Source organism: Kogia breviceps, chromosome 4, assembly GCF_026419965.1.
Source record: "Kogia breviceps isolate mKogBre1 chromosome 4, mKogBre1 haplotype 1, whole genome shotgun sequence".
NCBI classification, from domain to species: domain Eukaryota; kingdom Metazoa; phylum Chordata; class Mammalia; order Artiodactyla; family Physeteridae; genus Kogia; species Kogia breviceps.
Window position 1 is genome coordinate 77,095,785 of NC_081313.1, and position 144,179 is coordinate 77,239,963.

Sequence of the window (144,179 nt, forward strand, 5' to 3'; positions counted from 1 at the left end):
TTGCTCCATGTGGAGTCAATTGGGGTCCTTTGGGATATTCACAGGGTGGCCGGTCAGACCTGGAGCGTTCAAAATAGCTTCATCCATTTGTCTGCCTCTTTGGGATGGCTGGCTGGAAGGATGGGCTCAGCTGGGCTCATCTCCCTCCCCATGTGGACTCTCTGCGTGGACTCTCCAGCAAGATAGCAGGACTTCTCATGTGAAAGCTCAGGGCTCCAAGAGACCAAGTTCTCCTTAAGAACTTGGAGCTGCCATAATGTCACTTAACACGGTATTCAGTTGGTCACAGCAGTCTCAGGCTAGCCCAGATTCAAAAGGAGGAGAAATAGACTCTGTCTCTTGATAGGAAGCATCAAAGAATTTGCAGCCATCTTTAATCCACAATAAGCACCAACTATGGGGCAGGCATATACAGGAGCAGGGCATACAAAAATAAATAAGACGTGGTCCTGTCTTCAAGATGTTCAGTCATACAAGGTCACCTGAAAAGCAAACAGATGAAACAGATGAAAGCAGTAAATGAGATCAATGCAAAGATGCATTGTAGATTGCAAAACAACGCTAATATGAAGGATTAGCTCTAAAACCAGGATATAACAAACTCTTCTAATGCTCTCAAATATCAGAAATCATTTATTGACCGGTTTGCCAAGAATCAGGAACTCAGCTAAGCGTTTTCCTGGCATAACTGTCCCCAGTTCTCAGGCCAACTCTACTGCTGCAACTTCTACACGGTAGAATCAATGCTTCTTGTTTAATTACACAACATCTTTGGATCTTGCTTTATATCAGCACCCATCACTCTCTGCTCATCGAAGCTATTTAATAGATGCTTCTCAAGATAGCCACACAGGCTACTTAAGAAGAGATTTTCAGTTTACAGTCACCCACACAGTTATTCCTTGAAGGCTTGGATTCCTCCCTCTCGTGATTATTGCTTTAATCTCCTGAGCCACAAGACAGCAAATTTTCAGGCTACAAGGCTGAAAGAGTTGAAGACATATCTAAAGGTGCAAAATTTAAGTTCCTACTGTGTACAGAGAACTAGACAACAGACCACTTTGTGCAAATAGTTTCTGCCTCAGAGAACAGTCACTCAGACAAGATTTTAAAACTGTACATTTACCTGATTGATGAAGTGACATGTAAAGATAGACAAAATGAGAATGTAGGAAATTTGAAAAGTAAAAACACAAAAGAAATTAGCCATAATCTCATCATCCAGGAATAGTACTATTGGGCTTCCCTGGTGGCACAGTGGTTAAGAATCCGCCTGCCAACACTGGGGACACAGGTTTGAGCCCTGGTCTGGGAAGATCCCACATGCTGCTGAGCAACTAAGCCCGTGCGCCACAACTACTGAGCCTGCGCTCTAGAGCCCGCCAGCCACAACTACTGAAGCCCACGTGCCTAGAGCCCATGCTCTGCAACGAGAAGCCACCACAATGAGAAGCCCTCGCACCTCAAGGAAGAGTAGCCCCCGCTCGCTGCAGCTAGAGAAAAGCCCACACGCAGCAGCGAAGACCCAACGCAACCAAAAATAAATAAAATAAAATTTATTAAAAAAAAAAAGTTCTAGGGCTTCCCTGGTGGCGCAATGGTTGAGAGTCCGCTTACCGATGTAAGGGACACGGGTTCGTGCCCCGGTCTGGGAAGATCCCACATGCCGCGGAGAGGCTGGGCCCGTGAGCCATGGCCGCTGAGCCTGCGCATCCGGAGTCTGCGCTCTGCAGTGGGAGAGGCCACAACAGTGAGAGGCCCGCGTACCGCCCCCCGCCCCCCCAAAAAAGTTCTAAAAAAAATCGTACTGTTAACATTTTGATTGATTTCCTTCTAGGTATTTATTTACTTATTCATTTTCACTTACTGAAAGTAACATTTCATTTTTTAAAGGGCAGTTTTAGGATTACAGAAAAATTGAGCAGATAGTAAAAATATTTCCCATCTATCCTTTCCTGTCCTATTACTAACATTCTGCGTTAGTCGACACAGTTGTTACCATTGATGAAGCAATTTTGAAACACTATTATTCACTAACGTCCATCATTTACACTAGGGTTCACTCCCTGTGCCGTGTGGTTCCATGGGTTTTGACCCATGCATAAGATCATGCATCCACCGTGACTGAGTCACACCGATTAGGTTCCCCATTTCTCTTTTGTATTGTCAGATCCAACCAGAATACACTTCAGCACGCAGCTGTTCTCTATTTTTCACGTCAGAGCCTAACAAGCCTTCCTTTACCGTATTGCCTTCTGCCTCTGCACGTCGATAAACTCAAACACCATAGGAGGCACCAACCTACAGGTAACCATTCCCCTGCATTCATACTGCGGACAGCTTTTTCCCTCATCATATGGGATCTTTAAAAACCGGTTCGTGGAAATAGCTTTCCACGATCTAGGTAACATTCAAGGAAGAACAAACAACAACAACAAAAGTTTAGGAAGAAACAGCGCTGTGTGGCGTCCCCCAGCACCTCCCAGACAACAGGCTGTCGTCTGAGGGCTTGAGGCTCCTGCAAGGCGCCAGTTTCCTTGTGGCTGCCCGGAACCCGCAGCGGGGGATGGGCCTTCCCCGGAGGCCAGGGAAGAGGGGCTTGGCCGGCTTTCCGCTTCCTTGCTGCTCCGGGCAGGACTGCGCCTCAGCACCACTCCCCGCTCACTGCCATCCATCTGCGCCCCTCCGAGCCTTTAGATGTAAACCCGGCACTATTTTCTTTCGCCTTTAGGACTGGTTGGCTTCGTGGGGAGATGAGCAGGGGCGTGGCTGGAAGTGAACTCGGGCCGCGTAGGACGGCTGTAAGGGACATTCCCGTCGGATTACCCGACCCGGTCAAGCTGCTTCCCGGGAACCTTCAAACTGTGGAACGCTGTCCGGAAAGTTTTCACCGGAGGGCGAAAGACTGGCAAGGCCCCTCTGCCAGCTGGCATGTAAAAGTGCGCGCCACGATTAATGGGCATAATAGTACTTTGGGGTGGTGGTAGTGGAAGTGATATAACCCTGACGCTCTGCATCTGCAGACCCCAGAGCCCGTCCGCACGGCCTCCTTCACCGCTGACGTTAGCCCACAGCTCAGCGCCTCGTTCCTACAACGCGGTGGCAAGCGCGGAATCTCCAAAGTCCTCAGAGATGGCGCCGCCGTCCGTGGTTCCTTGCGTCTGTCTGTCACGTGTTTCACAGCCGGTATGTGCCAGAACTGGACGCTGTCTCCGGGGCAGCGCTTTCCTCATCCCTCACCCCGGACCCCTCACTTAAGAATGGGCCAGGCCCGCCCCTCAGACCCGGGTGCATCCCATCCAGAGATGCCTGTGCAGGCTCCACCCGTGGGGCCCCTCATGGCACCAAGAGCCCCCGCTGAGAGGCCTTGTTTGTTTTCACTGCCAGAGTCCAGTCTGTCCCCTGACCTCTGACCCAGAACTATTTGTTCCAACCATTCCCAGTCTGTTGCCCTGGCTCAAAACAAAGGGGATGAAAGGTCTTTCCTCAAGCCCTGCTTTCATGCTCAGAGGGTCAGTGAAAATAAGTGGTGTGGTCATGTGACTGATGAATCATTTTGGCCCTGAAACGAACAGTAAAATATACTGTAGTTCAGGGCCTAGTAGGGAGTTGACAGCTGAGAGGCCGTAGAGTAAACGACAGGAGCATAGTCTTTGGTCCAGAGGGACCTGGGCTTGAGTCTGGCTTTGACTCCTCTGTGTTGTGTAATCTTAGGCAGACCTCTTAACCTCTCTGGGCCTCAGTTTTCTCATCTGTAAAATAGGGCTGATCATAGTGCACCTCTTATACAGCATTTGTGAGGATCACATGAAAACAAACAACAACAACAAACCCCACAAAGGTAAAGCACTTAGCCTACTGCCTGGCCTGAGTAAGCTCTCAAGATACTGTAGTTCTTTTTATTCAATTGCCAGGAAAATCCCAAAGAATCAATGTGTTGTGTCACTGGTGTCCCTAGCACTGTCAGCAAACACTTCCACGTTGCCAAAGTAGCAGCACCCTTCACCCAACACACCTTCGCTTCCACAGATGCTCATGGGTTTAGTTCAGTAATCTCTTAGGCCGGGAAAGTTTCCTCATGATTGTGACATAAGTGAGCACATCTCTAAAGTGCCAAAGAGGTTCTGGCAAAGACCTGCACAGGCCATGAGTTTCCTGTGAGTTTCCCACTACCAGCCTCTTGGAAGCCGCTGAGGTTTGATTGCAGACTTCTTCCCACAGCTGGCTGCAGTTTACTTTATCTCGGAGTCAGCCCTTGATCTCCTCCTCCACGCTGACAGCCAGTTCTGTCTGGCTGGGGGATTGTGACAGCCTTTGTTTCTATGTGGGCAAAGTCTTTTGAAAAGGGGAAAGCTCATTAGTTAGCTGTCATCCTCAAACGTGGTTAAGTTATGAGTAATTCTCCTAGGAGAGCCAGGGAGCTGGCAGCTCATTAGGTTGAGACTTTTATCTCATTGTACAGAGTAGTGGGAGATTAACTGGGATATCGTATGTAAACGTTTCTGTCAGCTGTGAAGTTGCTTAGAAATCCAGCAAGGAGGATTACCATGATATCACTTTCCCTACCTCTGGGAGGTCAGTAGAGACACTCCTGAATATGCAATCTCGCTATACCTCCACACATGTGCACACACACCACCCGCATTCTGTGGTGAGGAAGGGATGGCGTGTGGCCTTAAGGGTTGGTTTGGATAAAGAGTGCATTTTTTTGCTAGTGTTTTTGTTCTTTTTCCAGTCAGGCCTGGCCGTGGCCATTGCCTCAAAGCCAATGGCACCGACAGGACTTTTTGGTCTCCTCCATTAACTCCGGTTCGCTGCTCCGTCGCTCGGCTTCCAGCAGGTGGCGCTGCTTCCCGCGTGGGCCTGGCCCGCCTGCCTTCGCTCCGAGGAAGCCAAAGAGATGCCGGGAAGTTGGGAAGTGGGTCCTCGCGCAGGTCGAGCTGCCGCCGTGGCAAACGCAGATGATGACACACCGGCTTGACGAGGGCCTTTGTCAGAAACCATGGGGATCTGGCGTTTCCGCACAACGGAAAACAAAGTGCTTCTGCCTGCCTGGCCAGAGTTGACATTTGCTCACCATTGATTCCGGCGCATTTACAGGCAGAATGAGTTCATGTGAGAGTGCAGGACCTTGCCATGAGTCAGATTCACTTTCTGTAAATCAGAATCAACATTACACCTCCCCTCACTTTGGGCCATTACTTGAACTTTTAGGTCACCGTCTGTATTTGTATTAACTGAAGAAATTCGGGTATTTCATAAGAACTTTTTTTTTTAAGGGCAAAACCAGCTTAGGGCAGATTGTAGTTTTGAGATTTTTGTCGCTCTTAGCTCCAAAAATAGGTTGGCCTTATATATTATTTACATATTCAGAAGTATGCCACGTACAAATTCAAGTGAAACTTGCAAAATATTTTCTGGCAGGAAGCCCAGGAGGGGTTGTTCAGGGGAACAATGGTGACTGGACCAGGCATGGGAGCAAGACACGTAGGTGAGGAGACAGGCGCAGAGCTTTTTTTCAACACCTAGGGGAAAATGTAGACAGCTGGAGTTGATCTGTTAGGGTTATGGCCGAATTTTGATACTGGGGGAGAGAGACAAGATGGAGTTAACAGTGGAGAGAAACAACAGACGTGGGAGGGTTCGAAAGGGTTTGAGCAGGTGAGCAAGAAGGAGCCTAAATAATGCCCTGGATTTACATCAGGTGAAGCACCTGAAGAGGTTTAACTTGGGAGGAGTTGGGGGCACGGGAAAGCTTTTCATCGGCAGGAGAGGGTCGGGAACAGCCGCTGTCCTGGACTTGAAGGTACATCAGGGAGCGTCCCTGGGCCTTGCAAAGGTGGTTCCCTTACCCGCCTCTCCAACACGCTGCTCCTGACTCTTCTCTGCCATATTTAGGGGGAAATACATCCCCAAGAAGTTCCCTGTATCCTCGTTCCTAGTTTTAGCTAATCGTTCCCCCCAGGATTTTTTTCTATTGATATCCAATCCCCTTATTCACCTCGTGAAACCTCAAATCTCATTGTCTCCTAAAAGTTCTCCTACAGATATCTCTATGTCTGGTTAAATATTTTGTGCTTTTCTTGGTATGTACTATTATTATTATTTTGGTGGCTTTTTATGTTTTTACTGAGAAAAGGGATCTTTGGAGACCAGAGAAGGTAGGAAACAGTCTGTGGCCTTTCTTGAGCTCCTTTTTCCTTCCAGGCCTCTCTGGCGGGCGGGCGGGTGGGTGGGTGGGAGGCGGGGAGGCGGTGGTGTCTCCAGCTGCCCTGCTCACCTCTTGCTTTAGTAGGATTGGGTGGGAGCCGATGGGAGGGGTATGAGTACACACACAGAGCACCTTTCAGACACAAGGATATGGACGTCTCAGGTGAGTGAGCAAACAAAGAAATAACCCCAAATACTTGGAAAATCAAGTCCGGCAGAGTTTAGCTTTACCCAACTAAACTCACCCTCAAACCCAACCCTCAGGGCACACAGGAAGAGTGATGCTCATATGGGTAATATATTCTCATGAATGTATGCAACCTTATGAGCAATTCTTGGCTTGTAATAGGAATTCTACCCTTTTCTTCTTCACTCAGAGAAACATATTGGGATTGAAGAAAATGAAAGAATTCTCATTCTTTATGAGTGTGTGTGTGTGTGTGTGTTTGTACATATGTATTTTATTTGAGAGGGGAAAAACGCAGACTGACACTTGGCTAAGTAGTAGATTATGATTGATCCCAATGCATCAGGGCAGTAGAGAACAGTAAGGCCACACACACACACACACACACACACACACACACACACACACACACACAAACACACACGTTGTGTATTCTACATCATTTTGGAAATGGGGAAACTGAAACTCCTAGAGGCCTCCAGTGAACCTCCCGAGATCATGGTATGTCAGAGGTGCAACTGTGTCTTCCAATTCATGTCTTTAAACTTTTGTCTCTTATCCTTTGCAGGGTGGCTGGGACCACCAGGTGCTGGTCTAAGTGCCTCATTCCATTTTCAGAGGAGCTGAGGTCAGGTGCCCCCCTACAATTCGAGAAGGCTTGCCAAGACCACGCCGCGTTCCCCAGCGCTCAGGTGAGTGTTCTTCTCTGGGTGATGGCGCCTGATGAACTTGGCATTTGTGAAACGCATAGGCTGGTTGGACTATTGCTCAATATTCTCACGTTGACAGCATTGATTTTTCTGTAATTTGAGAGGAGTGTGGCATGTCAGCCAGGCTTTTATCATGCACCTGCCTTCTCTTCCTGAGGATTGTTTGCATTGTGGAGATTTCCTGGTGATATTTTTAGTGTCTGATTCTCCATGGTTTCTCATTTCCAAGTAACTGTGGCCATGTTTTAGTGACTCGTACAGATGGCCCTGATAGAACTGATGACTGTTGACTGGAAAGCCCAGGGATTGTCCCACAGCTCACGTTATTGGTTTCAGCTGATTTTTCACAAGTTTTCAGATAGCTTACCTTCCAGCATTACAGATTTTCATTAGCTACGTTCTTCATGCTAAATCAGAAAAAGGATATATTCTGGGGTAAAGCAAAGGGGATGGATGCAGCAAATATTCACGCACCAGTTTTTCAGTGGTCTCCTCTCCCTGCTGCTTCTTTCATGCCAGCTGTAGTTCCTCAGGCCCTGCGTCTGTGGTCAAGGCCACGTGGGGAAATAGCTGAGTCACACTTTTCTGCTTCTCTATAATTACAAATTTTATCACCTCATCTAACATAGAAAGGGTGTCGGTTGGAAATGAAATACACATTAGGAATAAGCTCGTTAGAAACAGCAAAAAAAAAAAAAAAAAAAAACCCAGAAAAACAGCTTTCATGGCATTCATAATGTGAAGGGTTTTTTTGAGAGTCTGGAGCTAAGGTTATGAAGAGAGAGAGGAGTCACCATCCCCTCTTAGCCCTACAATCATGGGAACAAAACCATCCAGATCCACAACACTATACATTTTCCATTCTCTCAACATATCTTGTGGTAATTTTGTTTCATCTCTTCAGCACATGTGCCTGGCCCACATACCACGGCAGCTACCCACCCCATCCCTTCTCCCATCTTTGCTGTCCTCACTGTCACTCAAGAGTATTCAAAATCACCTTCACTATGAAATCTTCTTGTCCCCCCAGTAGATACCCCTTTATACTATATTATTTTGCTCTTGAAACTTAAAAAGCAATGTTCTCAGGTCACTCTCCGTGACCATCACATCTCCAACAGATTGGAAGTTCTTCCAGAGCGGAGTCAGTGTCTGCTAACTCCTTTTTATTCTTCTTGTGCTTCTGCGTTCCACAGGGTAGTTTTCAGTATGAGGAGCATCTGATCTCAAATCTCTCTCGTTTCCAACTTAGACCAAAATCAAGTGCCCTCCCACCCAAGCTAAGAACAGAGCCCCCTTTCCAAATGCACATGTGAACCGTCCCTCCGAATAGCCAGGGCCTGCAAACTAATTAGGTTTCCTCTTCTTCCTCTACCCAAATATGACCTTGCCGATACCATCTCCTATTAGATGACAGATGCGGATGTTTTTATTGCATGGTTGCTATTTGCCACATGCTTCCTGGACAGGTTTCCAGGTAACCTTAATGGCTGTGCTTCTGGGGAAGGAGGAGGAGAAAATAACAAACCTCTTCAGTAAGTGGTTTTAAAAATATAACAGCATTTACAAGCTTTTAAAGAGCAGCTCTCTCTCTCCTTCCGGCTGCTCAGGCCTTGTTTGCTTTGTGATAGGAGACCCCGTAATGCTTGGCAACCTCTGACTAGGACAGAAGGCAGATTGAAAGACCAGAAGATTGATTTTTCTATGGAGGGCTTTCCATGAGGCGCGTGGGAGAGCGATCTCTTGGGGAAGCAGTGGTCAGTGAGGCTTACTTCTTCATCTGCTCTTCATTCGTGTGTGAGGCTGAACACACTCTTTGTCTCAACAAGCGAATCCCAAACCACAGAGGGGAGCAGTCTATCCTGGAGGTCCTGAGACAACAGGGACCTGAAGGGTAAGAGGCTGGGGCCGTCACAGCCTCTCCTCCCATTCGCATTTCCATCCAAAACTTGCAGGGGAAATGTCCCCAGATTGCTTGGTGTTCTGCTTTGATGTGGCCACAGTGTGGCCACCCAGGCTTACTTTGGTGCAGCTGGATCCCGTGGATCAAACTAGGCCTGACCGTCCAGTTTTGGAAACTGGGAGGCGTTTTCCCCTCTGCCAGAGCTTGGGTTTACCTTCCTCAGAGCACTGAGTAAGAACCTCATGTTTACCAAATCCCAGCCTAATGATTTCTTCTTGTCAGGGCAGGAGGAGAAGAAGCAGGCACATAATATCAAGTAGACCTTGCAATTTCTGTCCCTTCATTTCTGCACAACATGAAGTTACAAGGGAAAGAATAGGTAGAGGTGGGGTGTTGGGGGCCAGGGGATGGATCGGTTGGGTCAGCTCTGAAAATGTAATTTAAAAGTTCTCACTGCATGGGCTTCCCTGGTGGCGCAGTGGTTGAGAATCCGCCTGCCGATGCAGGGGATACGGGTTCGTGCCCCGGTCCGGGAAGATCCCACATGCCGCGGAGCGGCTGGGCCCGTGAGCCATGGCCTCTGAGCCTGCGTGTCCAGAGCCTGTGCTCCGCGGCGGCAGAGGCCACAACAACAGTGAGAGGCCCGCGTGCCACAAAAAAAAAAAAAAAAAAAAAAAAAAAAAAATTCTCACTGCAAATCAAATCATTAGATCTTTTTCATATAGTTTTATTTTTTCAAAACTGTTCTTAAATTAAAATTTAAAATCTATACTATACTTTAAATGCTCTGGACAATGTACTGAGGTTTTTTTGTTTGTTTTTTGTTTTTTTAAGAAATGCTGTTGTGAGTCCTCTGAAAGATGTACATTCTCCACCTGGTTTACTTTTTGTGCAGATTTATACGTCAACATATCAAAGCTTTTTAAAAATCAAACACTCACACAATATTTTACAATATCCAATGGTTGCTAAATCAACCCCGAATCTTCTCTAGATTTTTTTCACCCTTTGGTGTTGCCTCGAGCAGAAAACCACTTAAGAACAATAGCCGCTGCCCATCCAAGTTCACTCTCATGGACATAGAGGTGGTGGGCTTTTCCACCTTGGTGCGCAGACTGGTTTTCAAGGTTTAGGGAGAGCTTGGTTACATAGCACCTCCTAGGTCTTAAAATAAAAATGTCATTTCTAAAAAAAAAAATGTCATTTCTCCAAAGAAGGTATACAGATTGCCAACAAACACATGAAAAGATGCTCAACATCACTAATCATTAGAGAAATGCAAATCAAAACTACAGTGAAGTATCACTTCACACCGGTCAAAATGGCCATCATCAAAAAATCTACAAACAATAAATGCTGAAGAGGGTGTGGAGAAAAGGGAACCCTCTTGCACTGTTGGTGGAAATGTAAATTAATACAGCCACTATGGAGAACAGTATGGAGGTCCCTTAAAAACTAAAAATAGAACTACCATACGACCCAGCAATCCCACTAGTGGGCATATACCCTGAGAAAACCATAATTCAAAAAGAGTCATGTACCGAAATGTTCATTGCAGCACTATTTACAATAGCCAGGACATGAAGCAACCTCAGTGTCCATCATCGGATGAATGGATAAAGAAGATGTGGCACATATATACGATGGGATATTACTCAGCCATAGAAAGAAATGAAATTGAGTTATTTGTGGTGAGGTGGATGGACCTAGAGTCTGTCATACAGAGTGAAGTAAGTCAGAAAGAGAAAAACAAATACTGTATGCTAACACATATATATGGAATCTAAAATAAAAAAGAAGAACCTAGGGGCAGGACAGGAATAAAGACACAGACTTAGAGAATGGACTTGACACGGGGAGGGGGAAGGGTAAGCTGTGACAAAGTGAGAGAGTGACATGGACTTATACATACTACCAAATGTAAAATAGATAGCTAATGGGAAGCAGCTGCATAGCACAGGGAGATCAGCTCGGTGCTTTGTGACCACCTAGAGGGGTGGGATAAGGACAGTGGGAGATGCAAGAGGGAGGGGATATGAGGATATATGTACACGTATAGCTGATTCACTTTGTTATACAGCAGAAACTAACAGAACATTGGAAAGCAATTATACTCCAATAAAGATGCTAAAAAATAAAAAATGTCAATCTCCATTTCATGTCGTGGGTCTTATGGGACCTAATTAAAATATGCACATAAGTCTTTTAGGAGACATGAGAGATAAGAGTCATGTACTGTTTTATATATGTGAAGAGATAACCTTATATATTTTGGTGTTCATCAACTCCATGAAAATAGATCGTGAACCACCACCAAAAATATCATTTGGTTTAAAGACTAAATGTACTGGGTTTCTACAGTTTCCTTAGGTTTGGGGGGTGGAAAGGTGGAACCAGGGGAGGTAAACAGTTCATATTAAGGCAGATTGAGGCCCAGCAAGTCTCAGATTTCCAGCAGGATTGAACTCCCTGAGTCACATCAACTTTGGGTGGAAGATTCACTGGGGAGTGGGAGGAGCAAAAACCAATCTGTCAGACATGAGAAAGCAGGGCCTGACGATGACTATAGAGTCCCTACAAATCAAAAATATTAAGATTCGGGGCTTCCCTGGTGGCGCAGTGGTTGAGAGTCCGCCTGCTGATGCGGGGGAACGCGGGTTCGTGCTCCGGTCCGGGAGGATCCCACGTGCCGCAAAGCGGCTGGGCCGGTGAGCCATGGCCGCTGGGCCTGCGCGTCCGGAGCCTGTGCTCCACAACGGGAGAGGCCACAACAGTGAGAGGCCCGTGTACCAAACAAAACAAAACAAAACAAAAAATATTAAGATTCATTCTCCCTCAGCATACATAATTCAAAATAAAGACTACTCAAAGCCACAACAGAAGTGTAAAAGATTCTCCTATGGTAACTACCTGATTGATTAAAATATTTTTAAGTTTTACTTTCTCTCTCTGTTGCTGCAATCCTACACATGTCCTTGGTCTGCCTGTTAGCTACCTTAGCACTCCTAGTGAGGTGGGGAAGGGCGGCTATGGGGATGGTCATTTGAGAGAAGGGAGGTGCGAGGCTGGGGACAGCTCGAGAGCAGTGCTCTTGTCCGGTCACAGGGCAAACAGAATAAAGAGACACACCCAGCACGAACTCTAGAGTGGGTGCGTTTCAAAATGTATAGAACAGTTCCTTGTAGGTCCCAAGCACTGGGTACTTAGTGTATGATTTACACACATTTTCTGGCTGGAAGGCTGGAGGCAAACAGCTCATTAGGAAAATAACTGAAGAGCTAAGTATAATGGAGGAAGTAGGCAGCAGATCCCAGGCAGATGAGCACGGCTCACGGTCCTTCATGGGAGAGCAGAGGCCAGGCCAAACCAATGCATCTGTGCCTCAAAGGTCAGTCATTCTAGGGCTTTGTCAGACTAGGAAGGGAAAGGAATGTTTTCAAAGGGCCTATTGTGGAACACACACAACTCTGGCCCCTGAGATTCAAATCAGGATCTGGAAACCTGTGTAGCAACTGCTTGTATGCACAATGCTTAGAAACCAGCCAGGGCCCGCCATCCTTTTTTTTTCCCCTTTTCTCTATGAGCATTAAGGTTTCCCTGTAGTTGGGAAAGAGATCACTAAAAAACAAAACAAGATACAAATAACCAAAACCTGAAGTTATTCCCTTATTTCTGAATAAAATCAAAGAATGTCACATAATATTTTTTGTTAGATGTTATTCAGAAAACTATATAGGAAATATATTTTAAAAATTCAAGACATTATTATTTGTATCATAGATCATACTGCTTAGTGGGTAATGCAGTTATAATAATAAACCAAACCTATGAATATATCAGCAATAAACTTGTTAAAAATTGAAATATAACTTAAAGTAGATCCTCAACTGTTTTCGACCTCTAGTTTCTTTTGCTGGATCCTATCTTCCATGTACATTATCGTTTCTTTCTTTTGCTTAGAATGGCCAATAATGCTTCTCTGTCCTTTTTCATCTTCAATGAGTGCTATAAACATTAGGAACTCTCTCAAGAAAATGTGGGATTTGTGCCTATTTTTACAAATTTGCACCCCCCAGTGTCATTTAGTTTTCAATCAGCACACAGTTCTTGTTGTCTTATTTACTTGGTTTTCCTAGACCTGCACCCGCAAGGGCTCTGGGCTCTTCAGATTTTGTGTTGTGAAGAGAAGCCCATGCCCCAAGGGTAGAAAGCTTAGCCCCCTTCCCTGGCTGGTGCCCCACTTTTTAGTCTGGGGACTGTGGGTTTTCTGAGATTCAGTTTTTGTAACTGTTTACAGAGTTGTTTTGGAGATCAAACAAAATAATGACCATAAAAGCTCTACTCAGATGCAAATTATGTGTTATTATTAGTAAAGTTTCTATTGTATTCCAAGACAGAGGAACAGTGGTAGTCATTCATTTGGTATTTCTTTTATTCCTGTCACTTGTTTTACATGTTTTCCCCATCTATTTCTGTCCACGGTTCTCTTCACATTTCTTCAGGTTAAAATGATGTTGTCATTATTGAGTCATGACGCTGAGTCAGTCATTGAGAATATGAATCAGCTGAAATTAAGGGAAGAATCATCTCAAGTCCAGTAGGACCTGACTATATGGAGTCAACTTCTGCTGAAGACAAAGAACTGTCTTTCGTTGTAAAGTTCTAAGTAAAACTTTAAGAGTAATAAGCCAGAACTTCTAGGGCAAAGGACTAGGGAACTCAACAGACAATGAATAAAGAGTCAGAGGAATTTACGAATAGCTGCAGAGGGCAGTTTTGAACCTGCAGGCCTAGTAACCTATAATCATCCTTGAAGACAGGAATATTGTAATCTCGGCAAGCTGAATAAAGGAGGCCAACCAGTGAATCAAGCCTATAGTTATGCAATGGCTTGCCTTGCCCTTCCGAAAGCTTGCTGACAATAGGTTCTCTTTCTCTTCACCCTTTCATTGAAGTTTCTTGACCCAGGAGGGTTGAACACCTGGTAGAAGCCCATGCCTAAATCAAATTCTGTAAACATTGGTCATTATCGTCCACCGTGTTTCAATTGTGATTGATGTATTTATAAATCAACGATTCAAATTTGTCTGTGAAACCCTAGTGCAGAGAGTCTCAATCTTTGATTTTAAGCCATAGCCCCTTTGGAAGTCTGGTGGGGCCTATGGACCACTTCTTAGAATGATGTTCTTAAAAGTATAAAACAGAATTCATAGGATACTAAGGAAACCAATTATATTGAAGAATAGTTATCAAACATTTAAAAAAATGAGTGATAAAGTAACATAGATGCTTCTTAATACATTAAATAAGATGTATTGGTGGATTTAGTAAGTACTGTACCTTCAAAGTAGTGATGAATGTCAATGATATTTCAAGTTATTGACAACAATGGTTGGTGACAAAGTCACAGGTAACTATTATGCTTTGTTGCCTATCTTCATAATTGAAAAAAATACTAAATTTCAGTTACAGGTTAGTGAAAATAAATGAGTGAGTCTTTCTCCCATCCAAATATATAGATCCCCGGGGTACCATCTAAGAGCCCCCTGGGTGTCTGTGGACCCAAGGTAAGCACTCCCACCAGAGTGGCTTCTTTGCTTCTGGTCCAAAAGACACAGGCACATGGACTAAGATGAACAGCATTACTTGTATCTTCTTGGTGTGTCTACATATAAACCCAACTTTCACAGCTTTGCTCCAAGTGGCATTCTTCTGTTTAATGGCAAGAAATAAAGGTAAAATTCATTTGGGAACTAGAGGCAATGTATACTTGTTTTGTGCTTCTGCTAAGGTGACCAGATATCCCTACAACAGCTGGTCAAGGTTTTGGAGTACGTGTCAAAATAAACTTTTAGAGTCATCTTGACTTTATGTGAGGGTTTCCAGGGCCCTTAGGGAAGCCAAGAAGGCTAGTAAAAAAGTGGGCTAACAGCAAGATAAAGGTAAGCTAAGGCCCATATTAAGATGTGACAGAGAGCAGGAACAGAAAGAGGCAAGGAATGTTTGGGCTCAGGTGTCAAAATAAGCCCAGGTGGGGCAGTTTTGTACACCTTCAGCCCCAGGTCCCAGGCCCGGGGCAGCCACACGGTATGGGTTGAACGAGGTGTTTTTACCAATTTCACAGTGAACACTTTTTCAGTCACTCCCCCACATGAGTAGAAACAAAAACAAAACCTACTGTTTTGGTTTGGGGGAGCTAGTTTTATTTTAGGGGCTTAAAGGAAGCAAAAAATGTACTGATGTCCACAATTAGGCAATACTGATGTAGAATGTATGCTTCAGGAAGCATAAGGGTTTAACAGATCTTAGAAATAATGTTCTTTAACCTTTCAGTGACATAGGTTTTAATTTTGGCATCATTTTTTTTTAGGAGATGTTGCTACAATGTTTTTCTTTTAATGTGTACAACGTTTGCAGTAAATTATATTGGCATCAGCCAAATTTTATATACATACATAGACACATACATGTATTATATGTGTATGTGTATGTGTCTATGTATGTAGATACATATAGTTTTGTTTTTGTATGTGTTATTGGCTAATACCTGGAGAAAGAAGCATCCCTTTTAGAAAATAAAGGATAGTAAGTCAAAGGGATGATACCTGTGTGCTCATGTTTACTTACTCATTTGTTCCTGAGTCACACACACAGTATTTCCAAACAAATGTCTGAGGTTGCAGCACATCCTTTGATAAAGGTTGAGTCAAGACTGGATGAGGGAACTGCTATGAATAGAAAAAAGGGAATTCAAGTTGTATGGTAGGTTTAGGAAATGTGGAAATGAGATCATATTCAGAGAACAAAAAATTTACTTCTGAAAATAACTGCGTTTCTGAATACCGTATCATCTAACTGGGGGACAGTACTCTGGGTGATGGAGGAGCTGCCAGTGTCTCTGGGAGATGGACTTGGTTGGCTGAAGGCACAGATCTGGGAGCAGCTGCTGCTTCTCATGAGAAGTGGGAATGCCAAGGGGTCAAGGGGGCAGCTTTCCAGGTTGGCCTCACGGTTATCTGTGCCCTTTGTTCAGTGCATGTCTTTCATAGCAGTCTGAGTGTGCCCTGTGGCATTCTCAGACTTCCTTTTGGTTTCTGTGTTTCTGAGAAGTGGCGTAGTCTCACTTTGGCCCCAGCTCAGAAACGCTCCAGCCACGCTAATACCATTCTCTGTACGTGGGTGTGGTGACACTGGCCCATGGAATCATCTCATTTTCCATCCCCTTTCACAGAAGGATAATGGTTAAAGTGCCAGCCATGGTTCTATCCAGGGATGTGGTCTCCAAATTTAACTATAGGAAAAATACCACCATGAAGTTTCCCTAGAACTCATCTTTGCAGTGTTGTAAATGGAATTGTGAAACATTTGGGGTCCTTTGCTCCCAATAAAAATGTGTTCCCTTCTTTTCTTTAAAGAAGCCATTTCCTTCCTGGAATATTTTTTAAAAACACACTGCACACAGTGTTCTGGGAGCTGCAGGAGGATTAAGAATGACCTTTAGCTGAGGAACCAGGCAGCACAACTACAGGAGATTTGACCTAGTTTCTTTTTTATGTGTATAATATTGCACCTCTATGGAAAACACTGGCGAGGTTCTAAACCAGCCTCAAGCAGATGCTAAATATTCTCAGAGAGATGGCCTTGACATGGTAGAGAAATTGTCTAAATACACACCAGGGTAAGCCCAGTTCAAATCTGTTACAGGCATGTCCCATTCAAAGGAGGGGTTGGGATTTCTTTTAAAAGGACAGAATATAAGATAAAGTGTACATTATGATAATACCATTTCCTTACACCAGCTATTACTTGACAGTTTGAGGAGCACTTTCATGATAGTCTCATTTGATTTTTTTTTTTTTTTTTCGGTACACGGGCCTCTCACTGTTGTGGCCTCTTCCGTTGCGGAGCACAGGCTCCGGACGTGCAGGCCCAGCGGCCATGGCTCACGGGCCCAGCCGCTCCGGGGCATGTGGGATCCTCCCGGACCGGGGCACGAACCCGTGTCCCCTGCATCGGCAGGCGGACTCTCAACCACTGCGCCCCCAGGGAAGCCCTCATTTGATTTTTTTAGAGATAAGGTTAACAGAGCAATGATATAGTTGCATTATACAATTATATAGCAGATGGAATTAACAAGGGCATAAGAACACTCATCTTTAAAAAAAATGTCTTCCTCTGTGTTAAATAGTTAATAGGACAAAACAGATATGGCAATGACAGGATGAAGTATGACAAACAGAGTTAATTCAGAAAGAAAATAAACATTTATGAAACACTTACTATGAGCCAGGCACTGTGCAGGGACCTTGGCATGCAATATTCCATTTGATTCTGACAACAGTTGGGAAGCATTGAGTATTTTAACAAAGACAAAACTGACAATCAGAGAGGAGTGATTTCACTGACGGTGTAAAGTAATTGTACAGTCTGAGAGGTGAGCCCATGTCTGTATTGTAAAGCCCATTGTCTTGTCATCATAACACCCTACCTCAAGTTACTTAGGATGAATGTTGCCCACCAGTTCTTCTCTTTCCTTTTAACTTTTATCATCCCTTCAGAGGGTGTGATCACACTCTCCACAGGGCCTTTTATCATCATTATCACCATCATAATAATGGTGATCATTCACTGTCTCCATTTAATGCATCTTACTATTGTTGCTTATAGATTTCTCATCTTACCCATGTTATACTATATGTCCTTTGAAAGTAGGTCTTGGAGTCTTACTCATTTTTGTATCTTAAGCAGCATCTTACATACTGTTCTGCATCTAATATCTACTCAATAAAAATTTTTGAATGAAACTAAGTGAAGCAAAATGCTTGTAATCCAGGGAGCCTATTAACTAAAGAGTTTGAAGAAAAAAATAATGTTCTAGCTAATGGATGGTAGTGTAAAGTTATATATTCTTTACCTCCTTCCATGAAACCTACAAAAGGGATGAAATTTAAAACGATGAAATTTTGATAGAAAAAGTCCATCTGCAATGAAACTAGGAAATAGCTAAAATTTCAAATCACATTATCTGCCCAAAATAGTGAATCAGGACTGAATCAAGGGAGGCTATAGAAAGCTGAAACACACCTTCTGGGTTCCAATTAGGATTCAGATTTCTCTCAAAGTGAGTGCTATACGGGGCCCAGGTGCTGTTCTTTTACTCAGAGGAAGGACTGAAGGTGTGGTTGAGACACAAGAGAAATGCACCCTCTGGGGGATTGTTCTACATAGTAGAGCAGAGAGGATGGTAGACAGATGGAAGGACATTATTGGGCAAAACATATTTATTTTTCCCCCAGATAGAATTCCTACTTAGAAGGCAAGGCAGAGAGGATGAAAAAGTGGTAATGGCAACCAGATTTGCAGTGGTTGATCAGATTCAAACAAGGAACCACAAATAAACAGAAATAACCAAACAAAATATAGAGCCAGAGTCTCTCATGATCCTTACTGACATTGTGCTTGGGTGATCCACTCACTCGAGAGAATATGATGAATATGGCTAAAAACTGAGGAATCAGACCCAATCTGAAACCTGTCGCTGCCCTAGCTTACCCACTGACTCCCCTCCATAACTACCCACCTCTCCAAGCCAGGAGAGAAGTGCATTCCCTTCAGAGCAGAGTCTATGTTTTCATGTAGCCTTAGGGCATACTAATAACACCAAAAGCAAATTAAAAAAACAAACAAAAAAGGAAAAGGAGGCAAGAAACTCAACAATCAGAATGCAGATGAAGATTACTGTTAAAAAGAATTATTCCAGCAAACCAAATAATCTCAGATGCATATTTATCTCCACTCCCAAAGAAATAAAAGAAAAATACATCTTTTAAAAACAATTTGAAAATGAAATATAAGAGATCAAAGAAGAATAAGCAAAAGAAGTTGAAGTAAGCTGAGAGTTATGAAAGAAATTGAAGATAATAAAAACATCCTAGAAATGAGAATCACATTAGAACAGATGTTGAAAATGTGGTCAGCAAAGCAGAGGTCAGACTAGAGAGAATAAAGTAGCATTTGAAGGATGAAGAAAACCTCAAATAAATGAAATTAAGTAGAAAGAAGATGACAGTTATTAAAGACAGCCAACATCCAGTCAGCATATAAGATAATGGTATCCCTGAAGTAGAGAACAGAACAAATGCAGCAGGAAATAAAAACGTCAAAAATAAAATTTAAAGAAAACTCCACTGATAAAAAGTATGATCTGACTCTGCAGATGAAGAGATTTCAGGGGAAAAAACTGATCACAGAATAATCAACACAATGACATGTAAGTCAAGTTACTGAAATTTAAGGACAATGTAAGAATTCCTAGGCATCTACACAGAAAAAGCAAATTTCCTATAAGGGGGGAAAAGAGCGGGCTGACCTCAGATTTCTCAACAGAGGTATTCAATTGGAGAAAAAAGTGGACAACAAAGTCTAGTCAACCACAAGATGAATCAAAATTAAGTCTCAGGAAAGGGGAAGGCATAGTGTTAAAGGATGAGGTAGAGCCTAGAATCTGTTTACTATAGAGCTAAACCAAACGCACATAAAATTATGGTTAAAGAACAGAATGTAACTATTGTAAATCCTAAACACATAAACATATAAAATAAACATAGAATATAATATATAATATGTAATAGTCCAAAATTTTCAGTAGGGAAATTAACATTTTTTTCTTCTCTCCTCATTCATAGCATCAAAGGTTGCTGAATTCAAGAAACAAAATATCCTTGATCACGTTTAGAAACTGATGCACAACATTTAACATTTTTACACTTGTAAATTATTTCTGAACATCCTGTCAACAGTCTTTGTATTTTGTGTTTTTCTCATGCTTTAAGAGGATTTAGTGAGTGAGTCAAGGTAGGGATTGTCAGCAGGGATAGTGACTAAAATGTTAAACCATTCAGTTGAAAAAAGAGCATTTATTTGGCTATTGTTGGTGATGATTTCAGTTTTTCCTTACTAGGAATAATCTGACTCTCAATCAGGAGTGATTAAATTATAAAATTATGATATAAACAGTGGAATGCCATGCCATTGTTAAAAAGAATGAAAGAAGTCAACAGGGACTAACGTGGAATGTTCAAGCAATGTTGTTAAGTAAAAAAATTAAGTTGCAGACCTGTAGTTTGATACCCTATTTGAACAGAAGAGAAAACTGTGCATGCATAGGAACCGTTAATGGCTCCCTCTGGAGCCTAAGGTAGGTGAGTGAGAACAGGGGTCTTCTACTTTTTACTTTATTTACTAGGTACTGTTTGAAATTTTTGCAAGAGTAGATATAATTTTTTTTTTAACAAGAGACAAAGGACAAATTTTAATTTTTTCATCGAATGACCATAACAATCACGGTCAGTGACTTAGAAAGATAATCTGGTGTAACTGATTTGCTTGGACGTGTCTTTTAAGATTCTGTTCCCACTCAGGTGAACGCTTGGTCCGGCTCTGAGGCAGTGCACCCCATCTCTGGGCAGAATACAGACGGAGGGGATGGTTGCAATAGTGGAGGAAGCCTGGGAGCACCATCAGTGATCTGTGGAATGGCCCGAGCTCAAGGGTGGTGTTAGCAGAGAAGAAGGCATTTTCAGAGAAGATTGAGCTATTTACCCGGTTGAGGGAGCCCAGGCAACGAGGAGTAGCTGGCCCAGAGCACAGCTAAGGAAAAGGATATTTTACCTCCTGTAAAAAGAGGTTCGTGCACTTCAGTACTCTTAGAGAGAAAACAGTTTCAAGAAGGCAGAACATGAGAGGGCTGTGAGAAGGCCTTACTGGGGCTCCTCTGTCACCAGGTACATCTTGGGGTTCAGCACCAAGTCTGGGAGGGCAAGGTACACTGACAGGAAGTGGGGTGCAGTAGGGCAACACGATTTGTATTCTTGTCCTAGAGCTGATACCACATCACCCTCCGGCCTGTTCTTAGTGGGATGTCCCACTCCACGCTCTAAAGGGTTTAAAGGGAGGATCAGCTGCAAACAGCTGAGAAAGTGCTCAGACAAGGCACAAAGCGCTGTACATCGTAAAGTGGTCTTTAAGGAGGTGTCCACCTCACCTCCCTGCTTTACCTCATTTTATTCCCAGAAGTGCTTTTTCAGCTTCCCTGTCCTTTGGGCATCTTTCTCTCATCACTCTTGTTTTGGTTTCCTGCTTGCCCACCGATTCCCTTGTTAGAGTCACACCACACGGATGGTTCCCCTGGCTGCTGGCTGCTGACAACAGAGGTGACGGGTTGGCAGTTTTGATAGTACAGATGTTGTTTCTTTCTTCCTCAGAGAACCTGCCTCTAGCTGATAGGGCTCTATCAATGTGGCCAAGGCTTCTTACCAGAGCCCCAAATGCCTCCAGCGCTGGAAGGCACCTGCCGGTCGTGGCGCCCCATGTGCACACTCTGCACCAGCCTCTGGCCTCAGGAGAGACGGCGGGCTCGCCGACCCCTGGGACAGCAGCCACTGTTCCTCCCCAGCCCAGACCTTCCCACGGGAAAACTCACAGACCGCTTTGGGAGCCACTGGCTACTAAACTGAGGTCTCTCTATTTTGGAAACTTTCCTCAGAACTTAGTAGCCACATGAGAAGGCCATCAGGAAAGAACCTCAAGTACCCAAACGCCTCTGATAGACAATAACCTCCAGTGGTTCTCAGGAGGGAACCATGTCAGGGCGTCTCGGGGGCCTCATCTCCCCAGAATTGCTTAGCAAGGACAAAGCAGCACCTGAGGGAACAAGCTCAACACTAAAAAAGCCAGACCCTAAATGACTCTTGTGAATGAGAAGCGATTTGCATAAACATGCATTCAGTGAATGCTAAAGGCCTTCCTCTGGGGCCTTTCCGACACGTTCTCTCTTCCTGGTACATTTTCCTCTCTTCTGACTCCTCTTATCCTTCAAGTATTAGTTTCCATGCCAGTTCCCCACGGAGGCCTTGCCCCATTCCCTCACTGCCCTGTGACCCCTTATTATTCATTCTCAGAGATTTATTTTGCAGCATTTACCACAGTTGGAATCAAATAATTTGTGTAATTCACATTTGTCCTGTTCGCTGGTACATTCCCACCACCTAGCACCATGCCTAGTGCACGTAACTATTGGATGAATGCACCAATGCTGTGGCTGAGGAACTCAAGAGCATATATGACAGGGTTTTTTTTTTTTTTTTTTTTTTTTGCGGTATGCGGGCCTCTCACTGTTGTGGCCTCTCCCGTTGCGGAGCCCAGGCTCCGGACGCACAGGCCCAGCGGCCATGGCTCACGGGCTTTAGTTGCTCCGCGGCATGTGGGATCTTCCCGGACCAGGGCACGAACCCGTGTCTCCTGCATCGGCAGGCAGATTCTCAACCACTGCGCCACCAGGGAAGCCCCTATGACAGGGTTTAACACAGGACTCTTTCTGCCAGCTTTGGATGAAGTCACAAGACAATAGATGGCATCTACCCCCATAACATAAAGCAAGATGCTGGGCTTGTACAGGAGGTTATCAGAAAACCCAGTTTTGTTCCCCTTAGCTCCTGGCTCCCCAGTGGCAAAAGGGCTTGACGTTGAGCAGTCAGCTGGTGTGGGAGATCAGAGGGTTTCTCTGGAGAGTTGAGAGTGTGCTTCCCCTCACCACAGGCTAATGAGAGTGGCTTCGTGGAGACCACTTAGATGTTGGCAAGGATGCAGAGGAAAGGGAACCTGGTATACTGTTGGCAGGAATGCAAATTGGTGCAGCCGCTGTGGAAAACAGTATGGAAGTTCCATACAAAATTAAAAATAGAACTACCATATGATCCAGCAATCCCACTTCTGGCTGTTTATCCAAAGGAATTGAAATTAAGTTCACAAAGAGTCACCTGTACGCCCATGTTCATTGCAACACTATTCACAATAGCTGAGATATGGAAACAACCTAAATGTTTATAGATGAATGAACGGGTAGAGACAATGTGGTAAATACATACGGTGGAATATTATTCAGCCTTGAAAAAGAAATCCTTCCATTTGTGAGAACATGAATGGACCTGGAGGATATTATGCTAAATGAAATCAGCCAGACAGAGAAAGACAGATACTATGTTTTCTCAATTATGTGTAGAATCTAAAATAGTCAAACTCAAAGAAGCAGAGTAGAATGGTGATTACCAGGGCCTGGGGTGGGGGTGGGGTGGAGATGGGGAGGTGATGGTCGAAGGGAACACAGTTTCAGTTATGCAAGAGAAATAAGTTCTGAGATCCACTATACAGCACAGTGCCTATAGCTATCAATACTGTACTGTTTACTTAAAAGTTGCTAAGAGGATAGATCTTCTGTTAAATATTTTTATCGAAAGTGGGTTTGTGAGATTGCCCTACCCAGTCCCTCTAGTTGGATGCAACAATCTCTGTTTCATCCTAATATAACCATGGTGTGTAGATATTATCCCAACCTACCAGTTGATGATGGAAGGAAGATTCAGGAGTTTAGGCAAATTGCCCTGGGTCTCAGGTTGGTAAATCTCAGAACCAGGTCTCAGCCCCGGGGTGTAGGACTCCATGTTCCATTTTTGGCTCTCTACGCTGCAAGGCATTTTCAACTTTACTTCCAGACTTTGCATGTCTTGCTTGTAGGTCCCTGGTTCTGAACTGGCCTTCTCACTATTGATAAGCCAAGTCATCTTTAACCAAAAACAGAGGAGAAATGGTAATACGTGCAGGTTAATAGAAGGGAGGGGCCATAATAGATCATTCAGGTGAGAGCAGTGAGTTAAGAGAAGGGAAGAGCAGGTGGGGAGGTGATAACTGGCTACGGCAGCAATAAAGGCTTGTCAGCAGGGGCCAAGAGGGGAAGGAAGCGTGAGCAAAGACGGGAGGAGCTTTGCCCACTGTCCCTAGTGCCCCCTACAGTTGTTCTCAGCTGCAGAGTCTGTAGCTCGGGTGGCCACGAGAGCCCTGCAGACCCTCTCGGCACCCCTTTGACAAGGCTGCCTTAAATGAACTCTCTTCCTTGGGAGGAGAAGGGAAAGCTTACAGGTGTAAGAGGGAGAGTCATTTTCACAGGAGACTTTTCCCCAAAGCATCGTACCTGAAATGAACCTTGTCAACCCCCTCTGGTAACTAGATGGCGAGAAGCACTTACAGACAAGGCTCTTTTAAAAACACTCCCCTATGAAGACACGTGGAAAAGAGAATTAATAGAGAGAATATTAAAAGTTAAGCTTTAGTCTGGAACAAATGCATCAGCACTGTAAGTTACTGGTAGTGGTGATGTTAAGAGGAGCTATAATGTGGTGCTTGAAAAGTTCACAGAGAAAACATTCTGCAGAGCAATCAGGAGCAAAGACTTTGAAATGCTCTAGGTTGTGTTTATCTTCCACAGAGAGTCAATCACGGTTATGCGAAAATCTAATAGGGTTTTCAGTTCTGGCTGGCTGCTTGTTTGTCAGGTATATTGCTACAAAACTCTCCAAGTCGAAATAAAAGATGGAAAGAAATAATTAGAAAATAAACAGCAAAAAAACACGTATAGAGGGCTTTCGTGGTGGCGCAGTGGTTGAGAATCCGCCTGCCGATGCAGGGGACACGGGTTCGTGCCCCGGTCTGGGAAGATCCCACATGCCGCGGAGCGGCTGGGCCTATGAGCCACGGCTGCTGAGCCTGCACGTCTGGAGCCTGTGCTCTGCAACGGGAGAGGCCACAACAGTGAGAGGCCCGCGTACCACAAAAAACAAACAAACAAACAAACAAAAAAACACGTATAGATAACTTACTAGGTGCCAAGCACCACTCCACATATATGTGATCACCATAACCCTCTGAGGCAGGTACTACCCCACTCAGGGTGAGAAGCTGAGGCTGGAGGGCTTTGCAGGCTCACCCATGCTCTGCCGCCTGACTCTGTGCTCTGAACCGCTAGTGGTGTGACGCCTCTAGTTTGGCACTTTCCCCCTCCTCCCTGTCTTGGTATCACTTGCCAGCAGTGGCTGCTGGGCTGTTCTCAGCTCCTCCCTAGGAAGAGTGTAAGATCCTGAGGTCTCCTCCTGCTCTGGTGGCTGTCATTTAAACATCTTCATTTCATCATCTATGAAATGAAGACAGTTGTTTGTTCTAGGTGCTGTTGACAGGCCCTGCTAGCTCTATCATTACAGGAATCCCAAAGTCCTTTGATTATCCTCAAAATGTCTACTGCTTGGAAGATTATGGAAGCACTAGGCATTAAAAAAAAGGTCAAGAAAAGCACATATCAAATTTAAAGAAACATCAGGCTAGAGACGCTTAGACTGCCATCTTCTACCATGTCCCTGGGAAGTGGGGAAATGAAACCAGAACCTATCTGTCAGTTATGGTAAACAATAAAAATAACTTTTATTTATTTTTATTTTTTTGTGGTACGCAGTCCTCTCACTGCTGTGGCCTCTCCCGTTGCGGAGCACAGGCTCCGGACGCGCAGGCTCAGCGGCCATGGCTCACGGGCCCAGCCGCTCCGCGGCATGTGGGATCTTCCCGGACCGGGGCACGAACCCGTGTCCCCTGCACCGGCAGGCGGACTCCCAACCACTGCGCCACCAGGGGAGCCCTAAAAATAACTTTTTAAACCATTTTATGTTCCAAACCATTATAGACCACGTAGATGCTCATATTCCAGAGGTGACTAGAGGTATGAATGCCAGTGTTGGAAAGAGCTGTACCCTTTGAAGGTGTCCAGTTAGTTATTCAGGGCAAAAGGGATTCCCAAAGCCATTCTGCCATCAGTAACTCATTCCTTAATCATGACTTCGGGAAGATAAACTGGCAAGGCACACAAACCTGAATGATATAGCAGACTTTCACAGTAATCCAAATCCTCTGGCCACATGAATTTTAAATGACATATATGGATAGCCTGCCTCATTCATTCTTTCAGTAAATTACTATTGAGCACCTTCTCTATGCCAGGCACCAGGCTAGGATCTGGGGACACACCAGTGAACAAGGCAGTCTCTCCTCTCATGGAACTTATTTAATTAATAATACAATTAGTATTTAATTATAATTGTGATAAATGCCACAAAGGAGAAGTATAAGATGAAGGAGAACATATACTAGGGTGACCCAAGTTAGTCTGAGAGGTTAGAGAATGCTTCCTGGAGAAAGTGATGTTTAAGGGGGAGATCTTAGGGGTGAGGAGGCCTTAGCTACGTGAGAGAGGGATGGAGGGTAGAGCCGGTGGTGCAGGAGGACTGCAAGCACTAAGTATAGCCTGGGCATGGGCAGAGCAAGGGTTACTGGAGAACCTGAAGGCAGGCCCTTGTGACTGGTATGGAGTGGGAGTAGCAGGAGATGAGACTGGTAGATCATGCTGCCTATCTACACCACAGTGGAATTCTGTAAGCCCCCCTGGAATCCATGAAGTATAGAAAGGCAGTCAGTCATTTCTTAGAGGCCCCAACTTTCGAACTCAAACATGGTGGCCGATAATGTGGCCTCAGTCTTTAGGAAGCGCTCTCCTGTATTTCACAGACCAGATAAGGAATTCTTATCATCCTTCTCCAGATGCCCAGATTGTCCGAAGTATCTAATTACAGCAAGACAGACCAGCCTGGCCACCACACTGAATTAAACAGGCAGGAGTTGTAAATAATAACACATCTCCACCATCATATAGCAGAATCATCTGACCCCAAATGGAGAATTAAGCAATCATAAAATATCAGAGTCACCTACTGCCACAGCCAGCCTCCGGCCCCAATCTCAGAAAGGTACAATGAGTGGGGCAGGTACGTGTAGGTCTACATCAATAAAACCCCAAACACTCCACCTCGAAAACTTAAGCTTCTCTCAACCTTTGTCCCCTTTGTAATCAATCAAAACAGACTCATCCTCACCTAGAAAAATAATGCCCCAACAAATTCTCCCTATTGCATTCAGCAGATTGCTGGTCTTCAGAACTCCCAAGTGCTTTACAAACAATAACTGAGCCTCTTCCATACCCAGTTAGAAGGCATATTTTTACTCTATAGCTGAGGAAAGAAGCTGAGTTAAAAGACAAGTACAATGTCAAATGTCCAGTGGGGGAGGGAGGGCTGCTGAAATAATTACAACATTGGGAACCTCATTCATTCCTGGGGCTCCTCATAAACCCAACCAGAATCATGGCTGGCACGGAGCATTCTGGGTTTTTAATACTAGTGCTTAATTGAGGCTTGCTTCCTTTCCTCCTCCATTAGTCTTTCAGAAAACTTGTAGAAACTGCATGTTAAGGCTCCAACTAGAATGTTCTTACGTCTAATTCACACTGGATACCCCTTAGAGCTGGAGTCTTTTACTGAGACAGCCTTTTAATATGAAGAGAAAATGATGTGATTCCAAGACTGTAACCCTGCTTCTTCTCTCTACCTGCACTGCCCCAATCTCCTTCCAATAGCCCACTGTTAAGATAGCACACATTCGAACATAAAGGACACACATGTTCTCAAAAAGTATTTTGGCCTTCCTTCAAATTTATTTATCATTTCTGACAAAATCAACTCGCTGAGAATAATCCATTAGGTATCACCCCAACATCCACGTTCTAGTCTCCGTTGAATCAAGAGTCTAGCCCTGTGTGGTGTTACTGGACTTGTCACTTTGTGACGGTTACCCTAACCCTAAATAGGTACCAACATATGAGTGGCAGTATGGAAAAGTGCTTAAGAACAGATACTGGAGTCAGGCTTCCCAGGCTCCACTGTTTACTAGCTGTGTGATGGACAAGTGTCTTAACTTCTCTAAGCCTCAGTTTACTTGCCTATAAAATGGGGATAGCAGGGTTGTGCTCAGGAGAAATGGGACAATACATACAAAGTGTGTAACCCACAGAAAACCCTCAATCAATTGTAACTGTGATAATTGTTCCCCTAGGAGATATGCCATTGGAGGGCATGTCCTCCACTTGTAAAACAGGCAGCAGGGGGTCCTGGAGCAAATACCCTGTGTTCCCACTTCCTAGAGTCACCAACAAGTAATATCTCTGTCCCAGGAAGATCATTTACATTAGGGCATCAGAGAGAATTTTGTTGTGGGATGTTTTTTTCTAAGACAAAATTAAGAGCCTTGAATTGAGACAAAGGAAAAACAAGTACCAGAATTGCAAAGTTAACATTTTTATTGAACTGAAATTGGTGTAGAACAATAGGGGCCACCACAGCTGCTGAGCTCAGTTAACTGAAAAGTCTCCGTGACATTTTACCTTGCTAACATGGTTTGGGTAGAACAACTGAGAAGCAGCGTAGATATATATGTATATATTTTTAACACTTCAGAATATTTTGAAATGAGCCTCATAGCCTTGTTCAGTTTTCAGGTTACAAAGAACATTGATAACATCTTCTGTTGCCTTCATTTAGTCGTGTCAGTTAATATCTTTTCCCAAAAGGCTCCTCTCAAAGCTGGCTATAATTTTTCCCCATCTGGTACAGAATAAAAGGATTTAGTAACACTTAGGCAAGTAACAAACAGTAGGAACTTTAAAAGTAGTAAAGGCAAAAACCACTCATATGTGACTCAACACTCACACGGCTGGAAAGACAATGAACTGGCTGAAGGGTTTCAGCCAAGTTCCAGAAACAAAGGACGCACTAGTGGAAGGGGTAAGGCAACCAACCAGAGTGTCGGAACTGATGGACCATTTGTGTCTAAATCTCATTTCAACACCTAGCTTCAAACATGAAAATATGCATTTGTTTTACAGAATAAGGTGAAATATTTTAAGGGAAAAGAAAACTATTAAGGGTAAAAGATCAACCAGAGATGAAGGAAAATTAATACTGGATTTTTATAATCAATGCATGGAGCTATGATATCAACTGACCATACCAATTATTTTTGTGAGAGCCAGTACTGAACTCTATCATTACTTACAGTTGAAAGTTAACCCCTCTAAAGTATTCCAGGGGAAATAAATAACCAACAAGATAGGAAGTGAAGTCCTCACATAAAACAAAACCACATCTAGTTAATGTTATTTTGGGTTTGTATTAAATCAGCTCCTCGCTCATTCTGGAGTTAATTTATGGTTGTTGGTAAAAATCATCAAGAGTGCTTCAAATTATTTTAGATGAAATGTGATGAGCAAATAATAACACAACAACTCATCGTCTCATCTTGACAATGTTATTTTACACTTACTATTTCTCTCAAAAAAACAAAAAACTAAATAAAGTCTACCAGAGTAACTGATACTAAGTGGCCACCCATTCCTGCAGCAATTATTTGAGAGAATCTAAAAATCTTGCAATAGGAGATGAAGAATGATTATAAATATCTTAATAGGCTCACGCCCATCTTTAAAAGAGATGCAGCCTTAGGTAATAGCAGATGCAGAGATTCACAACTCTCAAATTTGCAACTGATGATAGATATACATTTTGCAAGGATCTGCCCAATGTACACAACAAACATCTAAATTAAGGCTTTTATAGGTAGGTGGTCAAGTCTACGGGTGTGCAATGCTGGATTTTCATAAAGCATCTCCAGCTTCCATTATTACCCAATTTGTAAACCAGAAGATGTCCTGATGTAAATGGGTAGGAGCTCCAAGGGTTAACAATTAGTCAACTGGAAGGCTTGCCTTGTTTGTAAACAAGTTCTAAAATAAGTGTTAGCAGTGAAACAACTGATAGGGTGCCACAAATGATGTAGAGAGGAAAAGTGAGTTGCACCTGCTGACAGGGAGGGTCTTAAAAAAAAAAAAAAAAGCCAATAGCCGAACGTCTTCAGTTCAAGACTTTGAGATTTAGAGACCTAAAAGTTTAGCGTTACTTCCAAGCCAATTGTTCTCATACTTTAGCTTGCAAAATCACTTGGAGGATACTTATGAAAATGGGGCTATGTGGGCCCTATCCCCAGAGATTCTAATTTGGGTGATGCAAGTGGTCCAAGCACCTTGCTTTTGAGAAACACCACTCATAGCAAGTAGCAGCACACTATCTTTGATTAAAAGGCCATGATGTCTAAGAAATGACACCAATGAGGTCATTACCTACAGACAAATCCCTCAGGAGACTCTACCATATGATATGAGGACCAAATTTATCCCCAATTAAGTTTCCTTTACTGCTTTTTTTTCTCCAACTGAAAGTTTGATATCAGTGAACGCTTAGTAATGATTGTACTAATTCTGAGGTAAAAGGAAGAGCACCAGGGATCTCAATGCTAAAAGAAAATCGAATTCCCTAGGAGGTCCATGCTACGTAGACATCAAATTGCTGTGGTAATGTTACAGAGTTATAGTGCACAGGGTCTTGTTTCAGTCTTTGTATAGTATACTTTTGTATACTTTTACTATATTATCTACTCTTTCCTGTTAATGTTTTAGAAGAACTCCAAAGAGAAAATTTCATCTACATGCTCTCTCAGGTTTTCTAGACACCAACATTTTCTGGTTTACAGTGATACACAACAAAGTTATTTATTTTTTTTTATTGTTTTGGATGCTGGAGACAAACATCTTTATTAAAGATACCACCAAAATTTTGGCAAACATTTCAAAACATATTTGTAAACATAATGCTTCCCTTTTAAACTGGCAGCACTTTGAAAAACAATACGATAAGACAACACAACTTGAATCAACATTAGTTCAAAATCCTTATATTTTTGACCACATAACTTATGTTCCCACATGATAAAACAAATGATAGTTTAAATCAACGTCAACAGATAAACTCCATGAAATGAAAGTTTGTGCTGTTTGATGAATCACAGTATGTTATGGTTAAATATATCCACTCTTTTTTATATTCCTGGCACCCAGGATGAAAAAAAAATCTTTAAATATACATTTCATGTAGGTAATAGCTTCTTTGCATATCTCTCTTCAAAAAATACTTTATAGCAGTATATAAATAGGTTACCTACACATTTAATTTTATAATTTTGCCCCAAACTATAGATCTGTTTCATTCTCATAACATATCAATTTTGCCCAATATTAATAAAGTTGACAAACTGTTGAAATGGAAATGCTTTTGTCTTCCACGATAGAAGTAGCAATTTGATAGGAAAAAAAAAAAACCTACAGTAACACTCATCAGTTGTTTCACCTGAGCGTTTGGCCTACTAAGAGTAGCAGCTTTTTTCCTTCATGCACGCTCACATCCACACCACCTCTGCACACATACAGGTCGAGCACACGCTTTCAGACGCTGGTAGGCCACAGTGTGCTTCCCATTGCTCTAATCAAGTGGGAAGCACTGTAGCTAATGATTAACCACACTAGGTACACAACTAGCAAACACCTTAAGGCAACCATTGCAATGGGGGGTTAATTTGCAGGGCAGATTTACTGTTCTAGATCAAGTCAGATTATATATACACATGTGTATATAGATCTATACACATACTCACACACCTTTCTATTAACCCTCCAAAACAATGTTTTAAGTTTTTTTGTATTTTGTGCAAATTTCTAAATGTTCTACCATTTAAGGCAAAGAGTTCGTATTAAGAAAGGTCAGAAAATAGGCTTATGTTTATCCAAAAGCATTTCACCTTGTACATTACTTTTTTTTTAAACACACATAACTTTGAAGTGTGGACACTAGATCCCCAATATCTAAAAAAAATCATTTCTAATGACAAACACAGTTTTTTAAGGAAAAAAATTGATTTGAAGTACAGACACTGGATCCCCAATATCTACAAAAAAAATTATTTCTATTGACAAACACAAGTCTTAAGTAGGAAAAAAGGACCAGAAAAAAGCAGCTTCAAAAATGCAAGGAAACAAAGTAAAATGGGGTTGGGGGGAAGGTAACTCAAGTTTACTAATACTGAAACTTCCAACAGGCAAAGTTTCAATTTTTAGAATTTGAGAGCAACTCATTTGGAATTGTAAATAAATAAGCTTAAGTTTATTCACATCTTCTGGTCCAAGCAGAGCTCTAGTGCCATGACTCTGCTTGCTGTTGGTCAAATTCACCTATTAGTCTTTTGATGTGAGCCAGCTTGTTATGAAGATACTCGCATCTGTATTTTTCTTCATGGTAATTGGGACTAGACTGTGGATGAAAAATACGGTGAGGAGTAAGACTGTGGAATTCGTAACACTTCTCAACTAAAGGTCAGAAAACTAGTGATGATACCTACCTGTTTTATCTTCTGATATTCTTGTAAGACTTCTTCATGAACATTCTAGAAAATTAATAATTAGAAATCAGAAGAGAACTTTTTTCTTTGCAATGTAAACAGATAACACACAATTGGCAAGGGTGTGGGAAATATTAATGATGGAAATGTAAACTGGTACAGTTTTTTAAAAAAATTTGTTTTTGGTTGCATTGTGTCTTCGTTGCTGTGCGTGGGCTTTCTCTAGTTGTGGCAAGTGGGGGCTACTCTTTGTTGCAGTGTGCGGGCTTCTCATTGCGGTGGCTTCCCTTGTTGCAGAGCACAGGCTCAAGGCACACGGACTTCATTAGTTGTGGCATGCGGGCTCAGTAGTTGTGGCTCACAGGCTTTAGTTGCTCCGCGGCATGTGGGATCTTCCCAGACCAGGGCTCGAACCCGTGTGCCCTGCATTGGCAGGCGGATTCTTAACCACTGCACCACCAGGGAAGCCCTGGTACAGTCTTTAAGGAGGGCAATTTGGCAACTGCCGTTAAAACAGCAAATGCAAAACTGACTCAGCACTTTTCTTTCAGATTTAATTGTGCCTGAGTGAAATGACATGTGTACAAGGTTACTCACTGCAGCACTGTTTGTAAAGCAAAAGAAAGTAAACAAAATTTAAATGTCCATTAATCCATACAAAGGAGTACTAAGAGGCCATTAAAAAAGGGGGAAGTGCTTACATAAAAAAATTCTCTAAGGTATATATTGTCTAGTGAAAAAAGCAAAGTACAGAACAATTTATACAGTTTGGTATCATTTGTTTATAAGGGAGAAATAGAATATTATATTCTAGGAATTTTTAATGAAATCTGGTAAGTAATGTATCATACCTTAAATAACTGGAACATAAGACAATGGTGCATCTTATAAATGATGACATCTTAGATTCAATTACATATGGTATATTTGTGAATTTGCTTGTGTATATATATCTTATACTCAAACAGACCTCTGAAAGAATACGATGGAAACCAGTAATACTGATTGCCTCTAGGGAGGAAAATTGGGTGGTAGGAGAAGAAAGCTAACCCCTATGTACTACATAACCTGATGTACTATGGATCTAAGCAGTTTCCAAATGCTCACATTTATTCTGAACAACTCTATAATCACCTCACTTTATGGATGGGGATTTTGAGAATTTTCAGTCAAGTTAAGTAGCTTGCCCAGGGTCACACAAGTAGAGCTGGGAATCAAATCCAAGCAGTCTGGCTTCGGAGCCTGCTCCTAACCACTAAGCAATTCTTAGAATTACTTGGTAAATAACTATATAGAAAAAAATAAACCCAAAGCCATATCACTGACCTCTTGCACTGCCAACAACTCACTCCTCTGGCAAAGTTTTCTATAATTCTAGGCAGCTTGTTTAAAAGATTAAGGCCCACTAATAGAAGACATAATGAATCTCTAGGGCACGGATGCTCTCAGGCTGTTTTCCCCATTGTGGGAAAACCCACCCCATTTTCTCATGTAGGTTCCTGTCAGAACAACAGTGGGCTAGGATGGAGGCACCATTTGCGGCTGTGAAGTGTGACAAAGTTATCTGTCATACACAAGGAGGGAAACATCCATTTATATCAATCCTCTGGCTAAGAACTCTAAGAACAATCGGTGGGCAGGTCAGGCTTCTACTGCTCTTTGTCAGCTGTAGTAATAGTACCACTTAATGTAGGCAAGTGAAAACAGATTAATACCTGTTAACAAATGGCAGTCTTGGGAAGCTGGAAGCACCATGCTTTTCTTCACTTAAACCCCGAACCTGAGTGGTATTAAGCCCCCTTTATATTCTATGCCAGACTGAGGTTTAAAAAATTTTTTTAAAAAAATTTACTTGAAATAGTAATTTTGGGAAGTAGCACCAGATGTAAGAGCTATAGTCTGAGTTGAGTTGGTAATGCGGTCAAATATTTTGATGCCAAATCTTGCTTTTTGTTTTTCCTATTTTGTTGTCTGTATTTTTCTCAATACACTACATATTATATTACAGTAAGTATGTAAGTATATATTATACATATTATATTATATGAAAATATAGTTTTTTTCACTGGAGGAACTATAGGCTCATCATGTTTACTTATTTTCAAGAACTATTTCAAATATTTATTTTCCTAGCTAATTTTAAATGAAGGCCAAAAGCTGCAGAGAGGCTGGTCTGCTAGAGGACTTGCTCTGAAGGCTAGGAGGATGGCTCGGGATGGGAAGGGCAGAGAAAGAAAGAAGGTAAAATATGAAAGTCAGTCCATCTAGGAACAAATGTGTTTACCTGATACTCTTTTGAGCCTGGAGAAAGGCGCTTTCGTTGTGCATCCAGTTTGGTAAATCTTCTAGCCACAGTCTCCATCCTGGCATGCAAGGCCCTATACTCATCATACTCAGCATTGAAGTCATCCTTGTAATTCTGGCGTTGCTCATAGGAGACAATAGCAATATATTTTCTAATAAAAAAGACAAAAGATAAATAGAGAGTAGCTACAGAATAAACATGATGCAGAAGTCTGAGATTTAAACCAAATATTTAGAAACTATATCTATGCATGTTTCCCTAGACCGAATGCTACTCTGCCACTGCTTGCTGCCTTGTCACTCCTTCAAAGACCTTCCTGGTAAAATTATCCCACAGGAGAGTTTAAGAACTTCAGTGAAGAAGAATAAATGTGAAAAAAACATGGTGGCAATGAAATTAAAGTGCAACTAGAAGACAACACTTACACACATGTAGCTTCCTAAACCTTTCTCTACCCCAAATAATTTACTACCATGCTAGTGGCAGAGGCCAACCCATCTGTTACAAGTCACATGGAGACAGAAGGATTGGAGGGGTAATGTGAAACCAGGAGAATGTCACACAGTCACTAAGCGCTGAAGTCTAAGCTCTTTGTAGACCTGCTGCTTTGTTTTATCATTTTTAAAAAATGAGAGGCAAGAAAAAATAAAAAAGGGGAAAAAAGGTATATTTCTCTAGTTCTTTTCAAACACTTAATGTCATACTCTGTGTAACAGAAAGCTAGTTTTATAGTATTAGTTTATTTTCTTAATAAAAAGGTCACAAATGTTTTACTTCAGGGTGTGAATATCTCTCAGGACCAAGTGAGTGAAGGCCACCTTCCCAGAGTGCCAGTTTATTCAGTGGTGGTAAGTCAAAACAGTATTTTAATATTAAAGTTAATATTATTTGTTTGTGGCTCTGGGCCTGGGTCTTTGTACTCTGTGCTTCTGTCATGGAATGAAAAATTCCCTTTACTTTTTGAGATAAAAATTGAGATTTCAAAGCAATTTGAGGCAGGTGGCAGGAGCTTCAGGGTGCCCCAGTGGGTATACATATACTCTTCATTGTGAAAAACTTTGGGAGTTCAGTCCTCTCCAAAATGGTTTTAGACATTCTTACCAGTTTTATTTAAAATGCAATAGCACAGATGCCTAGCTGGAAATGTGAGAAAAGTGATGCAGTGAGCAACCTTAATGTCCTCATTAATACTTTTATTCATGCTGAGTTAGACAGTGTGGAGGTTTAATTTTCTAAGTGTAATTGAGACAGTGGTAGTATGCTGATTTAAAGCTGCCCTGCTAGTATCCTTGCTATAAAAGGAAAACCACCAGCCAAGCAGTGAAACAGGCCTCTCTAGACACAGGCTGTCCTGACTGCAGACCAGAGAGAGCCCGGGGCGGGGGTGGGGTGGGGTGGGGTGGGGTGGGTGGGGGGAGGGGAAAGAGGTTCCTGGGGATAAGCATATATAAGCAAAATGGCTAAACTGATCGTGAAACTCAGGTTCAATTTGTTATATAAAATATTTATCCCACTTTCTTAAAATCACACCTGAGGCCATACCCTCCATATTTTATTTAATAATTCCCTCAGGGAAAAGTACCAAACTGGCCAACAGTTGTGTTGCTATTATAGAAGATTATTTGGTTATACTGGCATTTTAATGAAAAGCATGTCACTATTTTTAATAAAAATTGTTATGGTTCTACAGCTGGCTCTTAATGTAGTGATAGAATAAAATGTTAAATACTTTGGATAATTCACAACCACAAGTAACAGAAGTATTCTTATTATATAAAAATTAGGAATACTGTGGAGAAGTATGAATTGTTCAGAGGCTGATCATTAAAGGTTTTATAGTATGTCCTTTTGGTTTTCTTAAGAAACAAGTTTAAGTTCTGTATTTTTAGTGATTTTTCTGAAAATTCATGCTTTCTCATCATTTTAAGAAAATTTGCAATGTTTATATAAGATAGCTTTTGTTAAAATAAATTGCTCTTAAGCAAACAATCACATAGGTTATGTACTTTCCTGATTTTAAAAGAGCTAGAAAATGACAAACATACAGAAATGCACTGAGGCAGATGCAGCAACCATCCGTAGATCAGTACGTTAAAAACAAGTTATTAAATATAGAATTAACTGCTTAAGTTGACAAAACACGGCAACACTGAATCCATGGGGGAAAGCTTAGAATCATTTTTCAGTCTCCCCACATGATTTTGTCCTATGTAACAAGTATACAGCACTATTAGAAAAAAGAGAAATTCAAAATCCGTCATAAGAGAATGAGAGCACAGTACTGCAGCTGTTATTTGAGGGGGCCAACTTTCACAAGACTTTTAAGGAAACGCATTTGGAGAGGTGAACGCCCACATCAGTGGAGCCAGGCACTGTCCCCCATCCAGCCCTTCCGGGGCCAATGCAGTGGTAGCAGCTTTTCCAAGCTCCCCAACAGAACTCTAAAACCATACACCACCTCAGATGAGAAAATACTCAGCATGGTTTCTTGGGTTCCTCTTAGTTAAGAGATGATAACCAGCATTACGGTTTCATGATATATCATTCCCCAATAAGTATAGCTTTCACCACTACTGTTAAGCAAAAGTAACACATTTTTAGTATAAAATGTTCTCTACTCTGGAAATGAACATTTCATGGGACATGGAGTACTAAACTGCATAGTTTAACTTTGTCTACCATGAGATGCTACTGATAGAGAAAAAAATGTTCATACAGGCCAGATTCCATTTCCAGTCTACATTTAAGCTATTTGTATATTTGTTCATTTTCAAAGCTATTGGTAGGCAAATCTGTTTGCTCTTTCACTCTCCATTTTTCCAGGCTTTTGCAACTTAATTATTTTCTTCTTACAGAAGCCTTTGAGTCTGTAAAAAAGCTAGAATTATGTGTCCAAGTTATAATTTCTGTGATAACCAGTTACAAAAAAGTCCCCAGCTCAGCATTGAGCAACTTGTCATAACAATAAAAATATTACAACCGGTATTAAAGTGAAATGATCAAATTTTACTGCTCTCTCCTCTTAAAGTTATTTGATGGCAAAGCTTTATTTAAATAAAAATCCATCTGTCTCTACTTTGTGTTAACTGCAGAGGTTTAAGTACTTTATCACTAATAAACTGTCCCTTTGGGGGGCCCAAATGAATGACTGTGCATTGATAAACTGTTTGACTTTGAAGAGTCAGATCCCTGAACTCTTCCATAATCAAACGCTTGGCCTGGCCCCAGAACAAAGGACAGGCTTCTCTATACTTAAAGGCCACCGAGCAGAGCTCACAGCAGGGAGAGGCACAACCTGCTCAAGCCGACAAGGGTGGACTGGGGATGAGCAGGCTTAATGGCAGCCTTTCAATTGCAGGGGTGGCTCCAGGATTCTATTTCTGGAACTTCTTACTTTTCTGATTTGCAAATTATGGGAAAAGAATTTGCAAACTTTCTAAAATTAAATAGTTCTCTCCCATCAGCAGACATCTGAACTTACATCAAATAATCTGGGAGTTCAATTGTTGAAGAAGCTTCTGTGGAGGCAGTGCAATCCTCTTTAACTCCTACAAAGAAAAAAAAATTCAAGCGTTCACCAAAGGGTATGGTTACAAAATGCCTATAATTCTAAAATAGATCAGAAACATCTGGAACACTTTTCCTCAAATTCTATTCTTCCATCTCAATAAGCAATAGGGAGCAAGGAATACAATTGAACAAGAACAATAGAGGCCCTATGACCAGCGCCAGCAGAACCGACGCCAGGCATTGAAAGCACCCTGGCTACTGCAGTGTCTGCACAATAAAGGAATTCCATCTTAACCCAAGGTCAATCTTCTATTCTTTCAACAACAGTTGTGGCATCTGCCCAGCGATTCAAAGATTGTGGTGGCAGATGCAGCCAGACAATGGGAGATACAAACTTTACATCAACATCTACTTTTCATAGGATTCAAACAAGGCAGATAAGATAGTGAAGTCAGGTAGCAGACTATTTCGATGGCTGTATTTTTACTGCTATTCTTTTTGTATGAAGACAGTGGAATTGGGCAGGAAGTTCTCCTATCAGTTTAAAGTAATTTAAAATAAGTTATTGGTGAACACCAATTTATACTCCTCTAATCTCTAACCCTCATAATACTACACAGATTTGTTTTCAAGAGGACAAAATAAAGTGCCAGTCGCTCAGGACTACACTGTGATAGTGTATAAAACCCCTCAGTATTACATTTGTTTCATTGTACCATTTTCCAGAGGGTATGTTTAGTTTTTTTAATTAGGTTAATTTTTTATCATTCAAAGTAGAATTAAATTAATAACTCGAACCCAAACCCTGCCTGCTAGCAAAACATACATGTTCAATATAAAATGAGTGAGAATTTAATAATTTCTTGGTTTAACATTTTAAAGGACAAAGCACACTAAACAAATTATGCAGACTCTGTGGGCTTATTTTGTGTGTGTGCGTGTGTGTGCGTGCGTGCGTGCATGCGTGTGTGTATTTGATTCAGGCTTAGGTAAAAGCTTGTTTTTACAACAGCCTGAGCCTTAAAGGAAAAGGCATCAAGTGCACATCACTTAGCTTCTCCTTTGCCACAGACACCAGATAAATTCCAGTAGAGCAGAGGATGTGGGTCTGAATCTATCCTCAGTTTGTGATAATCTCGATTAACTTTGAAAGGTACTACATCCTCAGTGAAGGATTCAGAGACTAGGCCTGCTTCTCTCGGCTTCTAGCTCTGAGAAAACTCAAACTCTGCTATAGTTCTCCAACATTCTTGGATCCAGTCTCTGACTCAGGATTACCATCTGATGGTGGGAAGTGTGGAGAGTGGGGCATACCCAGGAATCTGGCTTACTAACTCTGAACATGAAGTTTTATTACCTCTTTTTCTCTTCCTGATCTGGCAAATTCAAGTATGGTAGTGTTTGAGGGAAAAAGCTTACACCTACCTCTTGGGCCACTATATACTACCATGTTGATCTACATATTTCAACAGATATGCTTTGACAAGCAATATACTCAATCCAGGTCAATAAAGGCACTGCATCATACTATTCCATAATCAAAGCTTCTCTCCTATGGTAAAAATGGTCAGTTAAATCTAAGGATTAAAGACTTTCAGTACTGTGGGCAAATTACAGAAAGATAAAATTCCTTGAAGTCTAATCATTAAAGTACTTTTTCTAAAGTTGTATTTTCCTGGGAAATTTTACCTTAGTTATGCTGGGTTTAAAATTGGCAGCAGTCCTAAATGATAGGTTTGGATCTTCTGTATGTTGGTATGCGAGACATTAAGTTCTATATATATGAAATAAGAGAAATCTAATTGTGTCATTAGGTTTTAAAGATCACTACCCTCAGGTAAGCAGTCTTTCAACTGATTAGCTTTTCTTTAGAGGTAAAGCATTATTTTAGGCTTCTTTGGGTCTCTAGATATTTGGCTTTGAAAGCTTCCAAAAGCTTGAAATGGTTAAATTTATTAATAACAGTTGATGTTAGCTAATTAAAACAGTGTTCTCAAAATTGAAAAAAAAAAAATCCCAAGATCTATCAAGCTAATCACCAACAGCCTTGAAGAAGACAAATTGCTTTCACTGTGAATGAAGATGATGTTATGGATCTGCATATATAATTTTACCTCGCCTGTTTTATAAAGAATTTGACATTTCCCCTGTGCTATTATTAATTAAAGCAGGGTTGACCCTGCTTCTTGGTAAAGAAGGACCTGAGTACTTTTATTGCTAATTGTGTGTCTGGTTAAATCAGTTCAAGAATGGCATATAATAGGTCATGTTGCGGTTGCACAATACTGTGACAGCTCTGGAAAAGCTCAAAGTTCACCTTCTAAAAGGGGGTCTCTGGAGCATGACAGGGTCATTTTCAAATGTCACCATCTTAAGAAACATAGAAACCATGTTTAATAGTTGGCGAAAAAGAGACAGAAAATGACTGCTGTAAAATGCAAGAAAAAAATTTGCTCAAAAGGATAATACTAAGATTAATAACTAAACGGAAGGTCATTTGATAAAAAAGCATTACTAATTATAAACAGCATAATCTCATACTCAGGATAGTCCGCTCTTCCCATTCATTTAACCCATGTAGTTGGTTTTTACAAATGCAAAGTACCTTCATTGGAATCCGGACTGGAGTTGTTCAGCTTGGCAATTTCCTCTTCTCTTTTAAGGTCCTCTTCCTTTTCCTCAATCATCTCAATGTCGTGCTTTTTTATTTGGTCCTTTTCCTTGTGTCTTTTAGACTTCTTCTTGGACTTTTTGTGAGACGAATGGTTTTCTTCCATAGGCTTTGGACATTTTAGTAGAACTGAACCAGGTGGTAAGGTTTCCAGAGAAGTCCTAGAGGTATATTTGTCTTGCTGGTCCTCATAGATACTACCGTTTTGACTAAAACTGTCAACAGGTAGGTCTTGAGTCCCCCGGCCTTCTGGAGTGCTAGGGGAATTGGAGTGAGAATTTACAGTCTGAGGAGGATTGGAGACAGGCAGGTGGGTTGAAGGCAGCGGTGGAGGCGTGGGGATGGCAGCAGCTGCAGGGGGCAGCGGGGGGCCTGCAGCAGATTTTTCACTGGTGGGATTCAAATGACCATTTAATGTTGGCGGCACTCTATTTGTCAGGTGAGATATTCGAGCTTTTTTATTCATTAAAGGATCAATGAAATCTGAATCTAAAAGCCGTTTCTGGGGTGGGGGGGAACAGGGAAAACAGATGAGCCAGTTTGCACTAAAATTCAATACATGTGTCACTCGTTACTAGAAGAACAACTAAGTAATTTTATTCATACTTAAATTTATAACCAATTTAAATTCATTACCAGCGTTGTGTTAACCATCCTCCAAGCTTAAGCACACACAATCTACAATAAGTTTTCATGTCTAATGTAAAAAAGCAGAATGTGGCAAATATGTTTCTTGAAGTACTTATACTTTCTGATCATACAGCCCCACCCTAAGTTCCTTGAGAGACTGGGCCAATTTATGTGGATTATACCACTCAGGAGTATATTAAATAGAGGTGGCCTCCTTCCTCTGCTGGCCACAGCTGACCTAGTTATATTCAGTGAGAGGAAGAAGCAGTTTTCAACATTATTGGTTGTCAGAACCAACAAGGGTAAGTACAGGGCAATAAGCCTACACTTATTTGATCTCTTGGAATGTGCTAACATGCTCCAGTTATACATATTTTGGCTGTCTTAAGATGGCAACAACCAGCACATTCAGAATAATTTCTCTACATATCTCTGTCATTGCTGAAATGCCATCCAATTTTTTCTCCCTTGAATACATCTTTTCACTGGATTGGAAGATAAGTCTGAATAACTAGTCCATAAAAATTATATGGAGTTACTATTTCAAAAAATTTCAAAAATCATGCTAATATTAGCCCAATCCAGCAACAACAATAACAGTATTTAAAATAAAAAGGAAAGTCAGATAGTTGAAAAGTACAAAGCATACATCCAATGTAATACTGTGGCTAAAACTTTAGCTTGAAAGAAAATAATAGTTAATCATCACATTAATTTATTCTGTGTTGAATTTAGGGCCACTGATCTCACACCCAGTACATAATTAGATCAGAGTATAAGTAGCTTTATAGTAGTTGGCATTTGAGGCTTCTGTAGACAACATACATGCAAGGACAGAATTGCTTTTATTTTGTTCCTCCTCTGTTCCTCACAATAGGTTTCTAACATTTTCTGACATGTGAATAGCCTTTTGCCCAGGGCATGTTTACTGTTCTCCACACATCTGTCCTGTCTCCCTAAGCCTTGGGAGGGGGGTCCAGAGAGAGGAGCACTCTGTCAACAGCACTGGGGTAGAGCAGTTTGTCTCACTGCAAGTCTCAAAGACCTGAGAGAGTTCAAGGTTGTCTGAGAACCAGGTGGGCTTGACCTCTTATGTTGCCCAGGATCTCCCCATCTTTTTCCAACCGAATCCTTTTGGGGAAACTCTAAGCTGGAATGGAATCTCACTGGAATATTCTGATTGGGATCTAATCAAAAAGTACTTTAAGAAAACATATGGAAATAGCAGAGTTTTTTATTTGCTTATTTTAAAAACATTCTTCCCCAGTAATATTTTTCTAGAACGTGCTTCAGATAAATTTAAATATCTTCTATTTTCTATATAATCTAAGACTGGATATGGGACTGGATAAGTTAGTGATCAAATGGAAAAGCAGATAATCTTACAACAAAATGTGAACTTCAAGGATTGAAAATCAGAGTAGACATTAAGTACCTTGACTCAATGTAGTGTTATATGGTGAAAAAGAGTTCTGGGCTGGGAGCTGGGACCTGAATTCTACAGTAAGCTCTGCCATGAACTTTGGGTAGGGAAGCTGTGTGACTTTTCTGGGTCTCATTTCTCTCACATATTAAATCAGAAAACTTGAACAAGGTGGCCCCTAAAGTCCATTTCAGGGCTATGATTATATAATTTTATGCAATACCTGAGGAGAAGATGCAGCGTCTCTACTAGAACATACAGGAGATTCTGAACGGCTGGTGCTGGCAGCATTCTGAGATGGATTTAGTTTTCTGGAAAGGATACACATGTTCCAGTTAGGGGGACTATTTTCAAATGTTCATGACAGAAAGCCTACCCTTGCTTCTTTTTTCCCATCTCAACACTAAAATAACAATGATTATAATAATTACTTATTTGCATAATTTTTAAAGAAAAAAAATAAGAACGTACCTCGAGAGCACTGACTCTAATGACCGTCTGTCTATTTCATTATATCCAGGCCAATCTCTTTGGAGCTCTTTAAAAACATAATCCTTTAAGGTGTATGAGAGGTCCTTAGGATTCAGATTGGCTACCTGGTACATGGTGTGAAAAGAAAGCATTAGTTCTTTTTGCTATTTCTTAACCTAAAACAGGCAACCTTTTGGATTTATACTGAAAATAACTATATCAAATGGCTCCAAAGGGACTGCTAGCTTTGCATATGCCAGATCTCAATAAATGCTTTTTGATGTCATTTGGGGAATTACATAAAACTTTATATACATAAATATTTTTTTCCTGGATGGCCACTGCATTTGTTAAATAGTAATCCTACGTTATGCAAAAAGTGGAGGAAGATTTTTTTTTTAATCATTTTTTTTTCTAGTCAAAGGAATCCAAAACAGTTTTCTTAACATCTTCATTATTTATTTCTGTCTATTAATTCCATTGCTTTTGAGTTACAATACAAGTCCTTGATCACTTGTATTAAGTAGAAACCAAACAGTGCCCATATGTTGGTTTACAAACTTTCCCTTCCAGTAATCAACAGAAATTATCTCCATAAACAGTATCAATTCTGATAATATTGTCTGTCATCTTCTTGGCTTGCTAAGCTTGCTCGTTATAGCTGCCAGTTCTCCTGAAGAACCACTTTTTCAAAGTCCTTGAAATTCCCCCAAACCAATAAACAGAAACAGAAACCAAAATAACCCCCAAATTACTGTTATTATTTGCAAGTGTAATCTTTTCTTATCCCTTAACTACGGTTCCTTGCACGTACAGGCCCAGGCTCCATTAACAACATAAATGTATGGATTCAGGGGCCGAACCAAGAGTCATTTTCAAGGCTGGCAGAAAGGTATTCTTCTTTTCATTTCCTACTGGAATGGTCTTTTTAATAACTTCACGTCTTTCTGTATCTTTTAAAAGTACTATAAAATATAATATGATAGTTTATGCTTTTCTCACAGCTCAGCTGAATACTAACATTAATGTTGATATACAGTAGAAAATGATAGGCTTATCTTAAAATTCAAATTTGCAAATAAATTAACATGAGATACAACCAGATATCTCAAAGTGGAATAAATACAACGATCTTACAATCTATATTTTGCTAGCTCCTAAGTTATAACTCCAGCTTCAACTGTCCTCTGGACACCAGACTCTCATATATATATATATAACTACCTACTGAATATCCATCTCCATTTAGATATGTCTAATAGACATCGTCCAAATAGCATGTATGTAAGACAGGATTCCTGATTCCTCTGCATACTCTTGTTCCTTTTCCATCCCTCTCCATCTCAGTCAATGGCTCAATATCCATTCAGTTGCTCCATTTAGTTGGTCTGGAGTGAAATCCAGGAACTGGCATTTTAAAAAAGTTCTCTAAGGGATTCTAATATGCAGCTAGGATGAGACTATGCTCTAGATTCTATCAAATAAACAACAGTAATGACACTCATATCCCACTTGCTCAGGAATTAAGTATACCTACATTTAAAAATTATATCTATACACATATTCATGATCACATGACTACCAACATACATCAGTAGCAGCCGCTGGGTGAACTGCCTCTGCCATCATTTTGCCCTCTCATCCTCTAACCTAGGAGGTAATTTACAACCTTTCTGGAGATTCAGTCACCAAATATTTTGACTTATAACCTGAACCTCCCCCCTTCCCCAAATAAAAAACTGAACACACACACACACCTATACCTCATCCTCATTCATTCTTTCATCCTGTCTCTTGAGCTCTTAAAACTGCTATGTGACATATGGGTTTAAATTAAGTGTTTCCAAAAAGTGCTCAAATGACTTAATAAGATCCCTGAAATTGCCAAAGATACCTTGGGGATTGGTTAACCCAGAACTGGAGATTATGGTTTTACTCTTTCATGACATTTGGTATCATGTCTTGAATATAAGAGAAAACAGATGAAAAGGACTTAAAAAGGTTATTCTTTGAATAATACATGAAAACCTGCAGGTTTATTTTATTTTTTAATGATGAAGTTTAAGAACAACTTTGGAAATGTTACTGCTTTAGAAAAAAATAAAGAAAGCAGACTTCCATTTCTGGTGGACTTGAATACTAATCAACATTTATGACACAAAGTCATTCTAAAAAATAGAGGAAGCTACAGTCTGATGAACTATTGATTTTAACAAAATTACTTACTTTTATACTTAAGCTTGTGATTATATGGTAACTGATCAGAGCTAATATTTTATGAATTCATATCCTTTAATGAAGACAGGTGACTGATTTCAGCATACCCAATGGTTGAAAAAGGCAGACTATTACAGGCGAAAACAGCATACAGGGCAAGACACATTCAAAACTATTTAGAAGGTAAAAATATTCTAGCTTATACTGACCAAATACTGATAAAAACACATTGTATAACTTCACCTACATAAACCAATACAAATTATGGCAATAGTTTAGTGGATTCAAGACTAAAAGCAGATAACCAAAACTTTGTTTACTTTTTTTTAATGGAATTTCAGGGCAAAGTTTGTTTAACCCAAATGAAGATAATGACTCGAAACTTGATAATTCAGAAGGCTCTAACTTATACAACTTAGTATAAATGTCTACATTTCAATTAGTTTTTAATTTAATGTTTAAATCAAGATGATTTACCTTAATATTCATATACCATTGATCAGAACGATCCTGAAATTTCTCTACCTCAATAATAATGATAACAACAACAACAACAGAAACAAGCCTTCTTAAATGAACTCCCCAACAAGAAGGTAAGCAGAAGGAACTCTCTCCAGCTGTCCTCACCTGTTGTAGAATTGCTCCAAGGGAGTTCTTGTCTTTCTGATTGACACCGTCTTTCTGCAGTCGAGCTAGCAGCTCAGGTTTCTTGTAGGCCTTAAGTGCCAGTAAGTGAACCACCCTGTCCCGATATGGCCGCTGAGAAACACTGCTGCTGCTATTTGTCTTTCGAATGGTATTTGCAGGGTTCATGGGGGTTGATCTTTTCCTCTCAGGTACTGCATCTGAAACAGCTTGAGGTGCTTTCCGAATTTGCACTCTTTTCCCTAAAGTCCAGTAGAAATGACATTGTTACACATTTGCTGGTGATAATATAACGAGCATCTCAATTTCCACAACTCTGATTTAGGTACCTCTTCATTCTGGAAGGAATAAAGACTTCATATTTCAGTTTTTACTTTAAAAAGATATGCAAACAGAAAGCATTCTGAATAAATCGCCTAAAATGTGGATTCAGAATTTTTTGACAGAAACATTTATTGGAATAAATATGTATTATAAAAGTATTTTGGCAACTTAGTTATACACACGGATAATAATTAGTGACACACACCATAGCAACACACTGGAAATTTTAAGGTTGTAGGCATTTGATCTTAAGTGGAAATAAAGTAATCTCCATGCTCACCTGTGCTACTTACAGAACTTAAACTTACATATTGTATGTCATTTCATTGGCAGATATGAATACAATGAATATGTGAAATGTGAAAAATACCTGTCTATCTCACTAAGGACACACTGTTGGCTGAGCTCAGTCATTAGCTTAATTTCACAGATTCAGAAGCCACACACAAAGAGGAGAGTCAGGCATAATTTTGGGTCAACATTCACCAGGGCATTCATGAGTGATATTCCTTTTCAACAGACATAACATACTATAGGAGTCGAAAAGCAAAAACAAACAAAACCAATCAACCAACCAACACAGTCTAAGAGGGCCAGACAAGCAGATCTCTCCTCTGTGGTGCTGAGACTACAAGGTGAGTTCGAGGAATGGAAAGTGGTAAAAGCAGGCATTCATACCATTTCTGCATAGGCCAGTGCCACTCACATAATTAACCCACTTTCTGCTTAAACTTAACAAGTGTTTGGCAAGTGGCTATTTCTAGAAAATATTGTGGGCTGTAGTGACCTGAATACTATATGGATGTGTGAAGCCATCAGTACATGGCTGGTCATTGACAATACCTGGTAACCATTCCTTGATGAAGAAAGAGAGATTAGAATGAAACTGTATTAGACCCTCACTTTATGATTTCTGAGGTGAAATCTCATACATCACTACTAAAGCCTCCAACTCTATGCCCATTGGTTAAAGAGGGGGAAGAACTGGTAATGGCATACAAGGTGGAACAAATGCATTAGGGACAATACTAGCAATTAGAAACAATGGATAAGTAAAAGCAGTCTCTCAAGTGCTGTTGGCTTGGGCGAAAAACAGCTTAATGTGGCAGGAGCTTTACTGAATAGCAGTTCTGTCCATGCTGGGTTCCCAAGGCCTGGCCAGAGGGGCTGTTTGTTTGATAAAATCCTACCTAAAGGAGAAAGAAAGGTCTCACTGGCTCTTGTATTTCTTTACTATCTGGACATAACCAATTGTAAATATCATATCAAAAGACTGCACAACAAAGGAACTCAACTTAAAGGGTCACTGCCCAGTGGCAAGAAAAGCTATTAAATTAAAGTACAATTAGAGCTTTGGAGATAGATTTAGATCTGTTTTCTGTATTTTTCTTAATTCAGAGATAGTTAGATCAATGTCAGATGTGCAGGGAACTAATATTTATCTTGCACTAATTATGGGATGGGGGAGGGGCACTGTGCTAAGAGTTTTACACATATAAAGTCTAATAAAGTAACCTGATAAGGTAGGCCTTGGTCCTATTTCACAGATGAGAAAACTGAGGATTTCAATGGGATAAGCTCAAATGGTAGAGTGCTGACTTAGAATTTGGAAGGTTCTGTGATTAATACCCAAGTTTTCCTTCTTGTACTTCTTTGTTGGAAAGGTTTTATGAACAAATGCCTAATGTCTGCCCTTGCTTCATGTTAGGCTGCAAGCTTCCTGTAGGCAGTGCTATGGCTGCTTTGTCTATCAGCAGACCTAGATTTTGATGACTTGCAAAGTGAAATGACCAGCAAAGTGTCAAAGTGAATGACAGCAAGTGAACAAGCAGACAGCAGAGGAGCAGAATCAAAGTGGCCTGTCCTGTATTTTTGCACATTACCAGGCTGCCAGAGTCTGAAGACACATTGAAATTTCTAAAGTGGCAATTGCAGACCTTCCAGCCCACCACTTCTCAGTGGCAATAGTGTTAGCAAACAGTACTGCTTCCTTGAAATTTCAACAGGAATTTTTGGAAAGAAAGAATAGAGTTAGGTCAGACAAGTTTAGGAAATGCTATAAATTCCACACTCCCCTCCCCCTTGAAACCTGTTTAACTTTCACTTCTCCAAACCAAGCTGACTATGGATCCCTCTCCCACACTCCTCTCTGGGGAGGGGAATGAGCAGAGAATGGTTTTTAACTAAACTCACACACACAATGACTGGTCATTTAGAATGAATTCAGGCCAGCAAGGAAGGCAAATACAAATAAAAACAAAAACAGGACTATCACTGTGTTGCAGGCTGCCCTACCTCTTCTGTAGGTCTCACCAACCTCTGGTCCACAGTCTCAGGAGAGCCCCAAGGTCTCCTGAATTTACCCTACCCTCCTAAAGTAGACATAGGGCTACCAAATAAGGGAGGTTCACTTTGCCCCGAAAAGGGGTCAAAGTATGATGTCTGACAAGAAATTAGAATCTGGGCAGTGATGTGACAGTACTGGAGTCTCACCTGGGGCCTAATGCTAGGCTATCATTGGTCCATGAATCTCCTACCCACAAAACACTCACTTCACCTTTACCTCATTTTAAACAGCAAGTTGTAGGGTAACCCATTTCTTTCAAATGATGAAAGAAGAATCCAGCCACACTGGGCCACAGAGTTTTGCACAAAGATCACTTGCTCCCTGCCTCCCCATCAATTTGTGCCTATTCAACCAGGAAGGAGTCCTCTGATTTAAGGTAAGAAAGGCTATAAATGAAGAAAACATTAGTACTCTAAGCAGTTACAGAATTGAGATGCTAAAGCAAAACAAGAGCAGGAAAATGTGGTTCAAAGTGGGCAGAAGAAAGGCTTTATTTTTATTTTTTACATTTGCCTCAGAAAAGCCCTTTTAATAAAGCCTGTGGGAGAACCTAATTCTCTTCCCAGACCCCACTGCTAATCAATTCCCTGGGCTCCTTATATAAACAGCAGCAGCAGGTCGGACAGAGTTGGGTAATCTGGGACTATATCTGAACCGTTTTGTTTCGTAACAGGGAGTCCACTGGTAGCTTCTCCATTTAATATGAGATGGTAAAAGTACTTAGCCCTCCGTCTAATGACTCTGAGTAAACAATCTGAAAGGGAGGTGTTAAAACAGCCCATCAGAAAGAGAGCAGGGATGGCAACCGTCTTCTGCAGTTGTTTTTCTGTTCTGTGGAACCTAACTAAAAACCCTGGCAACACTGACCCAAGGTTTTAAAAACACTGGCAGGACCTTGACAGTGGTGTGACTCTGTCATGGTTAAATACATAATCCACTGCAATGGAATCCATCTCCACTACTTAGCATTTGAGATCACTTCTTCAAAAGGTTTACTATCAAAACATATATAAACAACAGTCATAGACTGTTAGAACTACAAAGGACCTTAGATGTTATCTAAGTTCAAAACGCCTTATTTTATTTATTTTTTATTTTTTTATAAGTTTATTTATTTATTTATTTTTGGCTGCATTGGGTCGTCATTGCTGTGGGCGGGCTTTCTCTAGTTGTGGCTAGCGGGGGCCACTCTTTGTTTCGGTGCCGGCTTCTCATTGCGGTGGCTTCTCTTGTTGCAGAGCAAGGACTCTAGGTGCACGGGCTTCAGTAGTTGTGGAGCATGGGCTTAGCTGCTCCGCGGCATGTGGGATTTTCCTGGACCGGGGCTCGAACCTGTATCCCCTGCATTGGCAGGCGGATTCTTAACCACTGCGCCACCGGGGAAGCCCCCAATTTTAAGTTCAAAACCCCTTATTTTAATATTTGAGAAAATTAAGGTCTCCAGATGTTAACTGATTTGTTCAAGGTCACTCAAACATGTACTAACATCAAAAATAAGGAGGATGGGGGGAAAAGTTGGGAAAACTGGAAAAAGGATCCTAGAAATTAGGTTAGTTGGGTTATTTTATATACCTAAATAGATATTAGGTATATAAAATAACCAAAATTTACAATTCAATAAATTTCCAGAATTTAGATAGGAGTCAGTGAGCAGACTTAAGATACTGGTAAACTAGAAGTGATAAGTTTTTTTTTTTTTCTTTTTTTTTAAAACAAAGGGGAAGGAGTATAACAACACAACAATGCTCATCATTGAGATAAATGGCATAACTAGAACTGGAAATATCACTGAAGAAATAATAACAATGTTTTCTAGGTTGAAGCTTCTCCTGTGCTCCTCTCCAGGCACAATAGGCCTTCCCCCACTCCCCACCCCAAACCCACTGGAGGGTCACAGAAGCTCACATTCCTGGTTGCCTAGGCAAGCTGACCCCTAAGAGCACAGCCTTCCCTTCCTTAAACTGGGCTTGTGCGCTAATTCAACTATCAGAGGCCTGGATGATGCCACCATAACCCCCACAGTGAGACCAACATTATTCCTATTTGTCCTCTACTCGGGCTGATACTATTAAAAGAAACCTTGCTCTGCAGAGGCTTCTAAGCTGGCAGAGGTCAGCTTTTGGTATCATTTTATATGATATATTCAATTAAGAACTAAAGAGGTATCTCCTATTGTCTTACGAAAAAAACATAACTTTTTAATGAGGCCAAACTCTTATCATTTGCTATTTGCTGATACCAACAACTTGATATGTAAAATTGAGAGGCAATCATAACCCAGCTCATGGGGTGATTGTGGGATTTAGATGAATAACTACATGAAAGTGCTAACCAGTGACTTGTGCATCGCAAGCACTCAGGAAGTGCTGAGTTATATTAGTATTGAAGGGTGACCGACTAGCATTTTAAAGAACTGAATGGGTCAGTTTTGAGATAAAAAAGCAGGAGGATACAAACTGAGCTGCCTGGGAGGAAAGAAACCTGGTAAAGGCCTGGCAATGGATAAAGTTAGAAGAAAAAGATCAAAACATGCCATAACAAAGAAGAGTAAAAAAATAAAAAAGAAACACCAGAAAAGCCAATCCGGATACTAGTCTTTTGCTCTACTGTATTCAGAATTGATTAGTCTTTTCTTAGGAGTAGTGTGTGCAGTTTGGAATTCTGAGGTGAAGAACTGGAGGCAGTCCAGAGGAGAGCAATAAAAATAATTAAAGGCTTGGGATACAGGCCATATTAAGGAAAGTTAAAAGGAGCTGGGGTTACTTGACCTAGAGAATAAAGGGCTGAGGATGTTAATGACAAGATTTAAGACCAAAGAAGAACACTGCTGTGATGGTGAGTAGCCCAGGGCACAGAGGACACAGCACAGAGGAGAAGGTTAACAGAGCACTTGGCTGGCAGAGGTCACTGTGGGGCTCTGCATGGGGGAACATATGTGTGCTCTTCTTAAAATGGCATAGATGTAATCTGGTTCAGATTTAAATTTAGATAACCTTAAATTCTATGTGGTCACTCTAAAAAATGTATATAAATTATTTGTAGTGCTTATAAGAAACCCTGCAAGTTCCAAAATTCCCATACCATCAGGGCATGTATGGCCTGCGTAATTCTGGGTGTTGAAAAGTCTCTTGTGTAAGCTGGGAATGAACTGTACCAACCCTATCAAAACAAACAAAAACACATGAACATAGGGGATGCCCAAGGATCTTTCAATGGAAAAGTACGGTGATCATCGCTAATTTTCAAGCTTTGGAATAAATCAAGGTGAAGGTTTTCAGATAGTTATATTGGGAAGAAAAAAAAATCATTTTGCTTGCTGGAGTCTTCTATTCCTTTGTCAAACACAACAATTTGTTTTACTGTTTATAAATTGGTGGTATTGGAGTTAAAAAACACTCTCAAAGCAATAGGGACAGCAAATTCATAGCTTGCACTTAAATTTAAGAGCAGCAGATCTTATACATTTTAAAAACAATTTGAGCTTTAGCCTACTAAAGTTAATTAAGTTACCTGTGAGAATAAAGAAGAAAAAAAGGAGGTTGGAAGTTGTTACCTCATTCAGCAGGAAAGAGAAGATGAAAAATCTCATTGCTAGTAACTTACTGGGCAGGAAACTGGCCCCCTGGGTACAGATACCTGGGGAAGCCATGAATTGTTGTTAAACCAAACTAAATGTATCTAAGCTAAGCACCAAGTCCCAGGAGAACTGGCTCTGTTCCAAAGAAATACTATTAAAGATACTAATGGAGCTTCTCAAAGGTGAATGTATTGTAGCTAGGTCAGCAATGGGAAAATACAGAAGTAGAATTATACCAAACCATGGAAAGATGTTGATTAAGGGATCTGGTTATTCAAGAGACTTTTTGTTAGCATTTACATTTTCAAATTAATATCCTTTCATCATTTACTATCCAGTGACTTGTGTTATTAAATTTACCGAGGCCTCACAGAGCTCATCCTCACTCTGGGTGATTCTCTCTATGACTGTTAATAGTCACTGTGAATTAACTCTTTAAAACTGTCAGGGTCACTGCTCGTAAAGGAAAGACTCATCTTGCTGGTCTGGTCTTAATTCCCCTCGATTTGATGGATATTTGAATGAGCTGATGATAAAGGTGATGGGGGTAGGGCAGGTTCTTTTTTTTTTTTAATCTTTGAAAATTAACACTTTATTTTCTATTCTAAAATTAAAATATCAAATTTAACTGTAAATGTAACAGAACTAAGAACTGAAGGGAAAATAAAGGGCAGGTTTTTAATTAATGGAGAGATGAGGATGAGGATCCATAATTGAGATGACATCACAATTGAGGTACCAAAGAGGCATCACCCTAATGCTTTGCTATAAGCACATTTTATACTTTTGCAATAAAAATTCCTTGTTGTGCAAAGATCCTTTGAAATTCTGCTAATAGAAAACTCGTAAGTTCTACCAATAGATTTTACTATAACTCTCCAGAAGTACAAAATAAGAACTATGCTGTCCACCACTGATATTACATCATCCAGTGACAAAGAAAACACAACAGTACCACTATCACAGTCTCACATAGTAAAGTAACTTGAGCAGATCCCAGTATTGTAAAGTAATAACAAATGGCCAATAGAGGATCTGGGATTTATGAAAGAAATAAAACTTTTCAATCTCTTCAATTTATCAGCAGTAAGAAGAGAATAAATGACTTTTGACCGTGTTTTTCAAAGTGTTCTGAAAACTAATTGCTGTGTTTTCATTAAGTAACATTACCGATATTTACCTAGAGTGATCTTGAATTATTCCAATCAATCAGCAAGAAGGAGAAAGGTATCTATACAAACCTACATATGGTCCACCAGGTTTGATAACTTTTGTGCTTCGGTTGCGGGATTCCTCCTCTGCCTGGGTCATTCTTTCTCGTGTCATCTGATACGAGTCATTTGTTGCACATACTGTAATTTTATCTTGTATAAATCCCAGGCAATTGAGCTGGGACGCTCCAGAGCTGTCAGGTAAGATGGTGCCTTGTTAGATATGTCCCACATTTTGCATAATAAAGGCAAGCAGAAATTGTATAATCCTCAAACCAGCAGCTTTAATAACTTTGCAATTCAAAATAACTAATATTAGTCACTTTAAAATGTAAAGCTTACTTAAAAATTTTTAAGTTTCTCCTCTTCATTTGATATCACATTTTTTTTCCATATTCTGGGTAGAATGGGTGAAATGAGATCTCAGAGACCAAATCCATGAAATGTTGAAAAAAACCAAAACAAAACAGTACTTGGAATGAAGACCAGAGTCTTGATGGGCACTGTAGTTCTGCTGTCATTTTTAAAAGAATTACCTACCAGTGATGTGAGAAATGTTAAAAGTTTACTTTTAATGGAACCATAATATGTATGCTTTAGAACTGACTAGATGAAACAGACCCACCATAATAATGCTTTTTATTTTTAATAAGATATTAAGTTTAAGGCTAAAATACTGCCAAATATCATAGTTTAATTTATTACTATTCACCCAAATACCCTAAAAAATTGTAACTTTATATTTACCATTGTTAAATCTCTATAAGATGATCTTTTGATATAGCAAATACTGAAAAATACTGGACAGAGTTTTGCAGAAATATTAAAAAAAGAAACCTTTTATTTACACAATCATGAATATTATCACTGGCCAGGAAGATGGCTCTGTATTCAAAGTATTATGCTAATATTAGGGGATTATGGTAACAATTATGCTAGTATTTTAAAAAGAAATTATTATGGCTTTAAAACAGACTAGAATGTAGCAATAATGGAAATGTCACTACAGCTCTGATATTCTATTTCTAAACTTAATTGGAAGTAGCTTTGTTATGATGCTAAGAAATAAGGGTTGATAAATTTTTTGTAAATTGCTAATAACTGTCTGTACAAATGCTATTTTAAAAAAATCAGTTCGTTCATCTCATAAATATTTATTGGGCAGAGACTATGTGCCAGGCAATGTGTGAGGTACCTGGGCTGTGACAGGGACTGACAGATGTGGTCCCTCCTTCAAGGAGCTCTCTAATGGGTGACAAGGATGAGCACAATAGAAATTATGATGCAGTGTGACAAGTGACAGGGTACAGGGAACCCCCAGGAAGGTACTGCACCTGGACTTGTGGGCAAGGCAAAGGCTTCCTAGAGGAAGTGGTGATTAAGCTGATCTAGAGGGATATCTAGACAAGGGGGAAGGACAAAAGTGTTCTAAAGGGATAACCAATGTGTACAGGCCCAGAGGGAACAAGGAGGTTTTCAGCTTGACCAGAGTGAGCTAGCAAGAACAATTAGAGGTGAGGCTGAAAAGAGGGTATAAGAAGTGCATCACACAGGGCTTTGGAGGTCATAGTATAAATTTTGGGCTTTTCCCCAAGAATAACAGAGACTGAAAACAGTCTCATTTATTCCATAGAAAAATCAATCTGGACGAAGAACAGATTGGAAGGAAGGGGGCACTCTTGTGAAAGCAGGAGACCAGTTAAGAGGCTACTGAAGGATTACAGACAAGAAGCAAGGCTTGAACCAGGGTAGGGCAGTGTGAATGCAGAACAGTAAACAGATTCCAGAGATAGTGAGGAGGCAGCATTGACGGGATTTGGTCAGAGATTAGCCAATAGCCGGGGGTTGGGGGTGGGGGTCAGATGGGTGGTCGTTAAAGATTGTGCCCAGGTTACTAGGTGTGTGGAGCTGCCATGTGAGACACCGGAGTACGGGTGGGAGAGAGAAAATGAATTCAGTGTTGGACATGATTGGTGACTGAAGAAGTAAGGAGCAGTCTCAGGAGGGAATGGACTGTGAATAACACTAATATTTAAAATAATCAATAGGAAGATAAAAAGGCCACAGGACACCAAAGAGGTAGAGGGAAATTAGAAGAGCGGTGTGTCACGGAAGCCATGGGAATAGAATACTTCAAGAATCAGAGAGTGGTCCACAGTGTGAAATGTTGGCAACAAGTCCAGAATAATAAGGAACCAATAAGCATCCCCTGGGTTCATGGGCAAGGAGATAAAGCCTCTATTCGGGGAGCATATTTCAGTGGAATGGTGGGGACTGAAGCCAGACTTCGAGTCCAGAAGTGAGTATAAGGGAGGCGGTTTTTGTTTTTATTGTCTTTTTTAATGAGGCCTACTTGAGCTGAAAAACCAGTGAAAGGAGGGAAAGGAAGGGGTAGGGAGGGAGGATGGGTAGGAAGAAAAGACTGCAGTAGAGAAAAGTCTGCAGTATGAAGGTCTGGTGGCAGGAAGTTTGAATTTCAACATCTCGCCCTATTATTTACTAAGTAATTTACATAGTTAGAATAAGCTGAACCTATTGCCAATCACAATGAAGATACAGTTTTCACCATCCAAGGTCAAGAAACAGATCTTTACATGAAAACAAAATAGAGCTATAAACCCTGTGGGCAAGAAGGTACTCTCCAGAATTCTCCACTCATCCCTTTTGAACTTAGTTACCTTAAAAGTATAAATACCTTGACATATGTGTATAAATGTTCCTACAGTCCTTCTCTAGCCTAGCTCACTGTTTCCTATACTTGAGTATGCATTACTTACAGAGCTGTATTATATATTTTCACTAGGCCTGTGAATGGGCAGATTCAAGGAATTTTTGAGTGTGGGATTTCCACCATCTTACATATGAGAAAAGTGAGGCCCAAGGAGATTTAAAAAGAAAGATAAGAAAGGAGACTAGTTGATATGTATTATTATTATTATTATTATTTTTTGCGGTACGCGGGCCTCTCACTGTTGTGGCCTCTTCCATTGCGGAGCACAGGCTCCGTACGCGCAGGCCCAGCGGCCATGGCTCACAGGCCCAGCCGCCCCGCGGCATGTGGGATCTTCCCGGACCAGGGCACGAACCCTTATTTCCTGCATTGGCAGGCGGACTCTCAACCACTGTGCCACCAGGGATGCCCGATATGTATTTTTTTAACATCTATTTATGGAGCTCAGCCAACACTGTAAGACTGGAAAATGGGTGTAAGAAAGCCCCTGCCCTTAAGGAGCTTGTACAACTGTAGGAGAGACAAGATATATGGAAAATAAAAAAATCAAACTGAATAGAAAAGGTGGAGCCAGATTATAAAAAGGTTTTCTTGCCAGGATGAAAACTGGAACTCTGAGTGCTCTTGTTTTTATAATGGCAAATTTCAATTTATATTCATACCACACTTGGATCATATGAATGTATTTATGACAATTTTCTCACAATAATTGTTTCTTTTCTGTTGGCACATCATATATAATTTTGTAAAGTGACCTTAAATCTTTCTCCAAACAAGGTAGAAATAAACACACAGGGTATTTATGATGTAAGGGAGAAACCATATTACCTATAATGATAGGCCTGGTTTTGAAGAGGGAATTAAGTTCTTTAATGAAATTCCTAATGGGACATAGTTCAATTTGATGTCAAAACGTTCTCACTATACTAAAATAATTCTCTTAAGACAAGTGTTACAGGTAATGGCACAATTAGAAATCGGTGTGCCCTATGGTGTGTAAAGAACACTGAAGTAGGAGTTAGGAGAACTCAGTTCTCATTCAGCCCAGTCACTAACCAACCAGCTATGCAACCTATGAAGTGAAGGGGTGGAACTACACAATCACCAAGGACCCTGGTACTTGGTGATTCTATAATCTATTACAGTGCTGTCCCACAGAAATTTCTGCAATTTAAAATGTTCTGTGTTTGTGCTGTCCACTATGAGAACCACTAGCCATGTGGTTATTTAGCCTATAATACGTAGTTAGTATGAGTGAAGAACTAAATTTTAAATTTTATTTCATTTTTATCAATTGAAATGTAAATAGCCCCATGTGGCCAGTGGCTATCACCGTGGACAGTGCAGAAAAGTCTACAGAGTCTAAAACACATGCAATTTATACCAAAAAATATACTCAGGGAAAATGGCAGATTAAGATAAAGCAAAATGTTATTTAGTCGCCTTAAATAGGAGAAGAAATTTAGACCTCTCTCATTGAAGTGTCTTATTTTGTATCTCTGCCTTCTGTGCTCACTTGGAACACAACTTTCCCTTCCTTTCTCCCACACACAGCAAGCACTTAAAGTTTCAAGTACAACACAGAGGAGAGATAGGGATGGACGGCCCTGTGGGCCTTGGGGAACTTGCAGCGAATGTCAGGGTTTCTCGGGAGGTTGGGGGCTCTAAGGCCTTGTCTTTATCCACAGGCAGAACAAACTCCTCCTCGGGGCGTTCTTTAATCAGAAACAACCACAGCAAAGAAGAGTGAAACAAGTAGCTTATTGTTTACAGAGGATCTAAGTAGATAAGGGTTCCAGTGGGTACCCCTGGGCTATGGGTGTGTATTTTTGTCTTCCTCCCTCCTTTTTCCCCCTGAAAATCAGAAATGACTGCTATACTGGGGTTAATTTCTAGTTTCCATTCTGCTGCAGAATAAAGATTTTTAAAAACCTATCTTAAAACAAGCCTTGCACAGTGAAGGAGGAAGGGGATATATAAGACACACATATATTTTCCTCCTTTATCTATGAGTGTGAGTCCTGAGGATACTATAAAGCACTCTTATTTATATTCAGTGAATAAAAACTTAAAAAGTCCTCAAACTTGCTTTAATTAAAATAAACAAAATAAATCATGTTTTATAGGTATAAAATCTAGACCTTAAAAATTCCTCAAGAGCAAGAATCTTAAAATTTTTGTGATTGTATCCCACAGTGACAAATATAATTTCTAGCACATAGTATGTGCTCAATATTTCTCAAATAAATAAACGAGCCCTACCATTCAAGTCAGTAAATATTTACGGAATGACTACCATGTATTTTATTGTAGAATTAAAAAAGAAAACCCTCAAAGAAAAATAATTTTCCCTTCAGCATACCTTGGAACGCACTTACCTGGAGAAGGTTTGCTGGATGCAGTCAAAGCTGCCTTGAGGGTTGTCTTTACCCACATTTGACAAATAGAAGTTAAAGGTATGCACTTCGTTGGGGGGATCATTTTTAGGGATTTTGACAAGCTAAAAGGGGGACAAAGAGAGAAACACCTCAAATTATAAATTTGCTATAGAATGATCTGATGACTGACTTAACTGTTTTTCAAGTGACATTCATTTTTTACTGAAGCCCTCTTGAGCATCTAAATTTACATTTATATTACCAAATCATTCAAGGAATCTGACGAGCATGCTTGTAACTTACCACATTCTTATTTCCATTTTCTACCCTGAAGTATCAGTCAGTAATCATATCGGCTCAGTAATTATTTATAAGAGGAACCCCCTTCTTTTCAAACTAGAAAATGGTTACAGTTCACATGGAAGAGTTATTAGTGAACTTGCTAAAAAGCTCTTCCTCTTTTGAGATACACAGGTTCTGCCTTTGGCTACATGACCCGCTGCTAAATAGCTTCTAGATATTTAGATGGTCTCGAGATACAGTCCATATCCCAATCTTTTGCTGTCTTATTACATACACATTTCATTTTAATTCTTACTTCTTAGAGCAATATTTTTGAAGAATAACTAGCAGAATAAGGTGAATACCATAATTACATTCACACCAAAACACAGCTGGGTGTTTCTCCCTGCCCTATGATTCTTGTACTCATCCTCATGTTTACAGAACAAGGTCAGCAGCCTACAGAGATTATTCTGCAGGGCACTCCAAGGCTGAGCCCTAGGCAACACTGTGGAACAGGCAGATGTTTCCTATGCTCTTGCTCAAGGTCTGGTTTCTCTGCTAGATGGGAAGCCCCATAAGTGAAGGGACAGGGTTGCTCTCGATTACTGAACCCCTGTACCAGGTACATTTTCCTGGCACATAGGAGGAGCTTAATAAACATTTGTGAATAAATGAACTGGAAACTTCTGTCTTTCAACTGCTCCACTCTTCCCAGCTCCCAAGACCTTTCTTCCCTTGGGTCTACGGGGGCCACCATGGTGTTAGATGATAATTATGAATAGGATGCATTGGAAAGAAAGTAAAATATGACTTCCTGCTCTCCAGCCTCCAAATACATGGTCTTGGCAATTTAGTAGACAAGCAAGGAGGGAGAAAGTGTTTTCTAATTCTCTTTCTTCTCCTCCAAATCTGTTCTTTACATCAATGGAAGATTAAGACTCAGAGCTAACTGGCTGCTAGATATATATATATATCTGGCACATATATATATATATATATATATATATATATATATATATATATATATAAAACTCATGAATATGCTAGTAAGCATAAATGTGTATGAACTCTACTTGGCCCTGAGGACATCCTGCAACTCTGACTTGCTCACTCTATAAAGACTCCTAATCTTTTATCTACAGAAAATAATTTAAAGCCACCAACTCCATCCCAAACCCCTCCCCCTAAAAGACTGAAGAAAGCTAAGAAGGGAGACAATTTGCAGTGTCTGGTACATAGCAGACATGCAATAAATGTTTGTTGAAGGAATGAACAAACAAGGAGAAGAAAAAAGAAAGAAGTCAAAGGTAAACATCTTTTCAAAGGAGATTCATTCAGAAGACCCATATAGAGCTTGAGAGCCTAAATTTCACCAAAGATGTTGAATATTAGATAATACTCCATAGATCCTCCATCACTCATGAATTTAAACTATATTTGACTCCCTTTTAAAATTAGTTCTAATTGCTAGAGTAACAAGCTTCTACATTAATTATCCACTCTATAAATTATATCTCTGGGGGGGCCTAAAGTTACTCTTTTATTTTCCCCAATTTCCCCTAGTTCTAAAATGCTGGAACTTTGTGAACAAGTCTTAATTTACTCTGTAAGTACTCATCAGGCTGTCTTATTGGGCATGCAAACCGAACACCTAGTCAGCAAACCCACATTAGTGAAATGAAATGGAATGTTTTACTTCTTAATCCTATAGAGATGGAGCAGAGCAGGAGCCAAAGGAATGCTTGTGTGAGATGCAAGGGAACAGCAAGTCTGTCCACAGGCTGGTGTAACAGCATTCACTGACGTCTGCTTTTGTTTTCCTAATAATAGCAGGGCTCTGCTGTCAGAGAAGGGATGTGCCCAGTAGCCCAAAGCTTCCTTCAGGTCTAGGACAGGAGGTAGACAGGTAATGTAGGTGTGAACACTTGAATGACATCCCTTCCTCAGCCATGACTCACTTAACTTCCATTCAACTTCCCCCTCAACTGTCCCTGTAGATCTGCAGAACCTGGTTGTGGAGATTTTCCACAGTGGTTGTAGGCTCATCTCCAGGCTAGGCTCTGGCTTCAGTTTAGGCCTAATGTCTTCCTTCCTGTGCGGCTCAGGTCTGGGAATGCAGGAGCACTTTCCGTATCAGAGTATGAAAGACTGTCCGTTTTGGGAGATTCTAAGTTGTATTTTAAAAAAGTAATAGCATACAGTTTTTTTTGTATTTTGCAGGAGTGACTAGAGTCTGTAATCAAATTCTACAAATGTTTGATATTCTTTCACTGAAAACTCTTAATTACTGGAGTCCTTAAGCTCAGACATCTACTAAACAGAGCATTTCATTCAGGAAAGTTCTTAATGAACCTTTATAATACTTAAATGTAGATTTTTCCTTTCTTATCATCTAAATTGTGATTAATCTTAAGTAACATTTACACTTCTTAAGGTGAAAAATTATCTTCCTACACATTTTTTTCATTTTTAAACACACACACAGTATGTCTTTGTGTAAATTTGGAGGATTTAATAACAAAAATACCTTGTATGAATTAATTACTGTGCACACCACTCAAAGCATTAGGGTCTGGCCTGATGGTGGGCATAGAAGACTTTCATATTCTTATTCTTTAAAAGAATCTTGAATAGAAAAAAAGCTATAGTCATTTAAAAAATATCATAATGAACAGAATAGTTAAGAATCAGATCAAAAAGAAACAAAATTAAAAAAAAAATACACAACCCATGCTATGTACCCACTGAAGTGTTTGAAAGTTTGTATCCCACATAGATTAGAACAGCAGTTTTCAACAAGGGGCAGTTTTGCCCCCAGGGGACATGTGGTGTGGGAGGGTGCTACTGGCATCTACTGGAGGCCAGCGACAGTGCCCAACACTTTACAGTACACAGGACAGTCTCACAACAAAGAGTTACCCAGTCTAAGATGTCAGTAAGGCCCAAGTTAAGAGACTATTGATTAGAGCTAGAGGTAGAAAAGAAGTTAAGGAATTCTGACTTTATTGACTTCTGAAAATTAATGAAGAAGTGGAGGGGGAAATGGTATCTTTAAAGAAATGAGTACCCATTTAAGAAAAAAAGAGATAGTGTCATGGAGAATGACAGTAGGACTTCTCAGAAGTCTCTCCAACCCACTGTCTCACTCTGTGGTGTGTACGTGAGCAGTGAGCAGATAGGGGCAGGGGCAGGCATCAGGGCAAATTATGTTCATGATGGAACCCAAAAGTGAATCTTGATGAATATCATGGTATTTTTCTCCAGCCGAGGAGCTGGAGTGGGGTTGGAGGTTAAGGAATGATGAGAACATGAAGTTCAGAGTTGCCACAACTAAGTTTCTACGTCTCCTTTCCTCGGTGGTTTTCAGATCAACAGCAATGCAGATGGTACAGCCTGACCTAATCTCAGGCTTTTCCTGTAAAAGATCTGAGAGCAAGATGTTGCCTAGCCATCTTCATATCTTTAAAATTTCAAAAGCTTAAATTATATACTCTATAGATTTAGTATATCTAATTTCCTGAAGGAGATGGTACAAATTAGATACAAATTTTATTTGCATTAATATCTGGATATACTCTTCAGAATGAAATGTATGTACAAAGAATACTTATGTTTATAGCTGGCCTAACAGTTTGGCTCCTTGGGCAAAGCCTTAATGGAAAGAGCAGGTTGTGTATGACAATTAGGGCAGGCAGGAGGGGTGAAGGAGTGGGGGCTTTAGAACTAAACTATGGGGACCTCTGAGTGGACCAGAGCCTGTAAGACTGCTGAGGGTCACAGCTGAAGTGGGATCGGAGTCCCTACTTCAGAGACTAGACTTTCAGAGGAACTTGTGGATACTTATCGCTCCTCTCTCTAATATATAGGAACCTATTCCACAGCTTGTCTAGATAGTGAAATAGGAGTCAGTCATTTCTTCCAGAATGGTTATGAAGCATTTTCTTATAAACTGGCCTTTGAATATGGAATACGCAGAGAGGGAGTTAAAATGAAATGACCGTTATTGGTGGGCCTAGGATCAGCTTCTGGAGACAGGGCTAATCACCATGGGAAAAGAAATTCTGAGGTCTGATTTAGAAACAACCTTGGAGGAGCATCCCTTTGTATGACAGGAACTTCTCAATTTTAATTATAATATTTTGAGCTTTTCCTATAAGTCAGTGGGAATACCTTTATATTTAGCAACCCATGGTCTACTGGAAATTTTTAGCTAAATGTCTTAAGAATGAAATATTATTTTAAAAGTATCAAAGACTATGATGCCAAACAGTTTCTTATTCACAATGAAAAATATAAAAATATACTACCATGTTCTGGGCAACTCGAAATGTAGATTTTAATTTTCATTCCAAATATGAGAGCCTGAAAATCAAAGGCTTAGGACCACAATCCACAACCCTCCTCCCAAACTCCAGTCTGTCTTTGATAAAAAGCTACGAAGACAAAGTTTCGGGAAACTTTCAGACATTTATAATTAACATAAACACTGTATACCAAGATGTGTAAGTTGAAGCTTCTAATTATTCTGAGACACAAGTTCAGGCATGTGGCACTGGGATCCTGCCTGAAAGGTCATTTCAATATCAAGTCACAGACCTCCTATTTACGTAAGGATATAGGACAGAAGGGCAGTGTGCACACTGCTGCAAATTTCTCATAGAGGCATGCTAACATCTGCTTAAAAGCCACTGGTACTTTTACTGCAGAGGTTTCTCCACTGGACTGAGGTACACACTAGATTAAAAATAGGACCATCAAGGTTTTTTTCCCCTCATTTATTTAATATAAACACTGTGTTCGGGCTTCCCTGGTGGCGCAGTGGTTGAGAGTCCGCCTGCCGATGCAGGAGACGCGAGTTCGTGCCCCGGTCCGGGAGGATCCCACATGCCGCGGAGCGGCTGGGCCCGTGAGCCATGGCCGCTAGGCCTGCGCGTCCGGAGCCTGTGCTCCGCAACGGGAGAGGCCACAACAGTGAGAGGCCCGCATACCGCAAAAAAAAAAAAAAAACAAACAAACACTGTATTCTGTTTTGGGTATTACAAATGATTTAAACTTACATAAGCTTTTATTTGACAGTGATTCTATAAGTTTTAATATCCAGCCTTTTCGACTAAGGTGACTGCAAATGCTCAATGAGATGTTCATGACCCAGCAATACCACAGTTTGACATGACAACTCTCGGTCCTTAAAGCAGACCTGCTGGCAGGGCCTTTGAGATCATCTAGTCGAATGTCTTCATTTTACAGATTTGAAACAGAGAAAAGTTAAGTGACTTGCTCAAGGTTACATCTCTATTTAAAATTGGAACCCCTGTACTCCTGACCTCCTGCCCCTGGCTCCATGTTTGTCTAAAACACTTAGTACCTGCACTACTTACAGATTTTGTTTGTTGTCTTTCTCCTCTGGCTAGAATATAGTCCTTAGAAGGACAGAGTCTTTTGTCTGGTTTGTTCCCTGTATTGCCAGCATCTTGAATAGTGTGTGGCATAAAGTAATCACTCCATATGTACTTGCTGAAAGAATAAAAATGGTGATTAAAGCCTCAGCCAGGACTAGAACTGAAGTGTCTGCTTTCTTTCCACCAATATTATAAAGCATGTTGAAAAGTTTCCTTATTTTAAGAAGGGGTTCTATCCTCAAATAAGTTTGGGAAGTGCCAGCTTAAACAAAATCATTTACTTTGCTGTAGGTTCTTTTATACTGAATAGCGGTTTCCCAATTTTTATGACCTTAGAACCCACTTCTTCCATTCCTATAGTATCTTAGGAGGCCAGCCTGTCTCTTAATATTATTTGACTAAAATATCTATTATTTTACTATAGATAAACTATATATCTTAGTTTGGATACGAAAAGTGCTACAAACACTTAAACATTAGAATTCTCCATTGTTCTCAAATCCTCTCCTGACTTTTAATAATTCTGTAATTTCTGAAAAAAAATAATAATTCTGTAATTTCTTAATAATCTAGAAAATTCGGTTTAGCTAGAGAAATGTATTGATATTTGCATACACTGTTCAGGTTCCAGAGTTTACAGACAGAATAAACCTAGAATCAGAACAGAAAATAGAACTCTCAACCTGAAAGCCACAAGTCCTATTTTTCAAACTAGAGCTGCAGTTATGACTTTAGGCCTAACATTATGGGTTTAGGGAAGGAAAAAACCCCTCTCGGATCAGTCCAGATGTAGAAACCAATGCTGCAGTGGAGGTGGGGCACTAGGGAGGGGAGGGGAGGGTATCTTTCACTGGCAATTGATCAAGTTTAAGTATTAGAGAAATCAGTAAGAGATAAATATTCCTATTGACAAGGAATGACAGGGAGTGGAGAAGATCCCACACAGATCATAAACATCTGAAATTTCCACATGATAGAGGCTTTACTGAGAGTAGTGCAAAATGCTAAATTTATCTGCACAAAGGGAAATATTGGCAGTTATCCAAAAAATGCAGGCCATGTACCAATTAATATGAATAATTCAGGACAAAATAAGTCCATTTATTTCCTTGCATTCTTCCTCTTTGGCAAGATGTATAGTATTAAGGAAAAAAGTAAAGTAGTATAGCTTTTTCTATTAAGTTTCATGTAGCTCCTTAAATCCAGTAATAGAACTTCTTAAAAAATTCTCCATGAAAGGGTACAGTAGACCAGTAATGAGACTTCTTGGTTCTGTTACTTCCATAGGATATAGTCTTATCAGAAAACTCATTCCTTTTACTGCATTCTCATCCAAAATGTATTCTTTTATATTTATGGCTGTTTTGTGGATAACATCATTGATGGCAACATTTCAAAACTAATTTTAATTGGTTACAAGTAAGCAATACCACCTACAGGAGTAAAGTGCTAATTTTTAAAAGTCGAATACACCCAAGTTGCTATATAACTGAAACTGAAAAAAACTGCCTTGAGTAATTTTTGGCTTTCTTAATATGGTTCTCTTTAATATGAAACCAACCTTCTAAATGTTGGTATATCCAGTAAGGTGTCATTGATTGATTAATTTGTTCATTAAATTCATTTATTCCACAAATATTAACTGACTGCCTGCTGTGTCAGGCACTATTCTAGGTTTCTGTGACACATTAATGAATGAAACCACAAAGATCCCTGCCATAGTGGCATATATGTACAGAAATTCAGGAGCAAGATGATGAGGGCTTCGAACAGGATATGGGGAGAAGTGGAGGAATCGGGATATATTTTGCACACAGAGGCAGCAGGATTCCTAGACATACTGACTGTGAGGAATGAAAGAAAGAGAGAAATCAAGGATGATACCAAGGCATTTTCCCTTGGAAGAATGGAGTTGTTTGAGTGTGTGTGTGCATACACATATACATATATACATGTATGTGTATATATACTCATGTGTGTATGTATGTGTGTGTATATTTATTCTTGGATATGATGACGAGTACCTAATGTAACTGAATCCATACTAGCTAAGTGCACTAAAATACAATTGACCAACGCTGGTTTCACCAGCTAAAAAGGGGCTTCAAAATGAGTTTTGTTATGACTCATTTTGTAACTTCACGGCCAAAAATTATTTAGAAGGGCCCAGGTGGCTGAGTGTAGTAGGCTGGTAGCTCGGTATTTCCAGGAAAAAGGTGGGGGATGACAGTTAGTGGCAGGGGAAAGATGCAAATAGCAGATACTAGAGAACAGGGAAAAGGTATTCAGACTATGGAGTGTGAGAGAACAGAAAATTTGTATTTAAAAATGACTGCAAAATTGAGCTAAATGCCAAAGTAGCTTTTAGAAGAAAAGTGAGAGAGCCACCAAGAGAATCTGAGAAGTTTGTTAAGATTTCATAGGACAGATGTGGTTCCTTCCCAATAGACTTGGGCCTCACTCTCCACCTTGTATTTGATGTCTCCACTTCTTGTCTTGGCTTGCACTAGTTTATCCTTTGTTTAACACTCAGTTCAGGAGCCTTTCCCTTCCCCAGTGAGATGGGTTCCCTTTTCTGTCCCCACAGCCCCTTGGGCTTACTTCTACTGCATGCTAAGTACTTGTTTGTGTCTTCCTCCCCACTAGACTATGAGTTCTTTGGTTCTTTGGAGGCAAGGACCATGGTCTTACTTTCATACATATCTGGAACATGACAGGTACCTAATAAATATTTGTTGGATTCATCTGAAGAAACTTGGGACTAGATTAAATTAATTCTGAAGACTTACGCCAGGACTACTAAAAAATTAGAGATATAACTGAAATAGATCAGAGGAAAACCAGGGCTCTGCAAAGCAGGCAAAATAAATAGCAAAATGAAAGGAGGAAAAAAAAAAAAAATCCCAAACAGCAGGCACTGTGTGGTACAAACATCAGGATGAAACAGTTTTTTACCTCCTTGTGTTATGTTTAGCCCACAAACCTAGGTCAAGTGGTTGCCTGGTTTGTGGAACTTAAATTTATTATATATTATACAATTTTCTTTTTTTAAAAGTATCTTCATCTTTATAAAAATACTCACAGAATACTCTGGCCTTACCAAATTCCATTGAAAATATGATCCAGCGTCTTTAAAACCACTTTGCATTTTAAAGGACTTAGGGAAACCACACTAAACAATTCTAAACTTAGCAATTCTCCTGGTCAAGTAGGAAGCAGAATTTTGTTTAAAAAATGGTTTGTTTCTCAGAAACAAAGCCCAAACCTGAATTCTACAAGGAAAAAAAAAACTTAAGTATGAATGTGTATTTCCAAATTCATTGCTAATCTTCTCTCCTTGTTCTACTGGAGTCTTGAGAAAAGCTTTCTGTAATATGCCAGGAGGAACTGCTGGTAAAACATGGGTGGAATAGAAGTCATGTATGGCAGTCAGCAATGATTGTTTAAACCCAGGAAGGAAGACTGGTACTTGACAGATTTGAGCACTCAAGATTAACATAAATTGGTAAAAGTGGCCCAGGCCTTAGATTTTGCAAAACACATGGTTTCATTCCAACTCAATCAATGTTGCCATGAAAACTTATAAGTTCAATAACATAAATTGTATTTAAGTCTGAAGAATATTTCCATATAGATTTGGAAATAAATTCAATTCTTAATTTTCTGTTTTCAAAATCAACATATTAAAAAATTTTTTTTAAGCTACAGAATACTTTTCTCAAAGTAAATCTTATGGGGAAACCAACCATGTATTACAAATAGAGTCAGAGCCGCTCTGGTTGAGCAGACTGGGACTGGGACTGCTGAGGCAGCCACTGTGGTAACATCACAGAAACCAGGCTCTGGGGACCAAAGACACAAAATCACGGCTGCATGTTAAGGAAAGAGAAACAGCAACAAGATGTACAATAGTCAGGGGATATCATTTTATTAATTACATTTTAGTCACATCTTAAATGACAATTACATAAGAATATGTATAAATATTAAGTCTTATGTGCCATTTCTTGATGGGAATTAGTGCCAAATATTTGAAGGATACCAAAGATAGGAAATGGTGTCCTTCTGCCTTATTCCCTTTCCTTTTTATTTTATTAACAAAAAAAATTATGTTTTATTTACTTATTTTTGGCTGCGTTAGATCTTCGTTGCGGTGCACGTGCTTCTCATTGCGGTGGCTTCTCTTGTTGTACAGCACAGGCTGCAGGCACGCGGGCTTCAGTAGTTGTGGCTCATGGGCTCTAGAGAGCAGGGTTGGTAGTTGTGGTGCACGGGCTTAGCTGCTCCGCGGCATGTGGGATCTTCCGAGACCAGGGTTTGAACTTGTGTCTCCTGCATTGGCAGGCGGATTCTTAACCACTGCGCCACCAGAGAAGTCCTCCCTTTCCTTTTTAAAATGTTTTCTTTACCATTGGATCCCTTTGTATTTCCAGTTCTAAGCTGGGTATACCTCAGGGGTTTGAGAAGGAAAAAATGAGAACTTCTCTTTTACATACACACAGATGACAAGGGAACAGGGCAGTCAGACCACATCTAGTATTCTAGATTACAGGCTCTGGAGCAATCCTGCCCAGTTTCCAATGCTGGCTCTGCAATCTACCATCTGTTACCTTGGGCAAATAACTTAACCTCATTAATTCTCAGTTTCCTCATCAGTAAAATGTGGATAATGGTATTATTCACCCTATATGATTGTTGGAGTTTAAAGAGATAACGCATCTAAAGTGCTTGCAAATAATGATGCAAATAATGATATATTCCTCAGCAAATAATGATGTATTTGATTTTTAAAGCAATTTAAAAATGGTAATGGACTGATAAGCGCCCTGTGGATAATCAACAGTTGATAATATACTTATTCTGTATTCTTGGTATTTACAAAAGTAAGGGGCTAGAAACCTTCAAGGTCAAAACTTGCGTGTTAGCTTAAATTAATGCCAAAGAAGCTATCTGGGAAAATAAACAATCCAAAATACTAGCAATATTTCTAATTGTTCCAAACTCAACGTACACAGAGATAAGGTACAAGAATGAATCAGCCACAACAGGTGTCCATGGAAGGCTGAAAAATTACAGATGCCTGCTGCTACTCTAGAAGGGTAGCAAATACTCCTTGCTTCCCAAGTGCCCTATCCGTTAAAAAAAAAATGCTGCCTTCAGTAGCTACAGCACAACAAAGAAACAAAATAGAATTAAGAGTTCTTATGGAGCCCACAACTTTGTGACTTTAAAGTATTCACTCTTCATAAATGCAAACAATATATATATATTTTTTTGTTTGCGGTATGCGGGCCTCTCACTGCTGTGGCCTCTCCCGTTGCGGAGCACAGACTCCAGACGCGCAGGCGCAGCGGCCATGGCTCACGGGCCCAGCCACTCCGTGGCATGTGGGATCTTCCCGGACCGGGGCACGAACCCATGTCCCCTGCATCGGCAGGCGGACTCTCAACCACTGTGCCACCAAGGAAGCCCACAAACAATATTTTAAAGTTTGTGGAGTTTTTTTGTGTGTGTCAAAGCTATAGATAGTCTTGAAAAATGAATAAAACCTATAGTATTCTAATTTTTATAGACCTCTTTCCAAACCTCTACCCTGAAAATACGTTCCTAAGGTAGGGTCCATTTCAATAGAAAATTTATTTATTTTCAGTTTTCATACGTCAAATTCACTTGCTGATTTCCTCTGAGCCTTCAAGAAGTTTAACTATTTCTGATTTTACATTGATATGCACAGTAGATCAAGAACTAAATTAGAAACTGCAATACTCATTTCTAAGAGACTTAGCAGTTCTGATGTAAATAAGAGGGCCTGTGAAGTCTCTTAGATCAATTGATTTATTATTGTAAGAAATACAGGACAAAAATGATTCATTTTTAAGGATGGTATGCCTGGGCCATTGGCAAAGCCAGAAAACCCATTCCTTCAAACAGAGAAAGAGACATGTTGGTAGAGAAAGGGTGAAGATATTTTACATATGAACAGCTAAGGTAATTACTGTATTTTAATAATTTATATCATAAAACTGTTGATTATCTTCTAGATAGTTATTTGATTATGCTAGGAGGCAGACAACATGGGTCCCTCTAGAACAATGAAATTATACAAGGTAGCAAAATATTTTATCCTCTTGGCAATAATTCATTGCATTGCCCCTTAAAAAAGATAACCATATCACTAGGTTTCATGAGACATTTGGCTCCTCATGACCCAATCGCCTTAAATATTTTTGAAAAAAGTTATATACATATATATATATATATATATATTTACAGATTCTGAAATTGTGAAGTTTAAGACTTTATCCAAAATTAATCCTGGGTTCACAATTATCTTATTTTTCAAGTTCTCTAAGGAAGGAACAGAACACTATCTTCCTGAAAAAGTAAAACAAAACACCAAGCATCCCTAGTAGAAAGTTTTTCTTTACAGCCAAATACAAAACATTTAAACAGCTGTGGAAATATGTCAGCATCATCTTACTGTTCAGTGGAAATGGAACACCTCAAGTTCCTGTCCCTCCTTCCTAATCTGTGAAAACTGACTTTAATGAATTACTAATACAACGAGATTAAGAGAAAACTAAAATGCATTCAGATTAGTATTAAGAAAGAATTTCTTAGTATTGATTAGTAGAGTATTACTATATTCATAAATAAGGCTATGCCTTACATTCTCACTCTAAAATATCCCCAATATAACTTATGGAGTGATTATTAGACACTCTCAACTTTTTAAGTTCTATAAAAGACTGTCCTTTTCCTATGGCTGCTTAATTAAGTACCAGCCCTCTAACACTGTGAGCCCAATTTAGCTTAGCTATCTTTAATCAGTTCTCTATTGCATTCTGCGTTTTATTGCCTGAAGCTCCCTAGGAATCTTATCTTTTTAAATTCAACTGACTACTACTATTCATTCCCATAATCTATTCTTTCTAGACTGGACCCATTCCCAGGACACTTCACAAGACCACTGTTCCTAAATGTCAGCTGTTAACTCAGAAAGGAAAGTGGCCTCTTCTCCCATGTTTTTGATAACACCAACAACTCTGCCTTTACTTTCCTTCCGCTGTGGAGAAAGATCACAGAGGGGAGAAAACTTTCTTTCTCCACTGATAGATGACAAAGCAACTCATTAAGTAGTTGAGTAGAAAGATATTTAGCTGGTGTCTAGGTATAGATAACTTCGAGACCTGCTTTCTCTTTTTCTTGTCAACCTGTTTTTAAACCTTGAATATTCAGCCTTTCTCCTAGATTCTTGACATATTTAAACTTGGCATCTCAAAACATTTCTTTTTTGTTTATAGAACAATTAAGAAATATAAACAAATCTATCTCATTAGTAGGGTAATTAGTAAAGCAATGACATTCTGGTATATAGCATTTCATTTTCTTTTGCAGATATCAATTTGTGTTTGTGTATTTATTTTTTTAATTAGTATAATGGTATATATGATATCTTATTATTATTATTATTATTTTTTTGGTATGCGGGCCTCTCACTGTTGTGGCGTCTCCCGTTGCGGAGCACTGCATGTCCAGAGCACAGGCTCCGGACGCGCAGCCTCAGCGGCCATGGCTCATGCGCCCAGCTGCTCCGCGGCATGTGGGATCCTCCCGGACCGGGGCACGAACCCGCGTCCCCTGCATCGGCAGGCGGACTCTCAACCACTGCGCCACCAGGGAAGCCCTGATATTGTATTATTAATTAGGAAGAAGAAATGACAACTTCAAAAGTTTCCAACCTAAATCCATGGACAGTCTTGCCATTTACCACTTATATATTCTCTTATAACCATCAGGAAAGTATTACAGCTCTTTAGACAGAATAACTTGACTACACTCAATATTCAGTATTTTATAATTTTTTGTTGCTACCATAGATGAGATCATTTTTACACTGAAACTCCTAATTGCTGGTGCTTAGGGAGGCCACTGATTTTTTAAAATTATATTTATCACTTATTGGGCACTTTCTGTGTGCCATTTTTCTAACCTCTAAGATAAGACTTTGGCCTAAGTGTTTTGACTTTAGGTTTGAGATATGGCTAAAGAAATGGTTTAACAAACAATAAGAATTTCAAAATCTGCACCCATATACATACCTTCCCACTAGCTACCATACAAGAACTTTCTTTGCTCCTATCTAAAGCCAGTCTCTCCTCTGAGCAACTAGACCCCATCTCTCCAGCCTACTCGAGGACATTGCTCCAGCAAGTCTTGCTCTTTCTCATATCAACTTTTGCTTTCTACTGGATGACTCCCATCAGTTTATAAATGTTCTGCCATTTCTCCCATTTTAAAAGAAACTCCTCTTCACTCCACCCTACCACTATTAAGCCAGTGGTTTTTAAAGTTATTTCTGAACTGACCACCTTACTGAAGGAAATCCTGTTAAGTTTTTTTTTTTTTTTTTTTTTTTTTTGCGGTACGCGGGCCTCTCACTGTTGTGGCCTCTCCCGTTGCGGAGCACAGGCTCCGGACGCGCAGGCTCAGCAGCCATGGCCCACGGGCCTAGCCGCTCCGCGGCATGTGGGATCTTCCCGGACCGGGACACGAACCCCTGTCCCCTGCATCGGCAGGTGGACTCTCAACCACTGCACAACCAGGGAAGCCCCCTGTAAGTTTTTATAGTTTTTCACTTGGTTTATCTGTAGATACTGGCAAATTTGCCCCCACTTATCTATTATCCATAGCTTTTAGTTAATTTTCTTTTTCATTACATTAATGAGTATTCTCCAAACAATATTAAACTACAGAGATGAGAGTGGCCATGTGTATTTTATTGCTAACATTAAAAAGGATATTTCTGGGCTTCCCTGGTGGCACAGTGGTTAAGAATCCGCCTGCCAATGCAGGGGACAGAGGTTCGATCCCTGGCCCAGGAAGATCCCACATGCCATGGAGCAGCTAAGCCCGTGTGCCACAACTACTGAGCCTGTGCTCTAGAGCCCATGCTCTGCAATAAGAGAAGCCATGACAATAAGAAGTCTGCGCACCACAAAAAAGAGTAGCCCCCGCTTGCCTCAACTAGAGAAAGCCCATGTGCAGCAACGAAGACCTAACACAGCCAAAAATAAAAACAAATAAATAAATAAAAATTTTTTTAAAAAGGATATTTCTGTTGTCTAATCACTAAGTATTCTAACTGGTTATTAGATTGATAATTTTCATCATGTTAAGAAAGAATTCTTCTTTCTATTCCCTACTTAACTAAAGTTTTAATCCACATTTAATATGGAATTTTTATCAAATGCCATTTTGGCATCTATTGAAATATTTTCTGCTTTTTCTCATTTAATCCATGAAGATGACAGATTATAAATATACAAGTATATATATTTATATTATATTTAAAGTTAATGATAACGAGAACTTTATGTAACATTTGTTTCTTCAAAATCAATACAGCCTGTTATGAAGCTTGACAACATAGTGAACACCTGTGAATTCACTGTCCAACTTAAGAAAACATTAGCAATAATATATCTACCCATTGCTCCTCCCCTATCCCTTCTGTCTCCCTTTCTCTACCAGAGATAACAACTATTCTAATTTTTGTGATTATCATTCCTTTATTGTTTTTAATAATTTTATCACGTGTGTACCCACACAATATATTGTTTGACTTCGCCTGTTATTAAATTTTATAAAAATGGTGTCATACCATACATATGTAGTCTTCTACCCACTTAGAGTTTCCACTGCCATATTGCACAGAGCTCTAAGTCACTGCTTTTCACTGTTGTGTACTCTTCCACTAAATCAATATGCCATTGTTTATCTCTATTAGCCTGCCATTGTTCTTAACTAGTGTGAACAAAATTTGGCAAAAAGGGCTTCAAATCCCCTAAATGTTAAGAATTAAAAGTATCAACACTCATAAGTATTCACAACTAAACCAGTATTCTTAACAATTGAAAAATAATAAGTCTTTAAATAGAGCTTTATAACATAATTCCACTATAAATACACGTTTTTTCTTCTCACTACTTGACTGCCAAGTATAATTAAATACTATAAAATGTCCTTTGGAGCAGTTTCTTGAAAATGCTTTTGTTCCAAATCCCCCAATACCAATGTCTCCTGGACAGCTCCATCTCGATAGAACAAGGTATGGAGTTATTATCTGAACATCTCATGGACATCATGTCCCAAACTAAACACCCCATGAGTTCTGCCTCAGTCTGTTCTTTCATCTATTTTAGATCTTGAATAATGGCCTCACCATCCAACCAAATGCTCATCATAGATATGGCGCCATCCTCAACTCCTCTCTTTCCTTTCACCCCATACAGAAGGAATAACTAAGTTAAGGTAGCTACTGGATAAACACGTTAAAATGCAAATCTGATCACGACTCCCTGGCTAAAATTTCTAAAATTAAAAAAAAAGATGATCATCTCCTGTAGTGTTTTTTAAAGCACAGACTGTGACCCATTGGAAGGTTATGACATTATTTTAGTGGATTGTGATCAGGATTCTTTTAAATTGAAATAGAAAATGTCAGAGTATACTGGTAAAGGATAAATACTGTGCTATGAAACTTTTATTTTAGCTGTGTGAATGTGTACACTGATATCTGTAAAGGGTTACAATGTAAAATGTTTTTTCTTACTGTGACTTGTTACTAAATGTGTTTGAAAGCATCTACTGTAGTCAGTGGTCCCCTTCAGAAAATGATGAAAATTATGAACCTTCTCCTGAGAAGAGAATGTATACATACCTACATATGTGCATATTCTTATCATTTTCTTAACTACAGTGAACCTAACTATTATAATGAAATCTAGGGGGAAAAATTTTTAAAGCCAGACTTCCAGACCTCATCATAGACCCCCAGGGAGACTTTATAGATAAGAAGCACTGATCTCCAAGGTGAAATTCAAGCTCCTTAAGAAGGTGGCAACTTTTGCCACACGTGCTTACCACCTCTCTGAGACCTCCCTGACTGTCCTGCTTCCTCTAGCTAGCTGGGGAGATACTCAACAAATGTTTGTATGAATGTCAGAATAAAATGCTCATTGAACATTTTTTTATAGGCAGGTAAATCAGTGTAGTGATGAAAACAGGCTCTGGAACTAGATGCCTAGGTTTGTGTGCTGGCTCCTTTACTCACTAATTGTGTGAGCTTTTACAAGTGGTTTAACTTCAGAGCCATAGTTAACACAGTAGCAGAATGGGAATATCTGCTTCATGACATTCCTGTGAGGATTAAATGAGAATAATATATATAAAGTGCTTAGTACAGGATTCTTAGCATGTAATAAATATTCAATAAATTTTTGTTATACTTATTGAAAAAAGTTGGAATCTATAAACAAAATAATAGATGACTGTGCATTTATGGTAAATACAGTACAAAGTATAAGACTAGATAGAGAGATTTGAAAATTCCTAGCCTGACAAGGGCAAATTCATTAGCCTCAAAGCATGTCTATGAGCTTTTTAAGTCTTTAAGTCAGTAAAACTCTTTTCTTCTAAACTTGTTTTCAAAACAAATTACTTTTATAAGGTTTTTAGCCTAAAAACAAATTTGAGAACATTTTAATTTCATACTCTTGTTCCTTCCAGTTTAAATCACAAGAATAGTTATAAAAATTTACCTTCCCTATAAATCCTCCAGATTATCTAACATATGGAGCTAACAAGCAAACCAGTCAAGGGTGGGGTCAGGAAAGAAAACTTTTGAAAAGATTCTAGTTAGATAAAATCTTATTGCAGAATATAGGAATTCTCTAAATACTTCCACTGCATTGCTGTAGTTAAGGTGCCAGCAACTGTATGACTATGTACCATTGCATAATATAAAATGCTGACAAACTATGACACAGTACTAAGATGCTGTTGATAATGAGATACATTCTAATTCCAAAAACGTTAAATGTTAAAAAGAAAACAAGTCTTAGAATCAACAACATACAGTAATTTTGTTGTTGTTGTGTTAAATATTGTTTGAAATAAGATCTGGGGCTTGGACGTATTCTGCTAAATTGTTTTTCCTGCTTTAAATTTTGACTTTTCTTTTTAATAGAGCTCTTATAACCTCTTTAATAAAGTTCTTATAAGTATAAGGCATTGCACATAGTAAGAAGTCAAAAGATATTTACTGCTTTGTGGCTCAAATTTAGGGGTGGGTTAGCTCTAAGAACCATAGGTGTTATAAAATGGTTAAAGATTATTATTTTCCAAGCTTAATTAAGTGAGTGCTGTTAAGTGACAATGTCTGTAACATAGACAACTGAATTTCATAAGTTTCAGTTTTTGGTGGGAAACAAAAAGGCAAAGCCATCAGTGGCAGATTTTATTGACAAACAGATGGTGTCAGGAACAAGAGCTGGAATTTCAAAGTCCTATTTACCTTTGTCCAAACACTGTCTACCGTGGTGCTTGGTACAGTGCAAATATTCACAAACGCTTGTTGAATGAAGATAGTAAGCTTGACTGACCACTAAGAATGCAGTTAATGGTATTTGTAGCAAATTCAGATTTCAATCATAGTTCCAATGGCTGCTTTCCAAAGTGACTGCAGTTTGGTGAAGGGCAGAGCAGGATGATTTAGTCTTCAACTCCTTTATGATCGTGCTTTGGGAGGCTTGTCCTGCTGTGGCCCACACTGGAGCCTGTGTGGTGTATGCTGAGATAGCTTCCTCAGGCAACACAACCATACAGTCAAAGTCACCCTCCCATCCTCACCATTCTGCACGTCTCCTTTATGTCACTGGTGTCTGTAGTGGTACCTGGCCATGATCTGTGAACTTAGCTCTCTACCCTTTTTTATTTAGAAACCCCACAGGTAATTCTTATCCAGAAAGAAAAGGAGAGCAGAAGTGGGTGGCAACATAAAATAGAGAAGTTGGTCAATAGTTTCAAACTATTATTCAGTTATTGTTTGAGATAATAGGAGTTTCCAGAATGTCAGCCCATACCACTGGCCAAATATGACATTTTACATATATATACATACACACACACACACACACACACACACACACACACACTGTATATTATACTATATACATAAAAAATTATATAACCTTTGATATATATCAAAGTTAAATATTTCTTTCAAATTGGGTAATTTACTATTGTATTAATACCTTAGTAAATTAACATGTGGTTAATGGGTTATAATTCAATGCAAATATGTTATCTACACATGTTAACCACTGTAATATTTAAAAAATTAAAACAGAACTGCCATAAAAGGATTTAATTTTAACACCTTTGCAGTATTAATTACATTCAGAGCTGAGTGTATAAAGGTAGCTGTTAGTCAGCAACCTTTGAGCAGACTGACTAAACACAACCATTGGCAAAACCAGTGGACTAGCCAAACCAAAAACAGCAGGGGAGAAGCAGAGTGCAGGCATATCATCTAAAAAGGAATGACAGTGCTGGGAATTTATTTTTATCTCTGCTGCTGTTTCAAGCAGATAGTTATCTTTGCTTGCGGAGTATCAAGTAGATTAGAGAAGGGTAGTCTGTGGGAAGTATTTTCAGGTGGGTTGAAATTGGCTACTAAATTCAAATACTGTATAATTTAGTTTTTCAAATCCAATCTTCTCTCCAGCCCCCCAAAAGGAAAATAAATAATTAACAAAATATTTCTGAATGCTTTGCTAAGTTTGGAAGTTAAGAAAAAAAAAAAAAGAAAATCCAACTCTGTTCTTTAGAGTCAATGGCTCTACTGCAAAAATTTTAACACTATTCAAAAGCCTTTAAAGCTAGCAGTTAAATGCTGATTTCATCTTCAGAAGGTCAGTGTGCCTTTTTGGAAGGCGTACATTTAAAAGCTGTTTGACTGGCTGTTCCTTGCTCATTCTTAGAAAAGTGTGTGTTACTCAGTATTTCACAGGAGATATGACATGGTACTTATAGACAATATTTTCTGTCCTCATCTTAAGGTTAATTTCTAAATTACATATGCAAAGCGAACTTCTATTTTTTAAAGTCTCTGGGATCGCTGAGTCTGAAGTAAGCAATTAAATTAGAGAGAATTTTGGAACAACATTCTCATAACAAATACTGAGTTAATACTGAGGTCTGGAATCCTATTTACTGTGACAAAGTTAACATTATTTCTCACTGCCCTGGGACAATCATTCCCTGCACCTGAGTCCCTGATGCCACAGGCAAGTCCACTCTGCAAGGCTGACACAGGCCAACAGATGTGGCCATTATTTGCTGTTGAAAACGTTGCCATTTCAGATTTTATCTGAATTATAAACATATCACAGATCTACCTTTTTGTGTATGAGTGTGTACATAGATTTTAATAGATGTTCTGGAATTTTACATACCTATTTCCAGGATATAATATTTTGCATCTACCGAAACCTTTGTTTAAAACCCTGATTCATACCAATCAGAAATACATAAGCCTTGTTCCTGAGAGTCCCCTGTATCTATAGGAGTTCTGAAAGGAGGGTTCTGGATAAGTCCTACATTATTAATTCTTTCCTGAGTATTAGTCTATATATGTTTGTCAGATTCTGAGTTCCCTGAGGGCACACCCCATGTCTTACCCATCCCTGTATCTTTGCACACAAAGCACTTAGCAAAGTACTTGGCACCAATAAGGGCTAAAAGAATGTTTATGCAATAAATAAGAAACAAACAGAACAATAAAGCTATTAGCACACTCACTGATTAGGCACCAGTTTATAGTTTATTGAGTAATTATGTTAGTAGATAACTGCATCAGTAACAACTGCCATTACTTGAAAATACTGAGTTAACTTATTTCCAATACCTCTCCTTTTACAGCTGTGTGGTATAGTGGGGGGAATTTTCCCTGGCAGAGTGAAGACCGAGACAGTAGTTACAGCTGTGTCTCCATCAGCTGTGTGTCTTTATTTATTATTATTTTTTGCGATACGAGGGCCTCTCACTGTTGTGGCCTCTCCCATTGCGGAGCACAGGCTCCGGACGCACTGGCTCAGCGGCCATGGCCCACGGGCCCAGGGGCCCAGCTGCTCCACGGCATGTGGGATCTTCCCGGACCAGGACACGAACCCACGTCCCCTGCCTCAGCAGGCGGACTCTCAACCACTGCACCACCAGGGAAGTCCAGCTGTGTGTCTTTAGATAAGAAACTTTCAACAAACATAAAAATAAAGAGTAATTAGTTTTTAAAACTTTATTGAAACACACATATTTGGAAAATTTTCACCTGCCACATTTTCAGTATCCAGTTAAAATATGAGACAGAACTACCGTGATTTGGATAAAGCTTGCTCAACAATAAGGATGCAGCTTTTGGAAACCATGTGCATCATATCATTACACCCCTCTGAATGTTATAACTTGAACACCTCAATACTGTAGCCATGTGAATCTTACCAGCTACTTTTTCTATTCAATTAGAATGGTCTATAAAAATGTACAATCCTAGTACACCTTTAGTTATGAGTATCCTAGGTATGGATTAGAACTGCAAGGATAATTTCTTGAGCCATACTCTTAAAAATCAACAAGGTATTTTTGGCTGATTTATTCAGCTCCTGATATTCATGAGTTTTGAAAACAGAATTAACTGTTCTTATAGATATTTCCTCATCTTTTCAGAATCCATAAAATGCCTTCAACGACCATTCAATTTCCTGACTACCCTTTTCCACTAAGGGAAAAGGGTGAGATGAAGTGTGAAAGACAAATTTTCATTTTTTATGCTATAAAAGCTGCTGCCCAACCGTGATGATAAAAATACAGGTAATCAATGATTCTCAGAATTTTCACTCTTTAAGAGCATATTGCTATACTTTAATAGTCCAGTCTGCATTTTTTTTTTAGAAGAAAACTTCAATTTAAGAGAACGTGTTCAGGGCCTCCCTAGTGGTGCAGTGGTTAAGAATCCACCTGCCAATGCAGGGGATAAGGGTTCGAGCCCTGGTCTGGGAAGATCCCACATGCCGCGGAGCAATTAAGCCTATGCGCCACAACTACTGAGCCTGCACTCTAGAGCCCGTGAACCACAACTACTTAGCCTGCGTGCCACAACTACTGAAGCCCACGCACCCAGAGCCCACGCTCCACAAGAGAAGCCACTGCAATGAGAAGCCCGCGCACCGCAAAAAAGAGTAGGCCTCGCTCGCCGCAACTAGAGAAAGCCTGTACACGGCAACGAAGACCCAACACAGCCAAAAATAATAAATAAAATAAATGAATTTATAAAAAAAAAAAAAGAGAGAACGTGTTCAGGCACAAAAGTAAATATGCTTAAAAGTTAACCAGCCAAGATCCAAATTCTGACCTTCTAAAGACATTACAGAGGGGGAAAATTCCTATAATTAGTAACAAGGAACAGCATAAACATGCAGTGCTTAGCATCAGGGAAAGAGGAAATAATCTTAACACTAAATGTTCACTTTTCAAATGATATTTTAACAATATTTCAGTTGTATATCAAATATGTCTATATAGGACACTATCATGATAGTTAATGTATATTTTCAATCACATTTGATGTAAAGCTTGTAAATTTGTTAGACTTGCCACATTCTTTCTAGAGAAACTTTCAAAGTGTCTGAAACACTATATTAAAAGACAACTAAAATTTCTCATTGAGAAAAACTCTTTTGTGGGAAATCTAAATTAGAACCTTCCAATTTAAAGTCCTAAACATTTTCCACGTAGGAAAACTCTGTAAGTATACTTCTTCAGATAGTTTTTAAAGCAATCAGCACCGGCGACGTTAAATTATCGTGGCTCTCAAGAAAAACAGAGGAACACTGTACAGAAGACCCTCACATTTGTGGCTCTGTGTATTCCCTGTGGGCTGTGCCAACCCACTCTCTCCCCAGTAATGACTCTTTGTTTTTACTAAGTCCCAAAGGGCTGGTGAGAGCGCTGCAAAGAGAAGGGGGGGAGGGGTGGATGGAATGCAGCTGCAGGCTCTGAAACAATGCTGAGTCCATATATTTTGTTCCCAGTTAGAATAATAAAAAAGGGACTGTAGTGGGGGGTGAGGGGATGGAGAAGACAGAATCCAGAATAAGCAAGGTAGGGCCAAGTATCCTATAGCTCTCATCCTGCAGCACTCCCTCCTCTCCCAACACTCATACTCTGCCAACTCCAATAACCATTCATTTGGTTAAAAAGCTTATCTGTTAAAATTCAAACACCCATTAAGATTTAAACCTATCATTCATTTATATCTAAATCACTTTTATCAGTGAACTACACTCAGACAAAGAATAAAGTAGGAAGAGAGAATGGAGCTTGCAAAGATAAACTGGGAAAGCTTGGACACAGAGATAGGAAAGTTTGGGGGAGGTAAGTAGGTAGGAGATTTCAGAAAGGGAGGTCCAAGGTTTCAAACAGAAACTGCCTGCTTTGTAAAGGTACCTAGGGCCAGGGGAGTAACTGGTATGCTACAGAAAACCATATTCCTTCTAAGACTGCTAAAAGCTACATGTTTCTGCATCAAGAGCTTGGAAGCCTGCACATATTTGTTCCTCATTATTCGGTCTAACCTAGTGCCTCCTAAGAAAATGTCCTTCACTTGCATTTCCCTGGCCTCCACGTCCCAACTGGGAGAATGAAAGAATTAAGGGAAGAGGGAAGAAGCAGACACCAAAACAAGGTGTCAGCTGCTAGTGAGCTGAAAAGCAGCTCAAACCCTACTCTTCTCCCCTGGGTACTGCCCTCTCTTCCCAGATAACCCTTTACTGAAATGGGTAGCCCTGCTGAGCTCAAGAAGTCAGGCCTGCCTCTCGAACATCCCTTCAGATATTGTTGATGCCATTAAAATTTGTAAGAAAATTCAAGAAGCCTCAAGTAAACAACCGACACTAATACCTCAAAAATGGTATCAGCATGTGCTAGAGACTATCTAAAAAGCTATGAAACAAAATTCAGAAGAATGCTTGTTCCATTTAGGATCCCATTCATGAACACTCAGTTACTGGGGAGAGAAAAAAAAGGACTTCATTGTAAAGCTATCATGTAGAAGCAAACCTCTGACATCCACACACAAACATCTCCTTCAAGTTAGCATTCCACAAGATTTAGAAGTACTCTTAGTTGGTGTTGAATGATACAATTAATCTCTTGACTCTTGAAATGTCTTCAAGTTATAAAGTTTAGAAAGACTGTATTTATTCACATTGAATTTTTGCATTTTGTGACATAAACAAAAATTCACACGTGTAGAGATTTATAATAAATAGGAATATGATCTTCCCCCCTCAGGTTGCCTTTTCTCTAGAGCTCTGAAATTCATTTACAGATATTCCAAATCTCTATACTATAGACAATATATAGAGACAAATTCAGAAATGCATATTGATTTGAATGAAGGAATGATTGAGTCTACTATTTATTTTATTAATATTAAATAGTAATAGTAATAATTATGAAATAATATTGACACTACTCCTGTAAAGTTTATCATCTATTACAAATACAAAATTCGTAGGTGCATTTTATTAGGAGTTATCATTTATTATACTTTTAAATCCAGCAATAAAATAGACAATACTTTGTTTATTCTGTGTACTAGAAAAATTCAACTTTCTATATATACATTTCATTTCCTAGTATTAAAGTCCATAGACAGCAAAAGTTTGTTAATATTAACAACAATCACATAATCATAACTTGCCTGAAATTAATAATTCTTTATGGTTACTTAATTGTGGTAAACAAAATATAATCTCATAATACTATGATGAATGTTACACTTCAATAAAAAGGTTAAAAAATCAATTATCGGGGCTTCCCTGGTGGCGCAGTGGTTGAGAATCTGCCTGCCAATGCAGCGGACACGGGTTCAAGCCCTGGTCTGGGAAGATAACACATGACGCGGAGCAACTGGGCCCGTGAGCCACAATTACTGAGCCTGCGCATCTGGAGCCTGTGCTCCACAACAAGAGAGGCCGCAATAGTGAGAGGCCCGCGCACCGCCATGAAGAGTGGCCCCCACTTGCCACAACTAGAGAAAGCCCTCGCACAGAAACGAAGGCCCAACACAGCCATAAATAAATAAAAAAATAATTTTTAAAAAAACTGTTGAAAATATAGTGCAAATAATATTGAAATAAATATTTTTTAAAAATCAATTATCTATGACTTGGAAAAAAACTACTCAATACCTATACCTGAATTACTTAACTAAATCAAGAAGGTAACTCAAGTCTTAAAGGTGTCATAAATTTACATTTAGTCTCAAAGTTCACAAAATATGAGTGACATTATATTAAGAGGCACAGGTGAAAACAAATTTTAAGATGTAAATATAATAATGTGTAAGATTAGATTTTCTTGCTAAAACAGTAAGAGTACTCACCCCTTGGAGCCCTTGGAACTGAATTGAAGGTCGAAAAGGAATTAAATTCTATTAAAAGAAACATAAGAAACAAACACGTCAACCTTGGTTACTGGGACACGGAACTAAATGATTAAACTCTAAACCTATGCACTTGGTCAGTGCTATAGTCTGTGAAAACCTTTTCATTACATACTAAGGTTTATATGTCACTATATTAAGATGCCTTGATAAATGATACTGCACTACTGACATTTCTCTGAATACACAACCAAAGATATCTTTTGGCAGTGTAGCTAATCAGGTTTTTGAAAATGACTGACATGATTTGGCAAAAAATGATCAGTTTACTAATTCAATTTTACATGAAAAAGTATTATTGCTTAATTTCTTGAAATGTTTTTTAAAAATGCAGGGGAAAGCAAGGGATAGTCAAAGAAACTTTGAAAAACTCTTAAGAGGACGCTAGAAATATAAAATTAAAATATTTGAGAATGAACTGTGGTTTCTATTTTCTCACATTTTACCAGAGATTAGTTTTTAGTTGAGGGTCAAACAGGTTAACAATCTTCTCACAAGCTTGTCACCAGGAGAATATAATTTCTAGAACAGTGTTTTGTTTTATTATGAGCTTTGTCCTGTTCATAATTTTTATATTTTCTCATAGAGTTGTATATTTAGAACAAAAGCTGAAACTGTAAATATCTACCATAGTCTCAGGCATGATTTCCTGTACCCAAAGTCACCAGTATGGGGCTGGTTCACCATTATTGGAACGCTTTTCCAAACTGCTAACAGAAATTCATGGGGAAATCAGATTTGGGTAACATTTTAATAGTAACACATCAGCCTGTAAACTATTCTTCATACCCTCATATCCAAACCCAATGCACAAAAACAAAAGCAGTGGTTACTGGTCTCAACTCTACCTTAAAGAAAAATACAGAGGCACCCATGTGCCCCTCCCTCAGCCACTGCACATTAACTACTACTTACCAGGTACTTCCCAAAACTTCTCTACAGATTTAAAAGTTTACTAATCAGGATTACAACAAACTAAAGAGAAATAAGGAAAGGATAAGTCCTTTAAAAGACAGATCATCTGAATATAAAATCAAGTGGTAGTATTAACCATTCTATTATTATTTATAAAAATGGATACACATCTTCTTGAAGAAAACATAATAGATACTATTACCATTGTTCTACCACCATAAAAAGATTATTTAACTTTAGACTTATCAGCAGAATCAAATCACTACTGGGTGACAAAATTTATTTCTTGGTGTGGGAGAAGTAGGTAACAATTTTTCATAGTGATTCATTCTAATTCACGGTGTTTTATGAAAATATAAAATATAGATTAACGTGAACTTGAATTTCCTTAGAGGGAGAAAACCTCACCCAAACCTACCTTCCACAGCTAAACCTTTACCTGAAGTAACGGTAGCTTGCGTGCAGAAGCCCTGGGGAGGCCCACTTTGTATGTAAGTGGGTGGCACTACAATTTAGGTAAGACAGGTCCAGGTTCTAGCTTCCAGAATATTTCAATCAGCCCTGCCTCCTGCTTTCTCTTCAAATCACAAACACTGAACATCTCCTCTCAGGCTGGTTACACTTTCCTCTCTGACTCCTTGCAGGCAGGTTATCTTCAGCTCACCACTGGAATCTGAACTTCTCTATCAAGTTCATCAATTCTTCTTGGTCAAACAAATGCTAACTTTCCTCAATTTTCAAATTGCTCACTTCTCCACTGGATGTCACTTGGAGACACCACTCCTCCTAGCTCTTTGATCATGCCTTTCACTTTCCTCTTTCTAGATCCAGCCTCTCCTGAAGGCTCACCTTGCCTATTTGGTGATGACTCTGAATCTCTTCCCTATTCCTCAACTTGGCATCTCTCTGCAACTTGCAACTTATCACAGCCTAGGACATTTTGCATTAGAAACTCTCAATGACAGCAAAATTGGCAAACACTAAACCACCTCCACCCCTTGCCAAACTGGCATCTCTTTCCTACTTTCTGGCAAGGGTGCTTCTATCTTGTTGGTTCTCCAGGCTCACAACTTTTAAGTTTAACGCACAGCCTCTTCTCCCTCTCCCCTCACCGCATTCTATTAGGCAATTGCACACTGCTAGAATCACAGAATTCCAGGTCCAGAGGTACTCCAGTTGGTACCCAGCCCCACCCTCCACCCTTAACCACAATGAGCCATGCATCCCATTAATTACTAAGCTGGGACCAGAATCTAGGACCCAATCGTCCTGTTTTGCCATACTGTTTTTCTTCTACTGTCTTGGGCTCCACACACATCTGTTATGATAGATCAATGAGCACTTGCTCCTTTATACCAGAGTTTGCATTTTAGCTGGAGAACATTTGAAAACGATTAAATATTGTACTAGGCTAAGTACTGCTGGGAGGTACAGTAAGGATTCTCACAAAGGAAAAAAGTATGGGTTAGAAGAGATACTAGAAAAGAGAAAAGGCTCATGGAAAAGATGGCTCTTGAGTAGCAATTTTGAAAGGACAAACTCCAGGGAGAGGGAGTGCCCTAAGCAAAAAAGCAAGGAGACAGGAATAGGTACTGTGCAGGCAGACGGCAGGTCTTTTCACACGTGAAACATAACATAAAGGATGAGAATTGGACCTGGCGATCTCTGGCTAATCTTTCTTTGACCTCAAAATTTGTCTTCAGTTTTAGCTTCTATCCACTACAGAATAAATAGGACAGTAATTTAAATTTCAGACCTCATAATTTCTAAAGGTTCATCACCCTGTGAAATAACCCTATCCTAATCCCTTCCATTACCCCTTTAGGGATGGCCTTTAAGTCTTGTCTTTGACATGATAAACAATTGGAGGCTCTTCTGATTTTTGGAATAAGAAAGTGAGTTGCTGAAAATTAAGTGTTTCAGGGAAAGCAGCTCTTTCAGTCACGTGTAAGAAAGACAGAGAGAGAGAGAGAGAGATCAATTGGGGCTAGGGAAAAGGATTAGACATCAGCTCCAGGGGATGTTTTATTTAGGAACACTCTGGTGATAAAGGCCTAAATTAGAATGTCTTCATCTGGAGCAAACAGGAGATGGTGGAATGAGCAGACCTTCCCAAGAAAGAATGATAAAATGTGATGAAAGCTTGAATATCAGGCGTGCACGTGCACATATGCACAAAAGAAGCAAAGGTGGCTCAGGGCTCTCGATCATCATCTGGGGCCACTCTGCCCCAGACTCCCTCATATTAAGCTTAGTCTCTACTTTGAAAGCTCCTAGCCTGTTTCAGGTCCCTATCACCAAGCACCTAGACAAAGGCCTTCCTTCCTTCCTTCAATTCCTTCCAAATGCTACTCATTCAAATACCTAGCAGAAGCTTTCTCAGATACCACCCTCAGCATAGCCTGCAGTGGGTTCTGTCAAAGCAAAACAAACTCCACCACATAGAAAGCAGATGGTCCAACTACAGGACTAATCAATTTCATCTTCCACTTCCCAACTGTGGCTCAGCAGTGTTAACCTTTTTCAGTCTGTTTGTTTTGTAAACAATTTCCTCTCTATTTCTACCTCCTATCTGTTCTTTCAACCTGGCATACCTTCCCAAACACTATTTTGCCAATCCATACTAATCACTTAACATTCAAGCTTAAGATTAATTTCCTCAGCTAGGCCTTGTTTTAGATAAATCAGAAATCAAAGACTCAATGAGTTTAAAGACCCAATGCAGGTAAATGTGAAAGAGACTGGGTGTAAAGCAACAGGGCAGTGGCGAGTACCTGGGGAATGAATGCCCAACTGAGAAAGGACTCAAATTTTAAAATGTTAAACCTTTTCCTCACCAAACAAAACACTGCTGCCACCATTTTGCTAACTCTGAATTATGTCCACTTTAGCTACCATTAGCTATTGTTTTTTCCAGATGCCTGTGTCTATGGTACCACTACACTGGGGGTGTATTTTTTCATAGGTTTTCTTACTCCTAGTTGTTATGATACAGAAGAGTCTAACACATATTTAACTTACAAGTACTTATCTATATTATGATAAAAAAGTATTATAAAATCACTTTGGCTATGTTCTCTTTATATATGTGGTATACAACTATATGCATTATATACTTTATAGATTACTATTCTGGGTTGTATAGACAAAACAATACCACTATGCTTTTCATCAACTTAGGGATTCTCAAGAGTAATTTTTTAAAAAATTAAATTTATTTATTTATTTTTGGCTGCATGGGTGAAAAGGGGCTGCTACTCTTCATTGCGGTGCGCGGGCTTCTTATTGCGGTGGCTTCACTTGTTGCAGAGCACAGGCTCTAGGCTCGCGGGCTCTATCCAATCTTTTGCCTCATGACCTGAATTTAGAACCTAACCTCCTGATATGCTTAGAGTTCTATCTGTATTGCTTGATTCCTCAACAAAAGTGATAACTTGTTTTTGTTTACATAGTTTTGTAATGTACAGAGTATTTTTATATCCATAGTCTCAAGTGAGGCCTCTTAAAACCAGCCATGGGTGGTAGGAAGGCATCATCATTCCCCATTTCAGAGGGAGATAAACGAGTCTCCAACAGGCAAAGTTCATTGCTCAGAATCACCAAGCTAGTGGCTAGCAGAATTGGACCTCAAATCCAGACTTCTGAATTTCAAATACAGTACCCTTTCCTTATCTTGCCTCTGTAACAGGTTACCTCCTAGGGCTGAACATGAAAAGCACTTAAATGCTCATTCAATTCTCTGTCATTTTGTTTCCAAAGAAAATGAATTTCATAAAATCATTATAATTTCCAAGGTTCAGCTTCTGATTAAATAAAAACTAAAAAAAAAACGTTTTTTTTTTTTTCTGTAAGGACCATGTATAGTAAAGGAACATATATAAATATTTGTGTTAACATTTTTCATTATAAAAATAAAACCCTAATCTATGGAGTAGTTGTGGGTGCTTATCCAAACAGGATAAACTAGGATTATTGTTGCTGAAAAACTTTAAGATATCTAACAACCTAGAAGAGAAAAATACATAAGAGAATCTCAAATCCTTTATTGATTTTAATCCCAATTTTAGACAAGAAGATGTTAGGTACTATGCTACAGTTCTTTTTTTTGTGTGTGATATGCGGGCCTCTCACTGTTGTGGCCTCTCCTGTTGCGAAGCACAGGCTCCGGACGCGCAGGCTCAGCGGCCATGGCTCACGGGCCCACGCGCTCCGCGGCATGTGGGATCTTCCCGGACCGGGGCACGAACCCGTGTCCCCTGCATCGGCAGGCGGATTCTCAACCACTGCGTCACCAGGGAAGCCCTATGCTACAGTTCTTGAACGTTTTAAAAAATGCAACGAGAGACAGCTAGAATGCTATACCACTTTTTATGCTTCTGACAACTGTGTTAATGGGAAAGGTACCCAGAATAAGTTCTAAAAGTCAATACCAGGACGTCCCTGGTAGTCCAGTGGTAAATAATCCACCTTACAATGCATGGGATGTGGGTTTGATCCCTGGTCAGGGAACTAAGATCCCACATGCCGTGGGGCAAGTAAGCCCGAGGGCCACAACTACTGAGCTCACGCACCTCAACTAGAGCCTGCGCCGCAAACTACAGAGCCCACGTGCCCTGGAGCCTGCGTGCCACGACTAGAGAAGAGAAGACCCACAGGCCACAACTAGAGAGAAGCCCGAGTGACACAGCAAAGATCCCGCACACTGCAATGAAAGATCCTGCATGCTGCAACTAAGACCCGACGCAGCCGAAAATAAATTAAATAAATAAATAAATAAATAATAAATCTTTAAAAAAACCTGAACATTTAAAAAAAATAAATAAAAGTCAATACCACTATAAGCAAATGTCTCAAGCATGTTAGTTTTTCACCTTAAATGTTTTTTAGTCTAAGTTTAACTGCACAAACATAACCTCAACTCATTGTATATTTTTTAATGCAACCCAGTTTTAAAAGATAATGTAATTACAGGTAGCCAAATATGATATGGCATGTTTTAGAATAATGTTTAACTTACTAAGTACAGTTCCATTACAAATCGAACTTCAATAGGACTTCAACTTTTGATTTTTAGCTTTAATTAAATATTTGCACCAACTAGCTCTTTTGAAAATCAAGTAACTCTAGGGTTTAACTGACTAGTACTTGAGATATAAATAAGATAGTGATCTAGTATCTTCATCATTCCAAGAAACAATGCAGACTGGAACTGGCTACGGAAACCGTTTTGATAAATGCTTCAACAAGGTGATGTTTTATAGTCAAAAGATTCTGTTAAACTCTTGGTTGGTTCACTGATTTTAGATTTCCTTGAATTAACCCTCTGTATTTCTCAGAGAATGTAGGGCATTCTTAAGCTTAGAATAAAAGTGTAGACAATACTAAAATGCTCAAAAGTTTAGTTCTTGACATCTGCCACTATAATAAGCCAATTCTACTGCAATAAAAACTGCTCTATGACCAAACAAATCTATGTCCACTTATTTCCAGGGACTATGCCTTGCAATATATAAGGACTATAAAAGTAATATGTAATTTACTGAGTAATTTTATTAAGTAATTTTAATTGTGCTGAGTAATATTAATTTCTGACACTATTATTTTAGGGTAGGAGGGAAGAAGCAAAGCTCAGGTTTCTTTGGGGATAAATAAAAGAGAGTTACTTATCCTATAAAAGTTGTTATAACCATCTCTTAATTATTTACATATTGCTTATCCATCCAAATTAAACCTATGGTTACTTTTTTTTTTTTTTTTGCAGTATGCGGGCCTCTCACTGTTGTGGCCTCTCCCGTTGCGGAGCACAGGCTCCGGACGCGCAGGCCTAGCGGCCATGGCTCACGGGCTTAGTTGCTCCGCGGCTTGTGGGATCTTCCCGGACCAGGGCACGAACCCGTGTCTCCTGCATCGGCAGGCGGATTCTCAACCACTGCGCCACCAGGGAAGCCCACCTATGGTTACTTTTATTCTATCAACCACTATTGGTTTTGTCAACATACAACCGTAAGAAATAGCATTTTGTTCTAGAAAAGAGTGATTTCTCTAAGAAACACATTATAGAGATCTTTCTAATTTTATTCTCTAAGGTTAGAGATATACTTGAAATACCTTGAGCTTCCCTTCTGAACCCATCATGGAGCTTTGACTCAACTTAAAGTTAACTCTTGAATTATTTAAAATTAACCAATAGGTATTTATTAAATACTTCATACTGTATTTGCGTACCTGTGCTGCATTATAAGTCAAGCTAAAGATAGTGCAAAAAGGGCTTCCCTGGTGTGGCACAGTGGTTAAGAATCCACCTGCCAATGCAGGAGACATGGGTTCAAGCCCTGGTCCGGGAAGATTCCCACATGCCACACAACAACTAAGCCTGTGCACCACAACTACTGAGCCCGTGTGCCACAACTACTGAAGGCCGCATGCCTAGAGCCTGTGCTCCTCGACAAGAGAAGCCACCACCATGAGAAGCCTGCATGCCTCAACGAAGAGCAGCCCCCCACTCGCCACAACTAGAGAAAGCCCACATGCAGCAGCGAAGACCCAAGGCAGCCAAAAATAAAATAAATTAATTAATTTTTAAAAAAGAATATTTAAAGATAGTGCAAAAAAAAATTCCAAAGTCAAATATAATTTTGGAACTTTGTGTCAAAACCAGAAAACTGTCTATAAATGGTGATGGGTCAGGTGACTGCTTTAAGTGAGATTGTTTTAGGAAATGATTATAGCCACCTAGTTACTATTTACTGAGCGCTTAAAATGTGTCAGGCCAGTGTAATCACTTTTACTATCACCTGTGGGAATTCTCAGAACACCCTTGTGGAGTAGATACTATTATTTCCACAGGATTCCACAGGTAAATCCTGTGAAATCACATGAGGTTACACAGCTAATAAGGGACGTGGAGCTCAAACCCTAGACTGTCTCACTTTAAGAACTAAGCACTCTACACAGCTAGCCTCTCCTGCTCCTCCTTAACAACAGTTATATAAGACGTGAAATATCTGAATGCTACAGAATTAAGAACTGATAAGAATCAATAGCTCTTTGGGGATCACTTTTTTGGTTTTGCACTACAACTTAAGGAAAATATCAGGCACTTGAATTTCTTTTCACTTACGCAAGTAAATAGTAAAAAGTATTTATGACTTATCCTGGGATACAATTTAAGATAGATCTTTCTTTCCTAAAAGAGGTACTATACTGTGGTTATAATTCTTTTACTTAAGAAGTCATTTAATTCTGCTCTTTAAAACATCACCTGATAGAGAAACCAAAGACTATCCAATAATTTTATTTTAACCACAGTAATAAAAGTAAAATCTAAGCAGGGAAAGAAGAGGAAGAAAAAAAAAGATGGAGTATAAGCAGACAGTAGCACAGGAAATCAGATAATCCTGAAATCAAATATACCCAGCTCTCGTCAAAAGCTGGTAATATGTTTAGAATGATAGTATGAATGTGAAATTTTGAGGTAATCCAAAGATACCTTAGTAAACGGTATCTCCTTCTTTACCCCAATCTTTTTTTAGATGCTCCCCCACCCCCCAGGGGGGAGGAGAGAGAAAGAGGGAGTCATTAAGTTTCACAAAATCTAGTACTTTGCTTTGTCAGTCAATCCAACCTTACATATCACAGAAACCCGTTCTCTGCAGATTTGGAAGAACCAGATTAAAGAGCATTTGGAATAAAGAATAATTTCTTTCTAGCCTTTACAGCATAGAAAAGAATGAAATATAAAGGAGATTCTCGAAACAGTAGAGAGAAGTCAAAAATCTAATTTATTTAACACGGTCCTTGTTTTTAAAGATAGTTTCTGGAAAACTAGCTATCTGATGCAGGCCAAATTAAAAAAAAATTATTATTGTCTTAAACGTTACTATTTTATACAACTCTTTAAAGGAATATGGAAGGCAAAAATCCAAACTGAGCAACCACCTAAAAAGTTAGTTACTGTGAACAAGCCCTTGTAACAATATTTGAAGCATAATATCCCATCATTTTTTTCCAAGAGAGTGCTTAGTGTGGACTTTATAATTGTGTAATAAGCTTACATGTCAAATCTGATTATAAATACAAACGAAGATTTGTTCTTTGGGATCATGATCTCTAGTAAAGTATAAGGAGAAACAGTAAAATAACTTGGATTGGAAGATGGGTATTATTTTTAAAATAGTAGAAATTTGTAAAATGAAGCATCTACAACAAAGGGGGCCATTAGAAGTCTTGAAACTTGTAAACTACATGATCACACACACTTAGTGTTTTAAAAAGATCGCTTTGGCTGCTGTGTGGAGAATGGACTTTTGCGGGAGGAGTGGAAGCCTGGAGGCTAGATGGAAGTCCATGGCAGTGGTCCTCAAGAGAGATAATGGTGGCTGGGACTGGAGTGGTGGTGATGGATGAAGTTAGATTTCAGATTTTTGAAGACTGACAGAACTTGCTGATGGATCAACTAAGTCAAGAAAAGAGGAGATAAATCAAGGACTACTAGTCAATTACTAGTCAACTGGTGATAAGTACTGCCACTTACTGAAATGGGGAACACTCATGAAGATGTAGGTTTGAAGGGTGAAAACAAGAGTTGTGCTTGGCAAAAATAAACTCAAAATGGATTAAAGACTTAAATGTAAGGCCAGACACTATAAAACTGTTAGAGGAAAACATAGGCAGAACACTCTATGACATAAATCACAGCAAGATCCTTTTTGACCCACATCCTAGAGAAAAGAAAATAAAAACAAAAATAAACAAATGGGACCTAATGAAACTTAAAAGCTTTTGCACAGCAGAGGAAACCATAAACAAGATGAAAAGACAACCCTCAGAATGAGAGAAAATATTTGCAAATGAAGCAACTGACAAAGGATTAATCTCCAAAATTTACAAGTAGCTCATGTAACTCAATATCAAAAAAACAAACAACCCAATCCAAAAATGGGCAGAAGACCTAAATAGACATTTCTCCAATGCAGATATACAGATTGCCAACAAACACATGAAAGAATGCTCAACATCACTAATCATTAGAGAAATGCAAATCAAAATTGCAATGAGGTATCACCTCACACCGGTCAGAATGGCCATCATCAAAAAATCTACAAACAACAAATGCTGGAGAGGGTATGGAGAAAAGGGAACCCTCTTGCACTGTTGGTGGGAATGTAAATTGATACAGCCACTATGGAGAACAGTATGGAGTTCCCTTAAAAAACTAAAAATAGAACTACCATACAACCCAGCAATCCCACTACTGGGCATATACCCTGAGAAAACCATGATTCAAAAAGAGTCATATACCACAATGTTCACTGCAGCTCTATTTACAATAGCCAGGACATGGAAGCAACCTAAGTGTCCATCGACAGATGAATGGATAAAGAAGATGTGGCACATATATACAATGGAATATTACTCAGCCATAAAAAGAAACAAAATTGAGTTATTTGTAGTGAGGTGGAAGGACCTAGAGACTCTCATACAGAGTGAAGTCAGAAAGAGAAAAACAAACACCGTATGCTGACACATATATATGGAATCTAAAAAAAAAAAAAGGTCTGAAGAACCTAGGGGCAGGACAGGAATAAAGACGAAGATGTAGAGAATGGACTTGAGGACAGGGGGAGGGTGAAGAGTAAGCTGGGACAAAGTGAGAGAGTGGCATGGACATACATACACTACCAAAGGTAAAACCGATAGCTAGTGGGAAGCAGCCGCGTAGCACAGGGAGATCAGCTGGGTGCTTTGTGACCACCTAGAGGGGTCGGATAGGGGGAGGTTGAGAGGGAAACACAAGAGGGAAGAGGTATGGGGATATATGTATATGCATAGCTGATTCACTTTGTTATAAAGCAGAAACTAACACACCATTGTAAAGCAATTATACTCCAATAAAGATGTTTTTAAAAAAAGGAATTGTGTTTGGGTCTGTTAAGTTTGAGATAACCTATTAAACTTTGATAAAGAGATCAGGTGTTGAAAATTAGTTCCTGGAAATGGAGGAAGGTCAGAGCTGGAGATAAATATTTGGAGGTCGTTAACATATAGATGACAGTTAAATCCATAGGACTAGATGAGCTCCCCTAGGGAAGTGAATAGATAAAGAGAAGGTAACTGGGATCTCCAACTTTCAGAGGCCGGTCAAGCAGTGGATAGTCAGCAGAGGAGACTGAGAAAGAATGGCCAGGGAAGTGGGAAGAAAATCAGGAAAGTGTTTCTAACAGGAAGGTGTAGTCAACTGGGTGGCATGATGCTGAGGTCAGGTAAGACAGGAACAGAGAGATGACCACTAGATTTGACAACAAGGGACCCAGTCAGGTGCAGTCTCAGGGATGTGATGGACACAACCCAGCTGGAGTGGGCTGACCAGAGGATGGGAGATGAAAAAGCAGACACTATTTCTCAGACACATCCTCAAACATAATCCTCTTTTTAGGTGTCCCCTTGCACAGAGACTTTATTGTATGTATGTATGTATTTATTTATTATGTCTGCTTGTTTCTACTAAGGCATGAGCACTTTCTGGACCACCCCTGACTTATTCAACTTTATATATCCAGTGCCTAGTACTATGCCTGGCACATATCAGAAGATAAATAAACATTGGCTAAGTGAATAAATGCATATTTGACAATTATAGTTATAATTCCTGTTCCTACCTCTTAGTCTTTTATTAAAGAAAAAACATCTCAAGCACTCATCTGAGTTTTTACCACATGGATGTGTTTTCTGGCTATCTGAGGCATCATGGTTTCCAACAATGAAAACCAAAAGCTATGATACTAAGTAAATGTCTTTTAAAAATCTACTAACATGTAAATTTACAAGTAAGCATATATAGATCCTAAAGTATCTCAAAGAATCTTATTAGAAAGTTCATGCCTGGCACCACCCTTGAACAAGCTCACTCTTCAATGGAAAAGTCTTCTAGCCAAGGTTATCTCCATGGACCATGAACCAAGTGCCCATAACTAGTCCATGACAATGTATATATATAACAGAAGTTTCATGTACTCATGATTATTTTTTGGTTTGTTTTTCAAAAACTGTCAAACAAAAAAAAGAGAATCAAAACACCAAAACAGAAATGAAAGTAATCTGGAAGTGAAAACACTGACCCTTGCAAGGCCTTTAGGAATCATGTAAAAATGATGCTTGAAATGTAAATCCAGGCACATTGTAGAGAGTTACTTAATGTTTCAATAATCACTTGGGACAGAAATCATGGAAAGTCTGATCTTCACGTTAAAATCAAATTCAATTTTCCTATTATCTGTACTCTACGACAGCTTAAGTGCAATTTATAGAGAACTTTATTGGATAAAGGAAGCCTATAAAAATCTGAGCAAAATTTGAAAATCCCTGTTCAAAACCAAAATTTCTTCCACCTAATAATTTCAACTTCCCCCAAAACATTACCAATCCCCCAAATTTCCATCTAAATGGAAAAGTTTGAGACATGTAAATAATATGGCATTGTTCTAGTCTAGCCTCAGACCCAAATATACTTCTCAAATATAAAACATCTAATCAAACCTAAGTCTCATCACCAAACAACAGACTGAGTGAATGTCCACTAAAATGGTACTTTATCTCCCCCACCCCACCCCACCCTCCCAACTGCTTCTGATTTCCCTTTTTCTACTAAGGGTACCCCTCCTAGTGCTGATGGCTAGAAATTTCCATTTAACCCTGTTCCTTTAAAATCTGTTATTAAATTCTATAGATTCTATTCATCTGTAATATCTCGTCTCCCACTAGCATCCTAGCTTAGATCCCACTCATCTCTGACCTGGACCACATACTTCCTCCTAACTTGTCTACTGCCTTCCATATTCATCTTATACTCATCATGCACACTGAAGACAGTATAATCCTAAAGCATTAGCTCAAATCACCTTAAATTTCTACTCAGTGTCTCTCCAGTTTTGAGAGAATAAACTCCAACCTGCTCCAGTCTCCCTTTCCTCTCTTAAATCCAACTATATTTTCTCCTACACTCGAGGTTAAGTGGAACAAGGGTCTTCCTTGCAATTCTCAAAGCCTGCCTTAGCTTTACTACTGCTGTCCTTGCCTTTCCTGTGCCATTCCTTCTGCTGGAGATGTGATTCCCCCCATCTAGTCTCTGCCTGTTAAAATCCTGTAAGACCCAAAGATGTTTTTTAGACCAATAACATATAGGATCCCCAACAAGAAAGAAACTTATGCTATTTGTCTAACAACCTAGTTATTATTGAACTAGTAGCAAATGCTCTGATTACTGAGTTCAATTCAAGGTGCTAATTTGATTCATGAATCTTTATGGAGCATATAGTCTAATTAATAAGATTCTCTCTTTTTATATCCCATATTAAACTGCTAGCCATGAGATTCCAGGTTTGGCCTTTGCTGGCAAAATATTAGTGGAAACCCTTAAACCAGTTCTTCCTAAAGATTTAACGTGGCTCTAAAGAGCCATAATGCCACAACCAAAATAGATGGATAGGTAGATAAACTGAAAGGAAGGGAGGGAGGGAAAGAAAAGAAAGCATTTCTCCTCGGTAAATCTGACCTGATTTATGCCATGTTTTTCAGCTTCAATTTGGCTGTAGAGACACAGTCATTAATTTATTGTATTCTACTCCAGACCTGCTTTTCTAGATTTTTGCATTAAGTCATGGGAAATGTGCTGTGGAGCTGAGGTATGCAGGAGAGTCAAATGTGCTGTGGTTATATACATGCTCTTTTCTTTATTCTAAAACTCAGCTCACTTTACATGAAGAAATGCCCATATCATCACATTTTAGGGACATCTTCTCAAATACTCCAAATACATTTGACCCAAACTGGCAAATAATTGGGCTGAACTCTGGTGCCACAGTCCTGAGCCTCTCTGTAGTCACTGCAAGTTGTTAAAAATGACCCAGCAGTGGTTCTCCTGAAATTCTCATTTTCCTCACTTTGCCAGCTTTATCACAAATTACCTAACAAGTGCTATGAGCACAGCTTCCATAGTTTTTTTACAAGTGCAAATGGAGCAAATGGAAAGGCTGGATCTGGTGACTGTCCTTGATAAGCTTTCCTGTAAATCATTCTGAGAATTTTACACCCCTTTCCTTTTAAATTCTTTTCTTGAACACGTTCCAATCCTTCACATATGTTCTTTCTCTCTCCTCTCAGTTCTGGTGCCAAGGTTCCCTGTCTATCTCTTTAGGCAATCTGGCTACTGCTTTTCACTAGGAGGAGCACCCTTCTTTGCACGGAACACCTGATCAGCTGAAAAAACTTTTCAAACGCTTATTGCAAAATGGAGCACAAACTTGACTTTACTTGATAAAAAGCATTTTAATATCAAGTTCAGCCTGAAGATGGGTCTCAGTAAGATTAACTTATTTTAATTAAAACTGGCTAAATTGAAAAACTGCAACAAAAGGAATCTGGTAAGGCAAACTTCATTGTTTTACTTAGTAAACATGTCAGCAGCAGTGGCAGCTCTGTGCTGGCAGGTCTGGATGCTTGAGTGGTGCCTTAAGGATAACAGGGTCTTCTGTATTTGTAAAAGCAGATTATTGAACACACATGTACACACTCAAAATTGTTTGAGGGCAGGCACAAAAAGGAAGAGATAGGAAAAAGTAAGGTATGAGTCTTTTTGTGCCTTAAACCACAATGAATCAAATGCTGATACGTTCACGAGGTAAAAAGAAAGGAAAAGAGAGGATATCTCCTACTCCATGACCTGTGGGATCAGTGATTTTATAAGATCACGGAACACATTAAAGGGAGCTATTGTGAAGGACAGTAACTTTAGAGGTTTAAATAAGACTTTATGCTTTGACTGGAAATAACAGTATCTAGTAATACTGAAAGAGATTGAATTCCTCATGCAAAATTAGACGTAAGTATATTTGTACAAATTTTCAAAACACTATCGTTTTCCTAGAAGACACTAATCAAAGCAGGGAAATTTAAAGCCAATAATTGGAGTTGGCAAGAGAATGTGTTAACAGAATCCTTCTTAAAGTCATCTCCTTTCTCATCTTCAGGCATAGAGAATGAATGGCCCCTGCTTCCAGATGCATCTATGCAAGACTTTTAATGTAATAGTTGGATAAACATGACAGCATTATTTGAGCCACCACCTTTGAAACTTTGAGTAAACATTAAAAAAAAATCAACAGGCTCAGCAATAAGAGAATCTGAAAACAAAATTTTGATAAGATTTTTGTTACTACCAAATGAGTTACTCAAATGTCAAAATAAACCAGCTACACATTACTGAAGGAATTTGCTAAAATAAATTTTAGAATTTTGAGGTTTAATTTGAAATAGTTTTAGGATACATTTGGGAGAAATATGTAATTACAGTAACATATGCTCATTTAAAATATGTAGGGCTTATATAGACCACAAATTCAGACATCAGTTTAGAATGACTAAAGTTGTAATACGTGATTTTTATTTAGTAACCTGTACCTTCATTCAAAATAACCTATCTATAGGAAAAAAAAGTAGTTTTGCAATATATACTAAATATCTGTATAAGTATTCTGAGTTCATTCTGCAAACCATAAAAATAACTTTCCAGTTAACAGTTTTTTATATATAATCAACTTGAAACTGTCTCTGTATTCAAACTGAGTGAAAAACAACTTTTAGGAGAGATTTACTCCAACTATAACTCCCATTCCTGGTATCACAATGTCTCTATCCCACACCCCAATCTCTGTTTAAAAGGTTCCCAAGTTAGCTTTCCTCATTTCTTCTCTAAAAATAGAGAACTTGAATAATGAAGGTCAATTAGGTTTGTTTGCCTTTCGAAACAGTGAGGAATTGTTTCTAATTAAAAGATTCTGTTTCCATGAACTCTAATAAGTTCGGATACTTGCTCAATTATATCTAAAGAACATCTGTATTTAGCCTAAGTCATAGTTTCCTGAAATTCTTAAATTTACCTCCCTAAAGTCTTAGGTCAAGTGGATTAATTTAGGAGAGTAAATCCAATGGACAAAATAATCTGGATAAAAATAACTCTCGGGCTTCCCTGGTGGCGCAGTGGTTGAGAATCCGCCTGCCGATGCAGGAGACACGGGTTCGTGCCCTGGTCCGGGAAGATCCCACATGCCGTGGAGCAACTAAGCCCGTGAGCCATGGCCGCTAGGCCTGCGCGTCCGGAGCCTGTGCTCCGCAATGGGAGAGGCCACAACAGTGAGAGGCCCGCATACCGCAAAAAAAAAAAAAAAAACAACTCTCTTATGCTTAATTTAGGAAATTAACCTGTTGAAATTTCTGGCTCTTAGAAAGTCATCAGAAGAGGAGGCATAACAGTCATAACATTGCATGGGCCAAAGCCACTTGGAGGCTACTTGTAAAGCATCAAGCACCTTCCTATCTAAGCACAGGAATGGTAGGGGCAGTTTTATATGAGAAGTTAAAGCCATACTGCCCCCCTCCCCAGGAGAAAATAGAAACTTCTCCCTGACTAGCCAATGCATTCCAACATTTTTCCAAACGCAGCTACAATTTAAAGTTAGGAGCCCTAATTTGATAAGGGTGGAAAGTGAAAGCGTAAAAGACCAAGTAGGTATCCTTCTACTAGAGGATAAAAGCTCAGCCATATGCCCGCTGCTGGCAACTTTACTGTGTTGATGGGGGATCCCTGGTCTGGCCCTAGTCAGGAGGTGGGACACTGAGGACACACTGTGGGAGACTTGGCTGAACACACCAGAGGATACTGTAGTAAGTTCCAACAGTACATCATTTCTTTTTCTTCTGTCTCTTCCCACTTTTCAGCTGTCTGAAGTTAACAGTCTCACCCCAAATCCTGCTTTTCCAAGCCCCTTAAGAAGTGTTTCTGTGGCCACAGTGACAGTGAGGCCTGGGGACAGGAACTGGTTAAGTCAGAAACAAGGCAGTGTCCAACTGCAATGGCCAAGTCAGCTTATTTCTTCCTCTTCTCCCTGCATAGCACTGCTTCTACTACCAACTTTTAGAAGAAAAGGAATCCACGGACTATCTCAATCTACCTGGGTCCAACTCAGAAGGGTACAGGGCATTGGAAAAGTCTTCTCCCTTTCCCTTCTCTGCCTCTGTACAGACTGACTAGACACATTAATTTGCATGCACAGAGATGGAAACAGATGGTAATGATATTACTAGGCAATAGAAGTAGTCAGGAGCAAGGAAAGCCATTGACTTTGGTACCTTTGACTGTAATAAATAAATAAATAAGTTTTAAAAAATCGAGAACTAAGTGGTGGGTTGGAAGAGGAATAATTTTTGATCTGCTGTTTCTTAAGACAGTGGTATATATGTGGGGCTTTTAGAATCCAACTTTAATCCCAAGCACGTAAACACTAAGGTGCAGGAGGCAGAAATGAAGGGAGAAACACAAACAGCATTCTCAGTGACCACTGGGGGCTTCTCTGTCACCTCTCTCTCCCTGGGTACCGTCCCTTCCCTGTGCCGGCCTCCTCACCCACTGCTTCCTGGTCAGTGTCTGTCAATCTTGTTGTGATCAGCTGTACAGTTCGCCAGTTGTCCCCCCAAGGTGGCTGGCTGACCTACTGTTCCCAGAGATGCCTCTCCCCACCCCTGTGTGTCAGTCTTTATCTGCTCCCTGGGTCTGTTTCTGACTGGAGGTTGGCCTCCTCCTGCTGGCTTCTTCCTCTCCGGTGTTTTTCTCTTTACATACCCTGACCCACCTCTTCCCACAGTCATTCCTTCCCACACCCTCCCCTTGGAACAGGCAAGCTTATCTCTCCATCTTGTAGGGCTGAGTTTCTCTCCAGTGTTTGCCCCTGTGTCCCTCTGCCTGCCTATCTGGCTTCCCCCAGATGGGCCTCCCACTCCATGCTGGTGTTGGTGCTAGTCTCTTCCCTGCAGATGCACCTGTCTGGGAGTAGCTACTGACAGATGCAGTTTTTATTTGTTGTATTTCCTCGCATTCCTATTGCTGCGTGACTTCCCAGTCATACATGAGACACTTTTCCCCTGAGGCTTCATGGTGTGTAGGCAAAGTATCTTTCTCCCTGTGCACGCACTCCTCCCTCCACCCCTGAGTCTGAGTGTTTTTCGCCTATGCTTCTCTGCTGGGTAACACATATACCCTGGAATATACATCCATGTGTCCACTCAATTCTGTGAGTGCCATCCTGAGGGCATGCTCATTTCTGAGCCTCTCCTGCTGTTTACATGTACACTATCATGTGAGCTCATGTACTCCTCAAGCTGTGCACAACTGTGTGCCTCCTCCTGTGTGCATGCTTATGTAGGGGCCCCCTGAAGGTAAGTCTCCCTTGGCCCAGGTTCACACCTCTCCTGCGGTTTTGCCTCCAACTCTGGGCCTTCCTTCCAAGCATTTAAAGGGCCTGGCACTAGTGGGAGCTCAACAGATGTTAATTCCTTTCTCCACTTTTATCTGAATAACTATGAGCATGTCCGGGTGTCCCTCTGGCCCTCTGTGCCTGCTTTATGAGATCAGTTAATCGGAGCGTGTTTCCTTGCCATGGACTCAGCTATTTGTCGGGATGCCCTGTGGGCTCTCTGCTCCACGGACGGTCTCTCTTCTCAGAGTGACTGTTACCGGTCCCTCATATGGTATATCCCTCCCCTTATGCGATGCGTCCACTCTGTCTCCCTCACCCATTCACAGTACTGCATCTCCATAAACGGCTTCCCCAGGCACTCCGGTTGCGGCGTTTCTTCGCTATGCCTCCCACTCTCTCCCTCACTTTTTTTTTTTTTTTTAACGTGAAAACGCGTCCCTGGGTTTGTCCTCCAACTGCCGAGTACGTGAGCCTTCCCTGTGCTCGAGTTCTCTGTGTGTCCATGGATCTCTCTCCGGGACGCGGTGCGGGGTGAGAAACCCGAGTCAGCCCGGGACGCAGTGTATTCCCTCCCCACTCCCCCCACCACCGCCCCAGCCCCGCGATCCAAGTCTCCATGTCTGTGAATCCGCCTCAGACGCGAGCGACGCGTCTTTCGGGTATGAGGGGCCACGGAGACTCTCTCTCTTCAGTAACTGATGTCTTTGCTCCCGGGTGAGCGCTGGCTGTGTGTGGCTCGCGCTACGCGGTGTTGTCTCTGGGAACGCGAAGCGCCCGTGTGCCCGAGTCTCTGGAAGTGTAAGGTGTGTCCCCTTCCTCCCCCATACGCGGAGCGTCTGTGCCTCAGCCTTTCCGAGTACACGGTGTGCCCCCCGCCTCAGCCCCATACGCTCAGCGCCTGTATCCCCAAGTTCTTGCGAGTACAATGTGTGTCCCACCTTCACACGCGGAGCGCCTGTGTCCCGGTCTCTGCTGGTCCGCGGTGGTACCCCCAAAACGCGGACGGTTAGTGCCCGCCGGTCCTCTCGGGTTCGTTACCCGGACGCTGCCCTCCGCCCCCCTCTCCCCCGCCGACACGCCGTGGGCAGAAGAGCCATCTCACTCGTCTCCCTGTTGCCTTTCTCCCTCACCGGGACAGAAAAGGCTAGAAAACCCAGGCGCCGTCGGAAAGTCCCGCAGCGGCTGCGCAGCCGAGCCAGGGCTGCGGCTGCCTCGGCCCCGCCGCCAGGGGCCGCCCGCCCGCCCGCCTCCCAACGCCCAGGAGCCCAGCTGGCCCGGGACGGCGGCGTCAGCGACCCTGCCCGGCCCTGCCCAGCCCTGTCGCCGCGGGCGCTGACGGCAGCCTCGGCGAGCCCCAGCTCCACCGGCCCCGAGCCAGGTGCCGGGGGCAGGGAGAGGCGCGGCGGGGCAGCGAGGGACGCCCTCTTCCTTCTCGAGCCCGGCCAACTGCCCAGCTCACCTCGTGGCTCTGGTAGGTCTCGAGCGCGCGGATCGCCGTCTCGGTGAGCTTCACATGCAGTACGGTGGTGTTGTCCTGTCCCAGCCTCCCGCACGACAGCCCATAGCGCTGCTCCTCCCGCAGGCCCGCCGCCCCCCCTGCCGCCATCTTAAACTCCCCGGGGTGCCGCCGCCGACGCCGCTCGGGCTCTAGCCTCCACTGCGGCCGCGGCTGCTCGGGCTTCTGCAGCCGCCGCCACAGCTACGGCCATCCCGCTGCTGACGTACTGTCATATACTGCGCGCAGCCAGACCTCGAGCTGCCACCGCCGCCACCCGCCCCACCCTCCGGCCTCGTGCCCCGCCCCGGGCTCGTCTCATTGGCCCCGGTCCCCTCAGAGCCGCCCTCATTGGCCGCTCTCCACTCTCACGGGGGCGGAGCCCAAAGTCGCTGGAGTTTGCTCCCGGGACGGGACGTCCGAGAGGTAAGAGGCTGACGTTGAGGTGACGCGCCAACTTAACCACACCTGACGTCACGTCTGGTCGTCTTGGCCCACTGGCCGCTATTGGCCAGGCTGGTTTGGGGGATCCCCTGCTAATTGGGTGTCCAGATTGCCTGGTCTGGTTACCTGGGGTCGAAGCCCCGCCCCTTGGGGGTATAGTAGTAGAGAGCCGGGAGTGTAGGGAAGAGTTTCTTCCTGCGCTGGTGGTCCTTGGAGAGGAGGATCCCCACCCCGAATGTGAGGCCAAGTAAGGACTTCGTACCCCGACGGCTGCGTTAGTTTGTGGAGTAGTATGTATGTGTGTGTGAGGGAGGTCGCTGTAGGCGGAGTCACTGGATAGTCTCTCCTCAAAACTCATTGCTATTGCTGAGCGACCGAAATGGGGCAGAATGCCCTTCTCCGTCATTTCACCCTAAATTTGAAATTAGTGAGTTGGCCCTTGGTTTTAAGAGTTTCTGCTAGATTGTGTGGAGCATCTTAAATACAGCACCGTGCTTAAAGGTTAAATCCCTTTGGTGTGGTGGGCATAGTACTAAAGAAAACGGAATTTAAAGGTTTTTCCCACGCCATGCCCTGTTGTGATCCCAGAGAAACGGTATTCAGTTCCTTTGGAGTTCGCCATAGGAGCAGGGTTGTGCCTTTTTATGGGACTTGGAGCGGCAGTTAGGATTTTCCTTTTAAAGGGCAGTAGAAGAGTGTAAGTGTCCTTGACCTAAATTAAGAGAAACAGCTACATCATTCTCCTGTTCGTTTGAGTTCTGTCCATTTCATTTGACAGGGATGTGGGAAAACCTAGAGTTTAAGCTATTGATGTTAAGCGTAGGAGATGGGTGTGTGAGGGGCTGCGGAGGCTGGGCATACTTTCCGTTCCTCGCGATGCTCCATGTGTAGGCGTGGCTAAAGGAGGAAGCCTAATCAGGAGCCCTCTTCAGGCTGTGTGTGGAGGGACTGACAGGCTTCCCGTCAGAGGGGATGAATTAACAGGGTGATCAGCACCACCAGATAAAAACAAACAGTTCAAAGGCTTGACACTGTTGCAAGGCAATTTTAAAAAATGATTATTTTTTTAAATTTGAGGCGATTTTTGTTTCCCTCAGATTGTAAAACCTTGTTGCGTTTTACAGGGATTCCCCAGAAAAATTTATAGGCATTTAATCAGTATTTCCCATACTTTTAAATTGGATAGGGCTATGATTTTCCAGAACGGTCCAAGTGGGATTTTTTTCATGATTCACCCCCTCCCCTTAATAAGTCCTCTAGCCTACATGTACACTACTTCTTGATTCAGACCTTCAAGCATTGTATGTGTATAATACAAATTACAGAACGAATTCTCCTTCCACAGAATATGGGTTAAGTGGAAACACCTGTATTAAGTGTTGTTACATCACAGGAGAGCATTTTAAAAATTGATTTAACTTCAATCCACTAGATTCGGCTAGCTGTTAAGGCGTGATTAACACTTGTTAATTTAGTTTACTATAGTGTTAATTATCTTAAATTCATTGAATAAATTAAGGCAATCACAAAAAAAAATTTTTTAAGTAATCTTATACTTGAATTATTCCTTTCTCCTGTTTGCTTTGCTTTTTGATAGGGAAGGACTGACTGACCACATATCTAAAGTTTTAATTATTTGGGGGTGGGGAGGAGAGTTTGACCAGAACAAGTAAAACCTGTATACCATTGCTTTTCTGGTGAAGGTGGGTAAATCCCCGCCCACATGGCATCTTAACTTGGCTTTCTCTTACTCAGAACTTCTGATGACATCCAAGGGGTGGGAGAGGAGCAAGGGTGGTTTTCACTGTAGTTTTTAAATGTCTGACCCACAGCCCCTTAATAGAAATTGATTTTCTTTTCTTAATTGTGGTAGGAAAATTTTTCTCATGCTGTATTTTAGTGAGTAACCTAATCTTTCAGTGAGTAATACAGTATATTATTGTAGTGAGTTATTGTTTGTATTTTTCCTCTTTTGAGCATTTCGACTATGGAAGGAAGCAATGAACATGTACAAAACAATAGGGTAATCTAGTTGTGTGTCTCTTCATTGCATAGTACACATTATGCCTGCCTGAATCAAATGGGCAAGTTGTGACACTGATAAGGTTAATTCCTTTTCAAGAGGCTGGTGAAAGTTGCTCTTTGGGAAGTTTGCCACTTTATAGATATTTTCTGTATCATTATTCAGTTTAATTAACAATTATTGAATGCTAAATAAATGTAAAATACTGTGGAAGATTTAAAAAATAAACAGTGTAGTCTCTTATTTAAAGAGATCTTCCGCTTGAATATGGGGAATGAACCAACAAACTCAAAGTGAATAGAGAATTAGTAAGTGCTAATTTGGGTGGTAGTGTTTATGAGCTTAAAACTTCAAAGAAAGGAGAAGTCTGCAGAAGTTTTGTGGCGGTGTGGAACTTGAACATTTTTCGAGGGTTGAGTAGATAGATTCTAGATAAGTAGAGGTGGTATAGATGGGGAGAGGCCAACTGAAAGTGATCTTAATGATCATACTAGCTAAACTCATTCTTTTACAAATGAGGAGACTGAGACAATTTAAAAGCAACCTGCCTAACTTATTACAACCAGGAGAGGCAGGGTCTGAATCAGCTCTTTAAGTGTCATTCTAGTCACTATACACACTGCGTAGCTATTGTTTGGACTTAATAACTGAGAAGAAATCTGTCTAATATGATAATACAGTGGAAGAAAAAAGTGAAAAGGAAGTAACCTTGTTCAGGACTTGCTCCATCTCTGATGTCTAGTGTGCGGTGCAGACAGGTTGTGTGAACACCAAGGCCATAGCTGGTCTTCAAGTGCTGGGCCACCCTTCATTCTGGGTTGCCACATATTTAATGAGCATTTCTTACTTATCCTTTGGAACTGAGGTCACCAGTTCAAATGCCTTCAGGGACCATTAGGTACCCGAAATGAGTGAAGTGGCCAGTTTGCTGCAGGGACTGAAGGTGCTGGACTATGGTGAGCTGGGGGTGTTTAAAGGGCTCAGTGATTTTCTGGTTTGGCTGATTGTTGCCAGGTGAACCTGCAGGGACCCAGTGTTGTCTGATCTTCTAATTTTTCAAGAAAAGCTGTAAATCGAAGATTTTTACATGGGCTTTCTGAGTTTATTTGTTGGCACCTTACTAAAAATGTCGATAAACGTTTTGTGGACGTTAAAAAAGTCTCTTGGCCTGAGTTAGCCCACAGCTTTCTAGTTTTCAGTCTCTGCTTTAGTGCTTTTCAGTGCTGAAGGCCATTCTGTCTTATATATGTCTTAGTAGTTTTGTGAATTATTTCTTAAAGCCACTTATAAAATAGTTTCTACTAATGTCTTAATACAAGGCAGTGGCTTCTGTTATGAAAAGAGAACACAGACGTTATGGAAGCTGAGAAGCAAAAATCTCCTTTCCTTGGACACAACTGAAGTAGGAGCTTGATGGTTTTAAAGGAACTTCACTAAACGTTCATAGAGAATAAAAGTGAAATACCTACAGAAGGGACATAAATAGTTGTTGCCTAAACACAAATTTTAAGCTGAGCAATTGTTGTGTCGCGTGTGATTGTTTTTTACTCCATTCCACTCAAGTGTAAGATACGTCATATTGCATTATTTATCATCATCATCATTATTAGTAAATCTATCTCTGAGCCCCCATCTCTCTGTGTGGTAGAATAATAAATCTACAGGTGTTACAGAGGTCCCAGAATATATGGGGAGGGCTCTCTGGTCTATGTCCATTGGTGCTGGTATAATCCGTTAGAAGCTCAAGAATTTCCCTTTAGGAAGGGTTTAAGATTGGGTGCAATCTGGATGGAAGAAACCAGGGGATGTGAATTAAAACTGGGTTTACATAGCAAACATACTGGTTTTACTTTAGATTGTGTGTTTATATGGCCATTGCATTGAGGGTGGCATTGATAAGGATTATGGGAAGGGAGGCTGAAACTTTCCCTCGTCACTACTTAGCACTGAAACATTTATGATGGTGGTCTATGTGATTTCCTGAGAGGTATAGTTTATCTGGGAACTGGGGTACTAGGTCCAACTCTCCTCTCCACGTGTGTCCTTTCCTGGGGAGCTGAAAAGACAGTGGACTTGGGCCGAACCCTTCCTGGGATTGGCAGCCTCTTCCCCTTCCCAATCTTGGGGGAAGCTATCCCAGCTCTAGACTACTCTCTCTATAGTCTCTTAGTCTCCAAAGTTCTTTCCTCCTTCTAGGACCCTCTGGTTCTTTTCAAAAATTGTAATCTGGGAATAAGTATCCCCCTGCCCCCAAGCCCCTCTCACTTCTTCCCCTCCAGTTCAAATTCCTTCTTTCTCTGGGTGGTGCTGTGTAGAAGGTGAGGTGGGCGGGGTTCTCTCTCATTCTCTCAGCTATATGGAAAATACAGCTCTGGCTTCCTAAGACAGAGATACCCAGTCTTGACTGACACTTTTCTGGGCTTCTCTCCCTCTTTGTTCCTTGCCTTTCCCACTTGAAGAGCAGTCTCTAGGAAGTTGTATGTCTTTTGACATACAAAATGACTTTGGTTTAATTCTCCTGCACACCAATAAAACTCTTTCCCTCTGTACTGACTGAGAAAAATGTCCTGTCCACAGAATTGCACAATATAGTGACCAAAATGTCCCTTTCTCCCACATGATAATTGTTTTTGTGGCTTTTCAGCATAGTGCAAAGTGCCCTGAAAGATGTCAAATAAACTCTGAGAATGAGAAGCGTGGTAAAGAGTGACCTCACAACTCTTAACTGTTTCCATGCTGTTTTGTACTGAAAAGGAGCACATGCATTTCTGAATAAACTGAGGAAGTAGGAAGATTAGATGGGGCAAAATGCCTGTTCAGCTTTTCACTTTAAAACATACTAATAGTGGACCAAATGCCATCAACGTCTAGAACAATATTGATAATTAATAATAGCTTGAATTCCTGATGGGACTTTGCATTTTAAAAACAATTAAGTTATATTATCTCTTTGAATTTTCTCTGTACTCTGTGAGATAGTCATTGTTTTATACTAATTTTACCTTTAAGGTAACTGAGGCTCAGAGAGGCTGTGATCACCCAGTTGGTAAGTGACCGAGCTTGGTCAGAACCTAAAATTTCCTTTTCCAAAACTAGCACTTCTGTCTTTGAACATGGCTCTAAGGTCTGAGGAATTACACTGAATGTGTCAGGTTGTCACAGTAAAATTAATAAAAAGGAAATGGTTGGTTCTACTTTGGGGGGCAGCTTGGGGGTTGGTTTTGTTGTTGGTCTTTTAAAAAAAATTTTTAAATTAAATTAAATTTATTTTTTTATACAGCAGGTTCTTATTAGTTATCTATTTTATATTGTCGTTGGTCTTGAAAGAAGAACTTAAGTTCATTTGAATCACCCCTTCCACACAAACACCAAATATTCTGTTAAATAGTTAGAAGGTAAATAAAATGTTTTATTTAGCTTTGGTTTATTATAGCCAGCATATTGACTTTAGTGAGATTTATGAAAGCTAATTCTATTTTTATGTGTGGCATAGATAATTTGTGATATATTGGAACTCTTGGTATAACAAATGTGTGCACAGGTGCCCATTTAAAATGCTCATCTTGGGAATTCCCTGGTGGTCCAGTGGTTAGGATTCTGGGCTTTCACTGCCTAGGGTGCAGGTTCAGTCTCTGGTTGGGGAACTGAGATCCTGGAAGCTGCATGGCACAGCCAAAGAGGAAAAAAAAAAAAAAAGAAAATGCTTGTCTTATAATTTTAAATTATAAGGATTTATACTTGTTATATCTTTGCTTTTATTGCATATTGTTCATATCTATGATTTATTTGATAATGAGTCTTTGGTCAAAAGCACAATCCCCAATGATATCACTTGTTCCAAAAGCAAAATACCACTCACTTTATAGCATGATTTCCAGAACATATTATGGCAAAAAGTAGAAAAAATATATATCACACATATGAACACAGAAGCTTTTCTGTTTCTACTTAGAGAATTAGAATTGCATTTGCCCTGATCCCATTTTGTTTTCAGTCAGCAGTTTATTCAAGTATCATATTTATCATCTTTGATCTGTCATGGCTTTCGCTGTTGCTTTGGATTTTGGAAATTTAAGAACCAACATGACCCTTATAGGTTAGAATATTTACAGAATTCGAAACAGGGCAGTATAGTCTAACAGGGGATGTAAGATATGAGAATAAGGGATATTAGATGAGAAGCACCATTCAGGCACTAATTCCTAACCAACGGGGGAAAGTGGCAGGGGAAGGGGGGGTGATGAATTGGGAGATTGGGATTGACATGTATATACTAATATGTATAAAATGGATAACTAATAAGAACCTGCTATATAAAAGAATAAATAAAATAAAAGTTTTTTTAAAGTGATTATTTGCAAAAAGTATTTAAGAGTAAGAGATTGTTGCTACCGGTAGTAGTCACATATTTACTGAATAAAGTTTCATGGCTGTACATTGACTATTGTCCATCCCGAGTGGATTAAAACTTCAGTTCAATTGTAGGGAATATTATACACCTGGAAAAGGAAAGGAATACATTTTTCTCCAAGGGCTGATATGGTTGCATAGTACTGCCCCCTTCAAATTGTTATAGCAAATTAATTTTAATGATGACTAATTAACAGAAATGTGCTTATAATCTGTAATCTGGGGACTTCCCTGGTGGTCCAGTGGTTAAGAATCTGTCTTGCAATGCAGGGGACTCCAGTTTGATCCTTGGTCAGGGAACTAAGATCCCACATGTCGCGGGGCAACTAAGCCCGCATGCCACAGCTACAGACCCCATGCGCTCTGGAGCCCTCACGCCACAACTAGAGAGCCAGTGCACTGCAACTACTGAGCCCGTGTGCATGCCAGAACTAGAAAGAAGCCCATGCACTACAATGAAATATCCACGTGCCACAACTAAGACCCGATGCAGCCAATCAATCAATCAATCAATCTGTAATCTGGTCTTGGAAGCAGGGCCATTAACTGAGAATGAGGAGAATTGCTCTCTGTTTCTGATTCTGTACCTCTTGATTCTCTATCTTTGCCTTGAATAAATCACTTCTCTTATGTGTAAAATTATTTTAGGTAATTTTAAAACTCTGGTTATTTGAATTGTGATAGTTCTCTTCAATATTTCTCAACTGAGGGACTTCCCTGGTGGCGCAGTGGTTGGGAGTCTGCCTGCCAATGCAGGGGATGTGGGTTCGAGCCAAGGTCCAGGAAGATACCTCATGCTGCGGAGCAACTAAGCCCATGCGCCACAACTACTGAAGCCCTCGTGCCTAGAGCCTTTGCTCTGCAACAAGAGAAACCACCGCAATGAGAAGCTCGTGCTCCGCAAGGAAGAGTAGCCCCTGCTCACTGCTACTAGAGAAAGCCTGCACGCAGCAACAAAGACCCAACGCAGCCACAAATAGAGAAAAAAAATAATAAAAATCTTAAAAAAAAATTGCTCAACTGAGCCAACATAAAAAATATTAAAAGTATAAAGTATGATTTGATTTACCTGCAAAAGAGTATTAGCCTCATATTGTAATTTAGATGTATCAAAATCAATATGTTGTACACCTTAAGCTCACACAATGTTGTATATCATTTATATATCTCAATTTTTAAAAAAAGTATTAGTCTCTAACAGGGACAGTCACATTTCTTAAAAACAACAGTCCAGAATGTTAATGATCTATTGTAACTCTGACCCGTGGTAAAAAAAATGGTACTGCGTCAGCAGATTGTATTAAACTTCAGTAATATAGAAAGCCAAGCAGCATGATTTAGCTTTGTCAAAGGTTGACATTTCTTGTATTCTGCATGGAGGAAGAGGTCTGTCCTATGTAGATTTTGAATTGATCAGTATCTTTGCTTCATTTTTAGTTTCCTGAATCTTTAAAAAAAATGTTTCTGTCTTGTGGTTTTAAAATTAACCTGTTTTTTACACACTCACTCTAAGAATATCTGTTTGAATAGATCAATTGAATGTTATTTTTGACTGTTTTCCAAAACAGAACACGGCATTGGAAATTTACTTTAAAAATAGAAAATTTAAAGCATGTCTTGGTTTGCAATGGCAATTCCAGAAGGTTTGCTGTAAAATATTCAAGTGTTAGCTCAGAATAAACTCTTTAAAATTTATTTTTAATTTACGTACAGTAAAATTTACTTTTGTTTTAGACAAACAAAATAGTTCTATTACTCCCAACAAACTCCCTCATGCTGTTCCTTTGTAGTAAGACCCTTCTCCCCTCCCTCTTAACCCCTGACAACCACTGGTCAGTTCTCTATTCCTACAGTTTTGCTTTTTCAGAATGTCACATAAATGGAATCATACAGTATGTAGCCTTTTTGGTCTGGCTTCTTCCACTTAGCATAATGCATTTAAGATTCATCCATGTGGATGAATATATCTATAGTTTGTTTCTTTTTATTGCAAAATAGTATTCCATTATGGATGCATCAGAGTTTGGTTATCAGTTGAAGGATATTTGCATTCTGTCTAATTTTTGGTGATTCTGAATAAAACTGCTATAAACATTCACAAGTGGTTTTTATGTGAACATGAGTTTTATCCCTTTGGGCAAATACCTAAGAGTGGGATTAACTGCATATAGTAAGTGTGTATTTAACTTTATAATAAACTGCCAAACTATTTTCCAAAGTGGCTATCCCATTTCCTTTTTATTTATTTATTTATTTTGGAGTTTGGGCTTCTCTGTGTACTTACCAACACTTTGTGTTGTCAACTTTTTGTTTTTAATTTTAGTCATTCCAGAGGATGCATATTAGTGTCTCATTGTGGTTTTAATTTGAATTTCCCTAATGACTAATGATGTAGGGTACGTTTTCATGTGCTTATTTGCCATTCTTATATCTTCTTTATTGAAGGGTCTTTTCAGATCTTTTGCCAATGTTTAAAATTGGGTTGTTTGTCTTCATATTGTTGAGGTTTGAAAATTCTTTGTGTAATCTGGATATAAGTTCTTTGTCAGGTATGTGATTTGCAAATATTTTCCCCCAGTCTCTGGTTTGTTTTTTAATTCTCTTAAAGTATCTTTTGAGAGCAAAATGTATCATTTTGCAGAGGAAAAAAAGTTTTTAATTTTGATGAAGTCCAATTTATCAATTTTTTTTAAAGACAGTACTCTTAGTGTTAAATCTAAGAACTCTCTGCCTATCTCAAAGCCACAAAAATTTTCCATATGTGTCCCCTAAGTGTTTTACATTTACATTTAAGTCTGTGGCCCATTTTGAGTTAATTTTTGTAAAAGATGTGAGATAAGTGTCTAGGTTCATTTTCTTTTCCCGCATAATAATTTGCACCATTTGTTAAAAAGGTGGTCTTTTCTCAGTTGAAATGCCTTTGCACCTATGTCAAAAATCAGTTGGCCATAGTATTGATGTGGGTCTATTTCTGGACTCTTTTCTTTATTGATCTATGTGTCTATCCTTTTCCCAATGCCATACATTGTCATGATTATTGTAGCTTTACAGAATTAACTTTAAACACCTCTGCTATGAAGAAACAAATTCTCTATAGCATTCTAGTCAATTTCCTTTAAAATCTTATTATCTAAGCAAATGGATTATTTCTCAACAATTTCAATGTCTTCTGTCTTCATGCAGTTTATATATTGATTATAAATTCAGCATGGGCTGTAGCCATACTTCTTATATTCCTTCCCTGGATAGAAAAAGACCCAGTGGACTATGACATTTAACTAGAGCTTTCTCTGCATCACAGTCTAAATGCAAAAATTTGCAAAAGAACCATTTACTAAGCTACTACCCGCAAAACTTCCCTAGATGGGCTTCCCCTCCTCTCACGGGCCCCACCACCCAGGCTAAGCTGCCCAGACAGTGACACCCTACCACCCAATTGACAACCAGCTTCCTGTCTGGTAGAGTGGCAGTTGGTGAAAGCCAGCTGTTATGATTCATACCATTTAAGATTTCTGCCTTTGAGAAGTGACGCTAATAGAGCCATGCTGAATGGTGTCTGATTGGGAGAATTTTCTTTATGAAAGAGGTTTGATTTCTAGTGCCTAAGCAATTGAACTTTTTTTTTTTTTTGACAGGTACGTTTCAATTTCTAGTTTCTGTGTGAGCTCAGTTAGGTAGATAAATGTTGTTTTCATCAAGTGTTTGTACTTGCTGTATTTCTTCCTGAAAAACGAACATGGAAACTTCTGTAATAAAAGGTTCTTGCATGTTACCAATCCTTTAATAGTTTTATAAGTTTTCAGTCTTCTGATATTCTCCAAAAGGCAAAAAATTCTCTGCCCAGGGTAGGATTACACTTTGAATTTGGTGAAATAATTCTCATGTGCCTGAGGGGATAGCTTCATATATCTTGTGGACACGGTCTTTCTCTTAGGCTGCTGAACCCAAAATCCTGGGTTTTTTGGTTTGTTTGAGTTTTTTGTCATTTTGTTAGCTCAGATAGACTTATGAATATTATTTAAAAGTAGAATATTTGTTAGGAGGGCAGAGAATTTTGCCACCATAGGGACAAGTTTTTGTGCCATTCAGTCAGTAAATATACTGAAAAGAACAATATAAGAAAAAGTTTTAAATATCGTTAAGGGAAAAGTGTACTGGTTTTTATGTGATACCCCAAATTAACATTGTCCTTACTTTAGAGAAACAGAGAGAGCATGATGATGAAGGAAAAAGACAGTGATGAAGTTTGGGTCATACCAATCATAGTACCAGTCAAGAGGTGGGGAGGGAGCCTGTTTGCAGCAGCCTTGTACAGGATGGGCCAGATTTCTATAGGGATGCTGATGGCATCTTTGTTACCTGCTGAATCATGCCGCAAAATATGAGAAAGTCAAATTGTGACTGGAATTTTTCTAATACTAAGAAGTGCTGGTTTCCTATAGCCAATTAAAGTTGTGCTAAAAGTTCAACATTTTATAGCATTTGGTAGTGAGAAGTGATTTTTAGCTTTGGTTTAGTGATACCCTAGGGCAGAAGTTCTCAAACTTTGAAGTATATAAGGATCCCCTGGGGAGCTTGTTAAAATTTAGGTCCCTAGACTCCAGCCCTGAAGGTTTGGATTTAGCAGGTCTGGGGAGTGGCCAAGAATCTGCATTTCAAGAACCTCACTCTGTTTGGCACCCTGAGTCATCTCTCAAGAAGTTACAAAATTCTCCTAACAAAAACTGTTGTCACTCAACTTAATTTTTAAAATACTGTTTCACTTAGAACAAGTAGGTGTTATGAAATGTAATGATTGATCTTCAGAGTTCCAAAGCGGTTAGCCATAACTAGTTTAGATTCCTTAGGTGTGAACTAAGACGTAACATGCAATGAGCAGTATACAGAAGCTTACATTAGATTTCTTTCAATTAGAAGTTATTAGTTACACAATTTCCATTTCCAGGTCATCTGTGCATCCACAGATGGTATTAGATAAGAGAGGTAGACCAGGCATAGATACCTAGGGAATTTCACAATGTTCTTAATAATCATTTATTGCCTACTGTGCCCTTAATGATGTTGCTCAGGATCCCATTAACTTAGTTGTGAATATAGTAATTGGTCCCTGGAAAATAGCCAGAGGGTGTTGAATCCTGTGTCTCTACCTATTCTGGTCATGTTAGACACAAGATAGAAATTGTTGCATATAATCCTTTCTGGGGACAAGGCTGCCTGTGCTCCAAAGGAGATTTCTTAAAACACAGCAGGAGTCCCTAGAGAGTCTTCCTCTAATTCAGGCAGGCACTTATGACCTACTTTTGAAGGTAATTTGAAAAATCCCATCAAACACAAGCAATCAAAATCCAGCTTCTCCACAAGGTATTTTGTAGACCAAGCATTGCATCCTTTCTATCTGCTCACACCAACAGCTTGAATATATTTTGGTTAGGATTTTCCCCTCCCTTTAATGATAGTTAGGTAAGATGGAGAATTTCTAGTTTCTGGACACAATGCAACTGCACAAATGAATATGATAATGATGTAAATTGGTTCTTCCTGTATGTAACAAAAGGAATCAGATTTGTTGACTTGGTGTTCAAATTCAAAGTTCTGCAGGTTGCAGAATGATAACACCCAAGCCAGAGGTTCTTTCTCCTCCTTGGAAGCCCCATGCTTGTGGTTTATGTAGTACCTTCCGAAACTTTTCAAAGCACAACTTTGATAAGGCAAAAAAGAGATTCATAGAGTCTTCCAGAGTTGGAAGGTACTTTAAAGAACATCCAATCCTATCTCTTACCTAAATTTTGAATCTCATCTTGCTCTACTTTAACTCTCCCACTTAATTGTCAGCCTCTTAAGGGAGAAGTTTCTATTTTACTCATGCATTTTTATTCAACATGAAATTATATTAATAATCAAGTTTAGCCTCTTGAGAAAGAAGGCTTCATTTTGCACAGTTGGCCTAAATAAATATTTGTGAGCTTCATCACTAAGTTGGCTTGTTTTTCTCATTTTCCCTGTTTTCCGGTTTCATGGGTTTGGCTGCCACATTTCCTCAGTTTAGATCCTTGCTCTGTCACTTACTAGTTGTGTGATCCTCGGCAAGTTACTTATCCTCTCTCTGCCTTAGTTTTCTTTTCTCTAAAATTGCACTCAATAAATGATAGCATTATCCTGATCACCACCAGCCAGACTATGCTGTCCTAATTTTCATTGTTTCAAGGTGTCTTTTACAAAATTTATGTCATCGCCTCTATTTTACTGGTGCTTTTAGCTCTCCCTAAAGTCAGTCTGCATTTTATACATTTATTCATTTCTGACTGTTTCTTCTGAGTATATATATCCTGGGTAAGAATTATATGGCAGCGTTCTACTCTTTGGGAAGATAGCTTGAAGGGTTGCGAAATTCATAGCATAATGCAGGTTCTGATGCAGCCTGGAATGATCCTAGATCTTTCGCTTACTTCAGTTTACCTCCTTAAACCTCAATTCCTCACAAGTAAAGTGGAGATGATGATAAATTGTACCTATGTTATGAGGTGTAGTATTAAATGATTATGTAAAAGCATTCAGAATGGTGACTAGTATAAAAAATAGATTGCCATGCCTAAGCCCCTCTCTAAGAGTCTGATTTAACTGATCTGGGGTTGGGCTCAGGCATCTCTATATTTAAAATACTTTAGGGGACTCTAAGGTGCAGTAAGATTGAGGACCACCAGACTGGATTATTCTCAAAGTCTAGCCTCATTAGCAGTGTTACCGTCTTAAATGCTTGTGCTTCCTGTCCTTTCATTTTACGGTTTAAGTTCTGTCTAAAAAATACTGTGGGAAGACAAGTTATTTGAAAGCAGTGGAAAGTAGGACAAATTAATAGTTACAATTATTTAGTTAGTACATACTGAATATACTTTATTATGGTAGTTTCCCCATAATTCTAAGACAAGCACTTTTTCAATTGAAAATATAATAAGGAGTTTTAAGGCTGCTTTGACTAACTGCCCTACAACATCATATGGAAATCACTGGTTTAAAAAAAAACAAACTTCATGATTCAGTTAACAGAGTCAGGATATGTATGCTCATGTAGAGCAGAGGAGTTAATTAATTGGGTGTTTGGAGTCTGATATGTTGTAATAAATTGGGTTATCAGGTGGTGCCTTAATTGGGCTGTTGAATGAATTAGCACCCCTTAAATGTGGGAAGTTCATACTTAGCATTATCACTCCTGTTAGTGAATGGATGGCTGTATCCAAAAGATCAAAGTACATTTCTGAAAAAAATCCAAGTAGTTAGTATCAAAGAATAATGAGTATCAGAGGCATTAGGGCCCTATCATGTAATGTTGCTAATGCCCCCTATAATACTCACTGCAGACAAACGGGGAAATAGTAAGAGGAAAACTAAAATCACCTGTAATTCCATATCCTAAAACAACCATTACTAAGAACTTTCTACAAGACAATAAATAATAAATGATGTGTGTTATTTCTGAATATCACTTTTTTATTCATAAATAAATTATGGGGAAGAGTTGGAAAAGGCAAGGATTTAAATTTATTCATGGAAAAAGTGCAGGATTCCAAAAATGCTTCAGAGGAAATTAAATTCACTAGTGATCTTCTAGGGCGTGGCTCAATGAGTAATTATTTTATGAATGAATTAAGGAAGAACTAAACATGTAGGAATATAAATATAGTCTCTAAAACCTTAAGTCCTTTCTTTCTCTCTCTCTTCCCAGACTTATTCCAAAATCCCACTTTTTTTTCCTGTATTCTTCCACTTGGGAATTTTAATTTTTAAAAGTGGAAGAATATTTACTGCTGATTATGTCTTCTTTTCTTACAGTTAGAAAATATAGAAGCGTACCTGGGTAGAAGTAGGCATAAACAGAAAGAATAGGGAGAGCTGTGCTTACAATTCTTGGTGCTGGCTGATGTTTTCCGTTTTGGAAAGTCTTTAAAGAGAGGGACAAGCACACCTTATGTTGCCAAAGTATTCCTGGAGCCATCTTACAATGAAGGCTGCTTTTGGTACCCATTAGAGTTCACCATTGGGCCCAGGTACTTACCATGCAGGTGCTGAAAGTTCATTTTTTGATTCCCAATCCCTCTGCGGCACTGATTACACAATTTGCCAGGCCTAGTAGAAAATGAAAATGTGGAACCCCTGTTCAAAAAGCAAGAAAAGTAAAATATAAAGCTTTTTTCTTTCTTCCACAGTCTTTCCAATTTGTAACGTTTTTATTTGCTATTTAATGTTTCACATCTGCAGGCATAGGGACGCTTAACCTGGCAAATGCAGATTCTGAAAGAGCCCCATCCTGTGACTAAATATATATACCACCCACCAGCTGCTGGCATCCCCCTTCCACCAGCCGTGGGACAGACCCATGTCCTGGAAGGAGGCAGAGAATTCTTGCAAGATATCTCCCTTTCCCCTGGGCTTACTGCCCATGGGAATCCATGGCGGACGGGGGACCACTGAGGGTAGTGCCACCTCCATGCTGGAACTTGCTAAATACCTTGATCAGAGGTGGGTGAGAGGCTCTCTTTCACCCACAGTTACATTGTGAACACCCTGTGGCACTGCCAGTCTGGGACGGGGATGCCTGCCACATGCCTCACCCTGAGATGTCTCAGGGAGCTATGCAACACTTCCATCTATGCTCAGACCCCTGCTGGGTCTGGAGTTCAGTAGTAATAGCTGAGTGAGGACCAGGGGGGTTGGGGTGAGGGTTCTAAAGTGCCAGGGCAGCTGAGAACCCATCTCAGTGAGGCAGGGAAGCGGGCTGGTGGGTAAGTTGAGGCTCCAAGCTCCTAGTGCATGGGCTGTGGTCTCATAGGACTTCACTTAAAAAACACAAAGGCAAAGATAAAATTATTGAGAATTTCAAGATAGAGTATTAAATCTCATGGCGGGGAGGAGGGTCTTCTGAGCTGGTACCCTGTGTGACCAAACTGGTCGAACACCAGTGAAGCAGGCCTGGACCTCTGGAATAACCTTTCTGACACTGAAATGAAGAAACTTTTTTGAAAGAGTGAGAAATACTTGAATATGACTTTTATTTCTTGTATAGCAGTGCTTCTCAACTTTAATGTATATATGAATCATCTGAGGTTCATGTTAAAATGCAGATTCTAATTTAGTAGTTCTGGGGTAGGGCCTGAGATTCTGTTTTTCTACCAAATTCTCAGCTGATGGCCAGAGCTGGTCTTGGAACCACTTTTCCACCCTCTCCACCCCCACCATTAAAACATTTTATTTGAAAATAACTGTAGACTCACAAGAAGTTGGAAAAGTAGTTCACAGACTCCTACCTACCCTTCACCCAACTCCCAGTGGTGACATCTTGTATGTAATGCAATAGGTAATAAGATTATAATATAATATCAAAACCAGGAAATTGACATTGTATAATAATGTTAACTATACTACAGACTTGATTCCATTTTCATCATTTTATACTTGCATACATTTGCATGTGTGTGTGTGTTTGTGTGTGTGTGTACGGGATGCAGTTTCATTCCATGTATATACATCTGTGTACCTACCACCATAATCAAGATAAGGAACTGTTCTCTCACTACAGAGAAACTTCTTCATGCTACCCCTTTAATTCATGCCCCCCAAAGGTGTATACAGTACATTGGAAATTCTCAATAATTCATATAATAATAATGCCTATTCTTTTCTTATAGTGAGAATTGTCTCCAGAATGCAGCAAACCATGAGGTGGCAGTTCCAAGTTCACTGAAGCAATGAGGTAAGATGAAGCTTAGGGAGCAAAAATAACACTGGTCATTGGAGGGAAATATAACATTCCTTGTCCTAGTACCATCCACTCGTCCTGGAGTGTGCCTTTCATGACCAAAGTCAAATGCAAATTTGGGAGAATCATTTTACTTAAAGGGGCCATGATGAAAATAAGAACCAGATACATCCAGCTGAGCTCCAGGACTTAGTATAGAAATTGGTAAATATTAATTGATAATGATGAAGTAAGATGTTTGTCATCATAATGTTCAGAGGACTTGCTAATTGCCTTATCTGTGTATCAGACAGCCTCCAACTTCACACATAAAACTTGTTACCTAAGAAATACCCTGTAAAAAAGGCAATATGTATCAGAACTTTGGTAAATGTGACTCATAATTATCAGCAGTCCCAAGAGACTATTCCTGCTTCTCTTTGCATGTTGGTGGTATAGGCTAGTGGTTAAGCATATTACTCTTATTAGCCATGTGACCTTGGCCAAGTGACTTAACATCTCTATGCCCCAGTTTCCTTATCTGTAAACTGAAGATGATTGATTAGAGGGCCTAACTCAGGGTCATTGCAAGGGTGAAGCACTTAGAACAGTGCCTTACAAAGTATAAATGCTCAGTGTCAATTAATAGTATCATTAATATTAGGACTGGACCAGCCTTGGGTATCATCTCCCAACAATTGCCCCAAATTTTGCTTCTTTCTGTCAAAACTATTAACATCAGTAAATTTTATATTGAACATATATAGATTTTAAAGGATAGATGTTCTTTTAAATGTAATGCTTCACTGTACAGACTAAGGTTAAACACATAGGCTCTGGGTTCAAGTCCCAACCCTTACTAATTATAGACTAATTGTACAGCTTGGTCAAGGAACTTCCCTAAGTCATAGTTTCCTTATCTGTAATCGGGGGTGGGGGTGGGGGTAGTAAACAGTACCTTAAACTTGTTGTAATGATTAAATGAAGTAATTCATGTAAAGTTCTTGGTATATAATTAGCACTTTATTGATATTAGCTTTTTTTTAAAACCGATTCCTGGTTTTCTTAGTAAGTATAGATAGCTCACGAAGTTCCAGGGGTACTTGGGAGAAGTGACGTTAAACCAAATATAAAAGAGCATTTCTCCAGCCCAGTGACCGGTCGCACCTTGAGGACAGAGGACTTGGAGCACCTAACAAAGTAGATTTCCAGGTGCTGCAGAGACTAACTGCACCCCCCTGCAATATCCATCCTCTTCTTCCTCTTAGTAATTAAACCCTGCCACTTCCAGTGTTAGGAAGGCACACGGTCAGTAGAGCCAGAAGCCACCTATTCCCAGCTTGCCTTGTAACTAGCTGTGGCCATATTTTTCTGGGAATGGAATGTGCACAACTTCTGCACTTCCTGACAAATTGCTTGCCCTCTACTTCCTTGCTTTTCCCTTCCCTCTGCTGAGAATGTGGTCAGGCACCAGCTTCTACCATACAAGCAAGGCCATGTCCCAAAGATTGGCAGAGTAACAAGACAGCATTAATTTGATCCCCTGGACAGCTTTGTGGAATAGAGCTGCCTTCTCAACATTGGTCAGCCTCTGCTGTACTGAACTGTTAAATGAGAAGGACATAAACTTCTATCTTGTTGGTACCACTATATTTTGTAGTCTCTTGGTTATAACAGTTTAGACTGTATCTTAACTAATTTATCAGGCCCATCTCCAAAGATACTGAGTGCTGGGAAATGTGCATTTTAATAATATCCTTCAATAACTGTGGTGATAGCAATTTAGGACTATACTTTGAAAAACACAACACCAATGTGCTCTAAGCAAAATGTAAGTTTTGGAAAGTGGTCTAGAATTTAGGAGACAGAATCATCCCTTGTTAAAATTTTATTGTATTGGAACTGAAATTTGTTCAAGAATTCTGAAATAATTAACATGCCACCTCATTTCATTTTATATTAGCAGTAAGATTACTTTTTGAGTTAAAGTAGTTGATTTGTGAAAATGAATGCCCAATGTGTTATTTATAACATTATTCATAATGATCAAAAAGAGTGAAAATAATATGGTATTTATCAGGCCATTTGTTCAATTCTATATCATGGAATTAAAAGGATGAGGTAGTTCGTTCTTTATTTATTGACTAAGATTCCCAAGATGTATTAAGCTAAAAATAAATAAATATTGCAAATAAAAGAAACAAGACACAAAAGAATACATATGGTATGACTTCATTTATTTAAAAATCTGAAAATAGGAAAAGTTATAGTCCTTAATGATGTGTGCTAAGGTGTAAAATTAAAAAGAAAAACACGGAATTGATTACCCTAGAAGTCAGGATAGTGTAAGTCTTTGAAATGGAAGGTAGGAGAGTGTAGTGATTAAGAGTCATAAAGAGGGCTTCTAAGAGGCTGGCAATGTTTTACTTTTCCATCTGGGTGGTGATTGCAAGGGGGTTCACTTTGTTGTTTTGTATACTTATCTATGTATATACTGATTTCATAATAAGAACCTATTTCATATCTATATTAAGCATATATATATTTTATATATATTCAAGTGTATATTGGGCATATATATGCATATGTGTGTATATGTATGTGTATTGTTGTGTATTCATAGAAAATCTCACAAAGGGAACACACACAGAAAGAACTATGGGCATGTTTTTATTCCCATATTTGGGTAGTGGGACTGTGTGATAGGGAAATTTTTACTCTGTATTTTACAACTTGCTTTTTAGCATAATTTGCATTTTCTCCATAATCATGTGTTACTTTGTTTTAAAATACTCCCTCAAATATTCTATGTGCATATGATTCTATTTTTATATGCTTCTGTATTATTTGCATTTTCTTCATAATCATGTGTTACTTTAAAAATACTTTCTCAAAATTTGCATATGTATATGTTTATACATATTTATATATGCTTGGAGAGTTCTGGGATGATATTTGTAAGATTCTCTGTGTGGTCACCTCTGAGGGGTGTACCTGGGAATAATGCATTAAGAGAGGGGAGAATTTTCACTTTTTACTTTATATACTTCTGAGTTGTTTGAATATTTTCTTTTACAATGAATATGTAGTACTTTTAAATTTATAGCACACACCCAAGGTGGTATATAGTATATTTCAGCATATTTTGTTTTATAGGCAGAATAGACTTGGAGAGATAGAAAGCGTTCTATTTAAAAATGTGTCTGACTTGGCTGGGGTGGGGGTGTGAGTGGGGGAAGGCTTGTCTGTAGGAAAAGATACCATAGAATACAAACCTACACTCTTACCCCAATACATAAATTCCAAAGCCTCTGATAATGGACTACTCTGATGGCATCTTTGAAATTAAACCACCAAGGTAGGAATCCTCAAAACCAAGCACAGGTCTTGGCCTATGGAAGGTAATCAAGTGTTATTTGTTGAATTTATTAATAAACAGTACAATGTTTAAGTGATATTTCACTTGCTAGACTTTCATTGCTTGGTAATGCTATATGCTTTATAATATGTTAGGTATTTTTTTAGTAAGAGGATTGAGAGGTGGAGAACATTATTGATAGGATACAAATGAGTGATTTAATCTGCTTTTAAAAGCATAGGATACTTTTCAAATTGTTAATTAACAATGATACTGTATCCTAATTGTTCTGTGAAGCTCAGGGTAAGTGATCTAAAATCCAATAGGAATGACTTAGCCAGGCAAGAAAAATTCCCTTGAAGATGAAATGTATTATAGGGAAACAGCACTAGAATTAGTCAAAGCTCTGATAGTGAAACTCTATGTGTAGTCTAGGTAGGTTGAATACTTTTTCGTTGATAATTAGATATTGCCAACAGATGATAATCAGTAATAATGTTTTGTTAGCAACAGAGGCAATCAAGTATAGAGATGCAGAAGTGAGCTACTCACTGAAATAGAGCTTTTTTCAAATAACGTCCAGCACTGATATAAAACTGTGCTGCTCAAACAGTAGCAATTATCCACACGTGGCTTCTGAGCACTTGAAATGTAGCTAATCTGAATGGAGATGTCTTTTGTCAAGTACACACTAGATTTTTTTTTTTTTTTTCCGGTACGCGGGCCTCTCACTGTCGTGGCCTCTCCCGTTGCGGAGCACAGGCTCCGTACGCGCAGGCTCAGCGGCCATGGCTCAGGGGCCTAGCCGCTCCGCGGCATGTGGGATCTTCCCCGACCGGGGCACGAACCCGTGTCCCCTGCATCAGCAGGCGGACTCTCAACCACTGCACCACCAGGGAAGCCCCACACTAGATTTTGAAGACTAAGTTTGAAAAAGAGAATGTAAACTGTTAAATTATTGTTAAAATGTTAATGTTTTAATATTGATTACATGTTGAGATGATAATATTTTGACTGTATTGGGATAAAATTATTAAAATTACCTGTTTCTTTTTACTTTTTAAATGTGGTTATTAAAAAAGTTAAAATTACAAACGTGACTGACATTTGTAGCTCATTTGTGTTTCTGTTAGACAGTGCTGGTACAGAAGGTTTGAGTTCAAAGTGAACCAAGAACCAGCGTTTTCACCTTCCTTATTTTCCAGACAGGGAAAAGCATCCCAGGGAGGGAAGTGCTTTGCTCAAAGGCGTAAAAATGGTTGGGAAGAAGTAAGGAGTACAGCCTCCATCTTTTGATTCTTTGTCTCCTGTTTTCTAGCTTATACAACTGGCCTCTAATAGAAAATATGAGGCTGGAGAAACAGACTCACTACACACCGGACACAGTGTTCCTTTAACCTTTTATGAGCTAGACAATGATTTTTTTAAAGTTCTAGGTATTTGGAACAGGATTGAGAGTAGATAGTGGTTGTAAGATTTTAACACTTTATTTTACATACTTTTGTGTTATTTTTAAGCCTTGGGCATATATTACTATTAAGAAAGTGGGGGGAAAGGCCTGGAGTGGGGACAGGGAGTGAGGTAGATGTAAGATTCAAAAGAAACCTTGGCTTATAATTCAAGTCTGGAGATGTTTGAAGTGGCTTTTTTCTACCATTATCTTCTTTCACATCTCTAACATCCTTAGCTAATTCTTTCTGCTCTCTTTGGGGTGTTTTACTTTTTATACTACTAAAGCAAAATCTACTGGGACTAATTTTTGAATCTGCAGCTGTAGCTCAAAAAACCTATATTTTGTGACTTTTGTAAGCAGCAGGCCACAGGAATGATTGATGTTATTGTCTCAAGAGAATTCAAGTCCTGCCTTCTGAAAGGCACTTGCCTACAGACTAGATGTTTCTATTTGAAGCCATTTGCTAGGATAATCCTTGAGATTGTTTTGCTCATTGCTTTCAGAGCTGTTAGTTCTAAAGGCAGATTCTTAGAACACAATTTCATTTAGCTTCAGAACATACACAGCCTCCTTATTGGCACAGCTGTGCTGAGTTCCTGAATGAAGAGATGATTTCCATAGTGCATTTTATAGCCACGCACCATTCCTAAGGATAATTTAAACAACAAATTATTTTTATTTGTTATTTCTTTATTGTAGGAAAGAGAGGCATACTTGGCTAGCCTGAAAGGTAATGTTTACAGCAGCATTTTCTATTTTTGTGGCAGTTTCCTTTGCATTGTTGACTTTCTTTTCAACCCCCAGAACGCAATTTAGTGGTCTCCTAGCCCAAGACAAGGATAAATGCAGGTTTCCAGTGCTTATTAGGACTCTTGGAGTACGTATGAGTATGGTATAAATTCCTCTGTTCAACTTTTGGTCAATATTCTCATTTTCTCTTCTTATTTTATCACTTTCAAGCCTTTACAACCCCTGAAACAAAAACTACAGGCATGCCTAAGAGATTTCACAGGTTTGGTTCCAGATCACCACAATGAAGAGAATATCACAATAAAGCAAGTGACACGAATTTTTTGGTTTCCCAGTGCATGTAAACGTTGTGTTTACACTATATTGTAGGCTATTAAGTTTGCAATAGTATTAAGTCTAAGGAAACAAGGTACATACCTTAATTTAAAAATACTGTATCTCTGGACTTCCCTGGTGGCTCAGTGGTTAAGAATCCGCCTGCCAATGCAGGGGACATGGGTTCGAGCCCTGGTCTGGGAGGATCCCACATGCCACGGAGCAACTGAACCCGTGCTCCACAGCTACTGAGCCTGAGCTCTAGAGACCACGAACCACAACAACTGAGCCTGCGAGCCACAACTACTGAAGCCCATGCACCTAGAGCCCGTGCTCCGCAACAAGAGAAGCCACAGCAATGAGAAGCCCATGCACCGCAATGAAGAGCAGTCCCCACTCACTGCAACTAGAGAAAGTCCATGCACAACAATGAAGACTCAACACAGCCAAAAATAAATAAATTTATTTTAAAAAATAATAAAAATAAAAATACTGTATTTTTAAAAAATACTAACCATCCTCTGAGCCTTCAGCAAGTTGTAATCTTTTTGCTGGTGGAGGGTCTTACCTTGATATTGATGCCAGTCTTAAGGTAAGACAGCAATGAAGTGTGCCACATGAGTTGACGCTTCCTTTCACAAATGAGTTCTCTATAGATTGCAATGCTGTTCAAAGGCATTTTACCCACAGTGGAACTTGGGTAAAAACCAACTTGGGTAAAAACTGGAGTCAGTCCTCTCAAACCTTGCCTCTGCTTTATCAACTAAGTTTATGTAATATTTTAAATTCTTTGTTGTCATTTCAGCAATTTTCTCAGCATCTTCTTCTACCAGGACCTGCTTCTACCACAGAACCTACTCCTACCAGGAGTAGAATCCATCTCAAGAAACCACTTTCTTGGAGAAGTCCCCTGGATGCCTAGTGGTTAGGTTTCAGTGCTTTCACTGTGGAGTCCCGGATTTGACCCCTGGTTAGAGAACCATTCCACATGCTGCACAGAGTGGCCAAAATACCAAAAAAAAAAAAAAAAACCCAAAAAACCACTTTCTTTGCCCATCCATAAGAAGCAACTCCTCATCTGTTCAAGTTTTTTTTTATGAGACTGCAACAATTCAGTCACATCTTCAGGCTCTAATTCTAATCCTAGTTCTCTTACTGTTTTCACCACATCTGCAGTTACTTTCTGCACTGAAGTCTTAAACCCCTCAAAATCATTTATGGAGGTTGGAATCAACTTCTTCCAAACTCCTATTAAGTTGATATTTTGACTTTTCCCATTAATTACTAATGTTCTTAATGGCATCTAGAATGGTGAATCCTTTCTATAAGGTTTTCAGTTTACTTTGCCCAGATTCATCACAGGAATCACTATCTATGGTAACTGTGGCCTTATAAAGTGTTCTTAAATAATAAGACTTGAAAGTCAAAACTACTTCTTGATCCATGGGCTGAAGAATGGATGTATTAACAGGCATGAAAACAACATGAATTTCGTAGTACATCTCCATCAGAGTTCTTGGGTGACCAGATGTCAATGAACAGTAATATTTTGAAAGGAATCTTTTATTTTCTGATTAGTAGGCCTCAAAGTGGACATAAAATATTCAATAAACCATGTTGTCAACAAATATACTTTCATCCAGGCTTTGTTGTTCCCTTTATAGAGCACAGGTAGAGTAGATTTAGCATAATTCTTAAGGGCCCTAGGATTTTTGGAATGATAAGTAAACACTGGCTTCAACTTCAAGCCACCAGCTTCTTTGGCCCCTAACAAGAGAGTCCTTTGAAAATTTAAAGCCAGGCATTGACTTTTCCTCTCTGGCTATGAAAGTCCTACGTGGCATCTTCTTCCACTAGAAGGGTGTTCAGTGTAGTTATCATTAATGTTCTTAGCTAGATTCTCTGGATAATTTGCTGCAGCTTCTACATCAGCACTTGCCGCTTCACCTTGCACTTTGGTGTTATGGAGATGACTCTTTTTTTTAAACCTCATGAACCCACCTCTGCTAGCTTGAAACTTTGCTTCGGCAGCTTCCTCACCTCTCGCAGCCTTCATAGAATTGAAGAGAGTTAGGGCCTTGCTCTGGGTTAAGGTTTGGCTTAAGGCAGGGGTCCCCAAGCCCCGGGGACTGTTGCTGGTCCACAGCCTGTTAGAAATGGGCCGCACAGCAGGAGGTGAGCAGTGGGCAAGCAAGCAAAGCTTCATCTGCCTCTCCCCATCGCTCGCATTACCACCCGAACCATCACATCCCCCGCCACCACCCTGCCACCTCCATGCATGGAAAAATCGTCTTCCACGAAACTGGTCCCTGGTGCCAAAAAGGTTGGGGTCCGCTGGCTTAAGGGAATGTTGTGGCTGGTTTAATCTATCCAGACTACTAAAGTTGTCTCCATATCAGCAAAAAGGTTGTTTTGCTCTCTTATCACTTGTGTGTTCCTTGGAGTAGCATTTTTAATTTCCTTAAGTAACTTTTCCTTTGCATTCACAACTTGGCTGTTTGGCACAAAAGGCCCAGCTTTCAGCATATCTCAGCTTGCAACATGCCTTCTTCACTAAGCATAATCATTTCTAACTTTTGATTCAAAGTGAGAGATGTTTAACTCTTCCTTTCACCTGAACTCTTAGAGGCCATTGTATGGTTATTAATTGTACTAATTTCAGTATCATTGTGTCTTAGGAAATAGGGAGGCCTGAGGACAGGGAGAGAGATTGGGTCAGTGGACCAGTCAGAACACACACAACATTTATTGGTTAGGTTTGCCGTCTTAAGTGGGCGTGGTTTATGATGCCCCCAAGTAATTACAGTAGTAACATCTAAGATCACTGATTACAGATCACCAAAACAATTGTAATAATAATGAAAAATCTGAAATATTGTGAGAATTACCAAAATGTGACAAGTGTGAAGTGAGCAAATGCTGTTGGAGAGACGGCACCAATAGACTTGTGTGACAGAGTTGCCACAAACCTCCAATTTCTGTAAACTACAATATCTGCAAAGTACAATAAAAGGAGATATGCCTGTAATCCTTCCCTGGAGACTGACGTCATCTTCTCTACCTACTTTTGTGAGTCACATGCAAAGGTTCTGAAGAGACTTTTTGATTTGATTTTTTTTAAAGTTATTTACCAAACACATATTCAGATATCTGAACCCATCCAGAAGCTGAGTAATCTGCCTCTGGAATTCCAAAATCTGCTTTCATTAATTTCACAATCATAATTTTAAGCACCTACTATGTGCAAGGGTAAGGTTACCTCTGTTCAATATAATGTTGACAGTTCATTGTATCACAAGAAAAAAAAATTTTTAACTATGTTAACTACGCTTATTGTGGTGGTCATTTTGCAATATACAAATATTGTATCATGTTGTACACCTGGAACTAACATAATATTATATGTCAATTATATCTCGATGCAAAAAAAAAAACCCAACCTTGGCAGAGTGAAAAATGCTGCATAGAGGCCCTTGGACCACTCCTGAGACTTTGGAGCAGTAGAAAGAGGGGATGGAGAGGGTGAAGCTGACAAGTCTGGAAGAGCCAAGCATTCCCAGCACTAGAAATAGTCAAATGCTGTGCGCTTCCAGCCTTTGTCTGTCATTGGGCTTCTGAGTTGCTGAATGCCGCTTTAAATCCCTTAGCTGAGCTTCCCTGACCTTTGCTTGTTTGCTCTCCCTGTGGCACCAAAAGCTGCAGCATTTACATATAAACCCATACCTGGGCCCTGGTCTCAGCTCCATCAAAGCACCAGCTATATGACCTCACCCTAGCTCAGAGTAACTGCTTTTAGTCATTAACTTTGATCTGCAAAAGGAAGGAGTAGGACTCTTTTTAGCATTAAACTGTTAACCATGCCTAAGACAAGAGGTAAAGGTAGAATTTCATCGCAGCTCCCTTTTGGAAATTGTTTTCCACTAGCAGGAGGCCTTGGTCACACCAGTGGTGTTGTACAGTGGAAGTTTCAGAGTTATACACGTGCCTGAGCCCTGCCCCTGACAAATTAAATAGAAATTACTGGGTTATGGGACTTAGGGATGAGTATTTTTTAAAAGCACACCAGCTAATATCCAGCCAGTGTTCAGAACAATTGGTAGTGAAGCATCAGGCCTTGAGAGGGACAGACATGGCTGGAAAATCCAGAATTTACCACTTAGTTGTAAAACCATGAGTAAGTCACTTATTCTCTCTTAGCTTCAATTTCCTTATCTGTAAAATGGGGACAAAATTGTACCTTCCTCAAATGTAGCTTTGTAGCACATAGTAGATACTCAGTGAATGGTAGTTATTGAGATGAGTCTAGAGCTATTCTGTCCAAATGATAGTCATTAGCTATAGGTGATTGTTTAAAATGAGAAAGATAAACAGTTTGTTTCCAAGTCCCACTAGCCACCTTTCAAGTGCTCAGCTGTCACATGTGGCTAATGGCTACTGTATCAGACTGAGATGTTAAACATTTCCTTCATCACAGAAAGTTCTTTAGACTGCAAAATGATAGCCTACAGGATATGCTTCACTAAGAGCTAAGTTTATTTAGAGAAAATTCATTTTTAATTCTGTTCTGGAAAACCCACTACATTTGTTTCTGTCAGGTAAACAGCAGGCCTTCTGGCTTGAACAGAGACATGAAGGAAATCCAGGAACCAGTTCTTCTGTGGAGATTTTTTTTCTTGTTCCTATATACCTGTAAATGAGTTTACCTAGAAGTAAACAAGTGGGAACAGCTAATCGATTGTTCAAATAAGGATCTCTTCCTCTCCCTACCCCACAAGCTCTGAGGCCCACTTAGCATTTAGTCCATTTTTTGAAGCAGAACATTACCTTTTTCCTGCCCTATTTTTAGGTACCACAGATACTATTAGTGAAACTGTGTGTGTGTGTATGTGTGTGTGTGTGTGTAAATGTGTGAGTGTGTGCATGCATACATGTGTGTTATGGAAGAAGAAGGGGCAGAGGGGGAAGAAAAAATTAGCACTGGTAAGGGAAGTCACTAAATATCTGTCAGCAGGAAAAGAAAGGCCATAGATAGGATGTGTTTTATGATTTTATTATCAGTAATGTTTATTTCAGGTATTTTGATATATCTTCTATTCCAAAAATTCTTTAGTGTCATTTTGATTTGCCCACAGTGGGTAAGAGCACAGGCTCTGAAGTCAGACCTCATGAGTTCAAACCATGTTCCAGTATTTAATAGTTGAGTGACCTTAAGTCTCAGTTTCTCCATTTACAAAATTAAGATAGGGCTTCCCTGGTGGCGCAGTGGTTGGGAGTCCGCCTGCTGATGCAGGGGACACGGGTTTGTGCCCCTGTCCGGTGGATCCCACATGCGGTGGAGCGGCTGGGCCCGTGAGCCATGGCCGCTGGGCCTGCGGGTCCGGAGCCTGTGCTCCGCGACGGGAGAGGCCACAGCAGTGAAAGGCCTGCGTACCGCAAAAAAAAAAAAAAAGAAAAAAAAAATTAAGATAAATGTTAGTATCTACACCTCATGAGATTGTTTCAAGGATTAAATGAAATAATACATGTAAAGTTCTTAGTAGAGTGTCTAATACCAGATAGATGCTAAATGAATTTTAAAAAATTATTTAGAGAAAAGAAAGGATATTTTATTTTCAGTAAACAAATGATATGATGCTTTTAACTACAACAAGTTTAAGAGATATATTACTCACAGGAGTTCTAAATCTGTTTGAAAATGTAATGCTCTTAGCCCTTTGTCATATCTTTTAGAATGAGTAGGCCTCTTTGTTTCTCAAATAACATTTATAGTTTCTGTGTTACATAAATGTTCTACTTGCACTACTGTACTTGTTTAGTTAAGCACAGGCCTAACAGCTGGGGAAGTGTCAAAGTCTGAAGAGCAATGAATTGTTGATTTGAGCTACTGTCTGTTAAAAATTGCTAATAAAGCCAAGCAGTCTTACAAACAAGGAAAGTAGTGGTTCTTGAAGGCAAAGGGACCACAACCTACCTCTTAAATTCACTCTGTATTTGTTTTGTCTTCCTGCAATGATGTTTTTGTCGGCAAAATTACTTTATTATTTTTTAAAATCTGAAAACATGGCATGTCTTTTTGGTTTTTTATTATTGAGATATTTCATACTCTTTGGTTTTGTTATGCAGTGTGACAGTGTGACATACTTAAAAACTAACTCCTCAGTGAGTAGAAAGTGTTATCACTTATTTTTAGTAAGGAAACTGTATTGGTTCATACAGCTGTTTTTCCAGCTGAAATAACATAGCAGATTGGTGCTGTTTGAATACTGTTAATTGCTGAAAGTTCTTAAACTAGTAAATAGACCTGATTAGCTGGAATCCAAACAGTAACCCAAAGAAACCAGACAAGTTTTGATAAGATAAACACTCTACTAACCTTATACATTCCCTTTGGATTATCTTCCAATGGTATGAAATGTTAAACTAAACTTTTGTTTTTATATTTAGAAAGACTTCAGGAAAAATTGTTTGGGATATTTGAAACAAAGTTAAAAGTTGTTATGTCCAATGTATGATTTAGTAGATAATTATTAGTAATTCTGGCCCAGCATCATTTAGTTCATGAGAGCTGAACAGTAAAGGTGAACCAGTTCATAACAGATAGTCCTGATTTATAAGATCACATTGTACCCTGTCATTTCTGTTTGGGCAATTGCAAACAAACAGTAATAACTCTAACAAGGCAATGATGAGCTTTTAATAAATAAATATAATATAGGTTCTTTATTAGGTATCTTAAATCTCAAAACTAAAAAGCTTTCTGGATAAAACTCCGCTTTTACTTAGCATTTGAAGTAGTCATTGGAAAAACAACTCTAAAATTCCTTCCATTTCCCAGGTTTTAGAGCATTTATATTAAAATTAACCTTGTTTGAGGTGTTTTATTTAATAAATTTTAAATTGTTTTAATTAAATATTGCTCATGTGAACCATACCATCCCCTTATCCCTAGAAATGGAGGCTGGGACACAACAAAAATGACCAGAATGTGATATCATATCCAAAGAGTCAGAAGACAATCAGTTTTAGAGTACTACCAACTCGCTTTGCATACTTAGACAGATATTTTAAACTCTCTGTGCCTCCTATTGATAAGGAAATTTTCTTATCAATGAAGTACAGGGGGTCAACTAGTTTTCTAAAGTTTATTCCAGCTCAGAAATTCAATAATAAGGTAAATTATTTTTAATTGAAAAAAATTTTGTTGTTTTCTTGCCTCACTATTAAAAAATAGCAAATAGGAAGAAGAAAACTACTACAGTCTCACTATCCACCATTAAAATTATGGCATATTAACTTCTAGTCTTTTGTTCTATGCTTAAAAAAAATAGTGTTGAACTCATACAGCATATACATATGCTTAATATTATAATACTGAAAGCTTTTCATAAAATCATTTTTAATTAATTAATTTTTGAAGTATAGTTGATTTACAATACTGTATTAATTTCAGGTGTACAGCATAGTGATTCAATATTTTTATAGATTATACTCCATTTAAAGTTATTACAGATTAATGCTTATAATTCCTTGTGCTGTACAATATATCCTTGTTTCTTATCTATCTTATAATAGTAGTTTGTGCCTTTTAATCCCATATCCCTAATTTGCCCCATCCTCTTTCCTCTCCCCACTGGTAACCACTCATTTGTTCTCCATATCTGTTGAGTCTGTTTCTGTTTTGCATATACATTCATTTATTATTTTTTAGATTCCACATATAAGTGATATAGTATCTGTCTCTTTCTGACTTATTGCACTAAATAAGCATGATATTCTCTAGGTCCATCCATGTTGTGGCAAATGGCAGAATTTCATTCTTTTTTATGGCTAATATTCCATTGTATATTTATATACCACATCTCCTTTATCCGTTTGTCTGTTTACGGGCACTTGGGCTGTTTTGTATCATGGCTGTTGCAAATAATGCTGCTGTGAACATTGGGGTGCGTGTATCTTTTTGAATTAATGTTTTTTTTTTCTGGATCTATACCCAGGAGTGGAATTGCTGGGTCATATGGTAGTTCTATTTATAGTTTTTAGAACCTCCATACTGTTTTCCATAGTGGCTGCACCAATTTACATTCCCATCAACAGTGTCCAAGAGTCCCCTTTTCTCCACATCCTTTCCAACATTTGTTTTTTGTAGACTTTTCAGTGATTGCCATTCTGACAAGTGTGAGGTGATATCTCATTGTTGTTTTGATTTGCATTTTCTAATAATTAGTAATGTTGAGCATCTTTTTGTGTGCCTATTAGCCATCTGTACATCTTATTTGGAAAAATGTCTATTCAGGTCTTCTGCTCATTTTTTGATTGGGTTGTTTGTTTTTTTCATATTGAGTTGTATGAGTTGTTTATATATTTTGGATATTAACCCCTTGTCAGTTATATCATTTGCAAATATTTTCTCCCATTCTGTAGGTTGTCTTTTCATTTTGTCAGCGGTTTCTTTTGCTGTGCAAAAGCTTTTAAGTTTAATTAGGTCCCATTTGTTTATTTTTTCTTTTATTTCTTTTGCCTTAGCAGACAGATCCAAAAAAATATTTCTATGATTTATGTCAGAATGTTCTGCTCATGTTCTCTTCTAGGAGTTTCATGGTTTCAGGTCTTATATTTAAGTGTTTAATCCATTTTGAGTTTATTTTTGTACATGCTGTGAGGAAATATTCTAATCTCATTGTTTTACATGTAGCTGTCCAGTTTTCCTAGCACACTTGTTGAAGAGACTATTTTTTCTCCATTGTATATTTTTGCCTACTTTGTTGTAGAATAATTGCATAAACATCATTATTAAATGGCTTTGTGAATGTAATTATTTCTTTTCCTATTGGACATTTAAGTAGTATCATTTTTTTTTACATTATAAAAAATGTTTTAGCGAAAATATTTGTATAAGGGTCATTCTTCCGTCTGACTCTATTTAGCATTGTTTTCATTGGATAGAGTGTCAGAAGTGGAATTACTAGGTCAAAGATAACAATTTTAATGCTTTTTGTGTTCCAAAAGAGTTAACCAGACTGTATTCCCATTAAAAATATATTACTCTACAGAGTTATGCCCATTCTACCACAGTGTGGGCGGCATTGAATAATTTTACCAAGATTTTAATATTATTCTCCCATGTTTGATCTTTTAGGATTTGAAATTTCAACCAAGTATAAAGCCATCAATTTCATATAGTCAAATTCATTTGCCTCATAGAAAAAGTCTGTTTCATGATCACAAACTATTGATTGTTGGTGAACTTTAAGATTGCAGGTTGGGTCAGCACAGATTGTGATTATGACTCTATTATAAGGGTATTTTAAGGATAATAATATAAATTTGTCTGTCTACTTTTCCCTGTCTACCTTTAAAAAGTATTTGAGGCACTGTTGGGCTCTGTTTTCAGTAATGGCTGAGTTAGATCTTACTGAACTGACCTTATTCCAGTTAACAACTGTAGACTCTGGAACATGTGAGTAATAATAATAATAATAATATAGCTACTTGAAGGCACAGGGCAATGAACAGAAGCGGGCAGATCCTGGTAAGAAATACATTCTTAGAGGAGGTGAGAAAAATTAAAGAAGACCTAAATAAGTAAAGAGATAAACCATGTCCATGGGTTGGAAAACTTCACATCATTAAGATGGTAACTCTCCCCAAATAGGCATGTGGAGTCATTGCAATCCCAATCAAAATCAAAGCAGACAGGCTTCCCTGGTGGTGCAGTGGTTAAGAATCCACCTGCCAATGCAGGGGATACAGGTTCGAGCCCTGGTCTGGGAAGATTCCACATGCTGTGGAGCAACTAAGCCCGTGTGCCGCAACTACTGAGCCTGCGCTCCAGAGCCCGCAAGCCACAACTCCTGAAGCCTGGCCGCCTAGAGCCCGTGCTCTGCCACAAGAGAAGCTACCGCAATGAGAAACCCATGCACTGCAACGAAGAATAGCCCCCGCTCATCACAACTAGAGAAAGCCCGCGCACAGCAACAAAGACCCAACGCAGCCAAAAATAAAATAAATAAATAATAATCAAAGCGGGCTTTTAAAAAGGAAATTGACTTCAAGGTTAACATCATTAGTGATGCCATGTGGATAGTAGGTCTCCCCTGATATTATGTGATGAGAAGTACAGTTAACCTCTGTGGCATTCTTTTTGAAAACCATAACCCCAGTCTAATCATGAGAAAATCATTAGATTATCCAAATTGGGGGACATTTTACAGAATACCTGACCAGTACTCCTCAAGACCATTAAGATCATGTGTGAAAAACAAGGAAAGTCTGAGAAAAAGAGAGAGGGGAAATGTGATGACTGAAAGGAATGTGGTATTCTAGATTGGATCCTGGAACAGAAAGAGGATATTCATAGAAAAACCAGTGAAATCGAAATAAAGAGTTTAGTTTAGTTAATAGCAATGTACCAGTGTTGGTTTCTTAGCTTTGACAGATGTACTGCAGTAATGTAAGATGGTAAAATCTGGAAACAGAAACTGGGTGAGGGATATATGGGAGCTCTCCATACTATCTTTGCAACTTTTCTTCAAATCTAAAATTATTCAAAAATAAAAAGTTTATTAAAGAAGAAAAGAAATTGACAAGCTTGTTTTAAGATGCATGGAAAGGCAAAGGACCTAGATTAGTCAAAACTTTTTCTGAAAAAGAAGAATGAGGTATTTAGACTACCTAATTTCCTGATTTATTATAAAGCTACAATAATCAAGACTGTGTGGTATTGGCATAAGGATAGACATACAGAAATGGAACAGAACGGAGAGCTCAGTAACAGATCTCCATTATAAGATCAAATGAGTTTTGAATAATGTGCCAAGGTAGTCCAATGGGGAAAAGGATAATCTTTTTAACAAATGGTGCTAGAACAATTGAATATCTGTCTGGAAAAAAGGAATTTTGATTCTTACATTAACCTTACACAGGAATTAACTTGATGTAAATTGTAAGCCTAAATGTAAGAGCTAAAGCTATAAAACTTCTAAAAAAATAGTAGAAAATCTTTGTGACATTGGGTTAGGCCAGTGGTTCTCAACCAGGGGCAATTTGTCCTTCAAGTGACATTTGGCAATGTCTGGACACATTTTTGATTGTCACAATTAGGGTGGGGAGCATGCTATTGGTATTTAATGAGTAGAGGCCAGACATGCTGATAAATATCCTATGACGCACAGGACAACCGCACAACAAAGAATTATCTGGTCCAAATTGTCAGTAGTACGGAGGTTGAAAAAGCTTGGGTCAATCAGAGTTCTCAAATAGATCACAAGAAATCAGAATCATAAAAGGAAGCAATTGACAAAATTGACTCTATGAAAATTTAGAACTTTTGTTCCATGGATGATGCAGTTAAGAAAATGAAAAGAAATCACAGACTGGTAGGAGGTATTTGCAAAACATATATCTGACAAAATGCTTGAATTCAGAATATATAAAAAACTCTTACAACCAATAATAAGAAAAAAAACAACCTAATACAAATAGGCAAAGGATTTGAACAGATACTTCAAAAAAGAATATAAGAATTTGACCAATAAGCACATGAAAAGATAGCATCACTAGTCATCAGGGAAAAGCAAATTACTACACATTTGATAGAATGACTAAAATTAAAAAGCCTGTCAACATCAACTGTTGATAAAGATGTGGAGTAATTGGAACGCTCATACATCTCTCGTGGGATTGCAAAGTGGCTCAGCTACTTTGGAAAACAACTTGACATTGCGTTATACAATAAGCATTTACTTACCATAGGACCCAGCAGTCCTACTTCCTAGGTATTTACCCATGAGAAATGAAAACATATGTCCATACAAAAACTGTGAGAGTATGTGAATGTTTATAACCCCAGTACTCATAATAGTCTCAAATGAAACAATCCAATTTTCCATCAAATGGTTAATGGATAAACAAGTTGTAGTATAACCATACTATGAAATTCTATTTGGTAATTTTAAATGGAATGGAATATTGATACAAAATAACATGGATGTATTTCAAAAATCTTAAGCTAAGTGAAAGAAGTCACAAAATTATATTCTGTATGATCCCACTCATATGAAATTCTAGAAGAGGTAAAACAGTAGTGACGGAAAGTAGATCAGTGGTTGCCTGAGGCTGGTTGTCAAGGGAAGGGATCAACTGCAAAGAGGAAATTTTGGGGGGTGCTGGAAATGAGACAGGCTGGGGCCTGGGACCTGGGACCCTTTGCTGCAGAGCTTGCACCTGGACAAACGTCTCCTCCAGCAACAATATGTAAAGAAACTATAAGGGACTAAAAATAATGGCATGCAAGTGCAGTCGGGGCAAATTATGGACAACAAGATACAGAACGCCCCCCCAAATCCAACTGCCACTTCTGAAGAGCTGGCAGGAAAAACAGGGTGTTGGGAGCAAAAGTAGGGTACTGTGCATGACCCCTGCACTCAACACCAGCAAAGGGGTGGGCAAACCTAAGCCACCCCTTCTGACCTGACCCCTGGACATACCCCTATCCTCACCCCACATAAGGAACCAGCTTGCATCCCCCTTAGGGAGCAAGCAAAGGAACGTGTTACTTGCTTTCACTACCCCCTGCTATAGCAGGGGCCCCAGTAAAGCCTTGCCTGAGTTTCTTGTCTCACCTCTTATCAATTTCTGTTGATTGAGGAAGGCCAAGAACCCTAATCGGTATCAGAAATGTTCTACAACTTGATTGTGGTAATAATCTACAGTTGATCATATGCAATTGTGAAAACTTATCAAACTGTACATTTAAAGGGAGTGAATTTTATGTTAAATTTCACCAATAGAAATATAAACTGAAAAAAATAACTTGAGACTTTGAAATTAATAACACGCTAGTAAGAGAATATGAACCATATAATAAAGGAAAAAAGTTAATTATACCAAATATAATAAAGGAAAAAAGTTAATTATACCAAAAAAAAAAAAAACCCAGCTAAAGGTAATTATTGCAACTGAGCAGTAAATTTAGCTTCAAGATTCCTGGTAGATAATAAAAAAATGAAAACTGCATGTTCTGTATACTTTTCATTATGTCATAAATGGAAGAGTATTTGCCTGTCAAAAGACTACACATTTTTACAAGTGGGAGAGTAATTTTATGTGAGAATCTTCACATAAGAATGTTAAGTACCACACTGGGCAATATTTTCTAAAGGACTTTAAAAAGTTAGAAATATTCTTCATACGGTTGACTCTTATAATGACCATGAGGAAACCTTTTTTAATTTTTATTTTTTCTGGAAACAAAAGTAAAGTACATAGCTTCTCATTGTTCAGCCCCTTGGAGCTGCTTTTTGGATGTCAGTAACCTGATCAAGACAATTGATATGAGCTCAAGAACAAAGGAGGTGTGGTTTAAGCGCATGGAGAAGGAGTGAGGTATGATCTAAAAATGAAGCTTGTAGGTGTCGACAATTTTATAAGAATAGAACACCCACCCCACATAGGGTTTTATATGCTTAAATGTTTAGACAAGCATGGTGTTGAATTCCTGAATTTTATATCACAAGCAGAAAAGACAAGTTCCATTGATAAGTATCAATAGTTACCTGCTGCTTCTATAGAACTTTAATATGAATCATGTACAATGTTTTAATTTGAGCTGGTCTGCAGCCTGATAAGCCTGCCAAATTATCTTCAAGGTATAACCTCAGATAATTACATTACTTCACCTATTGAATTATTTAGTATTTTCCATCTGAGTGCTAAAATTTGTAGGTGGTAAATGAGTATTTGGGTCTTGGCATACATTATACTGGATTATTAATTTCTGAAGCAATTGATCAACAGATTCAGTTACTTGTGGTCTTAGGTCATTAGCAAAGGGGAGGATTTTTGCATTCCCATTTACTGTGCCAGTTCAGATTGCTTAGGTATTAAAGGAGAGGGGACTTTGGAAATAGTTATATTAAGTCTTTTTAGGGGTTAGACTATCTGCTGTGAAGTGCTCATCCCTTCTTATTCCAAAGACTTCTGCAATTGATTGAATGTTTATGCCTCTCCAACACTCATACATTGAAATCCTAATCCCCAAGATGAAAGTATTGGGAGATGAGACCTTTGGGAGATGATTAGTTCATGAGGACAGAGCCCTCTTGAATGGGATTAGTGCCCTTATGAAGGAGACCACAGAGAGATCCCTTAGCCATGTGAGGATGCAGGGAAAAAGACAGTCTATGAAACAAGAAGTGGGCCCTCACTAGACACCAAATCTGCTGGGGCCTTCGTATTGGGCTTAGCATCCAGAACTGTGAAAAGTAGTATATCTGTTGTTAGTAAATCACCCAGTTTATGGTATTTTTGTTATAGCAACTGGAACAGATTAAGACAACCTCCTACATTCTATGCAAGACTCAGATCTGTGCAATGAGTACAGCTTACCCCTTGCCACAGTATGAAGCAGTATAGCAGAGTGGCTAAAACCCTAGATTCTGGAGTTAGACTCTGTGGTAGACATATGACATTCATAGCAGCTCAAAATCTCTTGCCCATCCACTCCATGTTTTGATATTTCCCTCCATTGTGAATTTCACCTTCCAAAGGTAGCATAAAAAAAACTAAAAAGCTACATTTCCCATTCTCCCCTGTAGCTAGTGTCTAGATATGTGGCTTGAATGATACCAGTTTGCTGCATCAAGGAAGACCTTGACTCAGAAGTGAGCTAAGGGAGGAAACAGCCTGGTCACAAGGCATCATTCTACTGGTTCCAGAGTGGATAGCAGAAGCCAAGTCTTTTTAGGATCAGCAGTGGCAACAACAACTTGATTCATCCAGTTCTTGAGTGTGATGCTTAGAGAATCTTGACTAAGACAAAGCTTCAAAACTGGTTGACCCAGCTTAAAGTTCTAGCTGTAAGACCCAACTCAAGTATTTCCTCTATGATACTTTTCCTGGCTCTGCTGGATCAATTTCATCCTCCTTTGTGTCCTCCTTTAACAATGATCATTATTTTCATGATATCAATAATTTTATAGTGGTTTCTTTGGAGACTGTTTATTCTAGAAGCTTATATGTAAAAATTATCATCACTGAAAATATTATACAAGAGCACTCTGGCACATAATTACTAATGAACCTAATGGAGACATCTGTTATTCTACTGTGTTACATTTGTTTGTGATGTGGGTCTCTCTAGGAGAACAGCAATGATTCTTATTTTGTGATAAGTACATTGTTATTATGGCACATGTCTGATTGTTATTACTATTGAGTTCTACAGTTCTGTATATAAAGTAATGCATTTCATTAAAAATTAGGCTTTCAAAAAAAAAAGATCACCTGTAGAGCTTGTTAAAATGTGTATTCCTGGGCTCTACTCACAAAGATTCTGATTCATTTTGCCTGAGAGGGGTCCAGGAATCTGCCTTTTAAAACTCTTCAGGTTATTCCGATGTAAGCGGTCCACTGACCATACTTTTATAAACACTGAACTAATCTACTTTATGTCTATAAATTTGCCTTTTCTTGATGCTTCATATAAATAGAATCATACAGTATGTGGTCTCTTGTATCTGGCTTCTTTCTCTCTGCCTAATGTTTTTGAGTTCATCTGTGATGTAGCTTGTGTTGATAGTTCCTTCCTTTATCTTGTTGAATGGGATTTTGTTATATGGATATACCACATTTAGTATATCTAGTCACCTGTTTATTGGGAACATTTCTATGTCAGGCTTGGTGGAGACATATGTTTTTATCTCTCTTGTGTAGATATCTAGGAGTGGAATTGCTGGTTCTTTTGGTAGTCTTATGTTTAGCTTTGAGAAACTGCTAAACTGTTTTTTATAGTGGATGCACCATTTTATATTCCCAGTAACAATGTATGAGGGGTCCCATTTCTGTACACCTCACCAACATTTGTTATTGTCTGCCTTATTTGTTATAACCATTCTAGTGTGAATGATATCTCATACTTGTTTTAATTTGCATTCCCCAATGACTAAAGATGTTGAACATCTTTTCATATCTTTATTAGCCATTATCTATTTGCATATCTTCTTTAGTGAAATATCAACTCTTATATTTTTCCCATTTTTAAGGAAGTCATTTGTCTTTTTATTATTTTTTTTGTTTGTTTTGTGGTAGGCGGGCCTCTCACTGCTGTGGCCTCTCCTGTTGCGGAGCACAGGCTCTGGACGCAGAGGCCATGGCTCACGGGCCCAGCCGCTCTGCGGCACGTGGGATCCTCCTGGACCAGGGCATGAACCCATGTTCCCTGCATCAGCAGGCGGACTCTCAACCACTGCGCCACCAGGGAAGCCCATCTTTTTATTATTGAGTTGTAGGAGTTCTTTATATATTTTGGATGTAAATCCTTCATCAGATATGTGTTTGCAAGTATTTTCTCATTCTGTAGCTTGTCTTTTTATTTTCTTCATGATGTCTTTTGTAGTGCAAAAGTTTTAAAGTTGGTTGAGGTCCAATTTATCAATTTTTTTGTGTTTTTGTTGTCTATCTTAAAAAAAAAAACTTTGCCTAATTTAATACCTTAGAGATTTTCTTCTATTTAGCACTTATATTTAAGTCTGAGATCCATTTGAATTAATTTTCATGTATGGTGTGAGGTGAGTGTCTAAGTTCATCATCTTGCATGTGAATATTCAGTTGTCCTCACTTGTTTTATAAACTGACATCTACTGAGTACATGGCTTTGGGGTAGGCACTGGTGATACAAAAATGAATGATATAATTTCCAACTTTAAGTACAGTCTAGAGAGGTATATGTACATAACCAAGGAGCATAAAACAGAGGGACACACCAACTCAAGATATGGTGACTTAAAGAAGAATGACTCTGAGGTAAAATCAAGTGGGTGGCTTCAGGGAAAAAGACCTGTACATATTAGTCTAGTCTAGTTTAATGGTTTCAGCTTGTTTGGTGTCTGAACATACTAGTTTGTCACCATCTGTTTTAAGACTTATCTCTAAAATTTTATGATTATTAAGAATTCACGTAATGATGTTTGCTAATGATCATTTAAAAAAATACCAAAACACTTGATATGCTTAGAGTGGGGACTATAGTGATATTTTAGAATTGACCGCATACCAGGCTATGCCCTGAGAATATGTCTCCCAGGTACATATTATTAAAAAATAGCTGAAAACTCTTGTTTGGTGGATGAACATTAGGGATCAAAAAACTTAGTCCTGAGATTCCCATTAATGGCTTTGTGTTCTTGGAACATTACTTAACATCTCAGACCGTCAATTTTTCTTCCATTATAATGTGGCAGCTCATTTCTAATGTCTTTTCCTTGAGATGCTCTATTTGCTCGTTCAGTCAACATTTATTGAGTACTCACGCTGCCAGGCACTGTTAGGCACTATCAAGCAAAGGTAAGACAAAGATGCCAGATAGAGAGGGATGTGAAAACAAATCATTGAAAGATTATGTTGCACATTTTATGCTAGTTCTATGATTCCCTGGGTCTAGAAGTGCATTCTTTTGACTGAGGAGTTAACTGGGGAGAATAAAGCAAGAGGGAAGCAATCCCACTGCTGGGCATATACCCTGAGAAAACCATAATTCAAAAAGAGTCATGTACCAAAATGTTCATTGCAGCTCTATTTACAATAGCCAGGACATGGAAGCAACCTAAGTGTCCATCAACAGATGAATGGATAAAGAAGATGTGGCACATATATACAATGGAATATTACTCAGCCATAAAAAGAAATGAAATTGAGTTTTTTGTAGTGAGGTGGATGGACCTAGAATAGAGTCTGTCATACAGAGTGAAGTAAGTCAGAAAGAGAAAAACAAATACCGTATACAAACACATATATATGGAATCTAAGAAAAAAAAAAGGTTATGAAGAACCTAGGGGTAGGACGAGAATAAAGACACAGACCTACTAGAGCATGGACTTGAGGATATGGGGAGGGGGAAGGGTAAGCTGTGACAAAGTGAGAGAGTGGCATGGGCATATATACACTACCAAACGTAAAATAGATAGCTAGTGGGAAGCAGCCACATGGCACAGGGAGATCAGCTCGGTGCTTTGTGACCACCTAGAGGGGTGGGCTAGGGAGGGTGGGAGGGAGATGCAAGAGGGAAGAGATATGGGAACATATGTATATGTATAACTGATTCATTTTGTTATAAAGCAGAAACTAACACACCACTGTAAAGCAATTATATTCCAATAAAGATGTTAAAAAAAAAAAAAAAGAGGGAAGATGACCCAAGGATCAGGTTACAGAGCGTGCTCTTCAGGAAAGAATTCACGTGTCAGACGTGTGACAAGAATTCCTGCCTATACAGTTGCAACCAAACTTTGGACAATGAGATTTTTTTTTTTCCACATTGTTGGAAAAAGATGTTTATTTCCCTAAGAAAAGTAAAAGAGAAAGATATATAACACTTGGGACTATGTAAAGAACTTAGAAGATATTGGGTATCCAGTTCCCTTTATTACACTGAAAATTATAATGGCTATTTTTTATA

At 39.5% G+C, this 144,179-nt stretch overlaps 1 protein-coding gene across 3 annotated transcripts; it reads right to left on the reverse strand.

Moving 5' to 3' along the window:
* Positions 1 to 285: 285 nt before the first annotated feature.
* Positions 286 to 103,537, reverse strand: ELL2 (elongation factor for RNA polymerase II 2). 3 transcript variants are annotated; one of them, XM_067031369.1, is made up of 13 exons: positions 103,209 to 103,507; positions 83,469 to 83,516; positions 58,497 to 58,618; positions 53,418 to 53,581; positions 45,911 to 46,170; positions 43,067 to 43,191; positions 42,819 to 42,906; positions 40,477 to 41,044; positions 37,843 to 37,909; positions 34,341 to 34,512; positions 32,057 to 32,101; positions 15,638 to 15,738; positions 286 to 482 (listed from the first exon to the last, which is right to left on the reverse strand). In XM_067031369.1, the coding sequence occupies exons 1-13, from the start codon at positions 103,353 to 103,355 to the stop codon at positions 479 to 481; spliced, it is 1,911 nt and encodes a 636-aa protein (XP_066887470.1). In that variant the 5' UTR covers positions 103,356 to 103,507; the 3' UTR covers positions 286 to 478. The 3 variants fall into 3 exon arrangements, with proteins under 3 accessions (XP_066887470.1, XP_058917437.1, XP_066887472.1); XM_059061454.2 differs by lacking the exons at positions 286 to 482; positions 15,638 to 15,738 and adding an exon at positions 28,056 to 31,968 and having other exon boundaries at positions 103,209 to 103,537; XM_067031371.1 differs by lacking the exons at positions 286 to 482; positions 15,638 to 15,738 and adding an exon at positions 28,056 to 28,377 and having other exon boundaries at positions 103,209 to 103,506.
* Between the last annotated feature and the right edge of the window lie 40,642 nt (positions 103,538 to 144,179).

Excerpts from the sequence above, each read along its gene's own strand:
- ELL2 (XM_059061454.2), bottom strand. The coding sequence starts at position 103,355 with ATGGCGGCAGGGGGGGCGGCGGGCCTGCGGGAGGAGCAGCGCTATGGG. Across the intron at positions 43,192-45,910 it reads TTGGAGCAATTCTACAACAG|GTAGCCAATCTGAATCCTAA; the intron begins GTGAGGACAGCT and ends ACCATGTACCAG. Across the intron at positions 31,969-32,056 it reads AATATCAGAAGATAAAACAG|TCTAGTCCCAATTACCATGA; the intron begins GTAGGTATCATC and ends TTTCATCCACAG.